The sequence below is a fragment of the Jaculus jaculus genome, chromosome 9 (genome assembly GCF_020740685.1).
Source record: "Jaculus jaculus isolate mJacJac1 chromosome 9, mJacJac1.mat.Y.cur, whole genome shotgun sequence".
Classification (NCBI taxonomy): Eukaryota; Metazoa; Chordata; class Mammalia; order Rodentia; family Dipodidae; genus Jaculus; species Jaculus jaculus.
The window spans coordinates 111,879,924-112,004,281 of NC_059110.1; the positions used below are offsets into that span (position 1 = coordinate 111,879,924).

The 124,358-nt window shown below is 47.4% G+C and overlaps 5 protein-coding genes and 3 non-coding genes across 17 annotated transcripts; 4 read left to right on the forward strand and 4 right to left on the reverse strand.

Annotated features, from left to right (window-relative positions):
* Positions 1–3,881: 3,881 nt before the first annotated feature.
* On the forward strand, positions 3,882–6,291 carry Lrrc3c (leucine rich repeat containing 3C). Of its 2 annotated transcripts, none has more exons than XM_045159367.1 (3): positions 3,882–4,001; positions 4,804–4,843; positions 5,213–6,291. In XM_045159367.1, exons 1-3 carry the CDS (start codon positions 3,947–3,949, stop codon positions 6,030–6,032), a joined length of 915 nt encoding a protein of 304 aa, XP_045015302.1. In that variant the 5' UTR covers positions 3,882–3,946; the 3' UTR covers positions 6,033–6,291. The 2 variants fall into 2 exon arrangements, with proteins under 2 accessions (XP_045015302.1, XP_012803607.1); XM_012948153.2 differs by lacking the exon at positions 3,882–4,001 and adding an exon at positions 4,376–4,578.
* Positions 6,292–28,769: 22,478 nt separating this feature from the next.
* Gsdma (gasdermin A) lies at positions 28,770–41,368 on the forward strand. 2 transcript variants are annotated; one of them, XM_004655461.2, is made up of 11 exons: positions 28,770–28,983; positions 29,596–29,776; positions 31,723–31,888; positions 33,543–33,639; positions 34,475–34,522; positions 35,107–35,133; positions 35,624–35,644; positions 36,696–36,850; positions 37,626–37,740; positions 39,864–39,937; positions 40,977–41,368. In XM_004655461.2, the coding sequence occupies exons 1-11, from the start codon at positions 28,770–28,772 to the stop codon at positions 41,217–41,219; spliced, it is 1,341 nt and encodes a 446-aa protein (XP_004655518.1). In that variant the 3' UTR covers positions 41,220–41,368. The 2 variants fall into 2 exon arrangements, with proteins under 2 accessions (XP_004655518.1, XP_004655519.1); XM_004655462.2 differs by lacking the exons at positions 35,107–35,133; positions 35,624–35,644 and adding an exon at positions 35,084–35,092 and having other exon boundaries at positions 34,475–34,526; positions 36,667–36,850.
* An 8,310-nt stretch (positions 41,369–49,678) lies between these two features.
* Psmd3 (proteasome 26S subunit, non-ATPase 3) lies at positions 49,679–73,755 on the forward strand. The gene is made up of 12 exons (XM_004655460.2): positions 49,679–50,272; positions 59,558–59,748; positions 61,057–61,194; positions 65,172–65,308; positions 65,759–65,949; positions 66,216–66,319; positions 71,194–71,308; positions 71,395–71,514; positions 71,630–71,733; positions 71,973–72,128; positions 73,163–73,213; positions 73,302–73,755. Exons 1-12 carry the CDS (start codon positions 50,059–50,061, stop codon positions 73,377–73,379), a joined length of 1,599 nt encoding a protein of 532 aa, XP_004655517.1. The 5' UTR covers positions 49,679–50,058; the 3' UTR covers positions 73,380–73,755.
* Positions 59,057–59,162, reverse strand: LOC123463728. Its single transcript, XR_006639116.1, has one exon. It is a non-coding gene; the product is annotated as a U6 spliceosomal RNA (small nuclear RNA).
* A 5,108-nt stretch (positions 73,756–78,863) lies between the features above and the next one.
* Positions 78,864–80,917, forward strand: Csf3 (colony stimulating factor 3). 4 transcript variants are annotated; one of them, XM_004655457.2, is made up of 5 exons: positions 78,864–78,903; positions 78,983–79,170; positions 80,163–80,270; positions 80,400–80,546; positions 80,753–80,917. In XM_004655457.2, exons 1-5 carry the CDS (start codon positions 78,864–78,866, stop codon positions 80,915–80,917), a joined length of 648 nt encoding a protein of 215 aa, XP_004655514.1. The 4 variants fall into 4 exon arrangements, with proteins under 4 accessions (XP_004655514.1, XP_012803601.1, XP_004655515.1 ...); XM_012948147.2 differs by having other exon boundaries at positions 78,983–79,149; XM_004655458.1 differs by lacking the exon at positions 80,163–80,270.
* Positions 80,918–83,506: 2,589 nt separating this feature from the next.
* Positions 83,507–116,417, reverse strand: Med24 (mediator complex subunit 24). 5 transcript variants are annotated; one of them, XM_045158897.1, is made up of 27 exons: positions 116,296–116,417; positions 115,721–115,949; positions 115,550–115,632; positions 101,630–101,668; positions 101,235–101,308; positions 100,443–100,675; positions 100,242–100,298; positions 98,750–98,861; positions 98,463–98,613; positions 98,006–98,119; positions 97,453–97,500; positions 96,850–96,932; positions 96,494–96,580; positions 95,191–95,296; positions 94,580–94,722; positions 93,744–93,781; positions 93,175–93,257; positions 92,462–92,640; positions 92,252–92,351; positions 91,778–91,953; positions 88,558–88,822; positions 88,106–88,287; positions 87,815–87,905; positions 87,397–87,496; positions 84,475–84,555; positions 84,034–84,182; positions 83,507–83,892 (listed from the first exon to the last, which is right to left on the reverse strand). In XM_045158897.1, exons 2-27 carry the CDS (start codon positions 115,848–115,850, stop codon positions 83,776–83,778), a joined length of 3,021 nt encoding a protein of 1,006 aa, XP_045014832.1. In that variant the 5' UTR covers positions 115,851–115,949; positions 116,296–116,417; the 3' UTR covers positions 83,507–83,775. The 5 variants fall into 5 exon arrangements, with proteins under 5 accessions (XP_045014832.1, XP_045014833.1, XP_045014835.1 ...); XM_045158898.1 differs by lacking the exon at positions 116,296–116,417 and adding an exon at positions 116,161–116,281; XM_045158900.1 differs by lacking the exon at positions 116,296–116,417 and having other exon boundaries at positions 88,657–88,822.
* LOC123463668 lies at positions 84,680–84,889 on the reverse strand. Its single transcript, XR_006639067.1, has one exon. It is a non-coding gene; the product is annotated as a small nucleolar RNA U3 (small nucleolar RNA).
* On the reverse strand, positions 93,427–93,528 carry LOC123463898. Its single transcript, XR_006639266.1, has one exon. It is a non-coding gene; the product is annotated as a small nucleolar RNA SNORD124 (small nucleolar RNA).
* Positions 116,418–124,358: the final 7,941 nt, after the last annotated feature.

Consider the following 124,358-nt stretch of genomic DNA (forward strand, 5'->3'; position numbering starts at 1 on the left):
GGTGGCGCATGCCCGCCTTTAATCCCAGCACCCTGGCGGCAGAGGTAGGAGGATCACCGTGAGTTCGAGGCCACCCTGAGACTACATAGTGAATTCCAGGTCAGCCTGGACCAGAGTGAGACCTTACCTGGAAAAAGAAAGAGAAAGAGAGAGAGAGAGTGTGTGTGTGTGAAAGGAGTAGGCTGACTGGGCCCCTGAAAGTGAAAAAAGACAGAAAAGTCTGCACTTGCTAGAAATCAAAGATGATCTGACTTCTTATCTCTTGCGTACTTCCCTAGACCTGTTTTCCCACAAACAACCAGGACCCCTCCTGGGAGGGAGGTCTTTCGTAGGATTTAAACGTTGTGGTTGGTCAGGTTCCACCCCACCTAAATTTAGGGTCAGGGCTAGCCTCTTCCTGAGACAGCCCAGTCCCTAACCAACCAGCTGTCCCTTTGAGCCAGAAGTCAGGGCCCTCCACTATAAGGTTCCAAATACCTTTGCAAAGGGAGGGCAGGCTCTCTGACTACTTGGGAACGTCCCCCTGGTGGTGGGCTCAGCAGGGATGAGCAGAGGGGAGAGGCCGCCAGCCCTTATTCCTCACATGGGCTCTTTATCCCCTCCAGTTCCCCTCAGGGTAGGAGCTCTTTAAACTTTTTTTTTTTTTTTTCTCTTGTTCCTTTCCATGGTTTTCCCAGGCCCTCCATCTGGGATCTCTAGCCATGTGGTAACTCTCTGGCTCTGTACTTTCCTCAATAAATATAGTAATTTAATGACTTTTTAAAAGCCAGATATAGTGGTACACACCTTTAATTCCAGCACTCAGGAGGCAGAGTTAGGACGATTGCTGTGAGTCTGAGGCCAGCCTGGGACTACAGAATATGTTCCAGGTCATCCTGGGCTAGAGTGAGACACTACCTTAAAAAAAAAAAAAAAAGTGCTGGAGAGATGGCTTAGTATTTAAGACACTTGTCTGAGAACCCTAAGGACCCACATAAACCAAATGCACATTATGGTGCATACGTCTGGAGTTCTTTTGCAGGGGCTAGAGGCCCTGGCATGCCCATTCTCTCCCCTACTTTTTCTGTCTCGTAAATAAAGTTTAAAAAAAATAAAAATAAGAAACAAGGTCTGGAAAGATTGCTCAGTGGTTAAAGGCACTTGCTTGCAAAACCTGATAGCCTGGGTTCAAGTCTCCAGTACCCATGTAAAGCCAGATACACCAAGTGGCACACGCATCTGGAGTTCGTTTGCAGTAACAAGAGGCCCTAACACATCCATTCATTCTCATGTTCTCTCTCTCTCTCCTTGCAAATAAACAAAAATATTTTTAAAAACAAAACAAAGTCCAGCCAGGCTTTTTTTCCTCAGAAAGCTCTGCACAGGCCTCATCCTCCTCTGCATTCCTCATTTGTCATACCCCATTCTGTTCTTTTCCACCGCTCAGGCCTAGTGGGAGTGAGGCAGAGCGCCCTGCATGACAGTCGTCAAAGGGAAAGGCAGGGCTGGAGACTGGAGAGACAGCTCAAGGGATAAAGCACCGTGCACTCCAGTCTGAGCACCTGAGTCCAGTCTTTCCCGGACCTCATGTAAAACGTCAGAAGCAGAGGCAGGTTTCCGCAACCTCCGCCCAATAACTCTGACGGTGAGATAGGCGGCAGAGACAGGAAAATTCCTCTGAAACTCCAGAACAGTGCAGCAGAGAACCGAGAGAGAAACCCTGTCTCAAATGTGGTGGAAAACCAAGACTAGCTCTGGAAAATAGTCCTCCAAACTCCACACAGGCTCCATGGCTCATGGGCACCAGCACTCACATATGAACACACACACACACTAAAATAAACAAATAAATAAAAGTTAGAGGGCTGGATGGATGGCTTAGTGGTTAAGGCACTTGCCTGCAAAGCTAAAGGAGCCAGGTTTGATTCCCCAGGACCCACATAAGCCAGATGCACAAGGTGGCACATAAGTCTGGAGTTCGTCTGCAGTGGCTGGAGGCCCTGGCATGCCCATTCTCTCTCTCTCTCTCTTTCCCCCTGCATCTTTCTCTCTGTTAAATAAATAAATAATTTTTTTAAAAAGAGAGCAAGCATAGTGGCTCATGCCTCTAATCCCAGCACTCCAGAGGCTAAGGTAGAAGGATTGCAGTGAGTTCAAGTCCAGACTGGGTTTGAGTGAGACCCTGCCTCAAAAAGCCAGGAAGACTGGTGTGGTGGCACACACCTTTAAGCCCAGCATGCTGGAGGCAAAGGTAGAAGGAATAGTCATGAGTTCAAGGCCACCCTGAGACTATGTAGTGAATTTCAGGTCAGCCTGGGCTAGAATAAGACTCTATCTTGGAAAAACAAAAAACAAAAGCCAGGAAGGAGCCAAGTGCGGTGGCTCACACCTTTAATCCCAGCCCTCAAGAGGCAGAGGTAGGGGGATCTCTGTGAGTTCAAGGACAGCATGGGACTACAGAATGAGTTCCAGGTCAGCCTGGGCTAGAGTGAGAAACTTCCTGGAAAAATCCAAAACAGGAAAGAAAGAAAGGAAGCAAGGAAGGGAGGGAAAAAGGAAGGAAGGAAGGAGAAAGAAAGCAATGAAGGGAAGAAAAGAAGAAAGGAAGGAGGAGGGAAGGGGCAGTGGTAATGGCAAGTGTGGCATGAGGTGCCAATGGGGATGGGAATACTTACAGAAATAGTCCACTGGGCTGTGGATTATTTTTAATTTTTAAAAAATTTATTTAAGCCGGGCATGGTTGCATACCTTTAATCCCAGCACTTGGGAGGCAGAGGTAGGAGGATCGCCATGAGTTCAAGGCCACCCTGAGACTACATAGTTAATGCCAGGTCAGCCTGGACTAGAGTGAGACCTTGCCTCATAAAACCAAAAAAAAAAAAAAAAAAGAAAAAGAAAAAAAACACCAAAAATTTTTTTTTTATTTATTTAAGAGAAGGAGAGAGAAAGATGCAGATAGAGAGAAAGAGAATGCGCATTCCAGGGCTTCCAGCCACTAGAAACGAACTCCAGACGCATGTGTCCTCCTGTGCATCTGGCATATGTGGTCCTGGGGAATTGAACCTGAGTCCTGAGGCTTCACAGGCAAACGCCCTAAGCAACCGCTAAGCCATTTCCCCAGCCCTGGGCTGTGGTTTTTTTTATCAGACCACTGAAACTGGTGATGTTTTGATCCTCCATTTACCCATATGCAATCTAAGTGGGTTCAACTGGACAGTCCCTTCTTTTGAGCTCTGTGAATCGTTGAAGCCAGCACCAAACTGGAGATGGTTATATGGGTAGGATGGTACCACAGGAGAGGGTGTGGGTACCATGGTACCACAGGGGACCCAACTATGGGGATGACCAATGAGGGTCAAGGGGGTCACGGAGGAGAAGCCACCGTGAACTAATGAATGCATTGGACAGCGCATCTGCACGGATATCCATCTCCATGACCCCTGGCTGGCCATGCTCCTGGGTAGCAGGCAGATAGATAGTGCTGCAATCATGAAGGCGGGCCAGGGTGCGTTCTGGAAGACAACGTCACGACAACTAGCATTTGCCTGCCTCTCTCGCGGCCACTGCACCCCGGTGGACCCTCTCCACCCCTCCACATTATTCCCACCCACAGAAGCGGACACGGGGGCCCTGAGTGGGATGTGAGACGGTGTGCCCACAGCACACACGAAACATACCTGGGGGAGGGGGCCTCAAATCCTTCCTTCGCATCGCTCAGTCGACATTAGCAAAAGGGCATGTAACTGGGCAGTGTGGGCTGCAGAAGAGGCCTGGGGGAATAAACATCCTAGCCATCTTTCAGCGGAATGAGGAAGAAGAGTTCAAAGTGCAGCCTGGGCGCCAGCACACTGAGAAAATCTGAGCCAGTCTTAGTCCAGAAGAACATAAAGCTAGCTGGCAAGAAAACCCATAATCCGAGACTCCAGGAACCTGCCAGAACTCCTTCCCGCTCCTGGAGGGATGGATCATGAACCACAACGCAGTAAAATTGAGCCACAGCGCCCCCTGGCAGCCAAGGCGGGGTAGGCACGGGAGGAGCCCGCGAGGGCCTCTGAAGACCCAGCAAAGACTGGGGGAAGGCACCCCAAGACCGGCAGAGCAGGGGGAGGGGCAGAGTTGGGGTTTGCAAGTTGCTAAATTGAAATCCTCCCGATCGATCCTGCCCCCTCCCCGCAAGGGCAGCCAAGCACCCATCCAAGCGGCAGGCCAGGGCTCAGAGAGAGAAAAGGAGGCTCCGGGAGGCGGAGTCTCAGCATCAGCTAGGAGAGAGCCTTGATGGAAGATGGACTTGTGGGAGGGGAGCTCAAGGCAGGCGGGGGAATCGAGGCCTGGCCTCCCGTGCACGGTTCATCAGGGTCGGGGATCTGCTCTCTCTTGGCATTGCCTAGCCAGGTCATGGCTCAGGTATCTGACACCTGGGGCCCAGAGTCACATGCCAGGAAACTCTAGACACTTGGGCCCCAGGCCCCAACTTCCAGCTGCTACACGCAAACACAACTTCTGCAGGAGGAAGTGGGTCTCCAGCGCCCAGCGGCAGGGAGGCTACTTCCAGGGAGAGGGGCAGCAGAACAGCAGGAGAGGACTCTGCCGCCAACAGGGGTGAGACCCAGGGAGAAGATAGGAGAGGAAGAGGGAGGACCATCAGGGCCGAGAGAACAGAGCTGACAGCCAAAGGGGTGGATGCTTCTGGAAAAGGGGGTTGATGGGCAAAGAAGAAGGGGGAGGTCAGAGGAACATGTTACCTGGTCCTCTAGCTTAGCTGAACACCCTGGAGTGCTGTCATTGATTTGTCCCTCTTGTCTCCCTCACGTTAATGCCATCCAGACCATCTGGCGCTTACCTGGACCACCTGGCAGCCACCCAGGTACGTAAAGGGAGAAGTCTTTATTCCAAGGAGAGGAATCATGAGCCAAAGCAGAAGCTTAGACATCCCTGAGACCCAGTTAAACAGGACCAAGAGACCTCACAGATTCACCTTCTAGAATCAACAGATCCTAAAAAAATAAAAATAAAAAAAGTTTCAATCCTAAAGAATGTAGCTTACCCAAAAAGTTCTATTGGAAGGTCTAGAATTAAAAGAAATTCTGTAGTAAGGAAGTAGTAAGAAAGAGTCCTAAGCCTGCCCGAGAGAGCCCTCAAAGGCCTTGGCCCAAAGAGTCTCCCCTGAAGAATTCCAGGAAGAAAGCCCACGGTGGGAAGTGGGGTTCTTCCCTCATGGTCTTCTCTTCTTCAGATTCTCCGTCACACCAGGACTATGTTTATCTGTGGCCATGCTCCCACCAGCTGCTCATCTCCTGCGCCTCCTGTCCCTCCTGCTGGTGATAGGCATAGGGGACCCTGCACCCACCCCCCAAGCACCCCCTCCCCAGGGCTGCTACGTGGCAGAGGAGGCCGGTGATCGGACTTTCCGCTGCAGCCAGGCAGGCCTGAGTGCTGTGCCCACCGGTATCCCCAACGACACCCGTAAGCTCTACCTGGATGCCAACCAACTGGCTACTGTGCCAGCTGGTGCCTTCCGGCACTTGCCTGTCCTAGAGGAGTTGGACCTGTCCCACAATGCCCTTGTCCACCTCTCAGGGGCCGCTTTTCAGGGCCTGGAAGGCACTCTGCGCCACCTTGACCTCTCTGCCAACCAGCTGGCCTCGGTGCCTGTGGGGGCCTTCGTGGGAATGCAGATCCAAGTGAACCTGTCTGCCAATCCATGGCGGTGTGATTGTGCCCTCCAGGAAGTGCTTAGACAGGTGAGGCTGGTGCCTGGCACTGGGACTGGCATCGTATGTGGCCCAGAAGCCCGGCCAGACCTGGTGGGACAGGAGTTTCTGCTGCTGACCAGAGAGGAAGAGCTATGCGGGACCGGGCGAGGTGGGGCCCGAAGGAGCACTGATGTGGCCCTACTGGTCACCATGGGGGGCTGGCTCGCCCTGGTGGTGGCTTACTTGATCCGCTATGTGCGGCAGAACCGAGATGAGAACCGGTGCCCACCGAAGCCTAAGAGGGCCCCTGTGCTGGCTCTGCGCTCCGAGGACTCCTCCACCCTGAGCACAGTGGTCTGAGGAGCAGAGACGCGGCACACCCCTAGCTTGCTGTCTTCACCTTTTCTCTGCCACTCCGTCTCACCCCGCCTCTCCCTCTCCTCTAATCTCCCCGGATTCTGTCTCCCTTTCCCTCCCTCCCTGACTGTGTCCAGCACTAGCTTTGGTGCCTGAATCCTGGGGTACTTCCTTTTGAGTCTGGATTGTGCTAGATTTTAGAGAAGCCAGAGCCCCCCTCCCCCCCCTCGGTGGTGATGGGATGACAGAACAATGGTCCCAGATGGTTTGTGCGCTAAGAGAAAAAGAAGTGATTGCCTATAGGAGAGCCCAGGAGGGAGACTGGATTAGGGTGGGGCGTGGTGGTGCATGCCTTTAATCCCAGCACTCAGGAAGCAGAGATAGTTTGAGGCCACCCTGAGACTACACAGTGAATTCCAGGTCAGCCTAGGCTAGAGCAAAACCCTACCTTGAAAAGGTAAGAGAGAAAAAAAAAAAAAAAATGGCTGGAGGAGATGGCTTAACAGTTAAGGTGCCTACCTGCAAATCCTAAGGACCTAGGTTCGATTCCCCAGTACCCACATAAGCCAGATACACAAGGTGGTGTCTGTGTCCAGAGTTTGTTTGCTGTGACTAGAGGCCCTGTCATGCCCATTTTCTCTCCCTCCCTCTCTTTCTCTCTCTCTCAAATAAATAAAATATTTTTTAAAAAATTAGAGCTTTGCGCCACATGTTCTCTCTGATATGTGGATCCTAGCTACAGATGACTGGGCTTCTGCATGAGAATGAAAATACTTAGTAGCAGAGGCCAGTAAGGTAAAAAGGAGACATAAAGGGAAGAGAAAGGAAGGGAGGAGGGTACTTAATAGGTTGATAATGTATATATGTAAGTACAATGATTGTAATGGGGAGGTAATATGATGGAGAATGGAATTGCAAATGGGAAAGTGTGGGGGTGGGAAGGGAGGGAATTACCATGGGATATATTTTATAATCATGGAAAATGTTAATAAAAATTTAAAAAAAATTAGAGCTTTGGAAAGAAAAAAAGGGATGGAAGGTCAAGGAAGGGCCTGGAGAGATGGCTGAGCAATTGAAGACGCTTGCTTGCAAAGCCTGACAGCGCAGGGTCAATTCCCCAGTAAAGCCAGATGCACAAACTGGTGCATGCACTTGGAGTTCATTTACAGTGGCAGGAGGCCTTGGGTTCCACCCTCACCCCCGCCGCCCCCCCGGCCTCTGCTTGAAAATAAGTAAAATATCCCAAAACAAGAAAGATGCAAAACAACTTGGACCAACCTTAAGACTGGGAGACAGCACAGAGTCAAGAGAATGGTGGGGCCACATAGGGGATGAAGTCAGAAAGCTGGGGGGCGACTGCATTGAGCAGAAGGGTCTCGTTAGACTCCTCTCTACCCCTCTGTCTCCCCCTCACTTCTTGCCTGTCCCTGACTCAGGACCCAAGAGGGTCAATGCTTCTGTCTCCTACCTCCATTCAGGGTGATGCACCCAAATGGTCTCCATGAAAGAGAACTATATGGGGGAGTAATGGGAGCCACGCAGGGACTGAATCTAATAGCTGCTCAACCAACCGTACAGGCTGGCTCGTGGATAAAGTGCTTGCTGGGGAAGCATGCGTGCCAGAGTTCAGATCCCTGGAGAATGCAGCTTGGTGAGCAACTAAATGAGAGGTACTGACTCACGGCAGGAGGCAAGGATCACATCCAAAATTGACCTCTGACCTCCACACACATGCTGTGGTATGTGCAGGCATGCGTGTGTACACACACACACACACACACACACACACACACACACTCACACAGAACCGCTGAGCAGTGCTCTGCCCATGTCTGGGGCAGACTTGGGGTCAGAGTGGGTTATTCCTCTAGGAGTGATAAAGGAATCTGTCATCTTTCCTGGTCCCTCTGCCTCATCCTGACTTCGCTGTCTCTTTTCTAGAACCTCACCAACTTCTCTCCCTCTTCTCTACATCACTGAGGTCACACACGGACACCACTTGAGGCCTGAGATTCTGACATCATCCAGGAAGCCCCAATCTGATTTAACCCAGAAAAAAAAAAACAAACAAACTGGGAGCCGGGAATGGTGGCACATGCCTTTAATCCCAGCATTCGGGAGGTAGAGGTAGGAGGATTACCATAAATTCGAGGCCACTCTGAGACTACATAGTGAATTCCAGGTCAGCCTGGACTAGAATGAGACTCTACCTTGAAAGAATTTAAAAATTAAAAAAAAAAAGAAAGAAAAAACCTGGGATTTAGCTTCCGTCCTCTTTTCTGAGGTGACCTGGGCCTCCTCAATCCAGGGATGCTCCCAAATGCCTCCTTCTTTTCATCCTAGGGTGTGGGATTACTCAGACTGCAGCTTTGACTGTTGTGGTAGTTTGAATAGATGGCCCCCAATATATTCAGAGTTTTATTATAGTTTGTAATTTAGATCTGCAGCCACCTGGCTGGAAGAGGTGTCACTGGGCTGGGTCCTACAACCCTAAGGTGTGGTGGTGGGTTTGAAATTCCAATCTAGAGATGAACAAAGTGCCTGGAGTTCCTGAAGTGTGCTGTGGGAATTGACTTGTGGCATTCCGCCCCCCCCCCACCCCGCCTCTCTGCTTGGATCTGTGAAAGCAGGTCCAATTTCTTATGTCATTATGGAATTTCCCCTGGATCTTTAAGCTTCAATAAATATCCCTTCCTCCATAACTGTGTCTGGTTTGAAAGTTCATCTCAGCTAACCTGAAGCTGTCTGCTACACCTGTCCATCCTAGCCATGGCCTGGCCTGGGTCCTGGAATCTTTGCCAACCCTCACTAAAGTCATAGATGGGAAACTCTATTCCATAATAAGTATGAAGAAATCTTGGTCCATGGTGGGGTAAGACTTTCCAGTGATGTGGCTACTTAGGGGTCACCCCTGCTCCTTAAGTAACTCCTTGTCTATGCTCTGTAAGTAAGCCCAGTAAGCTCATTGGTTCACTAACTTGGACTTCAGTGGAGTCGTACTTTGGTCTGTCTTCGGTGCCCTATTTGGGAAGAGATTATCTGCTTACCCGCCCCCCCCCCCCCGAAAAAGTTAGTGCAATGTAAGGGAAGTGCTTAATGGGCTCCTGTTGAAGAGACCTTCACCCCAGCCAGTGTGAACCCTGGGTGGAAAAAGGATGTCAAGCTCAGCCTATGACAGGAAACTGAACAGAGAGGCACTTGCTGGGACAACAGAGTCCCTGCCCTTCCTTCCCTCCCACATGGCCTCTGCCTTGTGCCTGAGCACCAAGCAGGCAGAAAAAAAGTGGTCTTGGGCTGGGGAGATGGTTCAGTGGTTAAAGGTGCTTGCGTGTAAAGCTTGTCAGCCTGGGTTCAGTTCCCCACACAAAGCTACACAATGGCACGTGCATCCAGAATCTGTTTGTAGTATACTTTTTTTTTTTTTTTTTTTTTTTGAGGTAGGGTCTCATTCTAGCCCAGGATGACCTGGAATTCACTATGGAGTCTCAGGGTGGCCTTGAACTCACAGTGATCCTCCTACTTCTGTCTCCCGAATGCTGGGATTAAAGGCATGTGCCACCACGCCCTGCTAAAAATATATTTAAGTGAGCCCAAAGGCTGGAGAGATGGCTTAGCAGTTAAGGCACTTGCTTACAAAGCCAAAGGACCCAGGTTCAATTCCCCAGGACCCATGTAAACTGGATGCACGAGGTTGGCACATGTGCCTGGAGTTCATTTGCAGTCGCTGGAGGCCCTGGCTCACCCATTCCCTCTATCTGCCTCTCTCTATCTCTCAAATAAATAAAAAATAAAATAAAAATTGGGGGGAAAAAAAAAGTGATCCCGAGCAGGGCCTGGTGGTGCACACCTTTAATCCCAGCACTAGGGAGGCAGAGGTAGGAGGATCATCCATGAGTTGGAGGCCACCCTGAGACTACATACAAAAAAAAAAAATTTTTTTTAAAAAGATGAGCTGGGTGTGATGGTGCCCGCCTTTAATACCAGCACTTGGATAGCAGAAGAGATAGGAGGATCACTGTGAATTCCAGGACAACGTAGGACTACAGAGTGAGTTCCAGGTCAGCCTGGGTTCTAACTAGACTTGGGATAGCTTCAGGGCATGGTGGGGGGGAACTAGGGCAGAGTGGGTGGGGTAATAGGTCACTGGGCTTGGATAGTAACACTGCCAGGGGGCGGGACATGAAGAAGGAGGTGGGAGGTGAGGCTTGGGTCTTGACTGGGTCACACACACACACACCCCTCCCCCCCCCCCCCCCCCCCGCCCAGGGCAGAACTAGGGAGGAGGGGGTGAAGCTGATGGGGAGCAGCAGGGGCGGGGAGAAGGAGGTTTTCCATGACTGGGGGTGGGACTGGTTGTTTGGGGACCAGGCTACAGGACTAGCCTGGTAGTAAATCAGCTTTGACTGGTCTCACTTAACAGGTGTATCTCAGCCTGCTAATCAAGCCTCCCCGGGAGAAGAGACTGGAGCCTTGATCTAAAGGTACGCTCCCTCCCCTCTCACAGGAAGCTCCCTGTTACTCTAGAATGCTCTTCTCTGTCCAGCAAGCAGTCTTGGATCTTAATGGGCCCATGCATCTGGGAGAGAGGAGAGGAGATGCAGTCCTTAAATAGCTGCAGATTGGCAGCAAACTGATGCGAAGCTTGTTGGGTACACCCTCTGCTTGCTGGGGCTCTGCATGGTAAAGGTCAGGGTGAGGTGAGGGCAATCCTCCAAGGGCCTGGCTTACCAGGATAGGCCCAATGGTACCAACAAGAACTCATGGTGATTCTCCTGCCTCTGCCTCCCAAGTGCTGGGATTAAAGGCGTGCACCACTTTGCCCAGCACATGGGTGTGAATATTAAGAGAAGTGCTTATGGGGCAATTTGGTGAGCATAGTATATACATTTAACCAGACATCAGCAGAGGTTATACCCCTAGGGCTCATGACTACCCCTGCTGTAGGTTTTCACTATCAGGGATGTATTCCCTCCCATGAAGTGGGCCTCCAGTCCAATTAGAGAGCAGTTGGTTTCCCCCATAACAGACATGCCACTATTGCACCTGTTGGCTCATTTGGCCTGGCTGGGCAAATATAAGGCTTGCAGTGTCCACTGTTGAGTATTTTCACTGGTGATTTCTCTCTCTCCCATTGAAGTTCATGCAGCATAGCTTTTTGTCAGCTGGTCTACACGGAGGAGGTTTTCAGCTCAGCTCCAGCAGGATTTCTCAGTAACCTTGCAGCCCAAGTATGTGGAGTCTTCAGCAATAGGGTCTTACCATCTATTCCTGGTGGGAAACCAAGAGTCTTGGCAATGGCCTGTAATATTTTGGGGGCATCAGGGACCTCCCTGGCCAACAACTCACTGGAAGGTATCCCATCCCTGACACTGAAATTTTTCTAGTAATAATCTATGGCTCTGAATATTCCATTGTCCAAAAAAGTAGGCTTCATATGACTTATTTATATTCTCTTAGATTTTGATTAGCCCTCCCTCCACCTTTCCTTTACTCAATCTCTTCCCCTGACCACACTTGGACCTTTTCACCCCCATTAATCTGTTCTACTACTTACATATATACAATACCATTCTATTAAGTACCTCCCCCCTTTATATCTACTTTCTAGATAACTGGCCTCTGTTACTGAGTTTTATTCCTACTCACATAGAAGTCCAATCATTTGTAGCTAGGATCCACATATGAGAAAGAACATGTGGGATGTTTGGCTTTCTGGGACTGGGTTACATCATTTAGTATAATCCTTTCCAGATCCATCCATTTTCCTAAAAATTTCATAACTTAATTTTTCTTTACTGCTGAGTAGTATAAATGTGCCATATCTTCATTATACACTCATCAGTTGAGGAACATTTAGGCTGGTTCCATTTCCCAGCTATTGTGAATTAAGCAGCAATAAAAATGGTTGAACAAGTATCTCTAAGGTAATGAGATGAGTCCTTAGGATATATGCCTAGGAGTGCTATAGCTGGGTCATATGGTAGATCAATCTTTAGCTGTTTTAGGAACCTCCACACTGATTTCCACAATGGCTGGACCAGATTGCATTCCCACCAACAGTGTAGAAGGGTTCCTCTTTTTCCATATCCTTGCCAGCATTTATGGCCATTTGTTTTCATGATGGTAACCAATCTCACAGGAGTGAGATGGCATCTCAACATAGTTTTAATCTGCATTTCCCTGGTGGCTAGGAATGTAGAACTGTTTTTTTAGATGTTCATATGCCATCTGTATTTCTTCTTTGGAGTACTCTCTATTTAGCTCTATAGCCTTTTTTTAAATTGTTTGATTTCTTTTGGGGGGTTGTTTGATTTCTTATTATTTTGGTTTTGAGTTCTTTGTATATCCTAGATATTAATCCTATCAGATGTATAACTGGCAAAGAGTTTCTTCCACTCGGTAGGCTACCTCTTTGCTCTATTCACAGTGTCCTTTGCTGAACAAAAGCTTTATAATTTCATGAGGCCCCAGAGGTTGATCTATGGTTTTATTTCCTGAGCAATTGGGGTTATATTCAGAAAGTCTTTGCCAAGACCAATATGGTGAAGAGTTTCCCCTACTTTTTCCTCTAGCAGTTTTAGGTCTGCTATTAAGGTCTTTGATCCATTTGGACTTAATTCTTGTGCATGGAGAGAGAGAAGGATCTATTTTTATCCTTCTACAGATACATATCCAGTTTTTCCAGCACCATGTGCTGAAGAGGCTGTCTTTTCTCCAGTGAGTACTTTTGGCATTTTTGTCAAAGATCAGGTGGCTATAGCTACCCAGACTTACATCTGGGTCCTCTATTCTGCTCCATTGATCTACATGTCTGTTTTTGTGCCAGTGCCATGCTGTTTTTGTTACTATGGCTCTGTAACATAGGTAAAAATCAGGTATGGTGATACCACCAGCCATATGTTTGTGGCCCACAATTGTTTTATAAATTCGAGGGTTTTTTTTTTTATTTTTAATTTGAGAGCGACAGAGAAAGAGGCAGAGAGAGAGAGAGAGAGAGAATGGGCGCACCAGAGCTTCCAGCCACTGCAGATGAATTCCAGATGTGTGCGCCCCCTTGTGCATCTGGCTAACATGGGTCCTGGGGAATTGAGCCTCAAACCGGGGTCCTTAGGCTTCACAGGCAAGTGCTTAACTGCTAAGCCATATCTCCAGCCCAAATTCGAGAGTTTTTGTTCTTCCAAATGAACTTTTTAGATTTTTTTTTTCCTATTTCCATGAAGAATGACATTGGAATTTTGCTGGGGATTCCATTAAATGTGTAGATTGCTTTTGGTAAAGTTGCCATTTTCACAATATTGATTCTTCCAATCAAAGAACAAGGGATGTCTTTCCATTTCCTACTGCCTTCTGCAATTCCTGTCTTGAGTGTTTTCAAGTTTTCATTGTAGAGATACTTCACTTCCTTGGTTAGGATTATTCCAAGGTACTTTATTTCTTTTTTAATGCAATTGTGAATGGGAGTGATTCTCTGATTTCATCCTCTGTGTGTGTGTTTGTTGTTAGCATATAAGAAGGCTACTGATTTCTGTGTGTTTATTTTGTATCCTGCTACATGGCTATAAGTGTTTATCAGTTCTAACAGCTTCCTGGTAGAGTCTTTAGGGTTGTTGCAGTCAGGTTCATATTGCTGGTAGAAATCGCCCAACCAAGAGTAGCTTCTGGGAAAAAGAGATTTATTTTGGCTTATAGGCTCGAGGTGAAGCTTCACGATGGCAGGGGAAAACGATGGCATGAGCAGAGGGTGGACATCACCTCCTGGCCAACAGAAGGTGGACCACAGCAACAGGAGGGTATGCCAAACACTGGCAAGGGGAAACTGGCTTTAATACCCATAAGCTGGCCCCCAACAATACACTTCCTCCAGGAGGCATTAATTCCCAAATATCCATCAGCTTGGAACCTAGCATTCAGAACACCTAAGTTTATGGGAGACACCTGAATCAAACCACCACAAGGGTCCTTTATGTATAGAATCATATCATCTGCAAATAATAATAACTTGATCTCTTCCTTTCCAATTTGTTTCCCTTTTATGTGTGTCTCTTGCCTTATTGCTATGACTAAGACTTCCAGTGCTATATTAAATAAAAGTGGGGACAGTGAACACCCTTGTCTCATTCCTGATTTTAGTGAAAAACTTCAAGTTTTTCTCCATTTAGTATTATGTTGGCTGTAGATTTGTCATAAATAGCCTTTAAGATTCCCAGTCTCAAGCTGCAGAGATTGCTTAGTGGTTAAGGCATTTGCCTGCAAAGCCAAAGGACCCCGGTTCAAATTTCCAGGACCCACATAAGCCAGATGCACAAGGGGGTGCATGCATCTGGAGTTCCTTTGCAGTGGCTGGAGGCCCTGATACACCCATTATCTCCCTCCCTCTCTCTCTCTCTCAAATAAATAAATAAATTATATACATACATATATATATATATATATATATATATATATATATATATATATATAATTTTTTTTTTAAAGATTCCCAGTCTCTGTAGGACTTTTATCATGAATGGATGTTGGATTTTGTCAAATGCTTTTTATACATCTAATGAGTTGATCATGTGATTTTTGTCCTTCAGTCCATTTATGTAATGTATTACACTTATCAATTTACATATGTTGAAGCATCCCTGCATCTCTGGGATAAACCCTACTTGGTCAGGGTGAATGCTTTTTCTGATATATTCTTGTATTCTGTTTGCCAATATTTTGTTGAGAATTTAAAAACAAACCAAAAAAAAACTTTTTACTTTTATTTATTTGACAGAGAGAGAGAGAGAGAATGGGCACGCCAGAGCCTCCAGCCACTGCAAATGAACTCCAGATGCGTGTGTCCCCTTGTGCATCTGGCTAACATGGGTCCTGAGGAATTGAACCTGGGTCCTTTGACTTTGCAGACAAATGCCTTAACCACTAAGCCATGCTCCAGCCCATGAATTTTTGCATCTATGTTCATGAGGGACATTGGTCTGTAATTTTCTCTTTTTTTTTTTTGTTCTTTCTTTGCCTGGTTTTGGTATCAGGGTGATGCTGGCTTCATAGAAGGAGTTTGGTAGGACTCCTTCATTTTCTAATTTATGGAAAAGTTTAAGAAGCAATGGTGTTAGTTCTTTTATGAAGGTCTTATAAAGTTCACCAGTGAATCCATCTGGGCCTGGAATTTTTTAGTTGGGAGATTTTTGATAACTGCTTAGATCTCCATTTTTGTTATAAGTCTATTTAAGTGGTTAATCTCATCTTGATTTGATTTTGGTAGGTCATATAAATCAAGGAAATCATCTATTTCTTTCAGATTTTCAAACTTAGTGGAGTATGTTCTTATAGTATAATCCTATGATTTTTTTTTAATTTTCTGGTATCTGTTGTGATGGTGACTTTTTCATCTCTAATTTTATTAATGTGTGTCTCTTCTCTCTTTCTTTTGGTCAGATTTTCTAAGGGTTTATCAATCTTGTTTATCCTTTCAAAGAAACAACTCTTTGTTTCATTGATTCTTTGGATTTTTGTTTGTTTGTTTCTATTTCATTAATTTCTGCCCTAATCTTTATTATTTCTTCCTGTCTATTGATTTTCGGTTTGCCTTGTTCTTCTTTTACCAAGGCCTTAAAATGAAGTCTTAAGTTGTTTACTTGTAACCTTTCTAATTTCTTAATATAGGCACTTAGAGCTATAAATTTCCCTCTTAGGACTGTCTTCACTGTGTCCCAAAGGTTTTGGCATGTTGTGTTCTCATTCTCATTTAATCCTATGAGCTTTTTGATTTCCTTCTTGATTTCTTTATTGATACCATTCATCATTTAGTAGTGTATTGTTTAGTTTCCATGATTTTGTATATACCCTATAGCTTTTTTTCTATTGATTTGTAGTTTGGTCCCATTGTGATCAGATAGAGTGCAAGGAATTATTTCAATTTTCCTATATTTGCTAATATTTGCTTTGTGTCCTAATATATGTCTATTTTAGAGAATGTTACATGTGCTGCTGAAAAAAAAATGTGTATTCTGCAATATTTGGATGAAATGTCCTGTAGATATCTGTTAGGTCCATTTGTTCATGACCTCATTTAACCCAGATGCCTCTCTGTTTATTTTTTGCCAGGATGACCTGTCAATTGATGAGAGTTGGGTGTTGAAGTCACCTACTACAACTGTGTTTGGTGTTATCTGTGACCTTAGTTCTAATAGCATTTGTTTGATGAATTTGGGAGCCCCCATGTTAGGCGCATATGTGTTTAGGATTGTAATGTCCTCCTGTTGAAGTGTGCCCTTAATCAATATAAAATGACCTTACTCATCTTTCCTAACTAATGATGGACTGAAGTCTACTTTGTGAAATATTAGGAAAGCAACACCTGCTTGTTTTCTAGGCCTATTTGCTTAAAACACCGGTTTCCAATCGTTCACTCTGTTGCAGTCCGGTTCGCATTGCTGGTAGAAATCACCCAACCAAGAGCAGCTTCTGGGAAAAAGAGATTTATTTTGGCTTACAGGCTCAAGGAGAAGCTCCATGATGGCAGAGGAAAATGATGGCATGAGCAGAGGGTGGACATCATCCCCTGGCCAACGGAAGGTGGATCACAGCAACAGGAGGGTGTGCCAAACACTGGCATGGGGAAACTGGCTATAAAGCCCATAAGCCCGCCCCCAACAATACACTCCCTCCAGGAGGCATTAATTCCTAAATATTCATCAGCTGGGAACCTAACATTCAGAACACCTAAGTTTATTGGAGACACCTGAATCAAACCACCAAATTACGCCCCTAGCCCCCATAAACTGATATCCATACATGATGTAAAATACAATGCATTCAGTCTAACTTTAAAAGTCCCCATAGTTATTATCAATTCCAATGATGTTCATACATCCCATAGTCCAAGATCTTTTAACTGAGCCATACCAAAACAAATAACCTCAAAAAAACCCATAATGGCACAAAATAAATATTCACACTGCAAAAGATAGCATTGGGCATAGCAAAGAAACATTCAACCAATACAAGATTTAAAACAACCAGGGTAAATATCAAACTGTAGCTTCAAGTCCAGCAACTCTAGCCAGTGACAAATCTCCAAGTCCGATAATTCTAACCAGCAACAAATCTCTGGCATTCTAATTCCACCCCTCCAGCTAGGCTACTCACAGTCCTGGGAAACTTCATCGGGGCCAGCAGCTCTCCTTGGCAGCCATCTCATGGTCCCGGCATCTCCACTGGGTCTCCACTGCAATCCACAGTTCATCCTCATGGCCCCATGGGGTCTCTATGCAGGCAACCAGCAAACCCGCTTCACACTGCCCATGGCCATTTCCAAAACACAAGACCGTGTTGCAAACTCAATGATCCTCTTTCCAGCATTTCTTATACTCCATGATACCAGGTAGGGTGCCAATCTGTTAATCCAGGGGGGAATAAAGCAGACTTTGAAGAACAGGATACTCCTTGAGCACTCAGGCCCCTTCTAAAGAGTCTAAATTCTTCTTGTTGCCCCAGCACAGGTCAGCTAGCCCAGTCTCAAAAGTTGTCATCTCTCAGTTACAGCTGAACGGGCAGCACTTCACCCAAAGATTTTTCTTTCTGTGCCATATTCCTCTGCTCACACCAGTTCATTTCTATGCAAAGCAACCCTGTACAACTTCTCAGGACATAGGCACAAGAGCAAGCTTCTCACACAAACTGCTAGCCCAGTCCAAGCAAAGCTCTTTCTCACCCTCATAAGCCAAACCTCACAGTCCATAGTTCTTACTGCCTTCAGGTCTTTCAGCTCTGACCAGGATAGACCATCAAGCTGTACTTACAGCACTGCAAAGCATCTCTTAGGCCAAAGTTTCAAATCCTCCCACATTCCTCTTGAAAATCAGCTCCAAAAGGCTGAAGCCACACAGTTGGTTGTCTAGCAGCAACCCCACTCCTCGGTACCACTTTAGTGTTGCAGTCCGGTTCGCATTGCTGGTAGAAATCATCCAACACGAGTAGCTTCTGGGAAAAAGAGGTTTATTTTGGCTCACAGGCTCGAGGGGAAGCTCCACGATGGCAGGGGAAAACGATGGCATGAGCAGAGGGTGGACATCACCCCCTGGCCAACAGAAGGTGGATCACAGCAACAGGAGGGTGTGCCAAACACTGGCATGGGAAAACTGGCTATAAAGCCCATAAGCCCACCCCCAACAACACACTCCCCCCAGGAGGCATTAATTCCCAAATATCCATCAGCTGGGAACCTAGCATTCAGAACACCTAAGTTTATGGGGGACACCTGAATTAAACCACCACACACTCTAAGATTGTGTCCCTCCTTTGTAGAAAGGAGACAACGATCCTGTTATTTAAGCCAGTCTGCAAATCTATGTCTTTTAGTTGGGGCATTGAGGCCATTGATGTTGAGTTATTATTGAAAGGTGTGTATTTATTTTTGCCATTTTTCTTGTTTTGTAGTTCTTCCAGTTTTACCTTTGCTCTCTTGTATTAACTAGTATTTGAATATGGCTTTATTTTTTTCCAGGTTTCTTATATGTGTGATTTTCTTTCTCTTCAGCATGGAGGACCCTTTTGAGTATTTTCTGTAGAGCTGGTTTTGTCTTCAAATATTCCTTTAGCTTGCTGTGTTGTGGAATGTCCTTATTTCTCTGTCTATTTGAATGAATAGCTTTGCAGGATAAAGTAACCTTGGTTGACAGTTGTTATCTTTCAGAACTTGGAATAAATCATTTCAAGCCCTTCTGCCTTTGAAAGTTTGTGTTGAGTAATCTGTGATGATCCTGATGGACTTGCCTTTGTATGTGATTTGATCTTTCTTTCTAACTGCTTTCAATATATTTTCTTTGGTTTGTGTATTTGGTAGTTTAAGTATAATATGGTGAGGAGAGGTTCTTTCCAGGTTTTGTCTGTTTGGTGTTCTAAAGGCTTCCTGTATATGCATTGTCATCACTTTTCCAATTTAGGGGAAGTTTTCTTCTATGGTTTTGTTGGAAACGCCTACTATGCCTTTGGAGTGAAATTCTTCCCCGACTATATTTTTGTTTGTTTGATCTTTTTATACTGTCCTGAATATCTTGAAATTCCCATTTATACCTTCCTATTAGTTTGTCTTTCTCTTTGTTGGACTGTATTATATCTGCCACCTGGTCTTCTAGTTTGGATATTCTTTTTATTAAAATATTTTATTTATTTATTTATTTATTTATTTGAGAGAAAGAGAGAGGAAGAGGCAGAGACAAAAAGAATAGGTGCACCAGGGTCTCTAGCCACTGCAAACAAACTCTAGACACATGTGCCCCCTTGTGCATCTGGCTTACGTGGGACCTGGAGAATCGAACCTGGGTCCTTAGGCTTCACAGGCAAGTGGCTTAACTACTAAGTCATGTCTCCAGCCCTCTACAAAGTTTTTTATTTGACTGACTATGTTTTTCATTGCCAGTATTTCTGACTGGTTTTTCTTTATTATTTCTATTTCCTTATTCATGTGTATTGACCTCCTTACTTCATTAAATTGGTTTCCTGGTCTTCGTTGATTCCCTTGATTTTCCCTTTGATTTCTCTGAACATATTTATATTCATTCTTTTGAAATCTTTCTCTGACATTTTCTCTAAATCAGTCTCACTGGAGGTCATTTCTGATGGATTAATACTTTCTGGTGGATTTATAGTGTATTGATTTTTTGTGTTTCTTGTATTCTAATGTAGAGATTTTTGCATCTTGGATTAACTTAATGCTTTGGTTTTCTAATTATCTGCTATATTATCAGATGTATCAATCAATCTGATGTTATATATCTTCAGGACAGGAGATTAAGGTGCTAGGTGTGGCTCTTAAGATGCTCAGAGTAACCACAAAAGTGACCCTAGGTGTTGGGTTTGCCTGCTATGAGAGTATTCTAGTAGGCTGGGTGGAACAAAATATAGGCAAATTCTAAAATTTAACTAAGCAATATACACATTCAATGAAAAACAGCACAGAGTATTTATGCAAGCGTAGGTATTATGACAACCAGACCCTCTAACAAAGTCACAGTCCCTAAAGATATATGTTGCCCCCCACCCTTAATCCTGTCAACGGGGAGGCTGAGATTTCTGGTCTGTAGAGGGTTTCAAGTCAGCTTGTGACCAAGTGAAACCCTTCCCTAATGAACAACAGAAGAGGAAACAAAGGCACTATAAATCAGGAAGCAACAAATGACAAGCCCAAAACAGCTTATTTGAGGATGGCCAATCTGGCCATCCATCAGATTTAACATATAATTTACCCTGACATGGAAGGTGCAATTAGCACTTCTGATGCAAGCCTATATACCAGGCTTTTTTGGTGGGTTCTGACCTGGTGTAATCCCAGTTACCTTTGGTGATGTCTTTGGTCTCTGCTATGCTGCATGCCCACCTGGGTCCCTCTTTGTTGCGCTGTGGGCTCAGGTAGGCTGGGCTGGGTCAGTGGGTCGTTGCTCAGATCTCCTGTGCTGGGTGCTGGGTAGGTGAGCTCCCTTCCCCATGTCACTGGTTTTGCTGGTGCTTGCGCTGGCGGTGGGGGAAGGGGAGGCTGTGGATGGTGGCTAAAGTTCTCCCGCAGGTCCTTCTGATCCTCTAACTCAAGAGCCGCTCCTCCGCTGGTCCCTGCTGTCCTCCCTTCACCTTGAGTTTGTGAGGAGGAGGCGGGTGTGAGTGGAGAATCTCCTCGCCTGACTTTTCCTGCAGCTCAGGCCGAGCCTTACAGCTATGGCCCGCCACTGCTGGAGCCACTTCTGCCTGCTTCTATAGGCTCTAGATGCTCTGGATCTCGCCTACTTCTCCGCTGTAGTTGATGATTTCTTTCTTTTTTTTCTTTTCTTTTTTTTTTTTTTTTTAGTTATTTAGTTTTTATTAGCATTTCCCATGATTATAAAAAAAATATCCCGTGGCAATTCCCTCCCTCCCCCCCCACACTTTCCCCTTTGAAATCCCATTCTCCATCATATATGATGATTTCTTTTTTATTTATTTATTTATTTGAGAGCGACAGACACAGAGAGAAAGACAGGTAGAGGGAGAGAGAGAGAATGGGTGCGCCAGGGCTTCCAGCCTCTGCAAACGAACTCCAGACGCGTGCGCCCCCTTGTGCATCTGGCTAACGTGGGACCTGGGGAACCGAGCCTCGAACTGGGGTCCTTAGGCTTCACAGGCAAGCGCTAACCGCTAAGCCATCTCTCCAGCCCTATGATGATTTCTTTTTTTTTTTTTAATAATTTTATTTGAGAGTGACAGACACAGAGAGAAAGACAGATAAGAGGGAGAGAGAGAATGGGCGCGCCAGGGCTTCCAGCCTCTGCAAACGAACTCCAGACGCTCCAGACGCGTGCGCCCTCTTGTGCATCTGGCTAACGTGGGACCTGGGGAACCGAGCCTCAAACTGGGCTCCTTAGGCTTCACAGGCAAGCGCTTAACCGCTAAGCCATCTCTCCAGCCCTATGATGATTTCTTAAACACCTCACTTTTTAGAAGAGTGTATTTTGCTGTTTTTTTTTTGTTGTTGTTTTTTGTTTTGTTTTTTTGTTGGTTTTTTTTTTGCTTTTTCTCCCCTAGGATGCTTTGGTGTGGCTCCTACACCACCATCTTAACCATAAGTCCTTACTTATTTATTATTAGAGAAAGAGAGGCAGATAGAGAGAATGGGTGCATCAGGAGCCACTGCAAATGAACTTCAGACACATGTGTCACCTTGTGCATCTGGCTTACGTGGGTGCTGGGAAATTGAAACTTGGTTTTTAGGCTTCACAGGCCAATGCCTGAACGGCTGAGCCATGTCTGAGCCATCTCTCCAGCCCTCAATTCCTTTTTGAGGCCCCATCTCCTGTCATTCCCACACTGAATCCTAAATCAGAAATGACGATCTACTAGCATTTACCTTAGTTGTACACCAGGGGGAGATAAAGAGCAGCAGACCTTAATCTTCATTACATAGCGCACTCTTGGAGACTGAGGCAATAAATTGGAGTCTTCGAAGCTAGCCTGTACAACATAGAGAGACTACACAGACTATGTCAACCCACACACACATACACACATGAGTTCTTAGAGATTAGCCAAATTTAAATATCTTCCGGGCAATTTAATTTGTTCCTATATTTGATCAGAATGGGGGAGGGAATTAACCACTGAGAGGTTTGTTTGTTTGTTTGTTTGTTTGTTTTTCAAGGGAGGGTCTCACTCTAGCCCTGGCTGACCTGGAACTCACTCTGTAGCCCTAGGCTGGCCTTGAACTCACTCACAGTGATCCTCCTACCTCTACCTCCCAGGTGCTGGGATTAAAGGCGTGTGCCACCACAACTGGCTTCTTTATTTTATTTAATTATTTACTTGAGAGACAAAGAGAAGAGTCAGACAGAGAGAGAGAGTGAAAATGGAGGCACCAGGGTCTCCTGCCACTGTAAATGGAACTCCAGATACATGCACCACTCTGTGCATCTGGATTCACATGGGTACTTGGGAATCAAACCTAGGCCATTAGGCTTTGTAGACAAGTGCCATTAACTGCTGAGCCATTTCTCCTGCCCTCATGTTACTCAAGGCTGACCCGGAGCTCACTATGTACTCTCAGGGTGACCTTGAACTCATGGCAATCCTCCTACCTCTGCCTCATGAGGGCTGGGATTAAAGGCATGCACCATCGTGCCCAGCTTTAAAAATTATTTTATTTATTTGTTTACTTGAAAGAAAGAGAGGCAGATAGAGAAAGAGAGAATAGGCACACCAGGGCCTCTAGCCACTGCAAACAAACTCCAGACTCATGCGCCACCTTGTGCATCTGGCTAACGTGGGTACTGGGGAATCAAACCTGGGTCCTTAGGCTTTGCAGGCAAGCACCTTAACCGCTAAGCCATCTCTCCAGCCCCTTCATGTTACTTTGCAAGCTGCTGTCTCCAGCTCCTACTGTCCTGCCACACCAGCACTCTGAGGAGGAGCCTCTGGACCCTAAAGGGATTTTGTGACCCATCCTAAGACTTGGGGAATGGGAGGTGTAAAAACACGGGGTATCCTGGGTAGGAGGAGAAACAGCCCAAACATGCTTTCATCCCATTTACACTGGCTCACCTCAAAAGACCTCACATCTTCCCCCTGCCTGGAGCCCTCTCAGCCCAGCACTTAGAATGCTATTAGCCAGAGAGCCCTGCAGTGAAGACAAAGTGGGAGCGGGACATGACAGGCAAGCACAGGCCGAGGACAGATCCGTCCACATTAAGAAAGAAAGACAAATGACAGAGTGCGAGCCTTACGCCTTAGAGAGAGACAAGCAGCTAGACGGAATTCTTAGGGCCTCAGGAAGAGCAGCTGCAGATCTGACTTTAATGTGTGGCTGCTTCTCAGATCTTTGAAAGATAAACTATGGGGGAAGGTGGGAATAAAAAGAAAGAAAGAAAGAAAAATATCAAACTGGGCATGGTGGTGCAGGTGCACTCGGGAGGCAGAGAGGTAGGATGATTGCCGAGAGTTCGAGGCTACCCTGAGACTACATAGTGAATTCCAGGTCAGCCTGAGCTAGAGTGAGACCCTACCTCAAAAAACAACAACAACATGGGCTGGGGAGATGGCCTAGCGGTTAAGCGCTTGCCTGTGAAGCCTAAGGACCCCGGTTCGAGGCTCGGTTCCCCAGGTCCCACGTTAGCCAGATGCACAAGGGGGCGCACGTGTCTGGAGTTCGTTTGCAGAGGCTGGAAGCCCTGGCGCCCCATTCTCTCTCTCTCCCTCTATCTGTCTTTCTCTCTGTGTCTGTCGCTCTCAAATAAATAAATATAAATAAATTAAAAAAAAAAAGGGGGGGGTCTGGAGAGATGGCTTAGCAGTTAAAGCGCTTGTCTGCAGAGCCGAAGGACCCATATTCAACTCTCCAGGTCCCACTTAAACCAGATGCATACGGTGCTGCAAGCGTGCAAGGTCGCACACGTGCAAGGTCACACACGTGCAAGGTGGCACACATGCAAGGTCGCACACGTGCAAGGTCGCACACGTGCAAGGTGGCACTCACATCTGGAGTTCAACTACAGTGGCTGAAGGCCCTGGCACACCAATTCTCTCTGTCTCTCTCTGTCTCTCTCTCATAAAAAGAAATTACAGCGCCGGGCGTGGTGGCGCACGCCTTTAATCCCAGCACTTGGGAGGCAGAGGTAGGAGGATCGCTTTGAGTTCGAGGCCACCCTGAGACTCCATAGTGAGTTCCAGGTCAGCCTGGGCTAGAGTGAGACCCTACCTCGAAAAAAAAAAAAAAGTAAGAAATTATGAAAGCCCAAGCCTTTAATCCCAGCACTCACGAGGCAGAGGTAGGAGGATCACCATGAGTTCAAGGCCACCCTGAGACTACATAGTGAATTCCAGAGCTAAAGTGAGACTCTACCTCAAAAAAACAAACAAAAAAATTCCAAAAAAAAAAAAAGACAGGGAAATCCAGATATGATGTCACAAATGAATAAAATATTAAAAAATAATAATAGGGCCAGGCGTGGTGGTGCACACCTTTAATCCCAGCACTCGGGAGGCAGAGGTGGGAGGATCACTGTGAGTTCGAGGCCACCCTGAGACTACATAGCAAATTCCAGGTCAGCCTGGGCTATAGCGAGACCCTACCTCGAAAAACTAAAAATAATAATAATAATAACAGGGCTGGAGAGATGCCTTAGTGGTTAGGGCGCTTGCCTTCCAAGCCTGAGGACTCATGTCCGACTCTCCAGGTCCCACAGAAGCCAGAGGCACAGTGTGACACAAGCGTACGAGGTCGCGCACGTGTCTGGATGTCGATTACAGCGGCTGGAGGGCCTGGCGTGCCGATTCGCTCACCCTCTCTTTCCCACTTTCTCTCTCTTATAAATGATAATAGTAAATACTAAACTTACGGGAAGCCGGGTGTGGTGTCACACACCTTTAATCCCAGCACTCAGGAAGTACAGGTAGGAGGATCACTATGAGTTCAAGACCACACTGAGACTATATAATAAATTCCAGGGCTGGAGAGATGGTTTAGCCGTTAAGCGCTCGCCTGTGAAGCCTAAGGACCCCGGTTCGAGGCTCGGTTCCCCAGGTCCCACGTTAGCCAGATGCACAAGGGGGCGCACGCGTCTGGAGTTCATTTGCAGAGGCTGGAAGCCCTGGCGCGCCCATTCTCTCTCTCTCCCTCTATCTGTCTTTCTCTCTGTCTCTGTCGCTCTCAAATAAATAAATAAAAAATATTAAAAAAAAAAAAAAAAGGTGTGCGCCACCACGCCTGGCAGAAAAAAATAAAAAATAAAAATAAATAAATTCCAGGTCAGCCTGGGCTAAAGCAAGACCCTACCTCAAAGAAAAGAAAAGAAAAGAGCCAGGCATGGTGGTGCACACCTTTAATCCCAGCACGTGGGAGACAGACGTAGGAGGATCACCGTGAGTTTAAGGCCATCCTGAGACTACATAGTGAATTCCAGGTCAGCCTGAGCTGGAGTGAGACCCTACCTCGAAAAACTAAAAACAAAGAAAATACAGAAAACATTAAAAACAGAAAAAGACTTAGGGGGACTGGAGAGATGGCTTCATGGTTAAAGGCACTTACTTGCAAAGCCCACCAAGTTCAATTCCCCAGTACTCAGATAAATCCAGATGCACAAAGGTCCTGGCATGCCCATTCTCTCTCAATCACTCTCACTCTCCTCACAAACAAATAAAAATAGTATTTAACAAAAGACTTATGGGCTGGAGCGATGGCTCAGCACTTAAGGCACTTGCCTACAAAGCCCAATGACCCAGGTTCAATTCCCTCGTACCCATGCAAAGCCAGATGCATAGTGGCACATGCATCTGGAGTTTGTACACAGTGGCTGGAAACCCTGACATGCCCATTCTCTCTGTATGTCTGCTCTCTCTCTCTCTCTCTCTCTCTCTCTCTCTCTTTCTCTCTCCCCCTTGCTAATAAACAAATAAAACTTAAGAAAAGACTTAGGTGTATTCAAGTTCTACATACACACATTTACGGCCCTCACTACAGGTCTTGCTGCAAATTCCTTAATTTGCCATCTACAGACCTGCCCATGTTAGGACATCCTCTTTTAACTTATTTAATTAATTTCTTTACTTATCTACAAGCAGAGAGAGAGGAAGAGGGGATAGAGAGAATGGGCGCGCCAGGGCCTATAGCCACTGCAAACAAACTCCAGATACATGTGCCCCCTTGTGCATCTGCCTTACATAGGTACAAGGGAATTGAACCTGGTCCTTTGGCTTTGCAGGTAAGCTTCCTAACCACTAAGCCATTTCTCCAGCCCCATGACATCCTCTTTTAAATTCCGCTCGCGCAGGGACTGAAAAGCAAGACCCGAGTGACCTGCAGGGAGACATTGGATTCTCCACGACATGCATCTTGGCTTCTCCATCAGTATGGCTGCTAGGATATGACTCTATATAGACATGTGCACGTTCAGCATGCTACTGGAAGCAGGCATAGGGAATGCGAGACTACAGAAAACCAGATGTAGCTCCATCTCCACCTGCTCAGACATTTGTGTGTAGTGGCACCAGAGGAATAGAGCTAACACAAACAGAGAGAGGTAGGAGTTGGCAGGCCAGTACACAAAAAGATGGAGAGAGAATAGGGCTGGAGAGATGGCTTAGTGGTTAAAGCCAAAGGACCCAAGTTCAATTCCCCAGGACCCACGTAAGCCAGATGCGCAAGGGAGTACATGCTTCTGGAATTCGTTTGCAGTGGCTGGAGGCCCTGGAGTGCCCATTCTCTCTCTCTCTCTCTCCCTGCCTATTTCCGTATCTCTCTCTCAAATAAATAAACAAAAATAAAATATTTCTTTCAAAAAGATGAAGAGTAGCTTTTCAGAGACTCTGCTCTCTGGAGAATCTCTGCACACACAGGATTTCTTATCCTCGATCATGCCCACAGAGGCTCAGGTGAGTCTCAGATGAATGCCAGGCCATGAGGACCCCAGGTCCGGTCCCCACCCCTGGCTCATGCGCACACGCGTGCAGGTGAGACCCCAAATCCTGCTGCGGCTCTGCGCTCCCAAAGGTATCAACAAAGCGCCTTCAGCTGCCGCTTCTCTCTCAGCCCTGGCTGCCACCACCTACACTGGCACCTGCCTGGCAGCTCCCCACCCACCCCCTCACCTCTTAGGAAGCCAGAAGCCAGGGCCCAGGGCCCGGTGCGGGACACACCTGGAACAGGTTGATGCTGTTCTCCCGGAGGTGGAGCAGGAGGGAGGTCACTGGAGGAGGCGGTGTCTGTGGAAGCCTACATCCCGGCCTCCACAGAGGTATAAGGTGGCCTGTCCTGGCAAGGGACAGTCATTGTTGGGACCTACCAAAGGAGCAAGGCTTGGACCCTCGCCCTACACCCAGCTGCCGGACAAGACCCTGCGTCATTTCTTCCCTGGTAAGAACCTGAAGACAGCAGAGGCAGCAAGGGGCATTCTGGGTATCTAAAGAGATGGGTGGAACCAGAAAAGCATGGCTCTCCCCAGATTTTAGCAAGATTGGCGTTGTAATAGGAGGGAAGGGAACCGTGGTGCAGTAGGCGTCTCTAGTGAGGAGTGCATCCATCTGGGCCCAAGAGGTTGTCCCCTTCCACTCTGGTCCTCAGGGAATGAGGGACACGAAGTACACTGAAGCTGGCGGGATGGCCATCTGTGCTTGGCGTCCTCCCTCCCCACCCCCCCCAGCGCCACAGGAAAGGCGAGGCACCTGCGCACAGCTGATGGGTCCTTTTCCGCCCACGGGGATGATCTAGGTGTGTCTCCTGGCCACCCAGGTAGAACACCTCCACTTGAGCTTCAAAGACAGAGACCGAAGATGGTGGATCTCAGTTTCTTGCCAAGTCCCATGTCTTCTGGGACCCTCTCCCTGTCGTCCCCCCCCCCCCAGCATCTGTCACCTGGGGCCTATTCATGCTTTACTTCTCTCTACACATCTGCCTTCTCCTCTCCTTCTCTGCACCGGGCGTTGGTGCTGATGCGGCAGAGGTGACTCAGTCCCATTTCCTGCCCTCTGGGAAACCATGGATGAGTAGGAGAGAGGATCCTGTGAAGAGAGCAGAACAACGTGAAGTGACAGGTGTCTCAGAAGAGGATGGGGTGAAGGCTCTGGGGATATGGGTGCAGTTACTAAATGCCCAAAGGAATAGAGGTGTCACTAAGGGTGACCCAAATGGAGTCTTGAAGAATGAACAGAAATTCTTTCAGTTGGCAAGGGGGTATGGTAAGCAGACAGAACAGAGACAAAGAATAGCAACATGCCTAGTCAATGGGGCAGAGCCTGGGGAACTAACTGCTCTGCTAATAGGCTAGCCGTGAACTAGAAGAGGTAAGGGACACGCAGGGGAAGTGAGCCTTCCTCCCCGACCTCATCCCCTGCTGAGGAAAAGCCAACGGGGCAGGGACCCCGCTCGCCCTCGGCCTCCTCCCTGGTGTGCCCAGGCTCTGGTGATGGCTGTTCCCTGGTGCGAAAGGAAAGCTTTATTGCCAGGGTTAATGCCATGCTCCAGCTGGGCTCTGTGACTGTAAAGAGAATGAGCACGGAGGGAGAAAAGAGCCCTTGACGAAGAAAGAGGGGGGCGGTCTGGCTTTTCCAGGCCGCTGGGTAACTTCTGAAGCTGACATTTCCTCATCACAAAATGAGGCCCCCTTGCGTTCTCTCCAACTGAGAATCGGGGTGTCTTAAGCACCCTCCCCCTCCCATCTTCACGGGGGGGGGGGGCTTACCCAGTTCTGAGGCCCTCCACAGACATCTTGACGGTCCCCATCTCACTCCTCAGAGACAATGACTATGTTTGAAAATGTCACCCGGGCCCTAGCCAGACAGCTAAACCCTCGAGGGGACCTGACACCCCTGGACAGCCTCATTGACTTCAAGCGCTTCTACCCCTTCTGCCTGGTGCTGAGGAAGAGGAAGAGCACCCTCTTCTGGGGCGCCCGCTACGTCCACACAGACTACAGCCTGCTGGATGTGCTTCAGCCTGGGAACTCGCCCTCAGGTCAGCCTCGGGCACAGGGCTGCTGGTTCTGAGGGATCCTGTGATGTTGGGGGGCCAAGCCACTAGGAGGACCCCAAAACTCCCTCTGCCATGACATGGTCAGGTGTCATCAAGCCCAAAGTGGCCATGAATGCCAGAGTGGAGCTGGCAGGGGTGGTGGAGTGGGAGACACTGGGATGATTCTCAGCACAGCCCCTTGTCTTTTCTTTTTAAATTTTTTTTGTTTGTTTGTTTCTTTGTTTGATTGATTGTTTTTTCTCCCCCGAGGTAGGGTTTCACTCTAGTCCAGGCTGACCTGGAATTCACTCTGTAGTTCAAGGGTGGCCTTGAACTCACAACAATCCTCTTACCCCTGCCTCCCAAGTGCTGGGATTAAAGGCGTACGCCACCACACCCGGCTTTAAAATATTTTTATTTATTGAGAGAGAGAGAGAGAATGGCCATGCCTGGGCCTCTTGCCACGGCAGCCAAACTCCAGATGCACGCACCACTTTCTGTGTCTAGCTTTACTTGGGTCTTGGGAACTGAACTCTGGCCAGCGGGTTATCCACGCAAGTGTCTTTAACCACCAAGCCATCGCTCAGCCTCCCTTTCGTGTTTTCCCTCCTGCAGATCCTACAGACAGTGTGAACTTTGGCTTTAAGAACATGCTGGACGCCCGAGTGGAGGGAGAGGTGGACGTGCCAAAGACGGTGAAGGTGAAGGGGACTGCGGGGCTGTCGCGGAGCAGCACGCTGGAGGTGCAGACACTCAGCGTGGCCCCCAAGGCTCTAGAGGACTTGCACAAGGAGAGGTGAGAGAGGACAGGGCGGGGCGCTACCCGGACGCGGTTGAGCAGTGCACAGAAAGCGTGCTCTGGATCCCAGGTAGAAGGGTGACCTTTGCTAATTTGGTGAGCCCAGGAGAATATTTAAAAGGTGACCCTTCTGGGGGCTGGGCGTTTAGCTCAGTGGTGGAGTGCTTTCCAAGCAAGTACAAAGCCCTGAATTTGCCCTCCACCCCCGCCATTCTCCACACTAAGGTGGGGGGGGGGAACATTACAAAATATGAAAGGTGGCAAACAGGGAGACACTTTGAGAGGCAGCTCTGTAGGGACGACTGTCAGTGGCTTTGGGACCTTGGTGTGTGTGGCCATGCGGCACCACTGGCTGGGAATGGTCAACAGGTCGATGGGAAGAGGAGCCAGGAAAGACATCAGCATAAAGACATAAGATGAGGCAGTTGCTCACAGACCCTCATGTGGAGCGTGCCTGCTATTCTAAGTTCAAACTCAAAAAGCCTCACTTTTCCCCCATTTCTTCCTATTTGGATGCCTGCAGAAAGTCTAATAAACATGCTTATTGTCACCTTTTGCTTTTCCCCCAAGGTAGCGTCTCTAGTCCAGGCTAACCTGGAATTCACTGTGTAGTGTTAGGATGGTCTTGAACTCATTACAATCCTCCCGCCTCTGCCTTATCCCAAGTGCTGGGATTAAAGGTGTGTGCCACCACGCCTCTAGAAACACTCTCGGTACCACAATTTGTGTTAGTCAGGGTTCTCTAGAGGAACAGAGCAAATAGAATGAATAGTATTAAGAGGAAATTCATTGGGCTAGTTTACGACAGTCCAACAACAGCAGATTACCGGCCTGAGAGTCACGGAAGCTGGTAGCTGCTCAGTCCGTGAGGCTGGATGCCTGAGCAGTCCCAAGGCCACACTGAAGGCCTGGAGGTGTCCTGGGAGACGCTGCTCTTCCGTCCACCCGGGAAAGCAGCCAGCAGCACCGGCAGCCAGGCGGGAGGGGAGGAGAACACCCCTCTTCCCAGAGCTTCTTTGATAAAGCCTCCCCTCGGAGAGGGCTCGCCCACTCTGGGGGAAGGGCTCACCCTGGGAGAAGGATTCCTCCTTTAGTTAATCCTTCCTGTAAACCACCTCAGAGGCCCATTTATGAGGAATATCTGCAGATTCCTAGACAGATCAAGTTGACACAAATTTAACCGTCACAGTCATTGACTTTCATAGGTGGGAGACCATTGTGATTTCACTGAGTAGCAGAGACAAAAGCCCAGTTAAAAGGAATTCTGAGTGGGCAGTGAGGAAGGAGATAGGCTGCTTAGGCATACTTTTTGAGATACTGGCCGATAAAGTGAAACAAATAGGCAAATCTTTTCTTCGGAAGCAGGGACATGTTTACATGCAGTAGCAAAGGAAAAGAGAAAATGGAGAGGAAGAGCTGGTTGCTAAAGGCCAGAGAGGGGAAAGGAAGAGCTGGGCGTGATGTCACAATGTCTATAATCCCAGTACTTCAGAGGCAGAGGAAGGAGGGTCAGGGGTTCAAGGTCACCCTTTGCTACATAGTGAGTTTGAGGTTCGCCTGAGCTTCATGCGACCCTGTCTGAAAACAAAAGACAGAAAAATGGAGAAAAAGAATCCCAGAAGACACAGACAGAGAGTGTCCAAGGAGGAAAAGGTGCTCCTGGGCTGAGAGAGAAGGGAAGAAGCAAGTCACCCTGAAGCCCTGTCCTGGGTCAGGTGCTCCACCTCCGGAGGATTACTCAGTTTATCTCAGCACCCGGGGAGGTAGGCGGCTTCATCCTGGTTTTACAGATGAGGCAACTGAGACTCAGAGGGGCTGACCTGCCCGAAGAAGGAAGGTCTGGGTTCCCACTGTGTTCTGACTCCTGGCACCATGGCAAATGAAAAGAAGAAGGCTGGTGGAGGGAAGCTCTGACCCGTTCCCTTCTGCTCCTCCTGCCACAGGAAGCTGGCAGCCGATCACCCGTTCCTGAAGGAGATGCGAGAACGGGACGAGAACCTGTATGTGGTGATGGAGGTGGTGGAGACGGTGCAGGAGGTCACGCTGGAGAGAGCCGGCAAGGCGGAGGGCTGCTTCTCCCTCCCATTCTTTGCCCCACTGGGGCTACAGGTTTGGTTCAAACACACACACACACACACACACACACACACACCCCTCTCTCCTTCCCTGAGGCTCCTGTAACTTTGCTTGGTTGATGTCCATATTCAGGATGTGAAGTAAAGCCACCCTCTCTCTGCTCCTCAAGATCCAGAACCTAGCTGTGCAGATACAAACCCTTTCTCTGGTCAGCGGTACCCAGCATAGGCATACCTCTGTGCCAGGCGCCATAGAAAATATAGTGAAGGTGAAGTATTCCTGAGTTTTTAATCAAGATTTCCTTCATGATCCTCCCAAACTGAAGAGCAGAGCTGCCACCAAGCAGGGGAGTATTCCCCCCTGTAATCCCAGCACTCAGGAGGTAGGGGAATCACAAGCTCAAGTTTAGGCTGGGCTACCTAGCAAGAGATCCTGTCTTGAAAAAAGAAAGAGCAAGAGAGTGAGGAGACAGCTTAGTGAGTACAGTGTTTGCCTCACAAACCTGAGAACCTGAGCCTAGATCCCCAACACCCATGTGAAACGCCACCTGCTGTGGCTCACACTGTAGTCTTAGCACTGTGGAGGGAGAGATGGGGGTTCCTGGGGCCCACTGGCTAGCCACTCTAGACGAATGAATCAGTGAACTCTAGGTTCAGGGACAGACCCTGTCTCAAAAATGAAAGCGGAAGCCGGGTGTGGTGGCGCACGCCTTTAATCCCAGCACTCAGGAGGCAGAGGTAGGAGAATCACCATGAGTTCAAGGCCACCCTGAAACTACATAGTACATAGTGAATTCCAGATCAGCCTGGGCTAGAGCAAGATCCTACCTCGAAAAACCAAAAAAAAAAAAAAGAAGAAGAAGAAGAAAGCGCACAGTGATTAAGACATTGACCTCTGGCCTGGCATGGTGTTACATGCCTTTAATCCTAGCACTCGGGAGGCAGAGGTAGGAGGATCACCGTGAGTTCGAGGCCACCCTGAGACTACATAGTGAATTCCAGGTCAGCAGAAAAAAAAAAAAAAAAAAAAAAAAAAGCAGATAGTGACTTCAGGTTTCCATATACATTTACATTCACACACACTTTCACATACAGACAAACATGCATACACACACACCCTGGGAAGAAATAAAAAGGAAGGACAAAGAGGGAGAGAAAAGAGCAGAGGTTCTTGCTCATAGAAACACATAGGTTAAGGCCCAAACAGAGAACACAGGCTTGAAACTCAGTAGAAATACATGCAGCTCTTGCTCCTGTATCAGTGACTATCCAAGAGGGATGAGGTGGGATTGGAGTATGGGGAAGGCTTAGTCATGGGAGGCTTTCTGAATGGGACAGCTGGTGAAGAGGAAGGAGGAACAAGGCCTGGGGGAAAGCTCGGAGGCGGAACAGAATGCTGCACACGAAGACGCTGGAGCTGGTCGGCCCAGTTCCCATCACGTGTCCAGACCAGGGACAGACAGCTTGGTGGAGGCCAATCACCGGAAATGAGTGGAAGGGCTTCAGAGCTCACGCCATGGAGTCCAGATCAGGGGGAAAGATGACCAAGAAAACCACTGAAGGGTTTCTAACTTACCCAAAGGTTCTCATGACTGGCCCTCCACTCGCTACCCCCAACCCCCAACACACCCTAATGTCTCTTATATAGTATCTTCAAAGAGTCACTCATTCTCATTCTGTAATCCTAGGGATCCATGAACCACAAGGAGGCTGTAACCATCCCCAAGGGCTGTGTCCTGGCCTTTCGTGTGAGACAGCTGATGGTCCACGGCAAAGATGAGTGGGGTAAGCAGAGAGCAGCATGATCTCCTCACAAGATAAGAACCACCCATGCCAGTACCAAGGCACTTGGTCCCCTTTTGTGGCGTTGTCAGGGTATAGGGGAAGGGCTACATTGTGTTGTCCAATGCTGAGGATAGAGAGCGAAAGAGGCTTTGTGTTCTGAACTTCTCTAGGTGCTGGGCACTGGGGAAGCTGTAGGAAGAGACACAAAAATGAACAAGCAGGGCTGTAGAGATGGCTTAAGAACCAAGGTTCAATTCCCCTGTACCCATGTAAGCCAGATGCACATGTGTCTGGAGTTCACTTGCAGTGGTTAGAGGCCCTGTCACACCCATTCTCTCTCTCAAATAAATAAATAAAAATAAATTTTAAAAGATTTAAAAAATGAACAAACAGCCTCTGTTCTCAGGAAGCCAAAGGAGGAGACAGACTCTGTTGCCAGTACTCCATCAAAAGGGAAGGGGCTGGGGAGATTGCTTAGTGGTTAAGGTGCTTGCCTGTGAAGCCTAAGGACCCATGTTCAACTCTCCAGATCCCACATAAAGCAGACACACAAAGGTGAGGTGAGTGCAAGGTTGCATATGCCCATTAGGTGGCGGAAGCGTCTGGAGTTCTATTACAGAAGCCCACCAATTCTCCCTCTCTCTAAAAGAAAAAAGGAGGAAACACTATTATCAAACATGGGAACTTGCAACATCCAGCAGTGGGGATTGAGTGGAGAATTTGATGAGGTGTTTGAGGAGCAGGATCCAGCCCTAAGCAGAGCTCCTGGGCTTAAGACTAGAGAAGGAACAGTGAGTGGGTAATGACCGGCTGGATGCCCTCTTGTCCCTTACAGATATTCCACACATCTACAACGACAGCATGCAAACCTTCCCTCCTGGAGGTAGGTGAACTACGTAGAGGCTCCCCACATCTCCTGCCCTGCTCTGAGTTAGCTAAAAGCCTCTCACTCTCTACTGGCAGATTCTATAATCCCTGCCCCCTTCCAGGGAGACCTAATTTTGTTTGTCCCAAATTCCTATCCATCCTCAACTTTAGGTAAGACAGATAGAGGTTAGAGGCATGGCATATATACACATATATCCCAAGAGGGACAGAAGAACAGAAGGATAGAGACCAGAGGCATAATCAGAAAGATTTGGAGATGGACTATGTGCCAAGTTGTTGGGGGCACTAACACAATCTCTGTGTTTTCATGATGATCATGGTGAGACCTCCTTAACAACAGCTTTAGATAAAAAGGTAGAAATAGTCGGGCGTGGTGGCACATACTTTTAATCCCAGCACTCGGGAGGGAGGCAGAGGTAGGAGGATCACTGTGGGTTTCAAGGCCACCCTGAGACTACACAGTGAATTCCAGGTCAGCCTGGGCTAGAGTGGGACCCTACCTCAAAAAACAAAAACAAACAAACAAAAAAGGCAGAAATAATTTTCATGCTGACAGATGTGTGTTGTTTCTGTCTTCAGAAAAGCCAGAAGAGGGGAAATTCACGTGTAAGTATTCTTTTCTTTCCAGCACGGCTTTCTTCCTCCCCTGTGGACTGATAGGGGGCTTGGGTAAACAGCTTCCCACAAAATGTGTCAGGATTTCCACTGTTTTGGGAAAACGTGTGGGAAGAGTAAATGTTTGGACAAGATGCTCTGGTGATTTGATGCCTCCTCAGACCCTTGTCCCCAAGGGCCTTGGTAGCTATAACCTGTTCCACACATATCTGCCACCCAGCAACTGGGGCGAGAGCCGCTGACTCAGCCATGAATGATACCAGTTAAATCCCTTTCACGTTGCACTAGCTCTTCTGACCAATTCCTGTTTCCCAGCAATGGAGCAGGAGTATCCTGGGGACAGCTGACAGCTTCCCAGGAAACAGAGGGGCCATGTCCCCACACCCCTGATGTCTCCTCCTCCCCCACCCCCTGGGGGTGGCTGCCATTCTGAAGGATCATATTCTTATCTACTTGTTTTTATGTTTCTCATTTCTCTCAGTTATCCATGCGTCCGATGTTGGTAAGGAATTTTTGTGAATTTCTCCCAAGACTTTGCCACACAGGTAGGGGGAGAAGCATTAGGATGGAAGAAAGGGCAGGCAAGAGCTGAGTCCCAGATCCTGGGATTCAAACCACTTCTGGAGTCACTCTCCAGTGCAGACTGAATAGACTCTTAGGATGCCAAGTCTCCTAGAGAGCCTGGCTACACTACATCACCACCCCTGGGTACAGACCCATTGCTCTCTGGAGCAGTACCAGCCGGGCCTTCACTTAGTTGCCAAAGTCATTCTTTATCCACAAACTCTTGAAGAGGGGAAATAGACCTTCTTTATGACTTTCACTGGTGTGGTTGAGAATGGAGCTCAAAGTGTGCTGGTATGGGATGAAGTCTGAGGTCTCAAGGATGACTGACTTAGCCGGGCGTGGTGATGTGTGCCTTTAATCCCAGCACTTGGGAGGCAGAGGTAGGAAGATCAATGTGAGTTTAAGGCCCCCTGAGACTATATAGTGAATTCCAGGTCAGCCTGGGTTAGAGAGTGAGACCCCTACCTCGAAAAAATTATCAAGCCGGGCATGGTGGCGCATGCCTTTAAGTGAGACCCCTACCTCGAAAAAATAATCAAGCCGGGCATGGTGGCGCATGCCTTTAATCCCTGCCCTTGGGAGGCAGAGGTAGGAGGATCGCCGTGAGTTTGAGGCCACCCTGAAACTCCATAGTGAATTCAAGGTCAGCCTGGGCTAGAGTGAGACCCTACCTTGAAAAACCAAAAAAAAAAAAAAAAAAAGAAAGAAAGAAAGAAAAATTAAAAAGAATCAAACAAACAAAAAAACAGGATGATTGACTTGACTTGGGTTAGATGACAATGTGGGTCCTGGCCTACCTCCCTGGCCCGCCCCTCGTGTTAGGGCTTTAAGGAAAACTTCAGAACCGCGTTCTTCCGTAAAGAGAAAAGGCCAGGCTCGAACTGGGGACAGAGCTTGGGGCTCTGAGGAACGCAGGTGAGGGAGCCTATGGAGAGAACCCCGGTGGGAAAGTGACAGGCTGCTTGCCACGTCGACTGTCCCCCTAGGGGAGGCACATGAGGACTTCCAGACACTGAAAGAAGAGGTTCAGAGAGAGACCCACGAAGTGGAGAAGCTGAGTCGAGTGGGGCAAAGCTCCTTGCTTAGCTCCCTGAGCAAACTCCTCGGGAAGAAAAAGGAGCTTGAGGACCTCGAGCTCACGGTGAGACCCCACAGGAGGGCGCAAGAAGAAGGGGAGCACGAGGGTCTGGGTGGCCATGGTGTTGGGGTGGGGGGGTACGGGGTTGCCGACAGTGGCATAAAGTCACTACTGGCTACAGGAACTTATAGCAGGTACCTACCCCAAGGAGGGACAAGCGCCCCCAGGCTGCATAGCCGCCATTGCCCACTGAGTTCCTGGAAAAGGGGGAACAGTACAGGCTAACCCCTCTGAAGGCACAAGTTTCTCTAGTGGACAAGAGTAGGAAGCCAGCAGGCTGGTGGGGCCCTCTGCTGGATGAGAGCTGGAACCTGCCCAGAGTCCAAAACATAGGCATCAAAGAACCCAGGAATATCCCTATTTTCTAGAATTTGACTCAGGGGACCTTTAATCCCAGCACTCGGGAGGCAGAGGTAGGAAGATCGCCGTGAGTTCGAGGCCACCCTGAGACTCCATAGTGAATTCCAGGTCAACCTGGGCTAGAGTGAGACCCTACCTCAAAAAAAAAATAAAATAAAATAAAGCCCAGCATGTTGGTACACACCTTTAATCCCAGTACTCAGGAGGCTGAAATAGTAGGATCGCCATGAATTCAAGACCACCCTGAGACTACATAGTAAATTCCAGGTCAGCCTGGGCTAGAGCAACATCTTACACTGAATAAAAAAAAAAAAAAAGATGACAGTTACTGTGTGTCAAAGGACTATTGTGTGTCAGGTTGGACCCTTTACCAGGTGGTGCCTTAATCACTCATTTTATCACTCATTTTTCTTCACAGCTTGAAGGGGCTCTAGACAAGGGACATGATGTCACCCTGGAGGCACTCCCAAAGGATGTCCTACTATCAAAGGAGGCTATGGGTGCTGTCCTGTATTTCCTTGGTGCCCTGACAGGTAAGTAGAAAATGAGGTCAACACTTCCTGTAAGATCATTGAATCACGTGAATGAATGAATGAGTAAAGGACAGGTAATTTATTACTACAGTTAAATAGTTTATATGCACATTTAAAAATATATTTATCTGAGAGAGAAGGAATGAGCACCCCAGGGTCTCCTGCCACTGTAAACAAACTCCAGAGGCATGTGCCACTTTGTGCATCTGGCTTTATGTGGGTGCTGGGGAATCGAACTCAAGTCAACAGTCTTTGTAAACAAGTTCTTTTAAGCACTGGGCCATCTCTCCAGCCCCATATACACTTTTTAAAATTTTTACTTTTTTAGAGCTAGAAGGATCACCATGAGCTTGAGGCCACCCTGAGAATACATAGTGAATTTCAGGTCAGCCTGGGCCAGAGTGAGACCCTACCTCAAAAAAAAACAAAAACAAAAAAATTTCTTGGGGTGAGGGAAGGTATTACCATGGGATTTTTTTTTATAATCATGGAAAATGTTAATAAAAATTAAATGAAAGAAAAAAAAAGAAGTGCCCTGGAGAGGGTGGAATGAAGCCTATTTAGCCAGCATTTATTGTAAGACTCTTTCATCATTATCAGTGTTCTGGTGTTCATTCTTTATAGCGAAGTGTTAATACATCATGTCTTACTTATTTTAGCAAATCAGTTTACTTCCTATATTTAATTATAAAAGTTAACTTCATTTAAAATTTTATTTGCAAGGACCCTTTTTCCATTTGGCATCACGTTTTGTTGCCTGCCTAGCTGAAGACATACTGTCAGCCTACCCTGAGGCAGTCCACATATGTTAAGTGTTCATTTTAAGTAAAGTACTCACATTATATAGGAATCCATATTTTGGAGGTGCTTGATCTATCTATCTACAAAAAGAAATAGGAATTACTTTATTATAAAATGCTCCTAGAAGTCTTAATTGTGTTTATTTTTAAAAACCTGTAATATTAAACTTGTGTGCATGGAAGTAATTAAGGTACATCGTTATTGTAGCTTAACAATTGTACATGGTAAGACTTTTTGTTACTGTATGTTTTTATTGCCCATCCTTAGGCAAGCATGAATAAAAATTATGTTAAATGTAAAAAAACAAAAACAAAAAAAAAATTTACTTTTTAACAAAAATGGTAAAAAAGAGAGAGAAAGAAGAAGAAGAAAATTTACTTTTTAGTATGTGGTACAGTGGCAAAACAAGGGAAACTCTGTCTTAAGCAAAATGGAAGGAGAGGACAAACAGCCCAAGGTTGTCCTCAGATCCCCACATGCGGGCCATGATACCCTCCATGACACCCACCATGATACCCACCCACCCATACACACATTTCATACACACACATGCACATAGTTTTAAAATGTGGTCTGTTACTAAAGACTCAGTTGATCATATTGGATGGCTTGAGAAAACAGCCTTGTCAATAAAGTTGGGAAATTGCCCTAGATTTTTTTTTTTTTAGTTACATATTCAAATCTTCTGCATATAGCTAAACTCATCACTTTCATATTGATTCATGCCTGTTAACTTTAGTTTCAGAGGGTCACATCTTCTTATTTTGCCCCTACATTCTCTCTTCTCCTCTGCACAAAACATTTTCCCACTTTGAAAAACTCTGTGGTCCTTCCAGGTGTAAACTGAGATGTTAGTTCCCTTTAGAAAGCTGCCCTCAAATGCCAAGACCAAAGTAGACCACTCACCTATGGCTCCCTTAATACCCTGGATTGTCATGTCTGTAATTTTAGCACTCAGGAGGCTGAGACAGGAGGATCACTGTGAATCCAAAGCCACTGTGGGTTACATGGAGGATTCCAGGCTAGGTTGGGCTACAGAATGAGAGACTATCTCAAAATTTAAAATAAAAATATCCTGGATTATAATTACACGTGATTTGTCATCTCCCCAAGACTGCAAGTTATTGTGTGAAGGATTTTCCTTAACGTGCAGCCAAGGTACTTGGTATTGAGCAAGCATTTACTATGAATGAAGGATGCGTGAGTCCATCAGTCAATGAACCCAAGTGTGCAGAACTTCTTCAGACGCGGCTTGGAGTCTGCTTCCTTCTGGGCCAGCAACACACATCTCTTCATCTGCTTTTTTTTTTTTCCCCCTCCAGTGCTAAGTGAAGCCCAGCAGAAACTTCTGGTAAAATCCATGGAGAAAAAGATCCTACAGGTGCAGCTGAAGCTGGTGAGGAAAAAAAAAAAAAGAAAACATGCCAGAGAGCGTTTGGGATGCAGTGGCTAGAACCAGTGGAAAGATGCAGCCTTAGTCAGGTGATAGACATTTGTTGGGGAGGGGCTCACATTATCCCAGGAACTTATGCGCCCCTCTTTTCTCTCTCTTTTTTCCTATTTATTCTACAAGAGACAAAAGAGGGGGTTGTGTCTATGATCTGGGCTCATTTGCCTGTTCTTAGGAGAAAGACAATAATCTCCAGTTTTGCTCACTCCTAACCAAGTGATGTGAACCAATTTAAAAAAAAAATATATACTTGCAAGTAGAGAAAAGAGAGAGAATGGGCATACCAGGGCCTCTATCTGCTGCAAACAAAGTCCAGACACATGTATCATTTTGTGCATCTGGCTTTATGTGGGAATGGGGGAATCGAACCCTGGTTATTAGGCTTTGCAGGCAAGTGCCTTAACTCCTGAGCTATCTCATCAGCCAGAGCCAATTTCTTAAATGTATGTGATCTAAGTTGATTCTTCTGTAAAATAGGGCTCAAAATAAACTGCCCACAGTATAGGATTGTTAAGGGACCCAGATAGAGGGCTGGAGAAATGGCTCAGATAAAGGTACTTGCTTGCAAAGCATGCCTGCCCTGATTCAGTTTCTCAGTACTCAAGTAAAGCCAGATGCACAAAGTGACACATACATCTGGAGTGGGTTTACAGTGGCAAGAGTCCCTGGTGTACCTCTCTGTCTCTACTAAATACATTTTAAAAAGAGTTGGAGCTGGGTGTGGTGGCTCATGCCTTTAATCCCAGCAATGGGAGGCAGAGGTAGGAGGATCGCCATGAGTTTGAGGCCACCCTAAGACTACATAGTGAATTCCAGGTCAGCCTGGGCTAGAGTGAAACCCTAACCCCCCCCCAAAAAAAAAAGCAGTTGGAATGCAAAGTAAGGAGTACGATAAGGGGTGCAGCCTCTTCGTGAGTTAGGAAAGAGGAAGAGGGCTTTCTAGTTTTGTTTTGTTTTGTTTTCATGCAGCCTTGGTTTCTTGCAGGTGGAGAGCACCATGGAACAGAACTTCCTGCAGGATAAAGAGGGTGTTTTCCCCCTGCGACCAGACCTGCTCTCCTCCCTCGGGGAAGAGGAACTGACGCTCACGGAAGCACTAGTGGGGCTGAGTGGTTTGGAAGTCCAGAGATCAGGCCCCCAGTACACATGGGACCCAGATACCCTCCCCCGGCTCTGTGCCCTTTATGCTGGCCTCTCCCTCCTTCAGCTGTTGACCAAAGCTTCCTAATGTGCCTTCTCTGCCTGCTTCCCTAATGCCTTTCCAACCTTATGTGGCTGCCTAGAACACACCAAGGTGTTCAGAGCCACTAGACTTAGGATATGTGAAACCCCAGCTGGTCACCCTCAATCACCAAATTCCACCTGCCCCATCATTATCTCCCCCTGCCCTCTGCCTCAGTTTATCTACTGATGTTCAAATCCTGAAGATATGGAAGTATTCAGACTTTTAAAACTTTGAGCCATTTCAACAAAGCTGAAAAAATAGACAAGTTAATTTCTAGGTCTAATCTTTCTGAGCTCACAATGATCCTCATGATCCTCCTACCACTTCCTCCTTTAAAAAAAGCTTTACTGGAATGAATGGAAAATATGTCAATCTTAGAACATGTCTTTGATGTCTTTCTTTAAAGGAAATTCTTATTTGTGACAAAAAAAAAGAAATAGATATTATCCATTTGTATATATTACTTACACTGTCCTCAGTCCACCTAGAAAATGCTCAGAGAATTATGTGTGCATAGACCATAGACTGTACATTATAAAGTGAGATGATGGGGCTTCTGGAGAGATGGCTTAGCGGTTAAGCGCTTGCCTGTGAAGCCTAAGGACCCCGGTTCAAGGCTCCATTCCCCAGGTCCCACATTAGCCAGATGCACAAGGGGGCGCATGCATCTAGAGTTCGTTCGCAGAGGCTGGAGGTCCTGGCGCAGCCATTCTATCTCTCTCTCTCTGTGCCTTTCTCTCTCCGTCTGTCGCTCTCAAATAAAAATAAACAAAATTTTAAAAAAAAAAGTGAGATGGGGGCTGGGGAGATGACTCAGGAGTTAAAGGCCCTTGCTTTCAAAGCCTATCAGTCCAGGTTTAATTCCATAGCAACCATGTGAAGCCAGACCCAAAAAGTGGTGTATGCATCTTGCATTGGTTTGCAGTGGTAACAAACCCTGGCACACCCATACACACACACATGCAAATAAATTTTTAAAAAAATTAAAGTGAGGGCAGATGTGGTGGCACACGCCTTTAATCCCAGCACTTGGGAGGCAGAGGTAGGAGGATCACTGTGAGTTCAAGGCCACCCTGAGACTACATAGTGAATTCCAGGTCAGCCTGGGCTAGAGTGAGACCCTACCTCGAAAAACAAACAAACAAGCAAAAAATTAAAGTGAGAAGATGGTCAAAACAGCGAGTCTTCAATTAGCCGGGCGTGGTGGCGCTCGCCTTTAATCCCAGCACTCCGGAGGCAGAGGTAGGAGGATTGCCATGAGTTCAAGGCCACCCTGAGATGACAGAGTTAATTCCAGGTCAGCCTGGACCAGAGTGAGACCCTACCTCGAAAAACCAAAAAAAAAAAAAAAAAAAAAAAAAAAACAGCGAGTCTTCAAAAGAGAAAAGTTGGTGCCCTCTAGCCCTGGTTGGGGGTTGGGAAATGGAACGATCCAAAGATGTATAACACAAGCCCAGAACCAAAAGGTGACAAATTCCAAGTTTTCTGAGCATAAAGGAAAGGGAAGAATATTTGCAAATAAGGTAGGCATAAATTGTTAAGTGAGATTTTCTTCATTTTCCATCTTCTACCCTCAATCCAGAGTGTTCATAGAAAGATAAACTTGGCCTATGGAGCTGTATGTTGCAATTTCATCAACCTGCTGGGCTTAGGTCATCCTCCTCAATGTAAAGCTTGCTTTGAACATCTTTCACCATTATTTTTCTTTAATCATATTTATTTAGTTAGTTGCATGCATACATGTGCGTGTGTGTACGTAAGTGTGGGAGTGCCAGATTCTCTTGCCATTGCAAACAAATACCAGACACAATGTGAATGTCTTTAGCCATTGAGCCATGTCCCCGGTCCCACCAATCTCTTTTGTTGTTGTGTGTTTGTTTTGTTTTTCGAGGTATGTCTCACTTTAGCCCAGGCTGACCTGGAATTCACTATGAAGTCTCAGGGCAGCCTTGAACTCACGCGATCCTCCTACCTCTGCCTCCCAAGTGCTGGGATTAAAGGCATGAGCCACCATGCCTGGCCTTTTTTTTTATTTCTTATTTTTTTGGTTTTTCAAGGTAGGGTACTGCTCTAGCCCAGGCTGACTTAGAATTCACTCTATAGTCTCAGGCTGGCCTTGAACTCACAATGATCCTCCTACCACTGCCTCCCAAGTGCTGGGATTAAAGGAGTGCACTACCATTCCCAATTCTACAGATCTCTTTTATTTAATGTTTTATTTTTATTTATGTATTTGAGAGAGAGAAAGAGGCAGAGAGAGAATGGGCATATGAGGGCCTCCAGATGCTACAAACGAACTCCAGACACATGTACCACCTTATACATCTGGCTTACATGGGTCCTGAGGAATTGAACCTGAGTCCTTTGGCTTTGCAGACAAGCGCCTTAACCACTAAAGCCATCTCTCCAGCCCTCCACCATTCTCTCTTAAAGTAGCTTTGTAAATGAAATTATTTCTCCAAGGCTTCAGGCATGCACTGGGCATGGTGGCACACATATCTAATCCCAGCACCAGGGAGGCAGAGGTAGGAGAGTCACCATGAGTTCGAGGCCACCCTGAAAGTACATAGCAAATTGCAGGTCAGCCTGGACTACAGTAAGACCCTCCCTCAAACAACAAACAAACAAAGCACCCAAGGCTTTAGGCACAAGCTGCTTCCCTCATTCACCAAGAATTCATGAGCAGCTGCCAAGCTTTGTATTAAGTATCCTTCCCCATTCTGGGCATCTTCCAAAGCCTCACTATATTGCTCATGGACCTACTGGGTTGTTATCTGCTGACTTGATTGCTTTGTCTTTGTGATGTAAACTTAATAGAGTGATGAGCTAACATCCCAACTAACCAGAAGGGTGACTTCTTTGATTGTAAGGATGAACAACAAAGCTAGTCTGTTTTTCACCTTTACCACTCTCCCCCACCCCCCAGTGGCAGACGTGGTATAATAAAGGTGCTGTAATGAGTTTATTCCAGTGATAATTCAAAAGTCCTGTTATCTACACCCCCAGCCCTGAGGAAGAAGGGCACACTTGGGAAGGAATTGGTCCAAGGATATTCCCTAATATTGGAGCACACACTTTTCTATTTGGCAAGGCGTTGCTTAACAGGCAACCATTTGCCTCCTGAGAGGATGTGTGCTATGTTCTCTTTATATATAGATGCAAAGGAGAAAATAGACAAAATGTACTCTCTGCACTCTGAGTGAGTCCTTACTAGATTGTGCCTCGGGTCAGTCTAAGTTCTAAATGTCAGGACTTGGAGCTGGGAAGATGGCTCAACAGTAAAAGATGTTGCTTGCAGAGCCTGAAGGCCTAGGTTCAAATCCCTAGTACCCAGGTAAAACCAGCTGCACAAAGTGGCTCATGAATCTGGAGTTCATTTGCGCTGGCAAGAGGCCTTGACTCACCTAGTCTTCCCCACACACACTCCCCTCATTGACTACAAGAAAATAAATAAATAATATAATGTAAAAATAAAAAGTAGCCAAGCATGATGGCACATGCCTTTAATACCAGCACTTGGGAGGCAGAGGTAGGAGGATTGCCAGGAGTTCAAGGTCTCCCTGAGACTACATAGTGAATTCCAGTTCAACTTGAGCTACAGCAAAAAAAAAAATAATTAAAAAATTAAAATAAAAAGTAGCTGGGCATGGTGGCACATGCCTTTAATCCCAGCACTCAGGAGGCAGAAGTCCGAGGAACCTCATAAGTTCGAGGCCACCCTGAGACCTGGACTAGAGTGAGACCCTACCTGGAAAAACAAAAAATGAAAAAAATAATAAAAATCCGGGCTGGAGGGATGGCTCAGCGGTTAAGATGTTTGCCTGCAAAGCCAAAGGACCCAGGTTCAATTCCCCAGGACCCACGTCAGCCAGATGCACAAGGAGCGCATGTGCCTGGAGTTCCTTTGCAGTGGCTGAAGGCCCTGGCACGCCCATTCTCTCTCTCTCTCTCTCTCTCTCTCTCCCTTCCTCCCTCTTTCTCTGTCAAATAAATAAAAATAAAATATTAAAAAATAATAATAATAAGTAAAATAAAACTCAAGACTTCCATTTAAGGAAGCAATGAAGTTTTCAAGATCGAAAGCAATTTTTCTGGTTTTTTTTTTTTTGTTTATTTTGTTTTGTTTTTTCAAAGGTAAGGCCTCATTCTAGCTCAGGCTGTACTTACTCTGGAGTCCCAGGCTGGGCTTGCACTCACTTTGATCCTCCTACCTCTGCCTCCTGAGTGTTGGTACACCACCATGGCCAACTAGAAAGGGAATTTTTGTTTTGTACTTTACGAAACTGGAAGTTGGGCTGGAGAGATGGCTTAGCGGTTAAGCGCTTACCTATGAAGCCTAAGGACCCCGGTTCAAGGCTCGATTCCCCAGGACCCACATTAGCCAGATGCACAAGGGGGCACACGCATCTGGAGTTCATTTGCAGTGACTGGAAGCCCTGGCACGCCCATTCTCTCTCTGTCTCTATCTGCCTCTTTCTCTCTGTGTCACTTCGAAATAAATAAATGAAAATAAAAATAAATTAAAAAAAAAGAAAGTGTAAGATCCCCAAAACGAGGACCCCACGCTCTGCCCGGATATGGCGACACCCCAAATCACTCACGAGAAGCGGTCTTGACGCAAACTGCAAGAGGATTTTATTCCAAGCGCGCTGGGGCCCACAGTCGTACACCGCACAGGGGTAGAGGACTGCAGAGCCCCGAATGCAGAAACGGGTCAGTTTTTATAGGGTTTCTAACAAAGCCTGTGCATTAGACCAATCATTTTTTTAACATCAGGAGCCCGCGGGGTGCGAGCCAGTCAGTTTGTGCCACTCCATAGTTTCTAAGCCAATTAGTTTAATTTGTTCAAGCCCCTCGTGGACCAATCAGTCTCCTATGACCTTGGTGGTCAGCATTTGCGCAGGTCCTTGGGTGGGGGTAGCAGAGTGTGGTATCAATCTCCTATGACCTTGGTGGTCTGAGGCAGACTGCTACAGCTTATGGTGCGGGCTACTAAGGCTTACAGTGTGAGCTATTAAGGCTTATGGTGCAGGCTATTTACAGAAACCAAATAAGTGGTTCACTTTATTACTCATTTCCCATCCTTGAGGGCTATCTCATGCCCTTTTTACCTAGTTTTATATTAGGAGCGGGCTCTGATATAATGAGAAGAGGGATTCTTTACTTGCTTCCAACAGAGAGTAAAGCCTGGAGTTTGAGGTATGCAGGGGCCCGCTTAAGCTCCCTTTGGAGCGTGATAGTATTTCTGGGCTTCTGAATTCTTGGGCCTTTCAGAAGAAACTGGAAATTGGCCGGGTGTGGTGGCGCACGCCTTTAAACCCAACACTTAGGAGGAAGAAGTAGGAGATCACCGTGAGTTCAGGGACACCCTGAGACTACATAGTGAATTCCAGGTCAGCCTGGACTAGAGTGAGACCCTACCCTGAATGAAAAAAGAAAAGAAAAGAAAAGAAAAGAAAAGAAAAGAAAAGAAAAGAAAAGAAAAGAAAAGAAAAGAAAAGAAAAGAAAAGAAAAGAAAAGAACAAGAAAAACTGGAACCTGTATTTTCCTCCTGGCTTCACTTAAATTGCAGAATCACTAGGCTGGTGGTGGCGGTGCTGTGTGTGTATGTGTGTGAATGTGGGGCCGGGCATGCCACAGGGGGCCATGTGGAGGTCAGAAGACAACTCCAGGTGTGGGTCCTTGCCTTCCACCTAGTTCCCCAATGCTATTGCCAAGCTAACTGGCCCATGAGCTTCTGGGATTCTCCTGTGTCCACCTCCCTTTAGGCCAAAAGGGTGCTAGGATTCCAAGCTCTGGCTACAGATAGTTTTTTGTGGGTTCTGGGGTTCCTAACTCAGATACTCATGCTTATCCACTGAGTCATCTACCCAGCCCCTAGAGGAGTCTCTGGAAAACAAGTGCACAGGCTTTCTAGTCCAATTTCCTTCCCTTTGTGTTCACCTTTAAGTACATCATTATTCTGCTCCCCATTTCACAACATATGGATTATATAAAGGCCCCATCACCCTGCTCTCAGAAGCCTCTGACAGTTCAGACTCCACCCTTTTTCTTCCACCCACATAATACAATGCATCCCAGAGCAGAATAGAATGCAGAATGCCTACTTATCCAGACAGCTGGACTCTCCCTTACACTACTTTGTTTTGATTTTTATTTATTTATTTATTTTTGGTTTTTGGTTTGTTTGTTTTTGTTTTTGTTTTTAATTTTTATTTATTTATTTGAGAGCGACAGACACAGAGAGAAAGACAGATAGAGGGAGAGAGAGAGAATGGGCGTGCCAGGGCTTCCAGCCTCTGCAAACGAACTCCAGACGCGTGCGCCCCCTTGGGCATCTGGCTAACGTGGGACCTGGGGAACCGAGCCTCGAACCGGGGTCCTTAGGCTTCACAGGCAAGCGCTTAACCACTAAGCCATCTCTCCAGCCCATGGTTTTTGGTTTTTTTGAGGTAGGGTCTCACTTTAACCCAAGCTGACCCGGATTTCACTCTGTAGTCTCAGGGTGGTCTCAAACTCATGGAAATCCTCCTACCTCTGCCTCCTGAGTGCTGGGATTAAAGGCATGTACCACCACGCCCGGCATTGTTTTGATTTATTTATTTGCAAGCGCACACACACACACACACACACACACACACAGAGAGAGAGAGAGAGAGAGAGAGAGAGAGAGAGAGAGAGAATGGGCACACCAGGGCCTCCCGCCATTGCAAGCGAACTCCAGATGCATGCACCATCTGTGCATCTGGCTTTATGTGGGTTCTGGGGAATGGAACCCGAGTCCTTGCACTTGCAGGCAAATGCCTTAACCACTGAGCTATGACTCCAGCCCCCATACACTACATTTTTAAAATTTTTATTTATTTATTTTTAATTTTATTTATTTATTTGAGAGAGCAAGAGAGAAAGAGGCAGAGAGAGAGAGAGAGAGGGAGGGAGGGTGAGAATGGGTGTGCCAGGGCCTCTAGCCACTGCAAACAAATTCCAGATGCATGCGCCACCTTGTGCATCTGGCTTACGTGGATCCTGGGGAACTGAACCAAGGTCCTTTGGCTTTGCAGGCAAATGCCTTAACTGCTAAACAATCTGTCCGGCCCAAATTTTATTTACTTATAAGAGAGAGAAAGAGGCACAGAGAGAAGGGGTTCACCAAGATCTCTAGCCACTACAAACCAATGCCAGATGCATACACCACCTTGTGCATGTACCTTGATGTGGGTTCTGAGGAATTGAGCCAGGGTCCTTAAGCTTTGCAGGCAAATGCCTTAACTGCTAAGCCATCTTTCCAGCCCCTATACTACCTTCTTGAGCTGAATATTTTTTTTAAACAATCCCACCATGTGCCTGTCCTGGGCCTTAACTCTTACTGTTAAACTGGAGTGATTCTTCACAAATGCAACCTTCCTCCATCTACACTTTCATGTTGCAGAAATTATATTCCTTATTTCCAGCACTAAGCAAAAGTTTGACAAGGAAGTCAGGGTCCTATACCATAGAATTTTAGCTGTTTATTTTATTTATTTGTGGGTTTTTGTTGTGCTTTTTTCGAGGTAGTGTCTCAATGTAGCACAGGCTGACCTGGATCTCCTACCTGAGTCTCGTGAGTGCTGGGATTTAAGGTACACCAGCGTGTTCTACTTATAATTATTTAGGGGTTGGAGAGATGGCTTAGCAGTTATGGCGCTTGCCTGCTAACCCTAGGGACCCTGGTTTGATTCCCCAGTACCCAAGTAAGCCAAGTGCACAAGATGGCGCATGCGTCTGGATTTCTTTTGCAGTGGCTGAGACAGGCGTGATGGCGCACGCTTTTAATCCCAGCACTCGGGCCGCAGAGGTACGAGGATCACCATGAGTTCAAGGCCAGCCTGAGACTACATAGTGAATTCCAGGCCAGCCTGGGCTAGAGTGAGACCTTACCTGGAAAAAAAAAAAATCTTTTGCAGTGGCTTATGGCTCTGGCACGCCCATTCCCTCTCTCTCCTCTCTCTCTCAAATAAGTAAATAAGTAAAATACTTTAAAATTATTTATTCATCCATTCATTTGCACTTGTGTGTGTTGGGGGCGGTGCACTAGGTTCTTTTGCCGCTGTGATGAATGCCTGTCCAGCTTTATGTGGTTGGCTGGGCTGGGGAATTGAACCCGGGTGGGCAGGCTTTGTTAGCAATCGCCTTTAACTGCTGAGCCATCTCCCTAGACCCTCAGTTTATTTTAGGTCCAAAAGCCTACTTTCAGTTCCCTCCTCCCCAGCCTCTTTTTCCTTAGTGCTGGAAGTACCTGGGCTTTGAGCGCGAGCCTGGCTCTTTTTGCCCGAGGCAAACTGAGCCAATTTGGGCGCAAAACCTGCCCGGCAACTCGTGACGTCATCCGGCTCCGCGCTTTGATAGGCCCTACTCACTCCATGCTGTTTGGGGTGTTCTTAGAAGAGTCTGCGGTAACTTAGGTGGGAGCCTCTCGCGGACATCTAAGGAAATGCACGCGACAGGAAGATTAAAAAAAGGAAGTCAACCTTATTAAGCACTTCAAAGAAAACCCCACAAATGCTTTCTGACTCCTCCTCACTCCTTCCTGGAAGATCTACATCCATCCTGCACCTCGGCTGTTGACTTCTTTCCCCTTTGTTGATTCGGCCATCGGCCCATCGGGCCTGGCATTTCCCAGAAGACCCAGCGCCGGGAAGGAGTTTGCAGCTGCTCGGTCATCGTGCGGCCCGACGCGAGCCCGCGCTCGTGTGCAGGCCCGGCTCGGTGCCTGGTCCCTGGTGTGAGGGTTTACGCGAGGCTCCGGCCTCGCTTCCCGGACTAGGCCTCGATTCCTTTCCCCCCTCCCCGCCGCCCGGTGCCATGAAGCAGGAGGGCTCGGCGCGGCGCCGAGGTGGCGACAAGGCAAAGCCACCGCCGGGCGGAGGTGAACAAGAACCACCACCGCCTCCGGCCCCCCAGGATGTGGAGATGAAAGAGGAGGCAGCCGCGGGTAGCGGCTCCGCGGGGGAGGGAGACGGCAAGGCGGCGACGGCTGAGCACTCGCAGCGAGAGCTGGACACTGTCACCTTGGAAGGTACGGGGAACCCGGGTCGGGGCTGGGGTCTTGGTGACAGCAGCCCGGGTGTTGGCGGCTTCTTACCTGGGACCCTAGCGCAGCCTCCGCCAGCTCCGGTTCCTTGAGTGTAGTCGAGGGGGTCTGGGATCCGGAGTGCCCGCCACCACTAACTAGCCCGACAGTCTGGACCCCAGCCCCGGTACTGAGCCTTTTCTGCAGCCTTTTCCATCCGGTCCCCACCACCTGGGGTTGCATCTAGGTCCTACTGAGCCTTGGGGACTCACATAATCTCCCCCCCCCCCGTTCCCCCGCCGCCACCTCCTTCTCCATGTGCAGGATGTTTGATTCTAACGCCTCCAATAAGTGATTGATTTCTGTAAATTACCAGCGTTTGTACTGGTGTCTATAAAAGGCACTCGGGTAACAGATAGCACTTTCCCCTATAAGTATTTGTAAAAGGTTTCCGTTGGCCTGGCTGTCCTCTAACAAACTCCCTGAAGAGCCATTTGTACCTATTATGTTGTTTCCATATCCTCTGTCCCTCTAGGTCCTCATTCCCTGTGTTTCTGAAGGGGTTCAACAAAACACACTTTCAACTCCGAACTTTAGTCATCCTTCTTTGAGTTCAACCCCTTTGTCCCCTTGAGTTTTCTTTTCATCCTTTTGTTCCTCCAAGTTGCAGTTTATACTTTTCCTCTTAGAGCCTTCTGAACACATTAGGTGTGGGTGGGGTGAGAGCTTCTCACTGGGATCCTGGTGCTGTTTTCTGGGATCCAGGTCAAATGGAGCCAGGCTACTCACTGGGTTCTCTCTTAACTCCATCAGGAACTACCTTGAAGGTGGAGGTCAGCAAAGCTGTGCTCCTGCGTGGTGCACCGGGGATGGTAGTGTGACTCCAGTAGCTCCTACTCTAAAGTTGACAACAGAATCGATACAGAATACATGTCCTTTTGCCTAAAGTAACCATAGCCAGTTGCAGAAATGTCTCTCAACATTACCTGCATTTGTGTGTGAGTGTGTGTGTGTGTGTTTATTATAAACAGTATTTTATTGTAGTTTGTGTCATTGTAGAAATTTTGGAAATAGAATTCTAAAATCATAGGGGGAAAAAACTCAACTGGAGTTAACTTTTTTAATATTTCATGATCATTTTTTATTTCTTTTTTTTTTTTTTTTCAAGTAAGGGTCTTCTAGCCCAGGCTGACCTGGAATTCACTATGTAGTCTCAGGGTGGCCTCTAACTCTCAGCGATCCTTCTACCAATGCCCCTAGAGTGCTGGGATTAAAGGTGTGTGCCACCACACCCAGCTGATCATTCTTTTTAAAAAATGTTATTTATTATTCATTTATGAGAAAGAGACAGAGAATGGACATGGCAGGGCCTCTAGTCACTGCAAATGAACTCCAGACACATGCGCCACCTTGTACATCTGGCTTTACCTGGGTACTGGGGAATTGAACTAAGGTCCTTAGGCTTTGCAGGCAAGTGCCTTAATCGCTGAGCTCCCCCACCCCCTTGCAAATAAATAAAATTAAGAGTACAAACTCTAGCGTTGGAGAGTTGTCTCAGCAGTTAAAAGTGTTTGCATGTAAAGCCTGCAGGCCTGGGTTCAATTCCTCAATTACCCACATAAAGCCAGATGCACAAAATGGGACGTGTTTCTGGCATTTCTTTCCAGCTGCAAGAGACTTTGATGTGGCCATGTTCATTCATACCTTCTCCATCCCCCCACCATATACATACACAGAACTATTTTAAAAAGAGTACAAGCTCTGGAATTAGCTTGTATATATATATATGGTTAGTAGTGTTACCTACCTTATTAGGTTGTTGTGAACATTAAAATGCTAAGAACTGTGCCCTCCACATGGTAAGAATATAGTAAGCCCTCCGTAGCTATCAGCCATTACTATTTGTGATCAGTGTGTCCCAGACGCCCTGTGCTAAGTGCTTCATTTACAAAGGTGACTAATAAACTGCCACCTGATGGTATTCTCTTACTGCTACACATTGTTTTTCTCATTTTCTTGCTGTTTTAAATAGCTGTGCACATATGGCCTTTGTGCCGTTTTTTTTTCTTGTTTGTGTGTTGTATGCTTTATGTGTGTGATATGAGCATACGTGTACGTATGTGTGTGTAAACGCGTGTGCCTGTGTGCACATATGCAGAGGCCAGAGGAGGCTGTCCAGTGTCCTCCTCTATCCTTTTAGCTTACTTCCTTGAGGTGGGGTCTGTCGCTGAACCTGAAGCTTATGGTTTTTTGGCCAGCCCCAGTGACCCTTTGTTCCCTTCCCTCATTCCCTTTTCATGGAATGCTCCTACTTTTCAGCAAGTCCCTCTTCTAGTTTGATGTCTCTTTTTTTTAAATTTTTATTAGCATTTTACATGATTATAGAAAAATATTCCATGTTAATTCCCTCCCTCTGATGTCTTTTTTGGTTTTTCGAGGTAGGGTCTCACCGTTGCCCAGGCTGACCTGGAATTCACTATGGAGTCTCAGGGTGGCCTCGAACTCTCAGCGATCCTCCTACCTCTGCCTCCCGAGTGCTGGGATTAAAGGTGTGTACCACCACACCCGGCAAATTTTTGTTTTGTTCACTATTTATTTATTTGTTTATTTGAGAGTGACAGAGAGAGAGAGAGAAAGAGACAGAGAGAGAGAGAGAGAGATTGAGAATGGGCACACCAGGGCTTCCAGCCACTGCAAACGAACTCCAGATGTGTGCACCCCCTTGTGCATCTGGCTAACGTGGATCCTGGGGAACCGAGCCTCGAACCAGGGTCCTTAGGCTTCACAGGCAAGTGCTTAACCGCAAAGCCATCTCTCCAGCCCAAATTTTTGTTTTTTTAAATCTTTTAAATGTTATTTATTTAAGAGAGGCAAAGAGAGGGAGAGAATGGGCACACCACTTTGTGCATCTGTCTTACATGGTTTCTGGGCAATTGAACCTGGGTCCATTGGCTTCACAAGCAAGTGCCTTAACCTCTAAGACATCTCTCCAGCCCATTTTATTTTATTTTATTTTATTTGAGAGAGGAGGAGAATGGGCATGCCAGAGCCTCTAGCCACTGTAAATGAACTCTAGATGTATGTGCCACCTTATGCATTTGGCTTTACATGGGTACTGGTGAATCAAACACAAAGCCTTAGGCTTTGCAGGCAAGTGCCTTAACCACTGAGCAATCTCCAGCCCTGATGTCTCTGCTTATTTGTTTGTTTTGCCCTCTATTACCCCTGATGAAACATTGGTGGGCCCAATATTATGCAGGCAATGACAGTCACTATGAGTTCATAACTACAATGGCTACTTCATGTCCAGAGGACAGCATTTCAAACACGTCTCCCATCCTGTGGCTCGTACATTATTTCCATGCCTCTTCTGTAGTGTTCCCTGAGCCTGGGAGGGCATGATTAAAGATGTCTCATGTAGCCAAGCGTGGTGGGCACGCCTTTAATCCCAGTACTCAGGAGACCAAAGTAGGAGGATGGCTGTGAATTCAAGGCCAGTTCAGGACTATATAGTGAATTCCCAGCCAGAGCAAGACACACCTCAAAAAAAAAAAATTTAAAAAAAAATACTCCAAGGCTCAGGGTCCATTGCAGAAGAGGTGGCAGAAAGATTGTGAGAACCAAAGGAAGGGCACCACTCCTTACAATACAACTACCCAGACAGAAATTGGCCTCGATCTCGATATCCATGACCTCACAGTGCCTAGCAATACCTTCACAAGACCCTCATTAAGAGGAGAAAAAGATGATGACATCAAGTTAAAAGAGGGGCCAACAGAGAGAGGGAGGGGATATGATGGACAGCAGAATCGTGAAGGGGAAAATGGGGGAGGGAGGAGGAGGGAAGTATCATGATTTATTGTCTGTAAGCATAGAAGTTGTCAATAAAAAAATTAAAAGATAAATAAATTTTTTTTTATTTTTCATTTGTATTTTTCTTTTTTTGTTTTTTTTTTCTTTTAAAAGATAAATAAATTTGAGAGAGAGTTTGCACATGCCAGGGCCTCTTGCTGCTGTAAACGAAGAACTCCAGACACATACACCACATTGTGTATCTGGCTTTACGTGGATACTGGGGGGGGGGGGTGAACATGGGCCAACAGGCTTTGCTAATTATTATTATCTTTAAAAACAAAAAATTAGAGCTGGGCGTGGTGGCGCACACCTTTAATTCCAGCACTTGGGAGGCAGAGGTAGGAGGATTGCTGTGAGTTCAAGGCCGCCCTGAGAGTACATAGTGAATTCCAGGTCAGCCTGAGCTAGAGTGAGACCCTACCTCGAAAAACCAAAATAAATAAAATAAAAATTTTGAGGCAACCCCAACAGACTGGTCTTTTGTTTTTATGCACATGCATGAGAGAGAGAGGTGCTACAATCGAACTCCAGACTTGTGCGCATGTGCAGCGTTGAGCGCTTGTGTCATTGTGCATCTGGCTTACGTGGGATCTGGAGAGTCAAACATGAGTCTTTGGCTTTACAGGCAAGTGCCTTAACTGGTAAGCTACCTCTCCAGCCCTCTTTCTCTCTTTCTTTCTCCCTCCCTCCCTCCCTCCCTTCCTTTCTTTCTTTCATTTGAGAGGAACAGACAGAAAGAGGCAGATAGAGAAAGAGAGAGAATGGGCATGCCAGAGCCTCCAGCCATTGCAAATGAACTCCAGACACGTGTGCCATCTACCCCCTCTCCCCCTGCGCCATGCATCTGGCTAACATGGGTCCTGGGGAATCGAGCCTTGAACCAGGGTCCTTAGGCTTCACAGGCAAGCACTTAACCGCTAAGCCATCTCTCCAGCCCCCCCCTTCCCCTCCCTCCAGGTAGGGTTTCACTGTAGCGCAGGCTGACCTGGAATTCACTGTACTCTCAGGGTGGCCTTGAACTCACGGCAATCCTTCTACCTCCTAATTATTTCTTTCTTCAAAAAATATTTTTATTTCCAGGTATGGTGGTCCACTCCTTTAATCCCAACACTTGGGAGGCAGAGGTAGGAGGATCACTGGGAATTCGAGGCTGCCCTAAGATTACATAGTAAATTCCAGGTCAGCCTGGGCTAGAGTGACACCCTACCTTGAAAAATAAAAAATTGGACAGGAGAGATAGCTTAGCAGTTAAGGCCTACAAAGCCAACGGACCCAGGTTCAATTCCCCAGGACCCACATAAGCCAGATGTACATGCTTCTGGAGTTGTTTGCAAGGCTAGAGGCCATGGTGTATCCATTCTGTCCCTCTCTCTCTCTCTTTCTATGCTTCTTTCTCATTTTCTCAAATGAATAAAATATTTTTTTAATTATTTAGGACTGGAGAGATGTCTTAGTGGTTAAGGCGCTTGCCTGCAAAGCCCAAGGATGCTTGTTTGAATTCCCAGGATACATGTAGCCAGACACAAAAAGTGACACAAGTGTGCAGTGTCACACATGCACGTGTGTCTGGAGTTCATTCACAGCAGCTGAAAGGCCCTGGTGTACCCATTCTCTCTCTTTCTCTATCTCTCAAAAATAATAAATAAATAAAAATATTTTAAAAATAATTATTAAAAAATTATTTATCTGCAAAAAGAAAGAGATAGAGAAAAGAGAGACAGAGAGAATGGGCATGCCAAAGGTCCTCTAACCACTGCATGTGAATTCCAAATACATCAGCCCCTTTGTGCATCAGGCTTTACATGGGTGCTAGGGAATAGGACTCTGGTCATTAGGCTTTGCAGGCAAATGCCTTAACCACTAAGCCATCTCTCCAGCTCTGTAATCTTTCTTTCTTTTCTTTCTTTCTTTCTTTCTTTTTTTAATGAGAGAGAGAATTGGCACACCTGGGCCTCCAGCCACTACATTGAACTCCAGAGGCGTGTGCCATCTTGTGTGCATATGCGACCTTGCACACTCGTATTACCTTGTGCGTCTGGCTTATGTGGGATCTGGAAAGTTGAACCAGGGATTTAGGCTTCACAGGCAAGTGCCTTAACCACTAAGCCAGCTCTCCAGCCCACTGTAATTATTTCTTAAGTTTAGATTCCCAGAATTTGTAAACCTGAGTTAAAAGAGTTGAACAGCCGGGAATGGTGGCACACAGCTTTAATCCAGCACTTGGGAGGCAGAGGTAGAGGAGACCCATGAGTTTGAGGCAACTCTGAGACTGCATAGGTCAGCCTGAGCTACAGCAAGACCCTACCTTGGAAAATGAACAACACCAAAAAAAAAGAGGTGAGCATTTGTAGTTATTAGGTTCAGAAAAATCTACTGATTTACTTTAGACTCATAGAATGTCCTTTTCTAAAAATATTTTTGGGGCCGGGTGGTGGTATACGTTTTATATCTCAGCACTCAGAGACAGAGGTAGGAGGATAACTGAGTCCAAGGCCACTCTGAGACTACATAGTGAATTCTAGGTCAGGCTGGGCTAGAGTGAGACCCTACCTCTGAAAACCAAAAAATTTTTTTTTCTGAGTGGGGAGCTGGAAAGATGGCTTACTGGTTAAGGTGCTTGCCTGAGAAGCCTAATGACCCAAGGCCAACTTCCCAGAACCCACATAAGCCAGATGTACATAGTGGCGTATGCGTCTGAAGTTACTTTGCATTGCTGAGAGGCCCTGGTGCTCCCAAACTCTCTTTCTCTTTCTTCTCTCTTTCTCTCAATAAATAAGTTAAAATAAAATATATTTTAAAAATATATTTTAATTTATTACAAGGGGGGAGAGGATGGATGGGTGAGTGGATGGATGGATGGATGAATGGATGGATGGGAGTACCAGGGTCTCTTGCCACTCACTACAAAGTGTGGTGCCACTTTGTGCATTTGGCTTTACATGGTTCTGGGAAATTGAGCCCAGATTGTCAGGCTTTACAAACAAGCACCTTTGACTGCTGAGTCATCTCTCTAGCCCAGATGTTCTTTTACTAACCTGTGGCTTTATTTATTTATTTTTGGTTTTTATTTTTCAGGTTAGGGTTTCATTCTAGCCCCCAGCTGACCTGGAATTCACCATGTACTCAGGGTGGCTTTGAACTTATGATAGTTCTCCTACCTCTCCCCCACCCCCAGTACTGGGATCAAAGGCGTGCACAACCACTGCCAGCTTTTTTATTTATTTATTTGAAAGCAACAGACAGAGAGAGAAAGAGGCAGAGAGAGAATGAGTGTGCAAGGGCCTCCAGCCACTGCAAACGAACTCCAGATGCATATGCCCCCTAATGCATCTGGCTAACATGGGTCCTGGGGAATTGAGCCTCGAACCAGGGTCCTTAGGCTTCACAGGTAAGCCCTAAACCATTTCCTCAGCCCTGGTGTGTGTGTGTTTGTTTTGTTTTTTTTGTTTTTGAGATAGAGTCTCACTGTAGCCCAGGCTGACTTGAAATTCACTATGTAATCTCAGGGTGACCTCGAACTCAGCAGGCTTCCTACTTCTGCCTCCCTAGTGCTTGAATTAAAGGTATGCTGCCATGCTTGGCTGATATTTTAATATTTTATTTATTTTATTTATTTGAGAGACAGAGGCAGATAGAGAGAGAATGGGCACACCAGGGCCTCCATCCACTGCAAAAGCCACAGTTTAGTAAAAGAACATCTGGGCTAGAGAGATGACTCAGCAGTCAAAGGTGCTTGTTTGTAAAGCCTAACACATGCACCCCCTTCTGCATCTAGCTTATATGGGTTCTGGAGAATTGAACCTGAGTCCTTAGGCTTTGCAGGCAAGCACCTTAACCACTAAGCCATCTCTCCCGCCCTGATTTTATTGATTTTTATATTTATTTTTGGTTTTTTTGAGGTAGGGTTTCACTGTAGTCCAGGCTGACCTGGAATTCACTATGTAATCTCAGGGTGGCCTTGAATTCACAATGATCCTTCTACCTCTGCCTCCTGAGTGCTGGGATTAAAGGCATGTACCACCACACCTGGCTCATTTTTTAAATATTGCTAATTCAGTAGTATGAAAATTTTCACTTGCGTTATTCAGATACTAACAAAATACAGTCATCATGTTTTCTAGCAAATTGTCTTCTGATTATATCTGTTTGTATCTGTTTTCATTTTGAAATTATGGCAGTAATTTCTCTTAGCCATGTATATAAGCTCTTTTAATTTGCCGCAAATCTTTTCCCTTTGTTGGCATAGTTACTCAAAAGACTTTTTTTTTTTCCAAGGTATGATTTCACTCTAGCTCAGGCTGACCTGGAACTCACTCTGTAGTCTCAGGGTGGCCTTGAACTCATGGCAGTCCTCCTACCTCTGCCTCCCACATGCTGGGATTAATGGCGTGTGCCACCATGCCCAGCTTCAAAAAACTTTTTTAAAAAAATATTATTTATTTATAAGAGCAAGAGAGAAAGAGGTAGATAGATATATAGAGAGAGAATTGGTGTGCCAGGGCCTCCAAATGAACTCTAGATGCATACACCACCATGTGCATTTGGTTTACTTGGGTACTAAGCAATCAAATCTGGGTCCTTAGGCTTTGCAGGCAAGTGCCGTAACTGCTAAACCATCTTTCCAGCCCATCAAGACTGTTTTCGGTGAAGTCATGTTCATCCGTCCCCTGTGTTTGTGCCTGTGTGAGATTTCTCCATTGTTAATGTTTAGGGTGTCTTTTCCTATTTTGAAAGAAGTCTTCATGTTTTTTTTTCTACTTTTATTTCTCACTCTTTTTCATTTCTATTAGTTGTTGACATACTCAGTATGTAAATAGCACATGGTGGTACCATCCAAACCCTCATCCCTGTCCCTCCAGAGGGACCCTCCTCACTGGGAATGCCTGTCATCCCCATGGGTATTGTGGGTCGTGCATTGTGGGGGCAGCCATCAGAAAAAATATGGAATGTTTCACAAATGCGCGTGTCATCCTTACGCAGGGGCCATGCTAATCTTCCCGTATCGTTCCAATTTTGGTATATGTGCTGCCGAAGCCAGCACTTTTTTTTTTTTTTTTTTTTTTTTTTGAGATAGAGTCTCTCTGTAGCCCAGGCTGATGGGATTGGTTATGTAGTCTCAGGGAGGCATCGAACTTGTGGTGATCCACCTACCTCTGCCTCCTGAGTGCTAGGAATTAAAGGCGTGCGTCACCACACCCTGCTTTCTTTCTTTCTTCTCTCTGTCATACTCTACCCCATTCCCTTGCACCAACTATATTTTTGCTTATGTCTGAAAATCAGTGTAACAAACTCATAAATATTGCTGTATCCTATTGGGCTGAAAGTGGTGATGGCACATTCTGCCTCTTATTAGAGGCTTTTGTAGGCCTGCTTGTCCAGAGTGGTGGGGGAATAGGTGGTGATAATAACACATTTTTCTTTTCTGCTTCTCTGCAGACATCAAGGAGCATGTGAAGCAGCTTGAAAAGGCTGTTTCAGGCAAGGAGCCACGGTTTGTGCTGAGGGCCTTGCGGATGCTGCCTTCCACGTCACGCCGCCTAAACCACTATGTCCTGTATAAGGCTGTGCATGGCTTCTTCACCTCAAATAATGCCACAAGAGACTTCTTGCTGACCTTCCTAGAAGAGGTAAGTCAGATCAACTTAAAGGGTGTGGGCCTGGCCTGAGACTGTCCGGACAGAACTGTTTCCATCCCCACACCTATCTCAGTACCTGCTGTAACATGTGATCAATAAGCCCAGAACCGCCTTCTTGAGCGCTTACTTGCCTGGTAACAAGGGAACCATCCTTCTCTGTGGTGTTCTAAGTCAGGATCCAGGTCTTCCTAATCACGCTCATTTCTCACCGTCTCCCAACACACAGCCTGTTCTTGGGTTGTGTGACATCTCCTTAGTCCTAGCAGAGTGTGGCTTTTTGCCTCCAAGCTTCCCTGTGGAGGATTATTGAACATTGTCTAAGTGCACAGGTTTCAGAGTTCAGGTTGAGTTTGAATCTAAACTCTACCTGTGGGGCAGCAGCCTAACCTGCCTGTGCCTCACTCTCTTCGTTTGTTGGATGTGGTGGCTAGATCAGGAGGAGGGAGAAGCATGGAGAAAGCTCTTAGAACAGCGCCTGGCACCAAGTGGATGCTGATGAAGCCACTTTGATGATGGTTTTGGTCTCTGTTCCAGGAGAGAGCTTTTCTTCTCTTTTGGAGCTGTGAAATTCTCATCACTCATCGTTCATAGGCACAGTGCAGGCCTCAGCCTCCTCAAACCTCCTGGACCTTCCCGCCACCTGCATCTCCCAAAAGTCCTCTGTTCTCAGTATGTTCGATCCAGGCAAATCCTCAGAGAGTGCTGGAGCTAGAACAGTGAAGAGTTTGTTGTCTGTGAAAGGGGAACACACGCCCAGCCCCATGGTTTCTAACCTTCACAGTCTCTTAAATTCACCAAATATGGTTATTTGGGAGGCTTATTTATACATTATTCCTTCCACTGTCAGTAACCAGATTAAAAAGAACTATTTCATATATGTCAGTCTTCCTAAATTTCATTTTTCTCCCCAAATTTTTTTCATGTCTCAATATTCTTAATTCAGTCTTTAGAATTAACGTCATTTTATAAGCCCTGTCTGATAGGATTTGTAGTGATTCCAGGTGTCGTGGTTTCATCTCTACTTATGTCATGGGCTCTTTGAAGAGTCCTTAAGTTATCCCTTCTATTCCCACGATGTCTGTAAAGAAGTCTGTGACCCTGGAAACCTCGGTTCTATTGTCAACCTCCTTGACTTCCTCATGAAAGACTGTGTCTTTATTTTTATATACTTAGCACCTATCAAAATCTTGGCACCTAATAGTCACTCAGTTAATGTACAATGAAACATGTAGTGAGTACTCGGTGAATTCTTGGTGGATTGCTATGGTGAACTTTCCCACGGTAACTGTCCTTTCCTAGCCCATGGACACAGAAGCAGATTTACAGTTCCGCCCACGCACTGGCAAGGCTGCATCAGCTCCCCTCCTACCTGAAGTGGAAGCCTATCTCCAACTCCTCGTGGTTATCTTCCTGATGAACAGCAAGCGCTACAGAGAGGTACCCAGGACTCAGTGGGGGCAGTGAACATACCCCAAGCACGTGGGAGGTCTGTGAGAGAGATTAGCGCCACTGAAGAAATGGACGAGATTACTATGTTGTTAAGAACTGTCCCCCAACTGGGTATGATGGCTCACATCTTTAATCCTAACATTCAGGAGGCTGAGGCAGTAAGAAAAACTACTGTTTGCCAGGCATGCCTTTAATTCCAGCACTTAGGAGTCTGAAGCAGCAAGTTGCAAATTAGGTTGAGGCTGATCTGGACTACAAAGTGAGTTTCAGGTCAGCCTGGACTAGACCATACCTCAAAAATACAAAACAAGAGCTGAAAAGATGGCTGAGCTGTTAAGGTGCTTGCCTGAGAAGCCTAAGGACCCAGGCTTGCTTCCCTTAGTTCCCACATAAGCCAGATGCACAAGGTGACACATGCATCTGGAGTTCATTTGCAGTAGGTGGATGCCCTGCTGCACCCATTCTTTCTCTCTGTCTGCCTCTCTAATAAATAAAATATTTTTTAAAAAAATACAAAACAGTCGGGTGTGGTGGTGCACACCTTTAATCCCAGCGCTTGGGAGGCAGAGGTAGGAGGATTGCCACCCTGAGACTCCATAGTGAATTCCAGGTCAGCCTGGGCTAGAGTGAGATCCTACCTCAAAAAACCAAAAAAAAAAAAAAAAAAACCAGGGGCTAGGGGGATAACTTAGTGGTTAAATAAATAAAAAATAAAATATTTTTTTAAAAAATACAAAACAGCTGGGCATGGTGGCATGCACTTTTCATCCCAGCACTCGGAAAGTAGAGGTAAGAGGATCGCCGTGAGTTTGAGGCCACCCTGAGGCTGCATAGTGAATTCCAGGTAAGCCTAGACTAGAGTGAAACCCTACCTCTAAACAACAACAACAAAAATACAAAACAAGCCAGGTGTGGTGGCGTACATCTTTAATCCTAGCACTTGGGAGGCAGAGGTAGGAGTATTGCCGTGAGTTCAAGGCCACCCTGAGGTTACATAGTGAATTCCAGGTCAGCCCAGACTAGAGTGAGACCCTAACTTAAAAAACAACAACAGCAAAAAAAAAAAAAAAAAAAAAAAAAAAAAACCTGTCCTCCCCCAAGTTAGGCATATAATCCCAGCACTCAGGATGCTGAGACAGGAGGATAGACAAAACATCAAGTCCAGCATGGACTGCGTAGCAAGACTCTGTCTCAAAACAAACAGAAAAGAAATGGCAGGTAAGCCAAGTGTGGTGGTGATACACTTTATAATTCCAGCACCTCAGGAAGCTGAGGCAGGAGAATTGCTGCAAGTTTGAGGCCAGCCTGAGCTACATAGACTATAAATGAATAAACCAAATAAAGTAAGACAGGAAACCTGGGCATCGTAGTATACATCTTCAATCCCAGCACCCAGGTGGTAGAAGCAGGATACCTCAGAAGCTTAAGGCTAGTTTTAGTGGCGTGAGACCCTGTCTCACACAGTGTGAAGCTGGGTGCAATGGAGCGGGCCTGTACACCCGGTACACAGGAGACTGAGGTAGGAGGCTCGCTATGAGCTCAAAGCCAGCTTCAGCTAGAGTGATATCTCTATATATGTATATGTATATATCAGCTACTTTTTGTTTTTGTTTTGCTTTTCAAGGTAGGGTCTCGCTCTAGCCCAGGGTGATCTGTAATTCACTCTAGTCCCAAGCTGGCTTCAAACTCACAGCAATCCGCTTACCTCTGCCTCCCAAGTGCTGGGATTAAAGGCTTGTGCCACCCCACCTGGCTTATTAGCTACTTTATTTTATTTTATTTTCAAGTGAGAAAACGAAAATGGGCACCCCAGGATCTTTCAGCCACTGAAAAAAACTCCACATATGTGCACCCCTTTGTGGCATATGTGTGACATTGCATGCTTGCATCACTGTGCATCTGGCTATACTGGACCTGAAGATATGAGTATGTGCTTAGGCTTCGCAGGCAAGCACCTTAACAGCTAAGCTATCTCTCCAGCCCTATCAGCTGCTTTAAAAAAAAAAAAAAAAAAAAAAAAAAAAAACTTTTTACAAGCAAAGAAATGAATGGGGGGAATGGGCACACCAGGCCTGCCTCTGCAGATGAGCTGCAGACACATGCACCACCCTGTGCATCTGGCTTACGTGAGCCTCGGGGAGTTGAGCCTGGGTCCTTTGGCTTTGCAGGCAAGTGCATTAACCGCTAAGCCATCTCTCCAGCCCTTATTTGTCAATTGACATGTGTGTGTGATATGTGTATGTATAGTGTGCATGCACCTGTGTGTACACATGAGCAGGCCCCATACACATGTGTGCGAGGCCAAAGGAGACTGCCAGGTGTCCTTCTCTGTTCTCCTGTGCTTTGTCTTCTTGAGACCGAATCTCTCCCTGAGCCTGGAGCTGCTGTTTTTCAGTCCTGCAAACGTCAGTGACTCTGCTGGCAGCCCGGCCCGCAGAACTGAGGCTGCAGGCCACGAGGTCCGAGCTCAAGCCCTGTTGCTCGTCCAGCAAGCACTTGACCTGCTGAGCCATGTTTTCAGCTCAGTTCAGTTTCAGTTTTAGCTTTTGTTGCTGTTTTCATGGTAGGGCCTCACTGTAGTCCAGGGTGATCTAGAACTCACTCTGTGCCTAAGCTGTGCTCAAGTTTGAGATCCTCCTCTCCTAGCTTCCCAAGTACGAGAATTGCAGGCATCTGCCACCATACCTGTATATTTATCCCTCCTCCTCCTCCTTCTTTTAAAGAGGTATTAAGAGAGAGAGAGAGAGAATGGGCACGCCAGGGCCTCCAGCCACTGCTAACAAACTCCAAATGCATGTGTCTCCTGTATCTGGCTTACTACATGGGTCCTGGAGAATCGGACCGGAGTCCTTTGGCTTTGCAGGCGAGTGCCTTAACCACTAAGCCATCTTCTCCAGCCCCATTCTTTGTTTTTGTTTTTTAATATTTTATTTATTTGTTTGTTTTATTTTATTTTATTTTTTTTTGAGGTAGGTTTTCACTCTTAAGTCAGGCTGACCTGGAAATCACTGTGTAGTCTCAAAGTGGCCTTGAACTCATGGCAGTCCTCCTATCTCTGCCTCCCAAGTTCTGGGATTAAAGGCATGCATCACCATGCCCAGTTTTATTTTATTTATTTATGTGTAAGGAGAGAAAGAGAGAATGGACACACTAGGACTTCCAGCCACTGCAAATGAACTCCTGATGCGTGCGCCACCTTGTGCATCTGGCTTTTGTGGGTCCTGGGGAATCGAGCTTTGAACTAGGGTCCTTAGACTTCACAGGCAAGTGTTTAACTGCTAAGCCATCTCTCCAGCCCTACATGTGCCATTTTGTACCACTCATGGCAATCCTCCTACCTCTGCCTCCCAAGTGCTGAGATTAAAGGTGTGCACCACCACACCCAGCTTATCTTCTAGTTGTTTTGAATGATGTGGTTAATAACATTTGTGATATGCTTTTTTTAACAAAATTATTATTTGAGAGAGAGGATGCACACCAGGGCCTCCAGCCATTGCAAACTCCAGATGAATGCACCCCCTTGTGCATCTGGCTTTATGTGAGTCCTGGGGAATCGAACCTGTGTCCTTTAGGTTTTCAGGAAAGCATCTTAACTACTAAGCCATCTTGCCAGTCCTGTGATGGGCTTTTTAAAAAAAACTTTAGTCGTATTTATTTATTTGAGAGAGACAATGGGCATGCCATGGCCTCTAGCCACTGTAGACAAACTCCAGATGCATGCGCCCCCTGTGCATCTGGCTTACGTGAGTCCTGGAGAGTTGAACCGGGATCCTTTGGCTTTGCAGGCAAACACCTTAACCTCTAAGCCATCACTCCAGCCTTCTGTGATGGGCTTTTATGTGAACATGGTTCCAGTTTCCTTGGATCCATAGCTAGAACAGGAATCGTTTGTTGGCTTGTGATAATTACATGTCTAACCTCTTAAGGACCTGCATTTGATTCTCTTTCCTCCCCACCCTCACCAGGCACAGAAAATCTCAGATGACCTGATGCAGAAGATCAGCACTCAGAACCGCAGGGCTCTGGACTTGGTGGCTGCAAAGTGTTACTATTACCACGCCCGGGTCTATGAGTTCCTAGACAAGCTGGACGTGGTGCGCAGGTACGGGGCTGAGTGTGCCCCGAGGCCCTTGGCATGGTCGACACTGCCACAGAACCGTGGGCCTGTAGAGGGCAGTGAACTGGTGGTGTGAGATGCACAGCAGATTATGGGGGTAATGGCTGATATGTTGGCCTGTGGGAGGGGTGATCCTATGTGAGAAATGGAGATAATCTCTGGGCTGTTAACTATTCCCTGGTTCTTCCTGTCACCCCACAGCAAGGAAGAACTGAGGGGAAAGTTGAGGGGTTGGAAGAATAGTCTCGAAGCATTTGAACTTTCTGATCACACCTGCAGCTGCTCCCTCCCTCTCTCTCCAAGGAGAAGCCAAGGGCCTCATCATGGCTCCTAACACCTGACCTGACCCACCCCCACTCATTCCCCCATCTCACCTCAGAAACAGTTCACACTTGGGAGTTGAGGCTTCTGACATTGCTGTTTTCCTCCTCAAAGCTTTTTGCATGCCCGGCTGCGGACAGCCACCCTCCGGCATGACGCGGACGGGCAGGCCACCCTGTTGAACCTCCTCCTGCGGAATTACCTGCACTACAGCCTGTATGACCAGGCTGAGAAGCTGGTGTCCAAGTCCGTATTCCCTGAGCAGGCCAACAACAACGAGTGGGCCAGGTACCTCTACTACACAGGTGAGCAGAGGCCGCCCACAAAACAGGAGGTGGCTTGGGCTTGGTGGTGCAGACCTTCTCGGGGTTGGTCCATTTGACATAGACAACAATCACCCCAAACATGTGAGGGACCAGGTAAAAGGACTGGCCCATACCTGGAGTAACCTAATAATGGTCAGGAGTGCAGGGTAGTCCAGAATATTCTAAAGCCATCTCCCAGTGGGGTTTGTTTGCTAGGGAGGTGGATGACACATTCGTTGACCCTCTCTCCTTTCCTCCATCCCCAGGGCGAATCAAAGCCATCCAGTTGGAGTACTCTGAGGCCCGGAGAACAATGACCAATGCTCTCCGCAAGGCCCCGCAGCACACGGCTGTGGGCTTCAAACAGACGGTGAGCTGCGTGTGCCCCTTGCTCATCTCCTCCTCTGGTACCGCGTCAGTTCCCTCTGAGGGCAGTTGGGCTTCCTTACGCTTCCTTACCCAGAGGCTCACACCTGCAGCTTGGAACTTGCTGCTGTGCTCCCCTGCCAGCTTATGGTCCAAGTATGCTCCTTGGGAAATGGGTGTAGAATATTCCTGATACCCCAACACTTCTTAAGATTATCTCAGGGCTAGAGAGATGGCTTAGCAGTTAAGGCACATGTCTGCGAAGCTTAAGGAACCAAGTTCGATTCTCCAAGTCTCACGTAAGCCAGATGAACATGGTGGCACATGCATCTGGAGTTTGTTTATAATGGCTAGAGGCCCTGGGGCATCCATTCTCTCTCTTCCTCTCTGTCTCAAATAATTTATCACCGGGTGTGGTGGCACACGCCTTTAATCCCAGCACTCAGAAGGTAGAGGTAGGAGGATGGCTGTGAGTTCGAGTCTACCCTGACACTCTATAGAGAATTCCAGGTCAGCCTAAGATAGAGTGAGACTCTACCTCAAAACCAAAAAAATAAAATAAAATTATCTCAGGCATGAGCCTAGATCCTGAGCCCCTCACATACCTGGGATGAAGCTTGTCTGTGGCAGAAAATCCAGAACTTTATAAGGTAGTAGGTTCCGATACACTATACAACCCTTGGTTACTTGCAAGTAATCAGGCACCAAGAAACTTGCTGAGTGCTAACATTGGAATTCAGCACAATGGGGATGGGACTAAAGAATGGAAATGGCAGCTGGGCGTGGTGGCACACGCCTTTAATCCCAGCACTCGGGAGGCAGAGGTAGGAGGATTGCCATGAGTTCAAGGCCACCCTGAGATAACAGAGTTAATTCCAGGTCAGCCTGGACCAGAGTGAGACCCTACCTCGAAAAACCAAAAAAAAAAAAAAAAAAGAAAAAGAAAAGAAAAGAAGAATGGAAATGGCTTTTTTCTTTTTTTTGTTTGTTTGTTTTTTGTTTTTCGAGGTAGAGTTTCATTCTAGCCCAGACTGACCTGGAGTTCACTATGAAGTCTCAGGATGACCTTGAACTCTTGGTGATCCTCCTACCTCTGCCTCCCGAGTGCTGGGATTAAAGGTATATACCACCATGCCTGGTGGAAATGACTTAAAAAATACATCTAGGGCTGGAGAGATGGCTTAGCGGTTAAGCGCTTACCTGTGAAGCCTAAGGATCCTGGTTCAAGGCTCAATTCCCCAGGACCCATGTTAGCCAGATGCACAGGGGGCGCACGCATCTGGAGTTTGTTTGCAGTGGCTGGAAGCCCTGGCGCACCCATTCATTCCCTCTCTCTCTGTCTCTTTCTGTCGCTCTCAAATAAATAATAAAAATAAAAAATACATCTATATATCTATATCTGTCTATATGTTTAAATTTATTTGGGAGCACAGAGAGAATATGGGCACCAGAACCTCTTCCACTGCAAACCAACTCCAGGGGCATGTGCCACTCTGTATATATCTGGCTTTACGTGGGTACTGGAGAATTGAACCTGGTCCCCAGGCTTTGCAAGCAAGCACCTTTAATTGCTGAGCCATCTCCCCAGCCCCTCCTTTTTTTTTTTTTTTTTCTTAAGTAAGGCAAAGAAGACTTGTTAAGAAAAAGGTAGAAAAAAAAGTGCCAGAACAAGCATGCTTGGATTTGGGGCTGACATCCAAAGAAGAGATAGAAAGGAAAAAAGATGTTTTTGAGTTAGAACTGAGAGAAGTGATCAGGCTCAGCAGTGGGAGTCAGTGAGCAACTGTCTTTTGTTGTTTTGCGCGAGGCTGGGTCCCACTCTAGATCCAGTCAACCTGGAACTCACGTTGTAGCCCAAGATGGCCTCCAGCTCATGCCAGTCCTGCCTTAGCCTCCAAAATGCTGGGATGACAGGTGGGAGCCAGCCTACCTACAACAATGGCATTTCTTAGAGACGACATTACAGGGTTAAAGATGTTGACTCAAGCATGTGTGGGCCCATGTAAAGTTACAGAGCCTCTGTACCTGCCTTACTTAAAGTGTCTGTCTCCCTGCTGCCCTGTTAGGGAACAAGCGAGAGCTTCTTCAGTGACTGGATCATTGCAGTGGAGATTCATTCTGTTTCTGGTAGAAATTCAGCAAGATGTAATTTGGGGGCTGGAGAGATGGCTTAGTGGTTAAGCGCTTGCCTGTGAAGCCTAAGGACCCCGGTTTGAGGCTCAGTTCCCCAGGTCCCACGTTAGCCAGATGCACAAGGGGGCGCACGCGTCTGGAGTTCGTTTGCAGAGGCTGGAAGCCCTGGCACACCCATTCTCTCTCTCTCTCCCTCTATCTGTCTTTCTCTCTGTGTCTGTTGCTCTGAAAGAAAGAAAGAAAGAAAGAAAGAAAGAAAGAAAGAAAGAAGGAAGGAAGGAAGGAAGGAAGGAAGGAAGGAAGGAAGGAAGGAAGGAAGGAAGGAAGGAAGGAAGGAAGAAAGAAAGAAGAAAGATAGAAAGATTGAAAGATTTGATTTGGGTCAAATAATTGAACTTCAAATTTGAAAAGTGGGTAGGATTCTCACACAAAGGAATGCCTTTACGGCCACATGGGCCATGTGAGCGTATGGTAGATTGCTTACAGTGTAGGTCACACTAAAGTTGGGGGGCGGGGGGGCCTGGAGAGATGGCTTAATGGTTAAGGTGCTTCCCTGCAAAACCAAAGAACCCAGGTTTGGGCTGGAGAGATGGCTTAGCGGTTAAACGCTTGCCAGTGAAGCCGAAGGACCCCGGTTCAAGGCTTAATTCCCCAGGACCCACATTAGCCAGATGCACAAGGGGGCGCATATGTCTGGAGTTCGTTTGCAGTGGCTGGTGGCCCTGGCGTGCCCATTCTCTCTCCCTCTCTCTATCTGCCTCTTTCTCTCTGTCTGTCACTCTTAAATAAATAATTTTTTTTAAAAAAGGAACCCAGGTTTAACTCTCCCAAGACCCACATAAGCCAGATGCACAGGTGGCACATTCAACTGGAGTTCATTTGCAGTTTCTAGAGGCCCTGGCACAATAAATCTCTCCCCTCCTTTCTCTATCAAATAAGTAAATTAAAAAAAAAAAAATTTTTTTTTCAAAGTAAGGTCTCACTAGCCCAGGCTAACCTGCAGCTCACAGCAATCTTCCTACCTCAGCCTCTCCAGACTGGGTCTAAAGGTGTGTGCCACCACATCTAGCTTTAAAGTATCTTTCTAATTTATTTATTTATTTATTAGCGAAAGAGAGAAAGACCGATAAAGAGAGAATGGGCTGGGCACACCAGGGCCTCTTAGCCACTCAGATGCATGTACCAACTTGTACATCTGGCTTTACGTGGGTCCTGGAGAATCGAACTTAGGTCCTTTGGCATTACCAGAAAGTGCCTTAACTGCTAAGCCATCTGTCCAGCCCTATTTTGTTTTATTTGTTTTTTAGTTTTTCAAGGTAGGGTTTCACTCTAGCCCAGGCTGACCTGGAATTCACTATGTAGTCTCAGAGTGGCTTCAAATTCTCAGTGATCCTCCTCCCTCTACCACCTGAGTGCTGGGATTAAAGGTGTGCACCACCACACCTGGCTTATCTTACTTAAATATTTGTATTTATTTATTTGAGAGAATCACAGTGTGGGCGTGCCAGGGCCTATTGCTGCTGCAGTTGTACTCCTGATGCATGTACCACTTGTCAGTTGGCTTTGTGCAGGTACTAAGGAGTTTAACCTTAGCTGGCAGACTTTGAAAGCAAGCACTGTTATCCACTGAGCCATCTCTCCAGTCCTATTTTTGTTGTTGTTGTTGTTGTTTGTTTGTTTTTTAATGAGAAAGAGAATTGGCATGCCAGGGCCCCCAGCCAGTATATTGGAACTCCAGACACGTGCGCCACCTGGTGCACCTTATGGCTTATGGGAGATGTGGGAGTCAAATATGGGTCTTGGGCTGGAGAGATGGCTTAGTGGTTAAGTGCTTGCCTGTGAGCCTAAGGACCCTGGTTCGAGGCTCGATTCCCCAGGACCCACGTTAGCCAGATGCACAAGCGGGCACACGCTTCTGGAGTTCGTTTGCAGTGGCTGGAGGCCCTGGCGCGCCCATTCTCTCTCTCTCTGCCTCTTTCTCCCTCTGTCTGTCACTCTCAAATAAATAAATAAAAAGAATTCCTTTAAAAAAATATATATATATATGGGTCTTTAGGCTTCGCAGGCACGTGTCTTAACTGCTAAAAAGCCATCTCTCTAGCCCCAAACTTGAACTTTTGATCTTCCTACCTCCACCTCCCAAGTAAGTGTTGGGATTGTAGGCTTGTTCCACCATGCATGAGTTATGGAATGCTGGAGTTTGAACCCAGGACTTCATGCGTGCTGGGCAAGCAAGAACTCTACCACCCGAGCTACATCCCCAGCCTACTGTAGCATTTTCAAACGCAGTGTAAGTGTTGTTTCCTCTGGTAGACCCTAGAGGCAGGAAGGAGCAGAGAGCTGGACTGAGATCTTTTCCCATGGGGCTGTTGGTGAGGGAGCCTGGGAAGATGAAAGGGGAAGATGTGCATTTTGGGAAGAGGGCCTGCCCCTCCAGAATACCAGAACTGCCTCTCCCATCCTTACTGCTGCCCGGCTCCCCAGCTTCCTGCAGGAGCATGGCAGTCTCCTTGGGGTCACATCCCAATATAGACTATAGCTGGGTATACCTATAATCCCAGCTCCTCAGGAGGCAAAGGCAGGAGGATCCTAAATTCAAGACCAGCCTTGGCTCTGTATCAAGGTGAGATTAAGCTGAGGGCTCCATGTGGCCCCATGTTTAGTTGTTCCAATTCCTGGCTGCAAGGCCAGGCTTTGATTCCCTGCCAGCACCTCCCTGAGCTCATCACAGTGCTGCCCTTCCAGGTGCACAAGCTCCTGATCGTGGTGGAGCTGCTGCTGGGGGAGATCCCGGACCGGCTGCAGTTCCGCCAGCCTTCCCTCAAGCGCTCGCTCATGCCCTACTTCCTTCTTACCCAAGGTGAGCTGGTCTCTCCCAGATCCTTGCACTGTGATCTCTGACGTGTGTGTGTTTGCATCAACTAACCTATTGTTATCCCTCCACAGCTGTCAGAACAGGAAATCTAGCCAAGTTTAACCAGGTCCTGGATCAGTTTGGAGAAAAGTTTCAAACAGATGGGACGTACACCCTAATTATCCGACTGAGGCACAATGTGATTAAGACAGGTGTGGATTTGGGTTTGAGCAGGATCTAGACAGGTCTCCTGTCGAGGACAGAACCAGCCTGGGGTAGGTGGGCTGTGGAGGGTCCATGTCCACCATAGCCACTGCTCCTTCCCAGGTGTCCGCATGATCAGCCTCTCCTATTCCCGCATCTCCCTGGCCGACATCGCCCAGAAGCTTCAGCTGGATAGCCCAGAAGATGCAGAGTTCATTGTTGCCAAGGTGGGGCTGCCCCAGGAGCCTAAGATGGCATCATCCCGCCTGTGGCAGGGGGCAGGAATGGAAGGGAAATAGGTACAGCAGTGGCCCAGTCTCTCCAGAAAGTGCCAGGAATTGTAGCAAAACCAGGAAATTGGCAGAAAGAGAATGGATGTGGGTATGAGAGTGTTAGGAAGACAGGAACTAGATGGGATCAGAGGGTCACTTAAAAGATGACCCTTCCTTCCTTTGGGGACCTTCAGGCTATCCGGGACGGTGTTATTGAGGCCAGCATCAACCACGAGAAGGGCTATGTCCAGTCCAAGGAGATGATTGACATCTACTCCACACGGGAGCCCCAGCTGGCCTTCCACCAGCGCATCTCCTTCTGCCTGGACATCCACAACATGTCTGTGAAGGTGAGCACTCTTGGCTGCTGCAAGAGACTAGTTGATAGTTTGCTTTTCTCCCCAGCAGGTGCCTCAAGGAAGACTGGCTTGATTAGTGCCGAATCCCAGCCTCTCTGTGAAATCACTGATGGCCAGAGCAGGGCACAGGCACACGGCTCTGCCAGGGTTCCACAGCCACTGGCAGGACCACGATGGCTCTCCTGTAGCTTTTAGGGATGTGGTCACTAAGGAAGAGCAGGTGGGAGCTCCAGACAGGCTCCACATCTGGTTCGTTGAGTCATTGAGCCTCTCTGCCAGGGAAACTGATGGTGAGGCACCACCTGCCTGGCCTGCAGTGGGGGTGGGTGAGGCTGAATGAAGTCACTCTGGAGGCACGGTGAACTTGAAACTGTATAAAACGTAGGACTGGCATCTGGTTCCCAAAAGGTTATACACCCTTCTCATCTACCAGGTACTGAGTTTGCTGTTAGCTTTTGGCTCCAATGTTTTTTCTTGGCCTCCTCTATATCAGAAAACCAAGGGCATTGCTGCCTTGCTTAAAATCTGCTGAAGTGCCGGGCATGGTGGCTCACGCCTTTAATCCCAGCACTCGGGAGGTAGAAGTAGGAGGATCGCCGTGAGTTCAAGGCCACCCTGAGACTACATAGTTAATTCCAGGTCAGCCTGGACCAGAGTGAGACCCTAACGCGAAAAAAAAAAAAAAAAATCTGCTGAAGCGTACCCCACAGGACATGGACGGCTCTTGGGTTCACCCCACCTCCTGACACTCCCCCAACTCCAAACTAGTACCATGGACCTCAGGCCAGGCCTTTTCATATGAGGACCCTGGGTCCCTCAGTCTGGAAGAAGCTTCTCCTCCTCAGTCCGCTATGCAGTGGAGAGGATCACACGCCTCTCCCCAGCCCACTGCCCCACATTTTCTATCCTCACCTTTGCCATCTGGTGCTGTAAGAACTCACTTCCCACCTAGACAAGAGGGTGGCAGTGACACATTCTGGCAGACCTTGCCCAAGGTCTTCATCCGCTCTCCTTCTGCTTCGCAGGCCATGCGCTTTCCTCCGAAATCGTACAACAAGGACCTGGAGTCTGCAGAGGTGAGCTCCTTTGGGAGGTGGGAAAGTACATGGCGGGCGGGCGGCGGCCCCGGGCCTTGGAGGAAACCCTCACCTTCCTGTCCCCAAGGAGCGGCGCGAGCGAGAGCAGCAGGACTTGGAGTTTGCCAAGGAGATGGCCGAGGACGACGACGACAGCTTCCCTTGAACTGGGGGGCTGGAGAGGGGTGGGGTAAGTGGGGACTGGCTTTTTGTCTGTCCCCTTGGGGTTTCCCTGCCCAGGGAACTGGCCCCTTTCCCACACACAGCTCACAGACTGCATACTTGCAGGGTGAGAGGTGCTGGGAGTCATCCCCCCGCCCCGGTGCCCCTCTCTAGCCGGTGACGCAGCACACCGCAGGCAAGAGGGCCTGCAGGCGGCCTTTCTAGGGCAGGGTCCTGCCCAGTGATACGGGCAGCAGGAGGGGATGGACAGACCCATGGATTGGGGTGTGGACTAGGGCCTGAAGTTGGGACATGTTGGGTTGTATGTTTTTTGAAACTCCAATTATGATTTTTAAACAATAAAAAGTTCTCCAAAGCTCCTTGCGCATCACATCAGTTACTGTGCCGTGGTCCTGGGCTGCATTGTTGACGGGCCCACGTTCTCTTTTTCTTGGTGGTGGAGTCCTAGCCCCAGGTGCGATCAAAGGACCCAGTGCATCTGCTCTGTTGGGAGGCAGGCAAGGGGAGTAGATCTGGGGTCGGGAGGGCCAGCTTTGTTCTTACCTAACTGGCTGTCAGATGTTGGACAGATGCACTAAATGTCTGGGTCTCTTTCCCCACATCTGTTATCAAAGGATTAGACTCTGGCCTCTTGGTTCTTCACATCAGGAATCTAGACTTCAAGAGGCTAAACGGGGGCTGGGGAGTTGCTGGGGTGACAACCCAGCTTAAATATTCTTGGTTGCCAAGCCTATTGGTCCACATAAAGACAGTTGCACAAAGTGGCCCATACATCTGAAGTTAGTTTACAGCAGTGGGAGAGGCCATGGCATACCCACAATCATACATGCTCTCTTTCTCTGAAGTAAAGAAAAAAAATATATATATTATTGTTGTTTTCCAAGGTAGGGTCTTACTGTAGTCCAAGCTGACCTGGAATTCACTCCGTAGTCTCAGGGTGGCCTCGAACTCATGGCGATCTTCCTCCCTCTGCCTCCCAAGTGCTGGGATTAAAGATGTGTACCACCAAGCTCAGCTCTGGTTTTTGTTTTTTGTGGTAGGGTCTCTATCCCAGGTTGACCTGGAATTCATATGTAGTCTTAGAATGGCCTCAAACTCTTGGTGATCCTCCTACCTCTGCCTCCTGAGTGCTGGGATTTCAGGTATGTGCCACCACGTCTGGCTTAAAGTCACTCATTTTAACTGGCAACAACTGCTATGCCGGTCCTGAGACCAGCCGCACTTTGAGAATTGTTGCCTACGTCAAGTGTGCTATGAGCAGACCAGGAGCTCCTGTTATAGGAAGTTACTGCTAAACTAAAGCCGCATCCAGTGTTCCACCAACCAGCCAGACTTGACCTCCTGCCATTGCCTGTGAGTCAAGGTGTGCGGAGAACACAGTGCCACGGCAGTACCCCATACCCTCTGCTGCATCAAGTGGCAAAAGTGATATGGTTTCTGGCCCAAGCATGGCCCCAATTCATGGGTCATGTACCTTCCACTTCTGACTATAGCTCTCACATTGAAGGCCCAGGCACACTTGAGCTAAGAGGCATGGCTATCTTTCTCCTGGCCAGATCCTCCCAGCAACTTCCCCAAAACCTTCCTGTAGGTCAGCTGAGGCCCTTCATTGACTCCCCCATTCGTATCAGTCATGCTTAAATCCTAGTGATAATTACAAATTGCTCAAAGCAGGGACCTACTCTTAAAAAAATAATAATAATAATAATTGGGGAGCTGGAGAGATGGCTTAGCAGTTAAGGCACTTGCCTGTGAAGCCAAAGGACCCAGGTTCGACTCCCAGGACCCACATAAAACCAGATGCACAAGGTCACACATGCATCTGGAGTTTGCAGTGGCTTAGGAGAGGCCCTGATCTCTCAACTAAACAACATAATAAAATAGGACTGGAGAGATGGCTTAGCAGTTAAGGCACTTGCCTGCTAAGCCTAAGGACCCATGTTAAACTCCGCAGATCCCACATAAACCAGATGCACAAAGGTGAAGCAAGTGCAAGGTCACACATGCCCACTAGGTGGCATAAGTGGCAAGTGTCTGGAGATCAGTTGCAGTGGCTGAGGCCCTGGTGTGCCAACCCCCCCCCTTGTGCACACATGTGCTCTCTTAAAATAAATAAAAGCCGAAGCTGGGCATGGTGGCACATGCCTTTAATCCCAGCACTTGAGAGGCAGAGGTAGGAGGGTCATCGTGAGTTCAAGGCCATCCTGAAATTACATAGTGAGTTCCGGGTCAGCCCAGGCTAGTGTGAAACCCTACCTCGAAAAACCAAAACAATTAAAAAATAATAAATAAATGCCGGATGTGGTGATGCACACCTTTATTCCAGCACTGAGGAGGAAGAAGTAGGAGGACTGCTGTGAGTTCAAGACCATCCTGAGACTACATAGTGAATTCCAGGTCAGCCTGGGCTAGAATGAGACCCTACCTCAAAAAACATAACAAAAAATTTGGCATGGCATGGTGGCACATACCTTTAATCCTACCTCTGGGAGACATGACTCAGTGGTTAAGGTACTTGCCTACAAAACCTAATGACCTGCGTTCAATTCCTCAGTGCCCAAGTAAATCCAGATGCACAAAGTGATGCATTCATCTGGAGTTCATTTGCAATGGCTAGAGGTTCTGGTGCTCCTATTCATTCCTTCTGTCTTTCTACCCCCCACCTTACAAATAAATAAAAATACTTTTAAGGGCTGGAGAGATGGCTTAGCGGTTAAGCGCTTGCCTGTGAAGCCTAAGGACCCCGGTTCGAGGCTCGGTTCCCCAGGACCCATGTTAGCCAGATACACAAGGGGGCGCACGAGTCTGGAGTTCGTTTGCAGTAGCTGGAAGCCCTGGCGCGCCCATTCTCTCTCTTTCCCTCCATCTGTCTTTCTCTCTATGTCTGTCGCTCTCAAATAAATAAATAAAAAATGAACAACAAAAAAATTTTTTAAAAAAATAGCCAGGTGTGGTTGCACTCACCTTTAATCCCAGCACTTGGGAGGCAGAGGTAGGAGGATTGCTATGAATTCAATGCCACCCTGAGATTACAGAATGAATTCCAGGGCTACAGCAAGACCCTATCTCAAAACAATAAAAGTAATAAATAAAATCAAACTCTGGGCTAGGGTTATGACTCAAGCATGAGGATCTAAATTCAGATCCCAAGTAGAGCCAGACACAGTAACACATGTCTGCAATCCTAGCTTCCCAGCTCTCATGGTCAATCTCCCACCAGCAGTGAGCAGCCACAGACTGTCCCAACTAAGATGGAAGATAAGGATAACACCTGAAGTTGACCTCTGACCTCCACACATGCACATGGCGATACACTTGTCCATACACACACATGCATGCACACACAAATGAATCAGGAGGTTGGAAGAATGAATGAATAGCAGGGTTTCTTGATCCAGACCCTTTGAAGTCACTTTGACTTCTGAGCCTCCCTTCAGTTCCTGTGTCTTGGCCAGTGGTAAGAAGCCCTTGCTCTCTCTGGTCTTCCTACATATTATCCAAGATGGACCCCATCTGGGAAGGAAGACAGTGTAATAGCATGGGCTTGAGAAGACCACCTACCTACTGACATTCGGAGGCCCCATCTACAGCACACTAGTGGATAGGACAAAATGCTAAGTGTATTCTTCAGGACCTCTCCCTCACCCCCACCCCCCAACACATCTGTGCAGTGCCTGACATCTATAAGGTTCGGTTACCAGCCACCATGTTTTTTATTCATTATTTCAAAATCTTTTTAAAATATTTAAGCCAGGTGTGGTGGCACATGCCTTTAATCCCAGCACCTGGAAGGCAGAGGTTTAGGAGGATTGCCGTGTTCAAGGCCACCCTGAGACTACATTGTGAATTCCAGATCAGCCTGAGCTAGAGTGAGATCCTACCTTGAAAAACCAAAATTGTATAATTGTATATGTATTTAGTTGAGAGAAACAGGAATAGGTAAACAGAGAATGGGCACACCAGGGCCTCCAGCCAATATGCATCTGGCTTTTGTGGGTACTGGGGAATTGAAGTGGGTCCTTAGGTTTCTCAGGCAAGCGCCGTAACGGCTAAACCACCATGCTTAAGACCATGATTCTCTGCTGTACCCTGGATCTGTTGAGCTTGTCTACTCCCAAGGAGCTGAGCACCTGCTGCCTGAGGTGGAGCCAGGGAGGAACACTGGGACCCAAGGCAGAACAGATAGGCTGGTGATGCTATGCCAGCTAAAACCACCAGAGGGCATCCTAACCCCAAAAACGGCCCATCTTGGCCATGAAGTCTGCGTCTAGAGATGTGTGTTCCTTGGCCCAAAGGTGGAGATAAACTGGTTTAGAAAGTGACTGCCTGGGGTGTGATCAGTCAGACTGGGAAAACCCTGAAGCTGGTGAGAAGCTGTTGGAACTGAGACAGAAGCCAGCAGGGAACTGACTTGACCTTGCGCGCCGCATTTCCTCTCTTTGGCTCAGTTCACAAGATTGGAACAGACTGGAAGGTCTCTTCCAGGGCTGACACTCCAGGTTTCTAGGACTGGAGATGTGGCAATTTTTTCCTTCCTCACCTCACCAGCCTGCATCCGCTTCAGGGCAGCTCCCTCTACTGGCAGCCTTTTCTGTGGGCCATGGTCATCAGGGAAGCCACATGTCCCCCACCCACCCACCCACCCCCAGACATACTCCAAAGCTCTGCTATCGTAAGGTAGGGTGCCAGGGAGTGTGTCAGGAAGCAAGAGGGGCAAGGTCAGGTGAGCAAAGACCCACTGGGTCTTGATTCTTTTAAGGCAGACATCCGGTTTCCTCTGGCCTCTCTGCCAAGATTCTGGGGGCTTAAAGGAATGAGTCATAGTGAGGGTATTGGGGAGTTCCCAGCTAATCAGCCTTGGGACAGGACAGCCCGGAATGTGGACTGATTCCTATCCAAGTGTGGGGTGGGCACAGGAGGCAAGACCCAAATGTCCTATGTTGGGCCCCTGGCCTGCTGGCACTTTGTTTACTGGTAAGAATGGGAAGAGCTGGGGTCTTCCTTCTCTCGGAATGCTTGCCTAGGGTTGAGGTGGCTTGAGGACCCCAAGAGAGAGGCAAAGGGGACACATCTGCCAGAGCTTCTAGAAGAGAGGAAGCGGCCTCTGATTCGGGCCTTCTTCCCCATCTCCAAGGCTGTTCGATCAAACACCCTGGGGCAGTGCAGGCCTGGGTGGGGCTAGGAAGGAAGAAGAGAGTTTGAGGGGGGACAAAAAGACGACGTCAAAGAACGATGAGAGATTCCACAATTTCACAAAGCTTTCGCAAACAGCGTTTTGTCCCAACCCCCCGCATTGTCCTGGGCACCAAATTTGCATAAATCCTGGGAAGTTATTACTAAGCCTTAGTCTCCCCAGCCTCAGGTAATTTCCTCTCAGGCCTCCATGAGGTTATGTATAAAGGTCCCCTGGAGCCGGGGACCTGACACAGCCCAGAGCCGCAGCCCAGAGCGCCCTACCCCAAGCCCCATGGCTCAACTTACTACCCAGAGCCCCATGAAGCTGATGGGTGAGTGACCTGGCTACCTGCCCTGGGGTGGGAGGAATGAAAGTTGGAGTGGCATCTCCTAAGTCCTGTCCGCTCTCAGCCCTGCAGCTGCTGCTGTGGCATAGTGCACTCTGGACGGGGCAAGAGGCTGCGCTCCTGGTTCCTGCCAGCTCCCTGACACCACCCCTGTCCCGGAGCTTCCTGCTCAAGTCCTTAGAGCAAGTGAGAAAGATCCAGGCCAAAGGCTCTGCCCTGCAGGAGCAGCTGGTAAGTGAGAGGTTGTGGTGGGTGTGGAGGAAAGACCCAGGGTAGAGCTGGAAGGAGGGGAGACGAGGTTAGTACTGGGTACAGCCCAGTGGCAGAGTGTTTGCCTAGCATACTCAAGGGCCTGTGTTCCATCCCAGCACAACAACAGCAACAAAAGATTTGGGTAGGGGGATGGAGAGATGGCTTAGCGGTTGAGGTTCTTGCCTGCAAAGCCTAAGAACCCAGGTTCAATTCCCCAGTACCCATGTAAGCCAGATGCACAAGGTGGCGCATGTGTCTGGAGTTTGCAGTGCCTAGAGGGGCTGGCGCGCCCATTCTCCCTCTCTCTCTGCTTCCTTCTTTCACACCCTCTCAAATAAAAAATAATAAAAAAAATTTTTATAATGAATTGAGCCAGGCGTGGTGGCGCACGCCTTTAATCCCAGCACTCTGGAGGCAGAGGTAGGATTGCTGTGGACTCAAGGGCCACCTTGAGACACTACATAGTGAATTCCAGGTCAGCCTAGGCTAGAGTGAAACCCTACCTTGAAAAGCCAAAAGTAAGAAGGAAACAAAGAAAGAAAGAAGAAAGAATTGAGCGGGCTGGAGGGATGAGGGATGGCTTAACAGTAAAGGCATTTGCCTGGAAAGCCAAAGGACCCAAGTTTGATTCCCCAGGACCCACGTAAGTCAGATGCACGAGGTGGCACATACGTCTGGAAATCATTTACAGGAGCTGGAGGCCCTGGTGTGCGCAATCTTATTCTCTCTCTCTCTCTCCTCTCAAATAAGTAGCATAAAGATAATTTAAGAAAAGAATTGGGGAAGGGGACAGGGAGGAAAATAAGAAGAGGGAGAGCTGGAACCCTGTGGTGGGGTGCTGCTGCTATTCCGCTGAGGGCCCCTGCTCAGAAAGGTGGCGCCCCGAGCAGCCGGATGGGCTAAGAAGCTGGGCAGACCGAAAGATGGGAGGATTCAGGAAGAACAAGTAGCCTGATCCAGGCGGGTGTCCCTCAGTGTCATTTCATCCGCAGTGTGACCTCTACAAGCTGTGCCACCCTGAGGAGCTGGCACTGCTTGGCCACTCTTTGGGCATCCCGCGGGCTCCCCTGAGCAGCTGCTCCCAGCAGGCCCTGCAGCTGGTGAGTTTCTGGAGAGGAAGGGGAGTCAGGGTGAGAAAAGTGAGGGACTACAACGCTGTGCCTGGGCACGTGAGGGCGGGATGTCCCGGCCCACGCAGCGTGGCCTAACCAGTGTCCTGCTGTCCCCAGACAGGCTGCCTAAGCCAACTCCAGGACGGACTCCTCCTGTACCAGGGCCTCCTCCAGGCCCTAGTGGGGATTTCCCCTGAGCTGGCTCCCGCCCTGGACATGTTGCAGATGGATGTCTCCAACTTTGCCACCACTGTTCAGCAGCAGGTGAGCCTCAGAGAGAGGGGCGAATGGTAAGGGTCAAGACTGCCGACCTCCCGCCAAGCTCTAGTCCGGGGGTCAGACCTCTGGGCTGGATGGAGTCAGCTCTGTTGGTGACAGCGTCCATAGTTCCACCTGACGGCTCCGGCACTCTCGCCTACAGTAAGGCCTTCCCAGCAGGCCTGATCCCTGACTTCATCTTCCCCCTACAGATGGAAGACCTGGGGGTGACCCCTGTCCTGCAGCCCACCCAGGGCACCATGCCAACCTTCACCTCTGCCTTCCAGCGCCGGGCCGGAGGTGTCCTGGCCGCCTCCTACCTGCAGAGCTTCCTGGAGCAGGCCTACCGAGCTCTACGCTACCTCACCCAGCCCTGAGCAAAGCCTTTCCCAGGCAGCCTATTTATCTCTATTTAATATTTATACTTATTTAAGCCTACTATTTAAAGACAGGGAAGACAGAATGGAGCCCAAGACTTCTAGGTCCTTCCCGTCACTTGTGAGTTACATTTCCCTGCCTGTAGCAGGGGAACAAGCTCCTGTCCTCCTGTCCCCCGGGCTGGAGGGAGATAGGTAAATACCAAGTATTGAGTCCTGAGACTGCTGCCAGCAGGGCTCTGTGGCGGGCACACTCGAAGGGCCAGTGAGCTCACTGCCCTCAGGCGCCTACTACAGAGGCCTAGGGAGCAGCAGGAGGTTTCCCATGTAGGAGACAAGACATCCCTGTTTAATATTTAAACAGCAGTGTTCCCCAACTGGGTTCTTGCATCTCTAGCTCTGGTGAGCCAGGTCCTGGGTCCACTTGTGTCCTTGTCCTTGTCCCTGTGGGAAATTGCACCCTGAAGCAGAGGCAGCCAGAGCTTGCAATTCCCCCAGAACCTGGCCGGGGATATATTCTTCTTCTGACGGGTGAGGCTGCTTTGGCTCCCTGCATGAGCTCAGGCTATAAGCTTGTCTCTGCCTGGCTCCACCAAAGCCAGGATTCTTTTTCAGGGCCATGTTGGGTTGAGATCGGGAGTGTGGGAGGGAAGGCAAGGGGAGTCACGTGGAGTGAGTGTGGAAGGAAGGCCGCTGGTTACCCTTTTGCTGCACCCCCACTTGCTCATCTTAATGGAGTTTGGATAATAAACTATTGTCTGTGTTGCCTTCAATGATGTCTTTCCTCCTTCTTCTACCTGGTGCCGGGCAGGGGCTGGTGAATAGCAGAAGAGGGCAGAGGGAGGGCAGGAAGCATCCTCTAGTAACTCCTAGCAACTAGTACTTGGGTGCGCGCTGCACAGGTGCTGGGCAACGTGCTAGAGACATGGCGGCAAGAAGGCATACAGGGCGCCTTTAATCCCAGCACTTGGGAGGCAGAGGTAGGAGGATCGCTGGGAGTTCAAGGCCACCCTGAGACACCATAGTGAATTCCAGGTCAGCCTGGGCTAGACTGAGACCCTACCTCGAAAAAGCAAAAAAAGCAAAAAAAAAAAAAAAAAAAAAAAAAGGCATACACGGGGCTGGAGAAATGACTCAGCGGTTAAGGTGCTTGTTTGTGAAGGTTAGGAGTGCAGGTTCAATTCCCCAGGACCCATGTAAGTCAGATGCACAAAGTAGCACATGCATCTGGAGTTCATTTGCAATGGCTGGAGGCCCTGGCACACCCATTCTCTCTCTCTAATAAGTAAATGAATAAATAATTTAGGAAAAAGCCCAGCACCTTGGAGGCAGAGGTAGGAAGATCACTGTGAGTTCAAGGCCACCCTAAGAATACATAGTGAATTCCAGGTCAGCCTGGGCTAGAGTGAGACCAACAAACAAAAAAGCCCATCCGCATTACCCCTGGGGCAGGAGAAGGATGCTGGTTTCAGATAGGAAGCAGAGTTCCAGGTGATGACTAGGGCCAGAACTAATTTCAGGCTTGGCTGTCTCCGAGCTGTCATTCCAGGGACACCTGCCGACTGGAGAGGCTGAGAGGCCTGGGAGGGTGTGGATGGGCCACGGAGAGCAGGCGGAGTTGCACCTCCAGCTAGAGGATTCCACTTGGTTCAGGGACAGCTAGCCAAGCCCAACTAGCCTCCCTGCGCCTCCCAGTCCTCGGCTTTTCAACAGCCTCCTGCTGCCCTCTGCACAGGGCCCCGCCGAGGCCACACTCAAGGGGGTCTCAGCCTTGCATGGTGTGGAGGAGCCAGAAGGGTTGGAGGGGGTTCCTACCCTCATCCCCCAACCCTTTTCTGGAGGCAACAGATCAGATTGTGAGCCAGTCAGACTGGGTGGGGCGCAACTGCACAGCAGGGACTCCTGCCCCAGCCCCCAAGGGCCCTTCACCAGAACGTCTTTTTTTTTTTTTTTTTTTGGTTTTTCGAGGTAGGGTCTCACTCTAGCCCAGGCTGACCTGGAATTCACTATAGAGTCTCAGGGTGGCCTCGAACTCACAGTGATCCTCCTACCTCTGCCTCCCGAGTGCTGGGATTAAAGGCATGCACCACCATGCCTGGCTCAGAATGTCTCTCTTTATTTTTCTAATTTTTTTGTTTTATTTTTATTTATTTATTTGAGAGTGACAGACAGAGAGAGAAAGAGGCAGAGAGAGAGAGAAAGAGAGAGAGAGAGAGAGAGAGAGAGGGAGGGAGGGAGGGAGGGAGGGAGGGAGGGAGGGAGAGAATGGGAGTGCCAGGACATCCAGCCACTGCGAACAAACTCCAGACGCGTGCGCCCCTTGTGCATCTGGCTAACGTGGGTCCTGGGGAATCGAGCCTTGAACCAGGGTCCTTAGGCTTCACAGGCAAGCACTTAACCGCTAAGCCATCTCTCCAGCCCAGAATGTCTCTCTTTTTACAGGGAGGAGTGGTGCTGACCCTCACCACTCCTGGGAAGTCTGTAGAATGAACAAAGGCACCCAAGCTCTGATTTCTACACCTTCCCCAAAACTGTGCCCCTCCTGGCCTTAGCACATGGGACTGCAGGAAGATACTAAGCCCGCTGCACTTATGGTCAAGAACCTTTATTTACAAGTGCACTGAGGTGAACTCCTCTTGTGAGTTACAAATATGTATTATCCACTATGGATCTGACACGTCCTTCCTGTGGGGTATGACCACTGGGCTGCTCATGACCTTCAGGGTCTGGCAGAAGGGAGATGTGGAAACCGGAGGGCAGGAATGGGGGACGGTGTCAAACCACTGGAGGTGTGCAAAGCAGGCTCATCCCTCCTTGCGTCCCTAGATTGAGACCCCCACCAGACCACTCCAAGCTCCTCAGAGGGCAGCAATGGCTTTGGCAGCCACCTGGCGGCCCAGGGGCAGGCTGAGGTCGGTGATGGCCAGAACCACCTTGGGGCTAGACATAGCAGACACCTTCACCAGCTCCGACACCTGCCAAAGACAAGCATGTATGGCTCGCAAGGTATGACATCCAGGAAGGGAGCCCCTCCCTGCTCTGAGGGCTGCCCCAGAACCTGGCCCCCCACCACCACCCCCCCCCCCCGTCACAGCCCTGGGTCCCCGGGCACTCACGGTGGTGAAGGGCATGAACTGCAGGATGCTGCCCCTGCTGTCCTGCTCCAGGCAGTCCACACACTCCTCCATGAACCACTGCACGAACTGGGTGTGGGGGCCTGCCGTGCGCGAGCCCAGGATGGAGGAAATGAGCAGAAACAGGTTGGCTGTGCAGAGGGGAAGCAAGAGATATTCCAGCACAGGTCAGACTTGGGAAAAGGGGGGCTGAGAAGGGGAGAAAGCACAGTAAGAGCACCTCACATGGGAATGGCAAAGAGAGACAGGAGAGGAGAGCGAAACAGAACCTGGAAACCGAGTTAGCAGTTAGGGAAGAAAGAGGTGAAGAGCTGAGTGGAAGGAGTGTGGCTCCCAAAGGACCCTTGGCAGCTGAGGCGGCCCGGCCTCGAGGAGGGGCTCCTTCCGGCTCAGTCTGCACGTAGAGCCGCTGGGAGGACTCACCTAGGACTCGGTTCAGAGGGTCCCTCATGTTGACTGTGTGGAGTTGGGAGGCCGAGAGAGAGCTGTTCATGGACCGGTCAGCTGTGGGATGGGCACATGGGTGCTATGCTCAGAACTGGCTCACCCAGGGCAGCCCTTACCCATCCTCCATCCATCAGGGAGTATGAAAGATTCTTTTCTTTTATTTTCCTTTTTTTTTTTTTTTACTCAGCCTGGGTCCTCTCCCTCCAGCTGCCCGGAAGGAGGGCAGGAACGACCACCAATGGCAAGTGGCAGTTGCAGCAAAGCGACACCAAGAGCGGGCTTCACGCTCGGGAGAGAACGCGCCGCCCCCGCTCGTGGTTTCCAGTGCTCTGCACAGTCAGAAGCTTATCTGGTGATGAGCTCTAGAAATGATCCCTGAAAGTACAGTCTTGTGTGAAAGATTCTTGAACCTGGAGGTACTGAGAGCCCATAAGGAAAGGAAGGAGGACTAAGCCCTCCTGAATCACACCCCAATCTTGGTGCTATGTGTGACTGAAGCTTCTTAACCCTCCCAAAGTTCAGTTTACAGGTAAGAAAACACCAAATTTGCTAAGGGAGGCGGGCGTAGTGGAGCACACCTTTAATCCCAGTGGCTGGGAGGCAGAGGTAGAAGGATTGCTGTGAGTTCGAGGCTACCCTGAGACTCCATAGTTAATTCCAGGTCAGCCTGAGCTAGATTGAGACCCTACCTTAAAATAAAAAATAAAAATTAAAAAATTTGCTAAGGGAGTGGGGCATGGTAACACATGCCCTTAATCCCAGCACTTGGGAAGCAGAGGTAGGAGGATTGCCATGAGTTCAAGACCACCCTGAGACTACTACACAGTGAATTCCAGGTCTGCCTGGGCTACAGTGAGACCCTACCCTGAAAACAAAAACAAACAAACAAAAAGAAAAAACAAGAACAGGGTGTAGAGATGGCTTAGCGGTTAAAGCATTTGCCTACAAAGCCAAAAGACCTACGTTCATTTCCCCACGACCCACATAAGCCAGATGTACAAGGTGGCACATGTGCCTGGAGTTTATTTGCAGCAGCTAGAGGCCCTGGTGTGCCCATTTTCCATCTCCCTTTCTCTCTTTCTCTCCACCTCTCAAATAATTAAATTAAAATATCAAAAAAACAAAAAAAGGGCTGTAAAGATGGCTTAGCAGTTAAGGCGCTTGCCTGCGAAGCCTAAGGACTCAGGTTTGATTCCCCAGGTCCCACGTAAGCCAGATCCACAAGGTGGCCCATGTATCTGGAATTCGTTTGCAGTGGCTAGAAGCCCTGGCGCACCCATTCTCTCTCTCAATCTCTCTTTCTCTCTCCCTCTGTCTCTAATAAATAAATAAAAATTTTAAATTTTTTTTTGTTTTAAATAGTTCATTATAAAGGCCAGGCATGATGGTGCATTCATTTAATTAATCTCAACACTCAGGAGGCTGAGCTAAGAGGCTTGCTATGAGTTCAAGGCTAGCCTGAAGCTAGAGTTCCAGGTCAGCCTGAGTTGAAGTGAGACCTTGCCTCAAAAAAAAAAAAAGAAAAAAAATTGCCACTGGGCATGGTGGCACACACCTTTAATCCCAACGCTAGGGAGGCAGAGGTAGGAGGATCACTGAGAGTTAAGGCCACCCTGAGACTACATAGTGAATTCCAGGTCAGCGTGGGCTAGAGACCCTATGTGGGGGAAAAAAAAAATTGCTAAGGGACTAGCTAAGGTCAAGATTAGACTTAGACCCAACATCCTTCCTCTGGTCTAGATGTAATTGGTCTTAGTTCCTAAAAGGACCCAGAGAAACTTGTGAGTCAGGAGAAACCTCTGGAAACTGAAAGACCTGAATATCACATTAGAAGCTTTTGGCACGGGCTAGGGATGGCTTAGTGGTTAGGCGCTTGCTTGTAAAGCCTAAGGACCCATGTTTGACTCTCCAGGGACCCGTATAAGCCAGACATGCAAAGTGACACAAGCGCACAAGGGGACACACGCATCTGGAGCTTGACAACAGTGGCTGGAGGCCCTGGCGCACCAATTCTCTCTCTCCTTTGCATTAAAAAAAAAAAAGAGAGAGAAAGAAAGAAAGGGAGGGGATTACCATGTGATATTGTTTACAGTCATGAAGGTTGTTAATTATAAAAAATAAAAAATTTTTAAAAAAGAAAAAAATGCCGGGCCTAGTGGCACACGCCTTTAATCCCAGCACTAAGGAGGCAGAGATAGGAGGCTCACCATGAGTTCAAGGCCACCCTGAAACTCCATAGTAAATTCCAGGTCAGCCTGAACTAGAGTGAAACCCTACCTCAGAAAACAGAAATAAGAAGAAAATTCAGGCATGGTGGTGCATGCCTTTAATTCCAGCACTCAGGAGGCAGAGGTAGGAGGGCTGCCATGAGTTCAAGGCCAACCTGAGATTACGTAGTGATTTCCAAGTCAGCCTGACCTACAGCAAGACCCTGCCTTGAAAAACCAAAAAGAAAAAAAAAAAAAAGGCCAGCCTGTTGGGCTTCCCTCCAAAGAAAAGCTTTTGACAGAAGGAAGTCTGGCAACCAGGGAAGGACAGAGAGGAGTCACCTAAGGCACCAGCCTGGGCCTGCTCCAAGCCACAGGGCATGTCTCTGGGTTAGGAGGGAAGAACAGGTGAGTCAGTGACACAGCTATGTGAACTCACTGGGTGCCCTGTCACTCCTCAACGGGTGAAAGGACTGGGAGGGTCCTGGACAGAAGTGCTTCAACCCCTAGGACAACAACCCTATCTCCAGTGACAGGCAACAGATTACCCTCTAAGAGACAGAATGGTACAAAATCCCACACCCCATCAGCACAACCAATGCAAAGATACCCATGTCTGGAAAGCTCAGGACTTCAGAGCAGGTCCCTATGGAGAAGTGAAACAAGGAGCCCTGACCTCCCAAGGGCTTACTGGGACTCGACAGAATGTTGGCATCATCCTCATTGGAGCTGAGGAGTCGCATCAGTTTTGAAGGCTGCATGTCTTCCACAGGGAAAAGGCTGATGTAATCCTAGAGGGCAGAAAGTCACTATTATGCCACAATTCCCCAAATTTCCGGCCACTGGCGAAAGGTCTAGATCACAAAATGAGTGGCTGAGGGAATTCCCTACAGCCCTCACCTCATTGATCCCTCTCGCTCTGCCTCAGCCTACCCTAGTAAGCAGACAGAGCCCTGTGGGCATGCAGGGAGCACTAATGCCACCCCTCCAGACCCTGACCAAACAACCAGGCCCAACACATTCCCTCTGCCTGGGAAGGCACCTCACCCAGTAAATGCTTACAAGATGTGTTCCAAATAAGCACACAACCAAGTCAATGGAGGCCCTACCTCAATGTCTTCCCGGTGCCTCTTCTTTTGGCGGGAAGACGCCTGTCCCTTATGGGAAGAGTAAGAACTCAGGGCACACCATACAGCTAGCCTGGCAGAGTTCCAAAATAGGGGACATAGTTAGAGGGGCCCAAAAGAAGGTTCATTCATCCACCATGAACAAGCCCCCACCTGGTAGGGCTCTCCCAACCTAGCTTCCCAGGGTAGCCACAGGCTGAGGAGCCTGGCTCTGGGTGGTGCGCTTGGGGTCCCGGGTGGGGAGGGCTGGGCAGACTCAGGAGAGAATCCTACTTGGCCAGTGCAGTGCCAGGGGGGTCCATGAGGGTGTGCCACTTGGAGGAGTCAGTGAGCAAGCCAGGCAGGATATGGCCCAGCAAGACCAAGGTCACTTGCTGCATGTCCAGACAGAAGATGGAGTACAGCAGCTCCACTGCCCGCAGCGTATACTCCTTCCGGGTCTCCTTCAACAGCTCCTGAGGAGCAGGTCAACAGATGCTGAGGTACTTTGGGCCCTGAGCCTGGGGCTCTGACACCCCAACCCCCCCCAGCCATCCCCATTGGCTCTCTGAACAGGTAGGGAGCTCCAGGTATTGCTCCTCCTCTCTGCGAGATGAGGATCTTGTCTCCCCAAAAGGCTGCCTGCTCCCAGCAGCCTCTCAGAAAAGTCAGACCCACCAGGTTAGGTGCCAGGTGGAGCTGACGTCTGTCTGCAAGGCTATTTACACCCACTATGGCCCAGGTACCTTAATCAAGTTATTGCAGAACCAGTAGACGCCCCCCATGTGAAGCAGGGTGTCGAGGATGTGGATGGAGCGACTGTCCACCCAGCCCTTCTCCAGCACCTTAGCAAAGATGTCCATCAACACCTCCTTGATGGGGCGCTTCGGAGGCAGCAGGTTCCAGTAAGGCATCGTGTCCACCCCCGTGGACGGGAACTTGATCTGCGTGGCAGTTTGCTGCAGCACGTCTGCACACATGTGCTCCAGGATCGAGTTCATAATCACCACCCTGGGGGGCAGGGAGGACACATGCAGGCCAGCCTGCCCTGTAGACTTGGGTTACGGAAATGTTGCTGGGGAATTCGCCTCACTCAGGGCTGGGGGCAGAGGCAACCCCAGGGCCTGCTTCTGGCTGGGATCTCACCTGCCTTGAAGCCTCTGGAAGGCACAGGGCAGGGAGTTTACTCCCCTGGGCAATATGTCAGATTCCCTTTTCCAGCCTCCCCTTCTCCAACTTCTCCCATCCCCCAAGGCCAGGCTCAGCCAACTCAGTCATAGATACAATCACTTCCCCCTGGGCAGAGTGTTTGGGGGGGGTCTCCACCCAGCTTTGGCCTCCTCCCAAAGTAAACTGTAACTTCCAGGAGAGGCCCTTTGGCTGCCCCACAGGACTCTTCCCGGCCTGGACTGCTGGGCAAATACACACACATATCCAGGAATTTCCTCAGGAGCATCTTGTGCCATGAAGCAGGCTGTTCCTGGAATGCCAGGAGGCTCAAGAAAGTGTGCCCTAACTTTAAGAGCCACCTTCCCACCTGAACAAGGGAACCACGGGTTTCCTAGCACTCTTCACCCACTAGGACGCATGATACATAAGATGGATGATGTCACAGCAAATGTTCCATGACTTGTGAGAGAATGAAGGGAGAGTAAAAAAGAAGGGAACACATGTGATTTCATAGACCCTCCCCAAACTTCATTTCAGCTGTTTCTGTACTCCCTCAAAAAACATGCTTGAGCCAGGCATGGTGGTGCATGCCTTTTTAATCCCAGCACTTGGGAGGCAGAGGTAGGAGGATTGCCATGATCTTGAGGCCACCCTGACTACATAGTGAATTCCAGGTAGATCAGCCTGGGCTAGAGTGAGACCCTACCTCAAAAAAAAAAAAAAATGCTTGACTTGGTTAAGGCCTGTGAAGCCTAAGGACCCAGATTCGATTCCTCAGAACCCACATAAACCAGATGCACAAGGTGGCATATGTGTCTATAGAGTTCATTTGCACTGCCTAGAGGGCCTGGTGTGCCCATTCTTTCTCTAATGATAAATATGTATATTTTTTATTTAAAAATATTTATTTATTTAGAGAGAGAGAGAGAGAGAAAATGGGCGTACTAGGGCCTCCTGCCACTGCAAATGAACTTCAGATGCATGTGCCTTGTGCATAAAAAAGAAAAACTGTGGCTGGAGAGATGGTTTAGAGGTTAAGGCATTTGTCTCTAAAGGTAAAGGACCCAGGTTCAACTCCCCAGGACCCACGTAAGCCAGATGCACAAAGTGGCCCATGGACCTGGAGTTTGTTTACAGCAGCTGGAGGCCCTGGTGTGCCCATTTTCTCTATCCAATAAATAAATAAGCAAAATAAAAAGTGTTAAAAAAAAAATGCCTGAGCCAGGTGTGGTGACACACACCTTTAATCCCATCACTCAGGAGGCACAAATAGGAGGATCACAAGTTCAAGGCCACCCTGACACTACATAGTGAATTCCAGGTCATCCTGGTCTACAGTGAGTACCTCAAAGGGGTGGGGGGAGGAAATCCTGTTGTATGCTGCATTATGAATGAATTCTGAGGAAATTATGTTGAGTGCAGTCAGCCAGTCACAAGACAGATATTGCCTAACTATATGACCTATGTAAAGTAACCACATTCACAGAGAGATAAAGTAACATGCCAGGGCTCAGAGGGAGGGCAAAGTGGGAATTTCTTGTTTAGTGCAGACCATGTTTCACATAGGAAAGATAAAAAAGGTTTGGAGACCTGTTTTGTAACAGTATGCATATATTTTATATACTGAAATGTACTTAGGTGTAAATGTCCTCATGACTGTAAATTTTCTGTTATGTGTTTTTTGTTGCTTTTTTTTTTTTTTGGTTTTTGAAAAACCAAAAAAGGAAGGATCTTACTGTAGCTCAGGCTGACCTAGAATTCACTGTGTAGTCTCAGAGTGGCCTCAGACTCACAGTGATCCTCCTACCTTTGCCTCCTGAGTGCTGGGATTAAAGCCGTGCGCCACCATGCCTGGCTTTTTTTTATATTTGATTTTTATTTATTTATGTGAAAGACAGCGAGAGAGAGAATGGGCACACAAGGGCCTCCAACTACTACAAATGAACTCCAGATGCATGTGCCACCATGTACATATGGCTTATGTGGGTCTGGAGAATCAAACGTGGGTCCTTGGGCTTTGTAGGCAAACGCCTTAACTGCCAAGCCATCTCTCTAGTCCCTCTTGTTACATTTTTTTAAAAACCAAACCAACAACTTACTGGTTGGGTAAATGAACCAACACCAATGAGGTCAACATAGTGGATGTCACAGGAAGTCTTGCAAGTCCCTAAAGAGCCAGAGCTTGAAAGGGTCACCGGGACAGCTGGGGACAGAAAGGAAGCTATGAAACTACACATGGCTCATAGTTTCTTGACAGTGACACAGCAAGAACTTCTGCGTCAGCCAGAACCTGAACCCTCTGAAGACATAACAGAACTTTTGGGGATCGGCATTCCCAGTATGGATTGAAACCCTCGGGAGAAACACATTAAATTCTGCTATGACAGCTGAAAGAATGCTAGAATGAGAATGTGAAGCCAGGTGTGGTGGCGCACACCTTTAATCCCAGCTCTTGGGAGACAGAGGGAGGAGGATTGCCAAGAGTTCAAGGCCACCCTGAGACTACAGAGTGAATTCCAGGTCAGCCTGGGCTAGAATGAAACTCTACCTCAAAAACAAAACAAAACAAAACAAAAAAACCTAAAAAGAATGTGAGAGAAGGGAGTTGAAAAAAAATAAAAAAAGAAACGTGAGGGAGAGTCTAACTACTCTGGAAGCTAGGCGGGATGGGCTGGTCAGTACTTGGATGGAGGGATGAGGGAAGAAGGAAGTGAGAGCAAGTGGCATGCTGTTTCCTGGAGCTGCTGACTCCTCACCATATGCTGGCAGGACTGAGGGGTGGGCCAGGTTACTGACCTCTCATTGTAGAACTGAAGGGTGTTCTCACTGTACAGAGGCCCCGCCAGCTGGCGGATCATCTGCAGAGACTTCTCACGCTCATCCAGCCCCAGCATCCGGACATGGGCCACAAGCCAAGCCACAGCGCACACGGCCAGACTGCATACCTTTCCCTTGATGTTGTCGGTGATTTTCTGAGGGGGAGGGGAGAGTTACTAGGGTACGCTCTGTAGCCTTTGGGGGCAGACAGCTGAGTTTAACAGGTTGGGGGGAGGGTCCCAGGACATAGTCTACACCTCTGCCTCAGAAGTTTGATTTTCCCAGAGCTACCTAGGAGGGAGCGAGTGACTAAGACCACAATGCTAAGGAAGACAGATACCACATATGATTTCTGGATTAAGAACCTTCTTGTTTTTATGCAAAGTAACAAGTTGTCAATGTCTGGCTCTGTGTCTTAGGGAAGAGAAGAGGCTGATGGAAAGGTGGGGCTACCTGAATGGACTCGAAGGCCAGAACCCCATTCTCCCAGGCATTGAGGATTTCCAAGATGGCCGCTGAAATGCTAAGGCAGGCTTCATGCCACTTCATTTGCCTACAGAGGATGGGGGTGGAAGAAACATCACTACAAGGGATAGGCTTAGGGGAGAGGATCTTGGCTCTGTCTCCACCAGGACTCTTGGAGGAGGCACCCAGGCCACTGACACTAGCTTCATCTCCGAGGAGTTGTTGAGCAGGGCCACTAAGGACTCTACTTTGGTGGAGTCAGGCCGGAAGCATGGGTGGTCAGGGTTCAGAATCTTGCCCTCCTCAGGCATGCAGGTTTGCATCCAGGTCTCAAAGAAAGGCACTTCTGCTTCTGAGCTCGACTCGGAGAGAATCACCTGGGTAAGCAGAGGAGAGGACTAGCTGAGGACGGGTGACACCTGCCAGAGCTGAGCTGGGTGTCAGCTGTGCCTCAGTTTCCTACCCTAGTGCCATTCACTTCCCAGCCTAAAAAGTGGGGATAGCCAGGTGTGGTGGTGCACGCCATTAATCCCAGCACTCGGGAGGCAGAGGTAGAATGATCACTGCGAGTTTGAGACCACCCTGAGACTAAAAAGTGAATCCAGGTCAGCCTGGACTAGGGTGAGACCCTATGTGGCGGGTGGGGTTGGGGGGTGTGTGGGGATAAATGTGTCTGAGAAAGGCAGGCCGGGGCTGTACTGCCACCTAGTGGTCAACATGAATGTGGTCCTGGAAGATTTGGGATGACTAGGAGCATTTATTGACTTCCAAGATATCTTCAGAGGCCAAATACCCCTGGCCTGGAAGACCACTGGGGCAAGGCTAAGATGAGATGAGGAGGTTACTACTTCCCTCTTGCTTGCCCCACCCACTATGTACCCCTTAGTCTTACCAGCTCTCCCCTCACTCACCTCTGAGCCATAGGTCTGGGCCACATGGCACAACATGAGGAAGGAGATATCAAAAAGCAAGGCACGAACAGAGGCTGTTTTGGCTGTGAGGAGAGTAACAAAGCTGACCTTACAACAGGGCAAGGGCTCAAAGCCTTGTCTGGAACAGGAAAGAGACTAACACTTTGTATTGTTGTGGTGCATGGGGAGCGCACCCAAGCACTCGCGCACCCTAGGCAAGTGTCACTGAGCCTCTCCCCAGCCCAGGATCTGCCTTAATTAAGGAAGGTCAGGTACCAAGAGGTTCCTTCACAGCTGAGGCTCAGAATCCTTTTCTTGAGTCTCAATGAGAACATCATTCCTTCCTTGGAATTCAAGGTTTCTACAACCCAAACAAGTCTTAAAATGGCACAAGTGGGAGAAAGATGAAAGGATGGTTTGGGGAGAAATTCTTTCCCAGCATGGCCCTCCCCTAAGGCTCCTCAAAGTGCCCTTCAGTTGTCCCTAGGGCAAGAGAAAGGAGCCCCGCTCCCCAGAGTGCACCTTCCTCAGAGAGCAAAGGGGTGGGTCCTCGGGTGCTAGTAACTTACTGCCCTCTCCGCTGCCATGGGTCGTGAACTCGTTCAGACTGTGAAAAGAACAGAGATGAGCCAGATCAGCCAGGGTGAGAGATGAACTGCCTCCAGGCACTGGCGGGGGGAGGGGGGGGGGATCGGGGGGGGGGTCTAGCATGCCCAGAGGGGTAAAAATTACTCCTATAATTGATTAAAAGATTTCTGGGGCTGGAGAGATGGCTTGGAGGTTGAGGCACTTTCCCGCAAGAGCCTAGGAACCCAGGTTTAATTCCCCAGTACCTATGCACAAAGTGGCACATTCCTATACTCCTAGTACTCAAGAGGCTAATGCAGGAGGATAGAGTTCAAGGTCAAGCTGGGATACATAGCAAGACCATGTCACAGGAAAAAAAAGATTTCTGGCTGGGCATGGTGGCGCATACCTTTAATCCCAGTACTCTGGAGGTAGAGGTAAGAGGAGTGAGTTTGAGGCTACCCTGGACTACACAGTGAATTCTAGGTCAGCCTGGGCAAGAGTGAAACCCTACCTTGAAAAAAAAAAACTATATATATTTTTTACTTATTTATGGGTGTGCCAGGGCCTCCAGCTACTGCAAACAAATTCCAGAAGCATGCAAAAATTTTTCCATGTCTGTTCTACACCTTCTCAGCCATTTTCACTCTATCTTCATCCAGAGAGAAACGAGCTGTTTGGGTCAAGAGAACGACCCTTCTGCCACAGTCTCCAGCTAGGATGCTCTGCCGTAGCCTGTCCACCCTGACAGAGGCCCAGACCCAGGTGCCTCATTCTCACTGTTGCCTCCTCCCTTCACATAGGGCCTTCCCTCCCATAAGGGTGCAGTTTTCCTCACTTGATGAATTTCCGGGCAAAGGATTTAAGCTTCCCAGTGGCAGCAGCAGCAGCCAGCAACAAGTCCAAGCTCTTTCCAGAAAGCATGTGTCCCAGGACCCCTAGTAGCCCCTCTGGGGACTTGGAGTGGTCTGCATCCATTGTCTGGGGATAAGACAGAAAATCAAGTCCTGAAGCCAGACACAGCGTAGACATGCTTTCTCTTTACACGTCTCTGCTGACTAGTACACTACACCGCACAATTTCATCTGGCTTTCTAGCTCCAACCTGAAAAGTCATTCCTGAAATCTATCCTTACTTGGTGAGCTCTCCCTCTCAACTGTATTGGTGTGGTGGGGGTAGGGATAAATGAGGCTCTGGCTAGACACTTCATTTCTTGGTTCTTATGAGATAGTGTATGTGAAGGCACCAACCACGGTGCCTGGAGAAATGCTAACTATGTCAGCTTTCAGTGGCGGCTGCCTTTGCCTTCTCCCTTGCTCCGCTCCCAAAGCAGCTATGCACAGAAGCCAGAGAACAGAAAGGTCTGCAGGTCCTGTTTGCTTATCTGGAAGTAGCAGAAAATGAGAAGGAAGACTTGAGTCCCCGGTGGCAAGGGAAGGGAGCCCTGACCTTGAGGATGTTTGTGACAGTGGGCTCTGCCCGGAGGATCAGCCCAGGGTTCGGCTGGATGTTAGCGTTCTCTGATGATTTTAGCTGCGGGTCCCGATCTGCTGTGCTATGGAAAAAACAAGAAAACAAGAACAGAGAAACTTTTTTGTTTGAAACAGGTCTCACAACACTGTAGTCCCTTGAACTCAGGCCTAATTCTCCTGCCTCGGCCTCCCAAATACTGGGATTATAGGAATAAGCCACAAATGCCTAAGAAAAATGCATATTCATTCTTACTCTCATTCATCGTCTCTCTCTCTCTGCCTCTTTGGAGACTGGGTCCCTAGGCTGGCCCCAAGCCCACTGTATCGGCAAGGACAGCCCTGAGCTCCTGATCCACCGAGGCGCGCTTCGCGTGTGCTAGGGCACAAGCACCATGCCTGGTTTATGAGGTGCCGGGGCGGGTCCCAGGGCTTTGCATGTGCTAAACAAGCACTTTACCAACTGAGCCACATCCCAAGAGAAATTCATCAACCTCAGAACTAGCCACAGAGGAGATGGAAGCATAGGTTGTAACTCAGTGAAGGGAGAAGTTGCCTCACATGTATGAAGTACTGGGTTCAATCCTTAGCATGGCCCCCAAAAAAACTATGTTGGATCAAGTTTATGAAGTTCATATATTCAGTATCCAATATGACAACCTCTTTCATTTGCCATTAGTCATTACACCTACTTTGAAACTCTGTTCAAGATTAACAGATGAAGCTACGTGAGGTGGCACACGCCTTTAATGCCAGCATTCAGGAGGCAGAGATAGTATCACGGTGAGTTTGAGGCCGCCCTGAGACTACAAAGTGAATTCCATGTCAGCCTGGGCTAGAAGGAACTCCTACATTGGGGGGGGGGGAGGGGAGATTAATGGATAATTTAAGACTTCTTTCTTTCTTTCTTTCTTTTGGTTTTTTGAGGTAGCATCTCACTCTAGCCCAGGCTGACCTAGAATTGACTATGTAGTTTCAGGGTGGCCTTGAACTTTTGGCAATCCTCCTACCTCTGCCTCCCAAGTGCTGGGATTAGGTGTGTGCCACCAAGCCAGGCAGGACTTTTCTTTTTTCCTTTGATCACAAGGAAGATGAGTTAAGGAATACAACTAGGAGAGACAAAGTCAGTGTCTTCTTTTCCCTCTTGCTCCCTGGACCTAGAGGCATGGTTCCAGTCACTTGCAACCAAGATTTCAAAGAGGGATATGGCACCAGAAGCCAGTCTAGCAGGAGAAAGGGAGGTGAAGGGGTCCGTGAGACAGTTTAAGTGGGGTCACACTTACCGCTTTGCCACAAGGTTGGCAAAATTAGCTTCAGACAGAAGTCCCTGCTTGTTGCATTCTTGGAGGAGGAAGTTTGTGCAGTCACAACTGTGAAGGGAAACATGGAGAAGGGAAGTAGGCAGGACTGGGGTGTGGGGACAGGACCAAGAGGTTTCTGCCCAGTCTCCCCCCTTTTTAAAGTAAAGACAACGAGAGCGCCCAAGGAAAGGCCGAGGGACTCTGGGTTCTTGCAAACTATGAAAATGCGGCCTCTTTCTCCTGCCAAGGGGGTCCAACAAGTCCCTTAGAGCGCATCTCACAGTGAGCAGGGGAAGGGCCCCAAACGCCCTCCAGTAAAACAAGCCAGGAGTGCGTACTTGCAGCGCTGGTCAGCTTTGTCTAGCAGGGGTGTAAGCTTCAACAGGTACTCAAAAGCACAGTTGACATCCTCAGTGAAGTCCTACAGAGAATTAGAAACTTCTACCTGGGTTCCAGATCCTTCGGGTCCCCCACAGGCTGAAGTAGGACGTGCCCACCACTGGTCCCCTGTAACTGGGTGAGGAGCTATTCAAGACACTACTGCTCCCCACATAGTCACCCTGGTTGAACCTCCATGAGCAATTTTTTTTTTTCAAGGTAGGTTTTACTCTAGCTCAGGCTGACCTGGAATTCACTATGGAGTCTCAGGGTGGCTTTGAATTCATGGCGATCCTCCTACCTCTGCCTCCCGAGTGCTGGAATTAAAGGTGTGCGCCACCACACCCGCTTCATGAGCAATTATAACTGCTAAGGGGGAGCACCCCAAGCCACAGTACTGGCTGGAGACTGGTGTATGTGCAATGACACACACATGCTCACACCCCTCCCCCAAGCTCAAGAACACAGTACTGCCTAAAGGACATTATCCTTGGCCTTGTTTCTTCAGGGCATAAATGTCCTTACCTGCTTTCTCATGCCCTTCATCTCATTCTCCAACTCACCCTGTCCCCGTGAGAATATTTCTTCAACTTCACCAAAACCTGTGGAATCTAGAGTGAAGGAGGCAGAAACAGTTAAGATCAATGTCCTTTCTTGCTCACGTACCACTGGAGACATCCCACTCAGGACACAGACACAGGAGCACTTCCTCTGGCGATGAAATGGCCTTACAGCCCAATCAGTAAGCTCATGTGCATCCAAACGCCTGATGCTCCTCGGCCTACAGGCATGGAGACTTCTAAATTCTGCTTACTCAAAGCAAAATGTCGTAAGCAAAAGTGGAACTCCAACTCATAGGGACCAGGGCCACCTCCCGTGGCTCCTTTGGCTGCCCTGCAATCCAGCTGAGGACACACTGGCCAGTAGTTCATGGTAAGAAACATGAGCCTGCCAAGTATCCAAACCCACCCCAAGACTTTTGAAGAAAATGATCAACTAGGACTTGTGCTAGAGACCCAGCAGACTGGATTCAATGCCAGCAAGGGACACGGGGCAAAGGTGAACATCACTGCGCTCCTGAGTTCTTCCCTCTGCTGCTCCCATGGTCCCAAGCACCTTGAGGTATGTGAAAGCCGTCCACTTCAGCTCCTGTGTGCCCTCAGGAGACTCGATGAGGCCCACAAAACAAGCTTTCCAGATCTCCAGAACAAAAAGCGGGGTGGGGATATGCTGTGGGAAACCCAAGGGAGGAGCGTAAGAAGCTGCTTCGGATCCCTTCCCTTCTGCAGGCTCGGGGACAGGGCTGGGTTCGTGACTGCATCGCAGGATCACATCCCAGCTCTAGTGCTCAGAACCAAGGGCAGAAGTCAAATAACAGAGCTGTGCGTGACTGGCATCCACATTCCCCCGGCGACCAAGAGAAAACTCTCGTCCTCCTGGGGCTCCTCCCTCGGATGGCCGCCCCTTAGGACACAGAGCCACGCGGTCCTCGGATGGCCACCCCTTAGGACACAGAGCCATGTGGTCCTCGGATGGCCGCCCCCTCAGGACGCAGAGCCACGCGGTCTCCCACCTGCATGCGCTTCGCCATCATCAGCTGCTCCACGAGGGGCTGCGTCTCCCCTGTCAGGTTCATGGTGCCTTCCAGTAAGACCAGAGCATGGACAGTGGGGAAGCCCGTCTTGTGCAGCTGCTCCGAGTGCACAGATAGCATGGTGGGGATGCTGAGGGGACAGACACATGGGGACAGAGGTGGGGCACTGAAGGTGAGAGCCAAGGGGCTGGACCAGGCACCACATCTTCCCATAATACCCCAGTACACTTCCTGTCTCCTCCCCCACCTCCTCCAAGAAGCCTAACCTCCTAAACAGCGTGCCACACTGCTCAGCCTGGCTCCGGAGCTGGATGTTGCTAAGATTGGCCAGGATCTCCCCCAGCTTCAAGAAAGAATGTTCAATAGCAGTCCACGAGGCTGGTGGAGGAAAGAAAAGGCAGAAGCATGCTGGGAAAGAGGAGAGGAAGGAAATGGCCCCAAATTCCTCGATGGTGGTACTCCCTGGGCACACAAAACCACCTAACAAGGCTTTCCCTAGGATGATGGGGCGGCCAGGGTGCTGAGGGCAGCATGCACTGTTTCTAGAAGGGAGTAATCACCACAGGCCAGAGCCCCTAGAGTCTGAAGCACCTGACCTTCAAGGGGCAGCCTGGAGGTGACTAGAGACTAGGCCCACACACCCACTCAGCGGGACAGAGCTGCTCAGGGGGGTTCGAGCCCAGCGGCTGGACCAGGGTCAGAGGCCACACATCATTTCTGGAGTGGGCCATTGGGAAAGATCAGCCTCCCAACAATGCTCGCCTCCACTCTAAGTGAGCTGGTTCTTCAACGCCTCCCACCCCTCGGCAGGGCTCTGCACTCGTCTTCTGAAACAACTCCAAGCCCCTGCCCCGTAACAGTGTGCCCAACGGTCTAACCATCCAGTCTCTCCCCTAAATGCCTGCACACATGGGCTATTCCACTTAATTATAAGTCACTTATCCTAGTTACAAATCCAGAGAGTCAAATGATCAATGATAATGGGCACCAACTAGTCCATTAGCCTCCACATAGCACAGGGAGAATAAAAAGAAAAAAGAAAAAAGACAAGACCTGAGATCCATTCAAATTAAGTATTCATCTACTATTCAGCCGATAAACATTTATCAAGTGCTCAAGGTTGGTAAGAAACTGCCAGACATTTAAAAAGAAAAAAAAAAAAAAACTCTCAATATAGCCCATATTGACATAGTGATCATTCTGTCTGGACTTTTCCTAGACAATTCAACAATATGGAGAAGTAATAAACAGACTAATCCTCTAATAAGTTCTTCAACCAAGCCTTGAAGACTTGAGTGTCACCCACTCTGATTCTTGTCACTGGAAAATGAGACCTCTTTAAGTGTCCTAGCCACATGACCCAAACACAACTATGGGCCTCAAGACCTGGCTGCTAGAAGACTTTCCTCCTACAAATCTGTCTGCTCTCGGCAAGGTTCCAATATTTAACATCAGAAGTTAGGAGGTGGATGGCACACAGGCCTGACAGACAGGCACCAAGTTTATAAAGGGATATTTCAGGACACACTCAAGTCATTTGCTTCCACATGGTGAATAATGTGGAGACGGACAAGAACAGAAGCTGTGCCTGTCTTGTCCTCCAATTTCCTCCACGTATATGACATTCTACTTGTCTTGCTCCCCACTAGTGTGTAAGCTTAAGGGCAGGGACCCTGCCACATGCTTCTTTGATAGCCCCCCTCCCCCGCCACCAGCACCTGGCACAGTGCTGGGCACACAAGAATGCTCAGTAAATACCTGTTGGTTGATTGGCTCGGGTGCCACCCTGCCCAAGTCCCTGGGATGTATGCAATGCTTATGGGGAGAGAAAAAAGGAAGTGGGATAATTTCAGATCCTCCTGGAAAGAAGTGGGATGGCATCCTGCCTCTCCCCTCTCAATCAAAGGACCAGCTACAGAAGCAGCAGCAGGCAGGGTGCAGGGGAGTCGGGGGACATACAGGCCTCCTCTAGTTTGGCAATGTGCAGCAGAGCCCGGTTCTTGGTGCTGCTGAGGGTCTTCTCCAGGCACTGCAGACACAAGGCAAGCTGCTTCTCCCCAGTGACTGGAGTGCTGGCCTCCAGTCCTTCTTGGAGCTGCTCTGCAGAGGCCGCCGTGCAGCGAAGCAGCCAGTGGAGGGCGCTGAGAAGGGCTCGGCACAGCCCGATACACTCCTCGGCTTTGCCATGGCAGCTACCATGAGAGGATGAAAATCGGTCTCTACTCCAAAGACTGAAATCCGACCCACCAATGCTCCCCTGCAATTCTGGCACTCTCCTACTAGGAAAAGAGGTGGAAAGCTAGCCAAGTCCTGGGTGAGACACCGAGCTTGACCAGCTTCCACTGCATAAGATTTCAAACAAGCTCTTCCAAGTAGAGAAGAGGTACTTTGTCCTATGTGAATAAATAGAAAAGATAGGGATGGGCAGGTGGATAGGAGAAATGTGGGAACCCAAAGAGTCGGTTTTGGTTCTAGGGGCTTTTCCTCTGCATTCAAAGAATGCTGGGGGCTGGAGAGATGGCTTAGCAATTAAGCCTGAGGACCCACTTAAGACAGATGCACAAGGTGGCACATGCGTCTGGAGTTCATTTGCAGTGGCTGGAGGCCCTGATGCACCCATTCTCTCTCTCTGTCTATCTGCCTCTTTCTCGTTCTGCCTGTCTCTCTCAAATAAACAATAATAAACCAAAAGATAGAAAAAAAAAAAAAAAGGATGCTGAAATGTTCTGAACCTCCTTACCCAGCCCTTACCTAAGTCGGTCACAAAACATGTCCATGATGTCCAACAGAGCCTGGACACACAGGTCCCGGGAAAAGTCATCAAACTGTGGAAAGAACAGTTTCCAGCCTGCCTCAGTCAGCCCCTGGCTCCCATACATGCAGCAGATGGTATGGGGAGGGCTCCACTCCTTCCTCCAACCTCAGGTTGCAGAGTCAGCATCCTCTCAATATGGAAACTGGCTCTAACTTACAGGACCGCCTCCCTTGGGGGAAGCCAGCAATGCCAGCCAGAGGCATCAGGTGCTCCCTGTCCAGCTTCAGGAGACACAAGACCAGAGCTGCCAAGGCAGTGGGTCTTGTTCATCACTACCAGACCTCTGTCCCCCGCCCCCAGTGCAAGCTAGCTGGTGTAGCAATGGCCATACCTTACTGATAGCTGTGAGCACAGAGGAGTAGGACACCATCTAGAAGGAAGATAAATAACATTCAGACAAGTTGTCTACTGGTTAAGAGGGACAAACACCGATGTTTACAACTGTGGCAGGTCTGAGACTTCAGCCCCTCAAGAGACCTCCTCTGCTCATTAAAACATGCAGTAATGCTATATTCCCTTTTCCTGTTTCAGTCAAGATTTAACTGACCACAACTGGGTACAAGAACCAGCAAGAAAAAGTCAGGCATGGTGGTGCCCACATTTAATCCCAGCACTCAAGAGGCAGAGGTAAGAAAATCACAGTGAGTTCAAGGCCAGACTCAGACTAGAGTGAGTGAGTTCCAGGTCAGTGTGGGCTAGAGGGAGACCCTTCCCCCCCCCCGAAAAAAAAAAAAGCTAGGCATAGTGGCAGCTCATACCTTTTTTAAATTTTTATTTGTTTATTTGAAAGTGACAGACAGAGAGAAAAACAGGCAGAGAGAGAGAGAGAATTGGCACATCAGGGCTTCCAGCCACTGCAAATGAAGTCCAGATGTATGTGCCACCTTGTGCATCTGGCTTACATGGGTCCTGGGGATTCGTGCCTCGAACCAGGATCCTTAGGCTTCACAGGCAAGCGCTTAACTGCTAAGCCATCTCTCCAGCCCCAGTGACTCACACCTTTAATCCCAGCACTTGGGAAGCAGAGATAGGAGGATCACCATGAGTTCAAGGCCAGCCGGGGACTACATAGTAAATTCCAGATCAGCCTAGACTAGAGTGAAACCCTACCTCGAAAAACCAAAAGGAAGAACCAGCAAGAGTAGAGGCAATGTTGCCGTATTTCCATAACTTTTTGTTTTTGGTGGCACTGGAAATGAAGGGACATGTGCTATGTAAGAATGCTACTGCTTGACTGGAATATAGACCAAAGGTAGAACACTTGCTTAGCAAGTGTGAGGCCCTAGCACTGTCAAAAAATCAAAAAATAAACATGCTACTGCTGACTAGACAAGCTAACCCAACTTCTACAATTTCTGTCAAGAAGAGTTATCTTGGGCTGGAGAAATGTCTTAGTGGTTAAAGTGTTTGCCTGTGAAGCCCAAAGACCCAGGTTCAATTCTCCAGGTCCCACGTAAGTCAGATGCACAAGGAGGCGCATGCGTCTGGAGTTCATTTGCAGTGGCTGGAGGCCCTGGCATGCTCTCTCTCTTTCTCTCTCTGCCTCTTTCTCACTCTCTCACAAATAAATTAATAAATAAAAAATATTTTGGGGCTGGAGAGATGGCTTAGCAGTTAAGGCACTTGCCTTCAAAGCCCAAGGACCCAGGTTGATTCCTTCAGTACCCACATAAGCCATATGTACATGGTGGCACAAGTGTCTGGAGTTCATTTGCAGTGGCTGGAGGCCCTGGCACACCCAGTCTCTCTCTCTTTCTGTCTAATAAATAAATAAAAATAAAATCTTGGAGCTGGTGAGATGGCTTAGCAGTTAAGTGCTTGCCTGTGAAGCCTAAGGACCCTGTTCGAGACTTGATTCCCCAGGACCCACGTTAGCTAGATGCACAAGGGGGCGCACATGTCTAGAGTTCGTTTGCAGTGGCTGGAGGCCCTGGCATGCCCATTCTCTCTATTTGCCTCATTCTCTCTGTTGCTCTCAAATAAATAATAAAAAATGAAAAAAACATTCCAATGACCTCCTCTGGTTCAACATGAAAAATAAAATCTTTTTTTTTTTTTTTTTGGTTTTTTGAGGTAGGGTCTCACTCTAGCCCAGGCTGACCTGGAATTCACTATGGAGTCTCAGGGTGGCCTCGAACTCACAGCGATCCTCCTACCTCTGCCTCCCGAGTGCTGGGATTAAAGGCATGCGCCACCACGCCCGGCTGGAAAAATAAAATCTTTTAAAAAAAAAAAAGACATTTCTCTCTCTAACAATTTAACAGTACAATGCATTCAAGTACTTGCCTAACTGAGCAAGACCCTGGCTTCAATCCTCAGCACCAGAAAAAACAAAACAGTGACCTTAAGTGACAGCTCATGCCTTTAATCTCAGCACTTAGGAGGTAGAGGTAAGAGGATCACTGTGAGTTCGAGGCCACCCTGAGACACATAGTGAAATCTAGATCTACCTGAGGTAGAGTGAGACTGTACCTCAAAAACAAATAAATAAATAGAATAACAATAATAATAATAAAAACAGTGAGCTGGGCCTGGTGGCCCATGCCTTTAATATCGGCACTTGGAAGGCAGAGGTAGGAGGACTGCCATGAGTTCGAGGCTACTCTGAGACTACAGAGTGAATTCCAGGTCAGCATAAGCTAGAGTGAGACCCTAGCTCGAAAAAAGAAAATCAGTGACCTTGTAACATAATATAACAGTAGCCCCTAGAGTCCCAAACACTTGAGAGGCTAAGGCTAATCATTTGAGCTCACAAGTTCAAGGCCAGCCCAAGCAACACAACAAAACCTTGACTCAGGGATGGAGCAATGGCTCAGCAGTTAAGGCTCTTGCCTGCAGTGCCTAACCACCCAAACTGAGTTCCCCAGGACCCACATAGGGCCAAAGGCACAAAGTGGCGCATGCATCTGGAGTTTGTTTGCAGTGCCTTAGGGCCCTGGTGCACCCACTCTTTCCTCTCTCTCCCCTTGCAAATAAATAAATTATTAAAAAGAAAAAAAAGCCGGGCATGGTGGTGCACACCTTTAATCCCAGCATTTTGGAGGCAGAGGTGAGATGATTGATGTGAATTAGAGGCCAGCATGGGCTACAGTTTACCCTATCTTGGAGAAAAAAAAAACAAACAATTCAATCAAACCAAATGGGGTGCATGGGTGGAGACAGGAAGTGACTTTTTTTTCTTTGAAACAGGGTCTTCTGTATCCCAGGATGGCTTCCAACTAGAACTTGCTATAAAGATAAGAATGACCTTGAGGGGCTGGAGAAATGGCTTAGCAGTTAAGGTACTTGCCTACAAAGCCAAAGGACCTCGGTTTGATTCCCCAGGACCCACATAAACCGATGCACAAGGGGGCGCATGTGTCTGGAGTTCATTTGCAGTGCCTGGAGGTCCTGGTGTGCCCTTTCTCTCTCTCTTCCCCACCCCCTTTTGTGTGTGAGTTCTTCTCTCACTCTCTCAAATAAATAAATAAATAAATATTTTTTAAATAAGATTTTTTAAAAGAATTACCTGGTGCTGGAGTTTTGGCTTAGTGTTAAGGCATTTGCCTGCAAAGCCAAAGGAGCCTGGTTAGATTCTCCAGGACCCATGTAAGATACATGCATAAGGGGCACATGCATCCTGAGTGCGTTTGCAGTGGCTGGAGGCCCTGGCGCACCCATTCTCTCTCTCTTTCTCTCTCAAATAAATAAATAAAATACATTTTAAAAGAATGACCTTGCCAGGGGTGGTGGCACACACATTTAATCCCAGCACTCAGAAGGCAGAGATAGGAGGATCACCACCATGAGTTCAAAGACCACCCTGAGACTACATAGTGAATTCCAGGTCAACCTGGACTAGAGTGAAACCCTACCTAGAAAAAAAAAAAAAAAAGGAATGACCTTGAACTTCTGATCCTCCTACTTCTACTTCCCAAGTGCTGGGATTGTACATGTGCCTCGCCATGCCCTCTTTAGGGAGTGATCTTATTTAGGTAGTGACAAACATCTCTATTGAATAGGGGGTGCCTGCTGCCTCCACCCAATCAGGGGCTCCTTGAAGACAAGCATGCTTTGATTCAGTGATTGCCACAATCTTGATGTTTATAGAATGAATAAATTAAAGCATATGATTAGATCAGCATTTCCCAAAGTAGCCTGCAAAGCTGCAGGAACAGGGAAGCCATCAGCCACATGCAGCTGGGTAAATGTAAGCTAAATGACACATGCCTGTAATCCTAACACTTGGGAGATTTAGGCAGGAGGATTGCCATGAGTTCAAAGCCAGCCAGTGCTACATAGTGAGTACCAGGCCAGCCAAGGCTACATTGTGAGACCCTGTCTCCAAAAACAAACTTAATTAATTTAATTTAAACTTTAATTCCCAGGGCTGGGCATGCAGCTCAGTGGTACAGTGCTTGTCAAACATGCTCGATGCTTTGAGTTCCATCCCCAGCACCACAAAATCAACATATAAACAAAAATAACTCCTCAGGCATACTATTCTTAATTCAAACGCTAGTGGCCACTGTGTTGGACAGTGCAAATAGTGACCATTTCTCTCACTGTAGAAAATCTGATGGGACCATACTGCTGCAGGGGGTCCTTAGGACTTTATGGCAGATAGCACAGCAGTTAAAGGGGCTTGCTTGCAAAGCCTGCCAGCCCAGATTCACTTCCCCAGTATCCATGCAAAGCCAGACCCACAAAGTACTGCATGCATCTGGAGTTCACTTGCAGTGGCAAGAAACCCTAGCACACCCATGTCTTTCTAATAAATAAATCACATACACATACATACATACATAATTTTTTTTTGGTTCTTTGATTCCAAGGTGACCTGGAATTCACTTGGTAGTCTCAGGGTGACCAGAGATCTACCTCTGCCTCCCAAGTGCTGGGATTAAAGGTGTGCACTGCCACGCCCGGCCAAACTTTTTTTTTTCAGATTTTATTTATTTATTTGAGAGACAGAGAGGGACAGCTAGAGAGAGAATGGGTGCACCAGGGCCTCTAGCCATTGCAAACAAACTCCAGAAGCATGCACCACCTTGTGCATCTGGCTTACACGGGACCTGGAAAATCGAACCTGGGTCCTTAGGCTTCACAGGCATGCACCTTAACTGCTAAGCCATCTCTCCAGCCCATGTATGTATGTATGTATGCATGTATATGTGTGTGTGTGTGTGTATATTTTTTTTTCTGAGGTAGGGTCTCACTGTAGCCTAGGCTGACCTGGAATTCATTCTGTAGTCTCAGGATGGACTTGAACTCATGGCGATCCTCCTACCTCTGCCTCCCAAATGCTGGGATTAATGGCTTGTGCCACCATGCCAACTTCCCTTCATTCTTCTTTGGCCATAAAATTTCATTTAACTAGCACTTATAATACATTTTGAGAAATTCTACTGAGCAGTCAACTTTCTGAGGACAAAGACAGTATTAAATATATCTAGGTGGGGAGATGATTCAGTGGTTAAAGGTGATTGCTTGCAAAGCCTACCAGCCTAGAGCTCAATTCCCTAGAGCCCACATACAGCCAGATGCACAAAGTAGTGCATGCATCTGGAGTTTTTCTGCAGAGGCAAGAGGCCTTGACACATCCATATCCGCTGTCTGCCTCTTTCTCTTAAATAACTTTTTTTTTTAATTTTTAAAAAATAAATAAATAAAATAGGGCTGGAGAGATGAGGATCCAGGTTTGATTCCTCAGTACCCATGTAAGCCAGATGCACATGGTGGTGCATGCGTCTGGAGTTTGTTTGTAGTGGCTGGATGCCCTGGCATGCCCATTCTCTCTCTCTGCCTACCTTTCTCTCTTACTTTCTCTCACAAAATGGAAAAATAAATAAATAAAAATGCATATCTGCTTTTCTGGCATCTAGCTAAAGAGCCTTGTACTCAGGAAGTTTTCATTGTCTCACGTAGTTGAATTCTACTAGTGAAATGTAATCTGAAAAAAACTACCTTAAATACATTCCTATTAGTAGAATGGGGAAAACAGCGGGTACTGGGGAATTGAACCCAGACTGGCAGACTTTGTAAGCAAGTACCTTTAATTGCTGAGGCATCCCCCCAGGCCCCAGCCCAATATTTTTAAGAAATAGTTACAGCAGGGCTGAGATGTAGCCCCAATGGTAAAGTGCTAGGTTAGTATGCATAGGGTTCCGAAAATAATAATAGTAATTAGTGTATTGACAAAATAGAATTTCTCCATCACCTGAACAGACTGTTATCAGTTCAGGCATTTTAAGCTAGAACTCTTAGAAGAACAGAACACAGACAGAGCTTAAATACAATCAGCATTCAGAACCACTACCAACAGGACATACTGTGAAGCCAAAGCTAGTGTCTGACAGTAATCAGAAAGTTGGGAGCCTGCCTGGGTAGAATGACCATTGCGTTCCAGGCTAGTGTTTGTTTATTTATAACCAATGTCCCCATAGCAAGAGCTTGGCAAAGAACTGAACTTTGTTGGATGCCAACCTGTAGGGGGAGCTGGATGTTCCATCTAAAAAAAATTGACCCCGCAGTAAGGACAGAAGGCCCCCACATGTGTATGTTCTGAGGGGTGTTTGTCAAAATACATTTATGGACTTTAGATTCTGAATTCAAATATTTTTTTGCTGAGTGTATCAATACAGTGCCGCTTTACAGACCTGAAAATACCACATGGTTTCCTCCAGCAGGACTTAACCTATTCCACTCATAATGATTCCTATCATTGAAGTCCAGAGCCATGGACCCCAAGGCTGGAGGCTGGAGATGTGGCTGGCTGCACACACTAGGCCTGCCTGACCTTGCAGGGGCTCTCTCTCCTCTCTCCTCTCTCCTCTCCACACTCGACACCCCCAACTGCCCCTAAGTACCCTCGTCAGGTACAACACTGCGCCAAAGAGCCTCTTGATTCTAAAGGAAGGATAAATCACTAATTTTGTAAAGCACTTAACAGGTCACAAAGACCTTTTGTGTATGTTTATTTCTCTCTATTCAGGTTTTCCTTCTTGCCTTTCCCATCAGTGTTTATATATCTTGAGATTCTTCTATTTTAAAATATTTTATTTATTTATTTATGAAAGAGGCAGAGAGAGAGAGAGAATGGGCACATCAGGGCCTCTAGCCACTGCAAACAAACTCCAGACACATGCACCATCACCTTGTGCATCTGGCTTTATGTGGGTACTGGGGAATCAAATCCGAGTCCTTAAGCTTTAGAGGCAAATGCCTTAATGACTAAGCAATCTCTCCTGCTCAAGATTTTTCTTTCGTTTTTTTTTTTTTTTTTTGTTTGTTTTTGTTATTCAAGGTACGGTCTTGCTCTAGCCCAGGCTAAACCTGGAATTCACTATGTAGTCTCAAAGTGGCTTTGACTCACAGTGATCCTCCAATCCTCCTACCTCTGCTTCTTGAGTGCTGGGATTAAAGGTGGGTGCCCCCATACCTGGATTCATTTTTTATTTGGTTTTTCAAGGTAGGGTCTCACTCTAGCCCAGGCTGACCTGGAATTCACTATGTAATCTCAGGGTGGCCCTGAACACACAGCAATCCTCCTACCTCTGCCTCCCACCTCTGCCTCCTGAGTGCTGGGATTAAAGGCGTGCACCACCATGCCCAGCTTTGTTTTGTTTTTGTTTGCTTGTTTTTAGAGGTAGGGTCTTACGCTAATAAATAAATAAATAAATACACACACACACACACACACACACACACACACATATACACATACACATACACATACACATACACATACATACATACATACATATACACATATATGTATATGTATATGTATATATGTAGCTGTTTTTTTTGAAGTAGGGTCTCACTCTAGCCCAGGCTGACCTGGAATCCACTATGTAGTCTCAGGGTGACCTCCAACTCTCAAAGATCCTCCTACCTCTGACTCCCAAGTGCTGGGATTAAAGGCGTGCGCCACCACTGCCTGGCTCTAACAATTTTTAAAATTTATTTATTTATTTATTGGTTTTTCACGATAAGGTCTCACTCTAGCTCAGGGTGACCTGGATTTCACTCTGTATTCTCAAAGTGGCCTCAAACTAAGGGCGACCCACCTACCTCTGCCTCCTGAGTGCTGGGATTAAAGGCATGCACCACCATACCTGGCATTAATAAATATTTTTAATTTTTCTCTTTTTTTAATCACCATTATTTATTATTTCTTTATTTTAATTTTTTTATTAACTCCCATGATTATAAAAAGTACCCCATGGTGATTCCCTCCCTCCCCTCACTTAGCCCTTTGAAACTCCACTCTCCATCATATTCCCTCCTCCTCTTAATCAGTCTCTCTTTTATTTTGATGTCAACATCTTTTCCTCCTATTATGATGGTCTTGTGTAGGTAGTGTCAGGCACTATGAAATCATGGATATCCAGGCCATTTTATATCTGGAGGGTAATTAAAAAAAAAAAAAGGTGCCAGGTATGGTGGTACATGCCTTTAGTCCCAGCACTCAGGAGGCAGAGGTAGAAGGATGGTTGTGAGTTCAAGGCCCCTGAGACTACTACAAAGTGAATTCCAAGCCAGCCTGTCCTAGAGTGAGACCATGCCCCTGCAAAAGAAAAAGGAATTCAGAATTCTCTACACACATCATCTCCGACTTCCCACTTTCCATTTGCTCTTCAACTGACTCCAGTCACTTCTGTCCTGACCACACCAAAAATGGTCTCAGCAAGGACATCAGCACACTGCTCACAGGACTTCACTTCTGATGTTATCTGGCTTCCTGGCATCATGAAAAACCATCCAACAACAAAAATCAAAGATTGAAAATTCAATCTTTCTGGAATGCAGAGATGGCTTGGCTGTTAAGGCACTTGCCTGCAAAGCCTAAGGACTTGGGTTCAACTCCCCAGTACCCACATAAAGCCAAGTGCACAAGGTGGTGCATACATATGGCGTTCATTTGCAGTGTCTGAAGGCCGTTGCATGTCCATTCTCTATCTGCCTCTTCCTCACTCTCTCTCTTCCTCCCTCAAACAAATAAACATTTTTTAAAAAGTAGCCAGGGGCTGGAAAGATGGCTTAGTAGTTAACTGCTTGCCTGTGAAACCTAAGGACCCCAGTTCGAGGCTTGATTCCCCAGGACCCACATTAGCCAAATGCATAAGAGGGTGCACACATCTGGAGTTTGTTTGCAGTAACTAGAGGCCCTGGTGTGCCCATTCTCTCTCTCTCTCTCTCTCCCCCTCTTTCTCTCTGTCACTCTCAAATAAATAAATAAAAATAAAAAGTAGCCAAGTATGATAGTGCACACCTTTAATCCCAACACTGGGGAGACAGAAGCAAGATTACTGTGAGTTTGAGGCCATCTTGAAATTACATAGTGAATTCCAGGTAAGCCTGGACTAGAAGGAGACCCTACCTTGAAAGACCAAAAAAAGTTAAATAAATAAGGGGCAATAGAGATGGCTCAGCAATTAAAGGCTCTTGCTTGCAAAGCCTAACATCCTGGGTTCAGTTCCCCAGAACCAACATAAAGCCAGATACACAAAGTGATGTATGCATCTGGAGTTCATTTGCGGAGGCAAGAGACCCTGGCACACCCATTTCTTCCTTATTCATCTTTTTGTTTGTTTGTTTTGTTCTGTGCTTCCCCCAGCTCCCCCCCCAACCCCCGCGGGTTAGGTGACCTGGAATTCACGATGTAGTCTCAGGGTAGCCTTGAACTTATGGTGAACCTCCTACCTCTGTCTCCTGAGTGCGGGAATTAAACTGTTTGCACCACCACGCCTGGCCAGCCAAGACATTTTTGAAATACTAAACAACTAGGGCTAGCTAACAGAATGCTTCCATAGCATGCAGTAAATCCTGGGCTCAATCCCCATAATCCAGATGTGGTGGTGCAGGCCTATGGGAGCACCTAAGAGATAGAGGTAAGAGGCGAGAGGTTCAAAGTAAGGGCTGAAGAGATGGCTCATCCTTATGCACAAGCATAAGGGCCTGAAGGGGCCTAAAACCACCTGAGTTTGAATTTCTAGAACCCCATAAACAGCTGGGAATAGCCATACAGGTCTATTCCTCAATACCATGGGGGGAAGAGACCAGAGAATCACTAGAGCTCACAAAAATAAAAAAAAAAATAAACACCACAAACTCCAGGATCAGTAGGAGACTTTAGCTCAAATAAGACCAAAGCTCTTGGCTGCCCATCAGAACTAGATGGTAAGACCCTACTGCTGAAGATACCACATGATTGGGCTGAGAATACAGAAATCAAGCTGAAGCTGGAAGCTGCCCTGTTGACTAGCTGTCAGGATGCTAAAAACAGCCTGCTGAAGGAGAAAAGCTACCAATGGTCTTAACTAGCAGTGGACTCTGCAAGCTGCATGGCTAGCCAGCCAGGCTAAATGTGGCAATGGGAACAACAACTGCATATCTGTTATGGGGGAAACCAACTCTTCTCTGATTGGATTTGGGAGGGATTTCTTGCCCGGTGCTGTAAACCTAATCAAATGTCTATGACTAAGCCAGGCATGGTGGCATATACCTATGATCCCAGCACTTGGGAGGCAGAAGTAGGAGGACAGCTGTGAGTTCAAGGCCACCCTGAGACTACATAGTGAATTCCAGGTCAGCCTGGGCTACAGTGAGACCCTACCTCGAAAAAAAATATATATATAGGGAGCTGGAGAGATGGCTTATTAGATAAGGCATTTGCCTGCAAAGCCAAAGGACCTCAGTTTGATTCCCCAGGAGCCACATAAGCCAGATACAAAAGGGCGCACATGTGTCTGGGATTTGTTTGTAGTGGCTAAGACCCTGGCATGCCCATTCTCTCTAAGTAAATAAATTAAAATAATAATAATAATAATAATGTCAAGTTGGCAGAAATTAGGCAGATGTGGTTAGTATACTTGAGAGGCTGAGGCAAGTTCACCAACATAACAAGCTGGACACTAGCATGGACTATGGAAGACCCTGTCTCCAGAAAAAAAGTCTGCTGCTGGATATGGTGACACAGGTCTGTAATCCTAGCACTCAGGAAGCACAGACAGAAGGATCATAGCAAATTCACAACTAGCCAAGTCTATTTATGGAGTTCCAGGCCATCCTCTCATAAGTAAACTCTCCAACTTGCTAGCTAATACTGAGGACTTGGCTCAAACATCACTTCCTTTAGAAAGATTTCACTGTGCACTGTGTCCTCAGACTAGACTAGGTGCCTCACCTACTGTTTCCATACTCAGTCCTAACCTTTATCAAAATCCATCCTAAAATTGGGTGTGGCAGTTCAGCCTGTAATCCTGGAACCCAAGAAGTAGACACCAAAGGGTCAGAAATTCAAGGTCATCATCCTTAGCTACAGTGAGTTTGAGGCCAGCCTGGGATACATGATATCCTATCTCCAAAAAAAAAAAAAAAAAAAAAACGGGCTAGAGAGATGGCTTAGTAGTTAAGGCATTTGCCTGCAAAACCATAGGACCCAGGTTCAAGTCCCCCAGGACCCATGTAAGCCAGCTGCACAAGGCGGTGCATTGGAAGTTCATTTCTAGTATCTGGTGCTCCCCCTCTTCTATCTGCCTTTCTCTTTCTCTCAAATAAATAAATAAAAATAAAAAAATACAAATTAAAAAAAATAAATCTTTTTTTCTTTTTTAGTATTTTATTAATTTGAGAGAGAGAGAAAATGGGCATACCAGGGCCTCAAGCCACTGCAAACATACTCCAGATGCATGTGCCACCTTGTACATCTGGCTTAAGTGGGTTCTGAGAAACCAAACCTGGGACCCTATGCAAAGGCAAGCACCTTAGCTGCTATGCCATCTCTCTAGCCCTTCTCATTGAGTTTTTACTTATTTATTTCATTGACAATTTCCATAATTGTAGACAATAAACCATAATTCCCTCCTCCTATCATTTTCTCCTTGGCAACTCCATTCAATACCATATCCCTTTCCCCTCTCAATTAGTATCTCTTTTATTGTGATGTCAGCATCTTTTCCTCCTATTATGAGGACTTTGTATAAGTACTGCCAGGAACTATAAGGTTATGGGTATGTCCAGGCCACTTTGTGGCTGGAATCATTAAGAGTTTTTTGGGGGGGCTGGAGAGATGGCTTAGCGGTTAAGCGCTTGCCTGTGAAGCCTAAGGACCCCGGTTCGAGGCTCGGTTCCCCAGGTCCCACGTTAGCCAGATGCACAAGGGGGCGCACGCGTCTGGAGTTCGTTTGCAGAGGCTGGAAGCCCTGGCGCGCCCATTCTCTCTCTCCCCCTCTATCTGTCTTTCTCTCTGTCTGTCGCTCTCAAATAAATAAATAAATAAAATTTTTAAAAAAAAAGTGTTTTTTTTGTTTGTTTGGTTGGTTTGATTTTTTAAATATTTTTAAGATTTTTTATTATTTATTTATTTGAGAGAAAGAGGCAGACAGGGAGTGAACTTGAAGTTCATTTGTAGCATCTGGTGCTCCCTCTCTTCTACCTGTATCTTTCTCTTTCTCTCAAATAAACAAATAAAAATGAAACAAAATATAAATTTAAAAATCTTAAATCCTCTTTTTTTTTTTTTTTCTAGCCCAGGCTGACCTGAAATTCACTATGGAGTCTCAGGGTGGCCTATAACTCACAGTAATCCTCTTACCTTTACCTCCCGAGTGCTAGGCATGTACCACCACGCCCGGCAATCCTCTCATTTTTAAAAAATATTTTATTTATTTGAGAGAGAGAGAATGGGCAGGCCAGGGCCTCGAGCCACTGCAAACAAATTCCAGATGCATGTGCCCCTTGTGCACCTGGCTTATGTGGATCATAGAGAATCGAACCAGGGTCCTTTGGCTTTGCAGGCATATGCCTTAACCACTAAGTCATCTCTCCAGCCCCATTTTTTGTTTTTCTGAGGTTGGGTCTCACTATAGCCCAGGCTGACCTGGAATTCACTATGTAGTCTCAGGGTGGCATCAAATTCATGGAGATCCTCCACTTCTACCTCCTGAGTACTGGGATTAAAGGCATGTGCCACCATACATGGCCTCACAGACTTTTTAATATATGTATATATTTGACACAGAGAAAGAATGGGTATGCTAAAGACTCCTGCCTCTGCAAACAAACTTCAGATGCATGTGCCACTTTGTTCATCTGGCTTTATATAGGTTCTGGGAAATGAAACCTGTGCCATCAGGTTTTGCAAGTAAGTGCCTTTAATGGCTGAAACATCTCTCCAGCCCCTCATTGATTATTTACAAGATGTATTACCCATGACATTCCTTGGATAGTAGGATCAGGGCCCATTCACAGCTATGTCCCCAGGGCCTACCACTGTCTGGCACATAACAACATTTGTAAATACTAGGCAGAGAAGATAAAGCATTTATTCACTTGGGATTCAACCCCCAGCACCCTTCCTCCAAATTATAAGAGGCAGAAGCAGGAGGATGAGGAGTTCAAGGCACTCTCTCTCAGCTACACAGCAAATTTGAGGTAAGCCTGGGTTACATATCACCTTGCCTCAAAAAACAGAACAGCTGGGCCTGGTGAGGCACACCTTTAATCCCAGCACTTGGGAGGCAGAGGTAGGAGGATCGCCATGAGTTTGAGGCCACCCTGAGAATACATAGTGAATTCCAAGTCAGCCTGGGCTAGAGCAAGACCCTACCTTGAAAAAACAGGGCTGGAGAGATGGCTTAGTGGTTAAGGCACTTGCCTGCAAAGCCAAAGGACCCAGGACCCAGATTCAATTCCCCAGGACCCATTTACAGCCAGATGCACAAGGTAACACATGCCTCTAGTTTGCAGTGGCTAGACTCCCTGGTGTCTGTCTGTCTGTCTGTCTCTCTCTCTCTGCCTCTCTCAAATAAATAAATATATATTTTTTAAATTATAAATACATATGGATAGGGTAAGTGAATGTAAAATTCATCACAAGAAATGAAATGTTATTTTTATAAGAAAACTGTAATACAATGAAGTGATCTGTTCAAATTCACCATAATCTAGAAATGTAGTTCAGACTCAGAGTGCTTGCCTAGCATACACAAAGCCTTGAGTTCAATCCCCAGCAGCAAATAAATCCAGCACAGTGGCATATGCCTATAATCCCAGCACTTGGAAGGAAGAAGCAGGAGGACTGCTGTGAGTTCAAGGCCAGTCTGGGACTACAGAGTTAGTTTCAGGTTAGCCTAGAGTGAGATTCCACCTGGGGGGGGGGGGACTTTTTTTTTAAACCTAGAAATTGTAAACTGACAAGTGCGCTCATTCCATCTGTTTTATCTCCAAAACCTTACTCCTTAGGCGTGGGGAAAGGGGCGTTTACCTGCGAACTAATAGCATACTTCAGGTAGGATAGGATGAGAGGATTGGGGGACGGGCCAATCATGGCCTGCTCCAGTAGTGCTTCTGCAAAGAGAATAACAAAGCAAGGCTGAGTCGCTACACCTTTTCTGGCTTTATCCTTCCCATCCTTCCTTCCTATTTTACTTCAGACCTGCCAGGTTGAGAATGTCCCAGGTGGCTCCTTTGGGAAAGAATTTCTTCATGTTGATTGCCCATTGGTAGTCACTCCATCGCTCCTTCCAGGCTTGTAAAATGGCTTGCTTTAGGTTCACCACCTTCATGATTTCACTCTAAGGAGGCGAGGCCAACGGCCCCCAGCTTTGAAGGGCAGGTGGGGCGGGAAAAAAAAAAAAAAATGGAGCTAGAGACGAGATGAGGTTCTGAGGAAAACAACAGGGAAGACAGAGTTAAATAGAATGGAAATTCCGGAAGCTTTATGCACCACGAGGAGTAAAGGGAAAAGGGGGGAGGTCAGGCTCTCCCCTCCGGAACCATCGTTCTTTGAAGCGGGGCAGTCGGGGTATCAAAGGACTGGGCTAACCCGAAGAGCGGAGAGGGCACGAAGGGGTTAAGGCAGCTCCGGTTAATTACCTCCTTCACTCTGGCTGCGTCCCTCACTCACCACTACCCAGATCCAGTCTCCCCCGTTCCCTCAACGGTCCCCAGCCCTCAGTCTGTAACTCCCTCTTTCCTTTTCATACACCACCTCTTCCCATTTAAACCTACCGGAGAATCTCGCTCCAGTTCTTAGACAGCGCCATGTTGACACCTATCAAGGAACTCGTCTCCTATTGGCTAGGGGCCGCGGACGCGAACCAATAGAAATGCAGGAAGAGGCGGGTTCTGCCACAATGTTTTCTGGGAATTGAAGTTCTTTAGCTTGGGGCGCGATGAAACTGAGCTGGAAAGGAAGCCACAGGAGTCGTCTAATTGGCTCACGTGGCTTCCCTCCTTTAAGGCAGAACAGAACATCCAAGGAGCTGAAACACCCGCAGCACAGAGACTTAAGGTCTAAGGAACCAGTCATCTCGCAATGACGTCACCGCCTACCTACTTTCAATCATATTCTGACACCCATCTTTATTCCTGTACTAGGCACATCAAGGGTGTGCCATTCAGCAATACTTTCTAATCTGGCCTTTTTTTGTTTTGAGTTTTTGTCCAAAGCTTCTGTTGCCATTAGGGTTCTCATTCCCAAATTTGCTATTTCCACTTCTGTTATTTTTGTTCTTTTTTTTTCAATTTAATTTTTTAAAAATACTTTTTGTTCATTTTCATTTATTTACTTGAGAGCAACAGACAGAGAAAGAGGCAGATAAAGAGAGAGAATGGGCGCGCCAGGGCCTCCAGCCACTACAAACGAACTCCAGACGCGTGCGCCACCTTGTGCATCTGGCTGATGTGGGTCCTGGGGAATTAAGCCTTGAACCGAGGTCCTTAGGCTTCACAGGCAAGCACTTAACCGCTAACCCATCTCACCAGCTCTTGTTCTTATTGTTGTCGTTGCTGTGATTGTTTTTTTTTGTTTTTTTTTCTTTTTTGAGGTAAGGTCTCATTCTAGCCCAGGCTCACTCTGTACTCCCAGGCTAACCTTGAACTCACAGTGATCCCCCTACCTCTGCCTCCTCCTGAGTGCTGGGATTAAAAGCGTGCGCCCCACGCCTGACCATACTTGTATTCCAGAAGCGACACTGAGGTCAGGTAGTTGCACATCACTTCCTAATCTGACAATCCTCTAAGAATCCTCTGATCCTGCGTACTGGTTGCATACAATGAGGAGTAAAGAGGAAACAGGTTCAGATTATCAAGCAAGTTACTTGTCCAACAGCGCATGCGCACTAGGCCCTCTGACCACTGTAAAGGAAGACCATGTTTTGCATCTGGTTTACATAGGTGGCTTGAGAATTGAACCCTAGCCAGGAAGCTTTGCAAGCAAGTGCCTTTAGCAGCTGAACCGGCTTCCCAGTCTCCTAAATTATCTTTTGAATGATAACCAGAATAAATCTGGAAGTCCAGCCCAGTAAAGCTCTGGAAATGGCCTTGTGTCCATTTAGACGTATAACATGATCCTGAGTATCTAGAACATAGTCTAAGCAGGAGAGTTTGGATGGAAGAGGGCCAGGAAATAACCCTAGAAGACTGTGCATCAGTTACCTTCTAGTTGCATTAAGAAAATATCTGGAGGCAGGAGCAGGAACAACGCTGTGAGTTTAAGGACACCCTTTGAGAGTACAAATTGAATTCCAGGTTAACCTGGGCTAGAGTGAGATCCCACCTCAAAAAAAAAAAAAAAAGTTAAGATGGGTCTTCTCACCTTAATTAACCTAATTAAGATAATCAGGAGGTCAACCTGAGCTAGAGTGAGACTCTACCTCAAAAAAAAAAAAAGACAATCTGGCTGGACGTGGTGGTGGTGCATGTTTTTAATCCCACCACTTGAGAGGCAGAGGTAGGAGATTGCCATGAGTTCGAGGCCACCTTGAGACTACATAGTAGTGAATTTCAGGTCAGCCTGAGCTACAGCGAGACCCTACCTCGAATAAACAAAAATAATAATAATCTGTCACAGACCTGCACAGACGTTAACCTAATCTACATAATCTCTCACAAGTGATTCTAGGTCCTGTGAAAGTAACAATCAGTAGAAACCATCACAGATTGGCACTGCTTACGGTCTTCCTCTCTCATATGTCCTCCCACATCCCCCCTTTATTCTGTTCCCTTTGTGTCTTACCAAGTAACTCCAGTAGGGAATAGTGTTTATACGAAATAGTTGTCAGGCTGGAGACATGACTCAGCAGTTAAAGGCACTTGTTTGCATATTGCATAGCCTGACTACCTGGGTTTGACTACTGGGGTTTGACTCTGTGGGTACCTGGTACTCATGTTAAGCCAGATGCACGTGTCTGGAATTCCTCTGCTGCAGCAGGAGGCTCTGGTGTGCCATACACTCTTACTCAGTCTCTATCCCATATAAATAAACATAAAAAATAAAATAAAATAAAAAAACTGGCTGGGTGTGGTGACGCATGCCCCTAATCCCAGCACTCTGGAGACTGAGGTAGGAGGATAGAGGTGAGGTCCAGGTCAGCCTAGGCTACGGAGAAACCCTAAGACACACTTCCCCAGCTCAAGTCATTCTTGGATTCTGCTGCTTTTTTCCTGCCCTTGTACCCCAAATCGCCCCTGTTTGAGAGAGACTATCAACTTTGTGTGACTGCTCCTTATTGAATCACTGGGTGCTGAATCCAGTCCACAGGGAAGGGAGAATATCTGGGCCTGGGAATAGTGATATTCTAAATTCAAACTGTCCTCTCCGGCAGAAAGCCTGGCATATTTCTCCCCACGTTGTAAGTTGTAATGATAGCAAGCAGTTTTTGGAGTCAAGCCATCTGCCTTCTCTGCCCCCCACCCCATTCCTCACCAGCAGCCCTTTCTTTAGACTTGGAAAAGCTTCACCAAGAACTACACTCCTGTGTACAAGGACTCCTTAAACTCTCAAAAAAGACCATTGTCACCTTCTCTATTTTGACCTTACTGCCTGTATGGACTGTAAATATCTGAGATAGCTTTTTCCCCATGCCATCTCTCCCCTCCACACCACAGTATCTTTGGGGGGGAACCCTCTTGAGCCCTCTAACTTGTCTACCACACAGGAAAACTCCATGATAGTCCTCCAGAGGATGAGGGAAGAGATACTGAGATCTCTTTTGGATATACAGGAAATAATCCCTTCTAAAGGCCTCCTCCTATTTCATCCTTGGTTGTCCCTCAATGGCTAGGTTTCCACCTTCTAGTTTATTTATTTATTTATATTTTTTTTATTTTACTTATTTGGTTTTTTAAGGTAGGGTTTCACTCTAGCCCAGGCTGACCTGGAATTCACTATGTAGTCTCAGGGGTGGCCTCGAACTCTCGGCAATCCTCCTACCTCTGCCTCCCCAGTGCTGATCTTTTCTTTATTCTTCTTCTTCTTCTTCTTTTTTTTTTTTTTTTGAGAGACAGAGAGAGAGAATGGGCACACCAAGGACCTTCAGGACCTATGCTGCCAACAAACTCCAGACGCATGCACCTCCTGTGTGCATGTATGACATTTAATATTTTTATTTATTTTTTTTGCAAGCATAGAGAGATAGGAGAGAGAGACACACACACAGAGAGAATGGGCGTACTAGAACCTCCAGCCACTGCAAATAAACTTCAGGTGTGTGTGCCACTTTGTGTATCTGGGTATTGGGGAACCAAACCCCAGGCACTAAGCTTTGTAGGAAAGTCCCTTAGCCACTGAACCATCTCTAGCCCCACCTTTTTGGGGTTTTTTGTTTGTTTGGTTGGTTTTTGTTTTTTTTTTTGGTTTTTCAAAGTAGGCTCAGGATGACCTGGAATTCATTATGCAGTATCAGGGTGGCCTTGAACTCTCAGCAATCCTCCTACCTCTGCCTCGCAAGTGTTGGGATTGAAGGTGTGCGCCACCATGCCTGGCTCTGTTTTTTGTTTTTTTCCAGGTAGGGTCTCACTCTAGCCCAGGTTGACCTGGAATTCACTCTGTGGAATCAGGGTAGCCTCGAACTCAAGGTAATCACCACAGCCTCCCAAGTTCTGTGATTAAAGAAGTGCACTACCATGACTGGCTTACCTTTATTTTTTATTTATTTATCTATTTATTATTATTTTGTTTTGCTTTGCTTTTGTTTTTGTTTTTCAAGGTAGGGTCTCACTCTAGCCCAGGCTGACCTGGAATTCACTATGTAGTCTCAGGGTGGCCTTGAACTCATGGCAATCCTTTTATCTCAGTGCTGGGATTAAAGGTGTGTGCCGCCACATCCAGGCTAGTCTGGAACTCGTGTGGCCAAATTGGCCTCATAGTCACGATCAAACTCCCAATCTTTCTGTTCTAGCTTCCTGAGTGCTGGGATAATAGGCATGCACCACCTTGTCCAGCAACATCTTCATCTTGATGGCTGTCCTGGCTGGGGAAGAAGTCTGTGGAAAAGAGGAATAGGTATAAACCAACAAGGCAAAATGGCATGGTTATATCTACAGCCATGGTAGGGCTGGAGAGACAGTTCAGTGGTTAAAGCACTTTCCTGCAACACCTAAGAACCCAGGTTTGATTTCCCAGCACCCACATAAAGCCAGATGCACAAGGTGGAGCATACGTCTAGAATTTGTTGGTAGTGACTTGAGGCCCTGATGCAACCATCCTTTCCCTCTCTCTATGTCTCTCAAATAAAGAAAATATATTTTTAAAGTTTTAGAACCACGACAAAAAAGTACCCCCCCCATCAAATAAGTTAATAAATAATGTTTTTGGTTGTTTTTTAAGGTAAGGTCTTGCTCTAGCCCAGGCTGACCTGGAATTCACTATGTACTCTCTCTGTAGGCCTATAAATCAGTATTTATTTATTTGTTTATTTATTTATGATAGAGAGACAGATAAATAATTGGTGTTCCAGGGACTCCAGCCACTGCAAACAAATTCCGGAAGTCTGCACTACATTTTGCATCTGGCTTTACGTGGGTACTGGGGAATCAAACCTGGGTCTTTTGGCTTTGCAGGCAAGCAACTTAACTGCTAAGCCATCTCTCTAGCCCCTATAAATCAGCTTTTAAGTGACCTGAATTCTGTAGAGGTTCTTGTCTTGGTAATGGTTTCTTCATTTTTTTTTCCTCCCCCTCCACCAGGCAGGGTCACTCTAGCAGAGGCTGACCTGGAACTCATTCTGTAGCCCCACATTGGTCTGGAACTCATAAATTCCAGGTCAGCCTGGGCTAGAGACCCTACCTCAAAACAAAACAAAACAAAACAAAAACATCCAGGCCTGAGAGAAGTAAGTAGCTGTAAGAAACAGGGTTTTTGGTACCCAAGGGGGAGGGGATGTTCCTTATCTAGGCTAGTAAAGAATGTATAAGAGAGTGGGGCGTGGTTGCCATGCCTTTAATCCCAGCATTTAGAAGGCAGAAGGCAGAGGTAGGAGGATTACTGTGAGTTCAAGGCCACCCTGAGACTACATAGTGATTTCCAGGTCAGCCTGGCATAGAATGAGACCCTACCTCGGAAAAAAAAAAAAAAAAAGATGTATAAGAAAAAGTGGCTAGAGTCCAGACCCAAAAACCCAGAAACACTGGAATCATTTATAAGCATACAAAGCCCAGAGTCTGAGATTCCCTTCTCTCCAGAGGGAAACTGAGTAATTTCCCTTCCTTAAGTGGAACACTTTTCTCCAGAAGCTGGCCTGGCTTCTTCCACTAAGTAGTAGCAGGTGGATGGGAAAAAAGAAACTCTTTCCCAACACACTCATACATGATTGGCTCCATATATGTTCCCTCCACCTAACAGTTCTCAAATCAAAGTTCCTGTTTTCAAGCTGGGCGTGGTGGCACATGCCTTTAGTCCTAGCATTTGGGAGATAGAGGTAGGAGGATTGCTATGAGTTCAAGGCCACCCTGAGACTACATAATGAATTCCAAGTCAGCCTGGGCTACAGTGAGACCCTACTTCAAAAAATAAAATAAAGCCGGGCGTGGTGGTGCACACCTTTAATCCCAGCACTCGGGAGGCAGAGGTAGAAGGATCGCCGTGAGTTCAAGGCCACCCTGAGACTACAGAGTTAATTCCAGGTCAGCCTGGACCAGAGTGAGACCCTACCTCGAAAAACCAAAAAATAAAAATAAAATAAATAAATAAATAAATAAAAATAAAATAAGGCTGCAAAGCCAAAGGATTCTGGTTCAATTCTCCAGGACCCATGTAAGCCAGATGCACAAGAAGGGAGTGCATGCATCTGGAGTTCATTTGCAGTGGCTGGAGGCCCTGAAGTGCTCATTCTCTCTCTCTCTACCTCTTTTTTTTTTTTAATCTCAAATAAGTAAATAAAATATATTTCTTTTAAAATTCCTGTTTTCAAGGCTGGAGAAGTGGATCAGTGATTTAGACATGTACCAGCAAAGCCTAAGGACCTTGGCTTGATTTCCTAATACTCAGGTAAAGCCAGATGCACAAAGTGGCTTATGCATCTAGAGTACCTTTGCAGTGTCTGAAGGCCCTGGTGCACCAATTCTCTTTGCTATCTTTCTCTGTTTGCAAATAAATAAAAAAAACAATAATAATTTTTCAATTCCTGTTTTCACCGTTCATGGTGGTACACGCCTTTAATCCCTGCATTCACAAGGCAGAGTTAGGAGGAATTGCTATAAGTTGGAGGCCACCCTGAGATGACAGAGTGAATTCTAGGTCAGCCTAGGCTAGAGTGAGACCTACGTCAAAAATTGCCCCCACCTCAGATTTTATATTTATCTGGGGAAGGGAGGTTGGCAAGGAGCATCAGGGTTTCTACACCTTAGAGATAGCTCTTGGATCCCCAGCACCCTGTAACTGTCTTCCTGCAACCCCATAAGAGTGAAAAACAGAATTTGGTTTTGTTTCTGAGAAAGTATTTCATTAAGTAGTCCAGGTTAGCCTGGAACTCATTAAGTTACACAGGCTGGCCTCCAACTCAAGATCCTCCTGCCTCTGCCTCCTGAATGCTGGGATTCAGGCGTACACCACCACACCCAGGTAGAAGGAGTTTAAACCAACTACTGAAGGAGTTTCCTGCTTAACTCTTTCCAGGACGTCTCCCCTATCCACATTCCAGATGGAAAGGAAAGAGAGGTGCTCTGATCTTCAGGCCCCAGCAACAGTGAAGAGAGGGGCTGGAGAGATGGCTTAGCGATGGTTAAGCGCTTGCCTGTGAAGCCCAAGAACCCCAGTTCGAGGCTTGATTCCCCAGGACCCACGTTAGCCAGATGCACAAGGGGGCATATGCATCTGGAGTTCATTTGCAGTGGCTGGAGGCCCTGGTGCACCCTTTCTTTCTTTCTTTCTTTCTTTCTTTCTTTCTTTCTTTCTTTCTTTCTTTCTTTCTTTCTCTCCCCCACATCTCTCTCTCTGCCTGCCTCTTTCTCTCTCTGTTGCTCTCATATAAATAAGTAAAAATGAACAAAAAATTTAAAAAAAAAAAAAAAACAGTGAAGAAGGCTAGCCTGGCATTTCTTTTGTACTGCTCCTTCCTCTAGTCACTGAGAGCCACTCCATTTTATAGTCTGACTTCCAAGCAGACTGTGCCATTCTGTCCTCTAACCGGAGGGAGGGCCGCAGGGAGGCAAGCCTCACCCTCACCCTCTGATGGTAAAGAAGACCGCCCTCCTCCTACCTCATTTTCTTTCCTGCTGACAAAGGCAGGATGAGAGGCTCCATGGGAAAATGAAACCAGAAAGGGGGAAAATTTGAGGGGGCGGGTCCAATGCCTGTCACATATTAAATACTCCTAAAAAATAAAAAAGTTGAGAGCCAGGCATGGTAGCACATGCCTTTAATCCCAGTTTGTTTAAGTTCACCCTGAGACTACATAGCAAATTCCAGATCAGCCTGGACTAGAGCAAGACTTTACCTTACAAAAAAAAAAAAAAAGACAAATTGGATGAATATATTAAGGGTGGAGAGACCCTGAACAACTGCCTGGAGAACATATTAGTCTACTTTTCTATTTTTTTTTTTTTCCCTTGGCATCATTACCAAAACCAAGACTTAGTCAGGCCTGGTCCCTTCCCTGGCTCCCTCTTAGATGATCCATTCCCAGAGTTCCTGAGGAAACAAAGGTGATTGATGGGGAATTAAGTGGCCTCTTTGGTCTCATCAGGGCAATTTCCCAGTTTCTCATCTCTACCAGTCATTGGATCCTCAATCTCCATAGACAGCACCTCTCTTGACTTCATTCCATCACTTTTCCTTCCTTCCTTTCTTCCTC

Coding starts and splice junctions, on each gene's coding strand:
- Lrrc3c (XM_045159367.1), top strand. CDS start 3,947: ATGAACCACAACGCAGTAAAATTGAGCCACAGCGCCCCCTGGCAGCCA. Junction 4,002..4,803: donor CCCCTGGCAGCCAAGGCGGG/GTAGGCACGGGA, acceptor AATGCCATCCAG/ACCATCTGGCGCTTACCTGG. Junction 4,844..5,212: donor ACCACCTGGCAGCCACCCAG/GTACGTAAAGGG, acceptor TCTCTTCTTCAG/ATTCTCCGTCACACCAGGAC.
- Gsdma (XM_004655461.2), top strand. CDS start 28,770: ATGACTATGTTTGAAAATGTCACCCGGGCCCTAGCCAGACAGCTAAAC. Junction 29,777..31,722: donor GAGGACTTGCACAAGGAGAG/GTGAGAGAGGAC, acceptor CTCCTGCCACAG/GAAGCTGGCAGCCGATCACC. Junction 31,889..33,542: donor TTGCCCCACTGGGGCTACAG/GTTTGGTTCAAA, acceptor CTGTAATCCTAG/GGATCCATGAACCACAAGGA.
- Psmd3 (XM_004655460.2), top strand. CDS start 50,059: ATGAAGCAGGAGGGCTCGGCGCGGCGCCGAGGTGGCGACAAGGCAAAG. Junction 50,273..59,557: donor GGACACTGTCACCTTGGAAG/GTACGGGGAACC, acceptor GCTTCTCTGCAG/ACATCAAGGAGCATGTGAAG. Junction 61,195..65,171: donor ACAGCAAGCGCTACAGAGAG/GTACCCAGGACT, acceptor CACCCTCACCAG/GCACAGAAAATCTCAGATGA.
- Csf3 (XM_004655457.2), top strand. CDS start 78,864: ATGGCTCAACTTACTACCCAGAGCCCCATGAAGCTGATGG. Junction 78,904..78,982: donor GAGCCCCATGAAGCTGATGG/GTGAGTGACCTG, acceptor GTCCGCTCTCAG/CCCTGCAGCTGCTGCTGTGG. Junction 79,171..80,162: donor TAAGTGAGAGGTTGTGGTGG/GTGTGGAGGAAA, acceptor TTTCATCCGCAG/TGTGACCTCTACAAGCTGTG.
- Med24 (XM_045158897.1), bottom strand. CDS start 115,850: ATGAAGGTGGTGAACCTAAAGCAAGCCATTTTACAAGCCTGGAAGGAG. Junction 97,501..98,005: donor CGGCTTTCACATACCTCAAG/GTGCTTGGGACC, acceptor CCTTCACTCTAG/ATTCCACAGGTTTTGGTGAA. Junction 94,723..95,190: donor CTGTCACAAACATCCTCAAG/GTCAGGGCTCCC, acceptor TCTTATCCCCAG/ACAATGGATGCAGACCACTC.